The 120518-nt window shown below is 47.2% G+C and overlaps 2 protein-coding genes across 7 annotated transcripts; both read left to right on the forward strand.

Moving 5' to 3' along the window:
• Positions 1-2247: 2247 nt before the first annotated feature.
• MYT1 (myelin transcription factor 1) lies at positions 2248-72823 on the forward strand. 5 transcript variants are annotated; one of them, XM_053574880.1, is made up of 23 exons: positions 2248-2514; positions 24730-24830; positions 31873-31927; positions 32792-32822; positions 37428-37490; positions 38235-38482; positions 40733-41557; positions 44467-44601; positions 45346-45436; positions 46603-46716; positions 49603-49817; positions 51870-52075; positions 52768-53043; positions 55609-55763; positions 56773-56835; positions 56951-57019; positions 61136-61198; positions 61598-61681; positions 65778-65999; positions 67685-67776; positions 68377-68516; positions 70165-70308; positions 70675-72823. In XM_053574880.1, exons 3-23 carry the CDS (start codon positions 31873-31875, stop codon positions 70813-70815), a joined length of 3432 nt encoding a protein of 1143 aa, XP_053430855.1. In that variant the 5' UTR covers positions 2248-2514; positions 24730-24830; the 3' UTR covers positions 70816-72823. The 5 variants fall into 5 exon arrangements, with proteins under 5 accessions (XP_053430855.1, XP_053430856.1, XP_053430858.1 ...); XM_053574881.1 differs by having other exon boundaries at positions 68413-68516; XM_053574883.1 differs by having other exon boundaries at positions 38402-38482.
• A 14842-nt stretch (positions 72824-87665) lies between these two features.
• PCMTD2 (protein-L-isoaspartate (D-aspartate) O-methyltransferase domain containing 2) lies at positions 87666-120512 on the forward strand. 2 transcript variants are annotated; one of them, XM_053574948.1, is made up of 7 exons: positions 87666-87929; positions 88571-88727; positions 92329-92659; positions 102110-102212; positions 102955-103126; positions 107680-107803; positions 118386-120512. In XM_053574948.1, the coding sequence occupies exons 3-7, from the start codon at positions 92353-92355 to the stop codon at positions 118763-118765; spliced, it is 1086 nt and encodes a 361-aa protein (XP_053430923.1). In that variant the 5' UTR covers positions 87666-87929; positions 88571-88727; positions 92329-92352; the 3' UTR covers positions 118766-120512. The 2 variants fall into 2 exon arrangements, with proteins under 2 accessions (XP_053430923.1, XP_053430922.1); XM_053574947.1 differs by lacking the exon at positions 88571-88727 and having other exon boundaries at positions 87668-87929.
• Positions 120513-120518: the final 6 nt, after the last annotated feature.

Below are 120518 nucleotides of genomic sequence, written 5' to 3' on the forward strand. Positions count from 1 at the left end.
TTAAGGATTTTCGTCCTTTACTCATCAAAACTCATCTTCTGAAACTGCTCATACAACTTAAAAATCTTCCAGTGGGAGGAGCTCCCAGGGGTCTCCAGGTTCTGCCAGTGGGCACTGATTTTGAGTTTTCAAGCACATTCTGGAGGCTCCCTCCTCCAGCAGCCCCATTCCCAAAGCTACACACTTCAGAAAGCCCATGATTGTTCAGAGGCAAAATGTGAAATGCTAAGAGGCAGAAGTTTGTGCAAATATAATTTCTATTACCAAAAAAAAATCATTGTGCCTCATGAAGTCCCTTTGTTGCACATATTGATTTATCCCTGTATTCACCTCTGTCTTGTTGCTGTTTTCTTCATTTGACTATTACGTATCTGAATTAAACAGCTTTCAGGAAACATTGGGTATTGTTGGGGAATAAGGCTGATTCAGCACCGCCCTCCTTACCCTCCCTTTGATCCAATCTTCATCGTGAACAATGGCAGGCAAGACTGCCCTGAGCCTGTAGCCTGCCGATAAGAGTTTAATAGAATTTCTGAATGCTGAAGGTTTGGACGTAAAATATCCCAGCACTCACAGCATGTCCAGAGAAGATAGAAATGGCTTTTCAGAAGTGCTCTCAGCTAAATGTGTCCTTTTATGCTAATGGATATCAGTTTATGAAAGAATAAAAAACTGGTAGGCAGTCATTGTAGGAGCCTCAAACTGTTCTCATTTGGCTAATTAATATTTCATCCTCAGTTTGATCAGTGCAGGCTTGCGTTTATTTCTTTTTGCTCAATCTAAATGATTACCCTGAATGCATTTTGTGTTTTATTTGTTGAGAATAATGTGTGTGTGTATAAAATTCTAACATACTTGCTTTTGGGATGAAGCTTATCCATTTATATGTAATGTGTAGAGCATGAACTGGATGTTAAAAATAATCTATTATTTTCAAAACATGCTCCTTAGAGAAAGCTAAATGTTTTAGTTGTATCTCCTTCACACTTTTGGTAGCCTGTGTCCTTTAGTGCTAATTAAAGTGAAAATACTTTGTTCCTGCATAATTTACCAAAAAATGACATTAACAGTTGAAATCTCTGCACTGATCGTCTCAGATGTGAGTGTGACTGGTTCTCTGGCTGGCCCATAATGTAGTGTCTTTGCAGGTATCTGAAGTTCAGTTTTCATCCATGTGTTTTACAGCAGTTTCTAACATCCTTATTGTGAGAACAGACAATTAGTTGCCAGATTTGTCAGTACAAGAAGGGGATTTGGATAGCAAACAAGAACACCCTGGCTCTTGTATGGTCTCACTGAGGAAATCCCTGTATCTATCCTCGAATGTGGAAAAAAAAATCACAAACTGGCAGAAGAGAAAGCACATAGCGAGGTTGCCTGGAGTGGGCGGGCACTTCTATTGTGTGTGTTATGGGCTTTTCTCGGCTTGATTTTCATTGGATAGCTTATTTCAGGCAGTTTAAGAAAGAGTTAGGAAAAGACAGAGCAGAAGACTTGTGCAATGAAGTTCCCTTTAGTTGGGACAAACTTAGTGCTTTTAGGGAGTGTGATACCTGTGCTTCAGGATTCCTCAAGTTCTCTTTGAAAGGGTTTTATTGTTTTAAAATTAAAATAAAAAGGGAAAGTGTGACAACAGAAACATGTCTTTTCCTGATCTATTATTTGTGTGCATGACTTTATTTTTTGGTCTGTGGCCATAGGTAGGTACCTTTTATGCAATTAAAAAAATACATATCCATTTAAGTCACTTGTACTTGAATATGCAGATGAGTCAATATGTCATATTCCTGGTTCATTTGAGTAATAAATTCTGCAGCTTGTTCTTTATGATGGTAGGTCATATTCTTAACCACCAATAAATATTGTAAAGTACTTTTGCTGTAGCCATGCTAACCCAGGGCATCTGTCATTCTGGTTGCTGCTATTAGAAATTATTGGACTGAACCACTGGCAGAGAAAGCAGAGGGGGGTGAGCCTGGCAATTGTAATGCTCTCTGCTCTTTTTTGTATCTTGCATTTTAAAAAATCTCAATCATGCTGTATATCGATTATGAATCAGTGTGGCTGGCACCTTCTGTGGGCTGAGGCTCAGAGCAGGTGATGAGGCTCCTCCAGCCTGGGGTACCTCTCTCCCCTAACTCCGCAGATTCATCTTTCTGATGCTATACTGTAAATTTATTTCACCTCAGAGAGTAAACAGATATATTGGTGCCCCAAGGGTTCATGGGTAGCGTATTTACAAAGGAGCCTCCTCCGCCAACCCGTGCCACCGCTAATGAGAGCCGTCATTAAGTAAATGAGACGTCGCCTTTAGCTGGCTTAGGAGTTCGCACACTAAGGGAGAAGATATTTAATTGAAATCCGCACACAGGCTTCCCCACATGTGACCACTGCGAGGCAGGCAGCTGTCTCCCTCTCCTCCCCCAAGTCCACCCTGCACCCCCCCATGTAAATTTCATGATTGCTTTCCGTGATGTCATTTTGAAAGAGGACAGACAATAGCTGTGGGGAAAGGTAAGTCAACGCTATGCTCTTTTGCTGACAAAGGCAGATATCCAATGCTGGGCTTTTCCCCTTGGACAGACGGGGAGAGGGCATGGGGGCAGAGTTAATTTCTAAGATGAAGCCTTTCTTTACAGGAAAAGCAGATCTAGGGATGGCTTTTTAAACTGCTCTGGAGGAAGGAGGCTTTCTTCTCCTCCCTGTCTGCCTGCGCACTGTTCCCTTCCTGTTTCCCGTTGCCTGTGCTCCTCTGAGATCCAGGGGACATGTTGTGCGTCTGACAGAGGAGACATGGGCGGGGGTGGGGGGGGGTGGGGTGGGGGAGCGTGTACCGATGAGAAACTTTATGTGCATTTCTGGAAGAGAAGCAGCAGATATGTTTGTGGCTGCAGAACCCAGCGGCTCTGTGCCTGGGGACACTGCTGGCCCCTGATGCAGAAGCTGTCTCTGAAACAGGGTCTCAGAGTCCGGGTGTATCAAGTGTGACCTGCACCCAAGGTACTAAGTAGGAATGCTCATGTGAGCGTTTGTCTTTGCCTGTCATGTTTTTTTAAACTTAAGTATTGACATGTATGGTGTGTGTGTCTGGGGGACAGATGTGCAGAACTTCCCTCCTCAGCTCCTTTTCTTCTTATGTGGTTTGGGGTTGTGGAGTATGGTTGTTTATGGTGTTAGTGTAATTGGATTTGCATATTTGAAGCTAAAAATCAGGCTTGGCTAAGAAGCCAGTTTGAGCTTTGAAACACCTCAGTGCCATCACCCATAGTTGTGGAGCCGTGGACTTAGCTTCTGCCCATTGAATTCACTTTCTTCTTTATAAGCCAGGAAAATAAACAAGTGTGGCTTTTGGTGTGGTGGGTTCTTACTGCTTGCTCTTTGAGCCACCAGGAGCTTTCCTTGTCTAAGCAATACCCTTGACACCATTGGCTGCTGGAGTTGGGTGTTTAATAATCAAACATCTGGGGCGGGGGGCAGCATGTGGATTTGGTCTTGGGGTGCAGACTGCGTGATTATAAAGATAATAATTACAGTGATGATTATAATTATCCTTTTGAGAGAAGGAGGTGGGGAATTTTGCCCCAGTGGTTAAAAAAGAAAATCACAGCGCTACCTAGTGAACAAAAGGCAGAGGGGTGTTGGGACAGGCCTGGGGGCCCAGTATGGTGCTGAGGGGTACACGCTGGCTCTGTCTCCTCTCTGTCTGCCTTGACCTCACTGTGGCCTGCAGAGTGTGGGAGTGCTATGTTCTCACCAAGGACTGGCATGGGAGGCTCCCCTTGGCCCTAGGTCCCCTGCCACAAGAGCTACCCTCCCATTGGTCTTGGGCTGTGATTATCACCTCCATCTGTATGGTCCTGTTAATTAGTGGTAAACAAAAGAGTAGGAGAGCAGGGATCAGGGATTGGGGTCTTTTTTTTTTTTTTTTGAGACAGAGTCTCACTTTGTCATCCTTGGTAGAGTGCCGTGGTGTTATACCTCACAGCAACCTGTAATTCCTGGGTTCAAGTGATTATCTTGCCTCAGCCTCCTGAATAGCTGGGACTACAGGAGCCCGCCAAAACACCTGGCTATTTTTAGAGGCGGGGTCTTGCTCTGACTCAGACTGGTCTCAAACCTGTGAGCTCAGGCAAACTACCTGCCTTGGCCTCCCAAAGTGCTGGATTATAAGCATGAGCTACCGTGTCCAGGCAAGGGATTGGAGTCTTGCAGTGGCTGGCCAGACACTGCCACTGTGGAGGCAGGGCCCTGCCCTGTCCCCCTGGGCAGCAGCTTCTTGTGCAGAGGAGGCTGGGTGAGGACTCAGAGGGCAGGAGAAAGAGGCAGTTTCATGAGCCCTTCTGTTCTGTGGAGACTTAAGGCTTCTACCAGGTGCCCCCCCACTCCAGCTGCCTGGGCATGTGGGAGGTGTTGGACCTCAGGAGTGTTTTCTTTTTTTGTAGAGACAGAGTTTCACTTTATTGCCCTCGGTAGAGTGCTGTGGTGTCACATAGCTCACAGCAACCTCCAACCACTGGGCTTAGGCGATTCTCCTGCCTCAGCCTCCCGAGTAGCTGGGACTACAGGCGCCCGCCACAACACTCGGCTATTTTTTTGTTGCAGTTTGGCCGGGGCCGGGTTTGAACCCACCACCCTTGGTATATGGGGCCGGCGCCCTGCTCACTGAGCCACAGGTGCCGCCCCAGGGGTGTTTTCTGATCCAGGAGCCACTGAGAGTTGGGTATGGCCCCATGTGGGTTTGGGAACTCACCCTGCGCAGGGGGCTGCCTCTGTCTAAAATGCAACTCAGAGCCGGGCATTGTGGTGGGTGCCTGTAGTCCCAGCTACTTGGGAGGCTGAGGCAAGAGAATCGCTTAAGCCCGGGAGTTAGAGGTTGCTGTGAGCTGTGACACTATGGCACTCTACTAAGGGTGACATAGTGAGACTCTGTTTCTAAATAAATAAACAAATAAATAAATAAAAATAAAATGCAACTCAAGGGGTCTGTGACCCTCAGGTATGACCCACAGATCTGGAAGCAGCCCCAAATGCTTGGTGATGATGCTCTGCTCTCCTCTTGGAAGATTACAGAAAAAGCAGTGGTCCCCATTGCCCTGAATGCCTCTGGTGCCCAAGTAGGGCGAACCCACTCCTGGATGACCCCTACTAGCCTTTGGGGCTGTAGAGTTGCTCTGTCCTGGAGGTTAAAGCAGCTTCCACTTGAAAACCCTGGTAGTGTCCAGAGATGACAGGGAGAGGTTGGCATGGGTGTGCATTCTGAGCAGCCCCCATCTGCTGACCTACAGCAATGCCCATTTTGTAGCAACCTAGATGATGGCTGGGGCTTGACCTGTCCCTTGGCTGTGGTGGACACTCTTCCCAGTGCTGCCTGGAGCCCCTCCCCTCCTCCTCTGGCCTGGGGTTACCACATGTGCAGATGATGACTGGGTGCAGGGCACAGGAGACTCATATCACCCTGCGTCAGGGAGATGGGGATTCAGAGCCCAACTGGCCACCTTCCTGGTGCTGCCCACCTGGTGATGGTGGGACATTTTGAAATGGTGGTTTGCTCTGGGCAGAGAGCAAGATGGGGTGCCTGCAGACTGACAAGTGCCAGGGTGATACCCAGGGTTTCCAGAAGTTCCACAAGCTGCTTGAAGTGGGGGCTGAGTTCCTCCTGGACAGTCTTGGTGTAAAAAGTCTACTTTGGAAAAGAGTGAGCCTGGAATGGATGTGAGGCCAGGAGCAGCCAGAACACTTCTGTCAGCACTGGGCTTGGAGTGAACTGGAGGCAGAGCCTGGCCTAGCTGATGGACCTGAGACCTGGCTGTGAGGCTGGGGGTGGGAAGTGGGTGGGCTGCTGACAGTCACGTGATCAAGCAGGCCGGTGCTGGATGGTAGGGCACATGTGCATATCATTCAGGCACCAGAGTGAGTGCTCTGCTGACCCTGGTGCTAGGGGACTCGACCCAGAGACCCCTTTCTGTTGATTTTCTCTTGTAAAAATCTGGGCAGGGAGCCAAGTGAGTGCCAGGGTTGGGGGGGGTCCCTCCTCTCTCCCCCAAACATCCTTCCTTCCCAACCTGAGTCCTCCCCTTTTTCTACGAACTCACTGGGGAATAACTGAAGTTACTTGTTTACAAATGTAATTTTAATGGGAATTTTGTAGTATATATTTATAGGAAAATGGTCTTTGGGAATCAGTATCATTAGGCTAGTCAGATTGAAAAAAAAATGCCATGTTTCCTAGAAGGGAAGCGAGCAGCCACCTCTGTTCTTAGCAGGCTCCCTGTCCCTTGAACTCAGGGCCTTTCCCTTCTTTGGGGTACCTTCAATAGGGGCAGCTCACTGCCCACCCGGGTGTTTGCTGGGGGCTGAGGGAGGAATGTGGTTTCCTGGCCTTTCGAGGCTCTCAGCATATTTTCTGTCTTAGAAAGTTAGTCTTAAAAAAACTAAAAACAGCACTTTGGGATGCCAGGGTAGTTGGATTGCTTGAGCTCACGAGTTTGAGACCAGCCTGAACAAGAGTGAGACTCCATCTCTAAAACTAGCTGGGTGTTGTGGTGGGCGCCTGTAGTCCCAGGTACTTGGGAGGCTAAAGCAAGAGAATCACTTGAGCCCACCCTAAAACCAAGTATGAGGTTGCTGTGAACTGTGATGCCACAGCATTCTACCGAGGGCAACAAAGTAAGACTGGCTCAAAAAAAAAATAAAACCCTTGAAAACAAAAATGAGTGAGAGGCACTTTCACCTAAATTAAAATATTAAAAAAATTTTTTTTATTAAGTCATATATATAGAGATCATGAATACATTTATGCCTTTGTGGGATTCAATGTGTTGATTATTTGTACAAATCAGAGTGCTTACATCCTACTAATTAACATAGCTTTCACCTCATTTACTTAATCACAGTGTTAAGACATTTGTGTTCAGTACTTGATAGATTTGACTCATACCCTTGCAATATGCTCCATAGGAGGGATGGAAACTTTACCTCTTTTATGTTTACATGGATGGAGCTGGAAAATATTCTTTTTAGTAAAGTATCTCAGGAATGGAAAAAAAAAAATCCAGTGTACTCAGTACTACTATAAAACCAATTTATAATCACTCACACTTTCATATGAGAGATGAATCCCAACTATAGCCCAGGATGAAGGAGGGAAGGGGAGAGGGTGGTTCGAAAGAGGTAGGGTTAATGGTGGGACCACACCTAAAATATTTTTTTTTTTGTGAAGGTTTCCATGCACTCTTTTTTTCTAAAATATTTTTTGATTGTAAACTTCCATTGAATCTGCATCAGAGAAAATAGATTAATAAATACTTGGAAATGGAAAGCACAATGTGGAGATGTCTTCCTTTTTATCCTTTATGTACTGAGCAACCCAGCAGAGTCTGGAGCCCTTCCTCCCCTCAGCTAATGCCATTAGGAGCACAGATGCTTTTCTGAGGGTGAGAAGATGAATTTTGCCCATTGCTTCATCCCCTTTTCATTTTCAAATTTTCACTTAAAAATGCAATGTTGGTTGGGCACAGTGGCTCATGCCTATAGTCCCAGCACTCTGGGAGGCCAAAACAGGAGGATCGCTTGAGGCCAGGAGTTCAAGACCAGCCTGGAGAAAATAGTGAGACCCCTTCACTACAAAAAGTGAAGAAAAAAAGAAGTAGGTAGGTGTGGTGGTGCGAGCTTGTAGTCCCAGCTGCTTGTGAGGCTGAGGCAAGAGGATGGCTTGAGTCTGGGAGTGTGAGGTTGTAGCGAGCTGTGGTCATATCACTGTACTCCAGCCTGGGTGACAGAGCGAGACCCTGTCTATAAAAATAATAAAATAAATTAAAATAAAATGTTAAGTAGAAGAATGAAAGTAACTCAGAGGATTTTTTAAAAATTTCAGGTTAATGTGAGGGTACAACTGATTAGGGTTATAATGTTTGCATTTGTTAGGTAGCGTCTCTGTTGTAGTTGTGTCCCTCACCCAGGAGGAGTGCCATATACCCTTACATTGTGCCCATTAAGTGGGAGCACACCAATCCCCCTCCCCCCAACTGGAATCGAATTGAGTTTTTCTCTTATGTGGGTATATATTAGATCGTCTACTGGATTCCTATTAGTATTGAGTACATTGGATACTTGCTTTTCCGTTCTTGTGATACTTAACTAAGAAGAATGTCTGTCTTTTTTTTTTTTTTTTGGGACAGAGTCTCACTCTGGGTACAGTTCCGTGGCATCATAGCTCACAGCAACCTCAGACTCTTGTGCTCAAGTGATTCTCTTGCTTCAGGCTCCCAAGCAGCTAGGACTACAAGAGCCTGCCATAATGCCCAGCTATTTTTTGGGATTGGGAGGGTCTTGCTCTAGCCCAGTCTGGTCTTGAATTTATGAACTCAGGTGATCTGCCTGCCTCGGCCTCCTAGAGTGCTGGGATTAGAAGAATGTGTTTTGATCCCATTAAGGTTTAATACAAAAGATCAGAGGATGTTTTAATTTGCTCCAGCCAAGTACATCTGTATCAGCTAGGATCTGTCAAGCCCTTGGAGAGGGGAGAGGTTGTCAGCAGTTGTAGGTATCTGCAAATTCTTGCTCGGGCAGCTGGAGGGTGTAAGGTTTGCCCAGGGGCTGCTTTGAGTTGCTTGGACAAGTCCAGAAGTGCGCAAGGTTGAGAAGTGGCTGCAGTGCCCTTTACCGGCCAGGGTGTCTTGGCAAGTAGGAATGGGGAGTTGGATCTGGACTTGGGGAGGAAGAGTGGAGGTGCCATATGGCTGGAGCTGCTGACAGATCAGAGTGCTGGGCCCCATCTTACTCTCACACCTGGCTTCACACCTCTGCTGTGTTCAACTCTGGTCTGAGGGCTCAGGCACAAGGCATCTGGGTCTGCTCGGTCTTTCCCCATTTCACTGTTGATGATCCATGCATCAGAGGGCAGATGTGAGAAAAGGGGTCCTGGTGGGTCAGGGCAGGTGGAGCTTGTACCTCTCACCCTGGCCCAGGCCCTCCAGTCCTCTTGGCTCAGAGACCCCCAACAGCTGCTGGAGGCCAACCTGCCCCTGCCTGGGAGGGAGGAGTACGGGGACCCACCCCTGATTTCTAGGTGCATCTTGCTGAGTTGATTTGTCAAAGCAGTTGGGTCTGTATACATTCAGAGTTTGTTGGATTCTGAAAATAAAACTTTTTTTTTTTTTTTTTTTTGTAGAGACAGTCTCACTTTATCGCCCTCGGTAGAGTGCCATGGCATCACACAGCTCACAGCAACCTCCAACTCCTGGGCTGAAGCGATTCTCTTGCCTCAGCCTCCCGGGTAGCTGGGACTACAGGCGCCCGCCACAATGTCCAGCTATTTTTTGGTTTGCAGCTCAGCCGGGGCCGGGTTTGAACCCGCCACCCTCGGTATATGGGGCCGGCGCCTTACCGACTGAGCCACAGGCGCCCCCCTGAAAATAAAACTTTTTGAACAACCATTCTCTGTGGGCAGCCCAAGTGTCTTCTAACCGAAAGTGCTGCCTGTTCTTTGCTGGACTCAGAGCTCAGACATGGCCCTCTAGGCTCTGGTTTTCCCAGGGCATCCTCTTACCTAAGGACTCCAGACTTCGGTGGTTCAAAATGATCTGCTGAGTTACCAAGCTGCTAACTTAACAATTGTTTTTTTAATTATCAGTTAGCATGTGAAATTGTGTCATTTCTCATACTTTCCACCTTATCGAAGTTTTGTTCAAGGAAACAGAGACTTAAAATTGAGAAGGCTTGGGCAGCGCCTGTGGCTCAGTGAGTAGGGTGCTGGGCCCCATATACTGACGGTGGTAGGTTTGAACCCGGCCCTGGCCAAACTGCAACAGAAAAGTAGCCAGGCATTGTGGTTGTTGCCTGTAGTCCTAGCTACTCGGGAGGCTGAGGCAAGAGAATTGCCTAAGCCCAGGAGTTGGAGGTTGCTGTGAGCTGTGACGCCGTGGCACTCTACCGAGGGTGATAAAGTGAGACTCCGTCCAAAAAAAAAAAAAAAATTGAGAAGGCTTAGTATATTTAACATTATTTTTACTGGGATTGGGCCATTATCTATAAAATGAGACCAAAAATATTACTTAGGTTATGAGGGACAAATAAACACATTTGACATTGCTATTTTAATCATTGTACCTAGTGTTTAATTTTCGTTAAGGTGTTCTAGACTAGAAATAAAGGCTGGGAGGCCAGCTCACCATCTAGTGTGTAGCTGGGATTCCAGATACTTCTGGAAGAGCTCCCTCACACGGCCCCACTGGGCCTTGCCCAACCTTCTTGTCCAGTGCCCCAGACAGCCATGCAGCTTGTCCTCAGATCCATAGCCCTTGCTGCCCTGGTCTCCTCATGGCCTGGGTCATCCAGGGTCTGCCCCTGCCTTCTGGCCTCACTCTACTTTCCAAAATGGGTTATCCCCAAGACCTCAACATGCCTCCATCTCCCCTTACCTCTTACAGTTCGGTTTTGCTTCTCTTTCAAGGTCTAGCACAGATATCCTTCTACACCCTTCCTCTGCTTACCTTTACTGGCATGTGTCACACCTCTCCTGCCAGCTCTGCCAAGACAGTGCACCAGACAGTGGACCTACAGTGCCCCTGTTTGCCCTCCGGGGGAGCCTACTGACAGCCAGCTCTGGGCCTGCCTTACGCCGGGAGAAGGGCCTGAGTCTAGCTCAGCCCTGGTGTGTGCTGGCCTGGAGGTTTCCCTTGCCACCCCAGCACAGGGGTTAGGCTGAGCAGAGCCAGGAAGGAAACATGAGGTGAGAAGAAAAACAAAAACTACTTCCATGGCCAGTGGAGGAGTTTTCAGTTCTGAATTTTCCCTCTACCATCTGCTCCTTATCAGGCTTGAGCCCTGCCTTCTGGTGATTTGAGACCATGTCTACCCAGATAAAAAGCTGGACTACAAATCAGCACTAAAGAAGTACCTCTTATTGGCTTTTTTTTTTTTTTTGAGGCAGAGTCTCACTCTGGGTAGAGTGCTGTTGGGTCATAGCTCACAGCAACCTGATTCCTGGGCTCAAGTGATCCTCCTGCCTCAGACTCCCGAGTTGCTGAGACTACAGGCACCCACCACCACACCCAGCTAGTTTTTCTATTTTTGGTAGAGAAAGGGTCTTACTCTTGCTCAGGCTGGTCTAGAACTCCTGAGCTCAAGTGATCCACCTGCCTCAGCTTCCAGAGTGTTGGGATTACAGTGACGTGAGCCACTGTGCTCTGCCTTTTTGTCTTTTTTTTTTGAGACAGAGTCTCAAGCTGTCGCCCTGGGTAGAGTGCTATGTCATCACAGCTCACAGCAACCTCAAACTCTTGGGCTTAAGTGATTCTCTTGCCTCAGCCACCCAAGTAGCTGGTACTATGGGTGTCCACCACAACGCCCAGCTATTTTTTGGTTGTAGTTGTCATTGTTGTTTGGCAGGCTTGGGCTGGATTCGAATCCACCAGCTCCTATGTATGTGGCTGGCGCCCTAGCTGCTGAGCTACATGTGCTGAGCCCTTTTTGTCATTTTTTAATGGTCTGATTTTGCTTTGGCTAGATTATTTAGAGTTTTGTGTTACCTCATTGTATTTCTGTGGAGGCCACACCCAACCTGAGCCTTGGTGAAACTCTCCACGGGTCACTTTTCAAGATGTTACTGATGCATCGGAGTGGTCATTGTGTGCCCCACCTCACAATGCACATGGACATGCAATCTCCCTAGTTTGCAGGAGTTGTGAGGAGCTATGAGCAGGCAGCCTTCTCTCATCCATGGTGCCTCCTATAAGGTCAGGTGCCTCCTAATTGCCAGGTGCATAATTTGGAGGAGAAAAGAAAAGTGATTTGTTGTGTGAGCTCTGTCACCTGGACCTTGTCAGGAGGAATCCCACCAGGCCTCTTGTTCCTGTGCCTCTTTCCTGTGGGGCTGTCCACGCAGAGGCTGATGCCTGCCTGGCTGCAGTCATGTGGGTAGCTCTCAAGTGAGAGCTTACTGCCTGGCAAGGAGGGGCTGAGCCTTGTGCTCACTCACAGCCTGCCCCTCTGGTGCTCAGGAAGCCACATCAGCTGTGGTGCCTGGAGAGGTGGGAGATCAAGTGTGGTGGGCTGCAGGTTTGGCCTCAGGTCTGGTGGGTTTTCCGGGTGTTGGCCCTTCTGCTGAGGGGCTGTGTTCTGCCCAGGGTCACTGGGCTAGATCACTCTGGCATGTGTGGAATGTTTGTGTTTTCATCAAACTCTGTTCATGTTAGCTTTCTGTGTCCTGAGCGCTTCCATCCAGGCTGGGAAGTTAGCACATGTACCCCCATTTGTCCAACCTGGAAAGCAGAAGAGGGAGCCCCTTTGGGCCCTAGAGCGCACTCTTCTCTACCTAAAGGGGAATTTGGGTAGGTCCGACAGTCAGGGAGACTGGGGGTGAGAGGAGGAATCCATTGCTGTGGTGATGCTGAAACTCTTCCTGCCCATAGGCCCTGGGCCCTCAGAGCTGCTTTCTGAACTGGAGAAGAGCCAGGCTGTAGGCAGAACTGATGGGAATGTTGAGGTGTTTCTTTCTGGTTGGGTTATCTGCGAGGCCTCAATAAAGTATGGATGTTTTTTGTTTGTTTTTTTTAGACAGAGTCTCACTTTGTCATCCTCAGTAGAGTGCTGTAGCATCATAGCTCACAGCAACCTCAGACTCTTGGGCTCAAGTGATCCTCTTGCCTCAGACTGCCAAGTAGCCTGAGACTGCAGGCGCCCGCCACAATGCTTTCTAGTTTTAGAGACGAGGTCTTGCTTTTGCTCAGGCTGGTCCCAAACTCCTGAACTCAGGTGGGCCACCTGCCTCAGTCTCTCAGAGTGCTAGGATTACAGGTGTGGGCCACTGTGCCTGGTTTGGTTTTTTGTTCTTTAAAAACTTTTTTTATAGACAGGGTCTACCTCTGTCACCCAGCCTGGGGTACAGTGGCACAGTCACAGCTCCCTGAAGCCTGGAACTCCTGGGCCCCACGATCCTCCTGCCACAGCCTCCTGAATAGTTGGGATGACTGATATGAGTCTGGGTAAGGGGTGTGGGAGGGAGCCTCCCTTACCCATGTGTACACTGTGGCATGTCCATTTCCCTCCCTCAGCTTCTCCTCCTGGGGTATCTTTTGTGTTGCCCTGGGTAGGCTCTTGGAAACTGCCTTTTTCCAGAGTCATCCCCTCTAGGCTCCTTGTCCTGGGGGTGGGGCAGGAGTGTGCACCAACTTCTGAGCTCCCAGAGCACCCTGTGGACTTGCTAGCTGTATGGAGGGCAGGATCAGGGTGGCAGTGCTGAACTCCACTAGGGGCTGCAGATGCTGACATCTCATGGGGGAAATCCTGTCTGTGTCTGTGTGGGGCAGGGAGAGCCAGGAGGTGTGCTGCGTGCCGCCTGGTCTTTGACGCTTGACCTGGGCATGAAGCCTGGTCACACAGTTGGGCTGCTCTGGGTGACCCTGGGATAGAGTCAGTGTGACATTATCTGTGTCCCTCCTGGGACACTCTGCCTGTGGGGCTGGGCACCCGTTGCCACCCCCTGCCCCCCCGCAGCCTTGGATGACAGGCTGGCTGGTGGAAAGTCATTATTACTGGGAGCAGTTTAGCTGTTGTTTTTACAGCGTTGGTAAGGTTAAAAGAAATAATGATAATAATATAAAAAAGCCTCAGCCACAGTAACTGCCTGCAACATGCTATTTGCATTTTTAAGGAAACACTTCTTTGAGGCAGCCTGGGTGAAAGGTCACTATTTGCATATAAATGGAAAAGAAAGTGTATGATGCTGGAAGTTACATCTGTATTATTTTCTCAGCAGTGAGCTGCTGTTGGAGAGATTAAGGGACATGGCTTGCATTTGGCTTTTATTGAATAGAGAAAGTACCAGCGAGGCTGATTTAGAAGCAAAATAATGAGAGAAATGTGCAAGGCTATAGAATTGCCAACTCCCCTGCCCCCGCCTCTCCCTTCTCTCATTTTCACCTAAACTCAGCAAAAGCTGGTCTGTCTTTGCGCCACTCAGCAAGTCTTCATTTTACTTCTCTCTGGATTCTAGCTTAAAAAAAAAAGAAAAAGGAAAGAAAAAAGAGCAAAACTTGCCCTCATTTTCCCCTCAGCCCTATTTGTGTTTCTTGCCAAAAGCTGTTCCAATGGGGAGGACGTCAGAGCTACCTCTAGATGCCCCCACATTCAGAAATGGAATGCCTCCTGCAACTGTGCCCTTCCAGGATGTGGGATGGAGAAAGAGATCAGGCCAGTGAAGGCAGCCACCTCCCAGAGATCTTGTGGCAGGGCAAGGCTGGGGGCAGAGGTCAAATAAGGGTCCTGTGTGGCCTGAGGTAGTCCCCCCTTGTCCCTGACACAGCCCTCATACACAGCTGCCCCTTTCATGCAGCCCTGGCCCCCCCATTTGATGCAGCCTTGCTGGTCCAGGGTAAGCATAGCTTCTAGGGTACATGCACTGCTTTCCTCATGGAGATGTTCAAAGTTGTGCTCTCAGGCACCTGGGCCCTTAGCTTTCTGGGAGGCCTGGGGCAGAGCCAGTCATCCCAGGGAGAAGCCCTGGGCAGAGCTAGGAACTGCTGGAGGTGGAGTGTCCTGCCTGGGGACCCCCTTGGTCCTAGATTCAATCTCCTCTTCATAGAGGCCTCCATTGACATCTGGTTGCTTGCATCCTGACCCCATTCTTATTATAGGAGGGCCTCTTTAAGTGACCATCCTAGGGACTATAACAAACTGGTTCATACACGGAGGTGGTCAACATAGGAATGAAGCCTGCTGTGCTGATATGCACAAGTGGTCTATGGGAATTAGGGTAACTTAAGGAGGTGGTCAGTGTAGGGAGGTGATCAGCTATGGAGGTTCTACTGCATTGTAAAGATTTTTTTTTTTTTTGAGACATAGTCTCAAGCTGTAGCCCTGGGTGGAGTGCCACGGCGTCACAGCTCACAGTAACCTTCAGCTCTTGGGCTTAGGCGATTCTCTTGCCTCAGCCTCCTGAGTAGCTGGAACTACAGGCACCTGCCACAATGTCCGGCTTTATTTTGTTACAGTTTGGCCGGGGCCGGGTTTGAACCCGTCACCCTTGGTATAGGGGGCCCATGCCCTACTCACTGAGCCATAGGCGCTGACCTGCATTGTAAAGATTTTTAAAAAACAATCTCAAACCTTGCAGCTCAATTTACAATCGCCAAAATGTGGAAACAGCCTAAATGCCCACCAACCCAGGAATGGATTAACAAGCTGTGGTATATGTATACCATGGAATACTATTCAGCCATTAAAAAAAATGGAGACTTTACATCCTTCGTATTAACCTGGATGGAAGTGGAAGACATTATTCTTAGTAAAGCATCACAAGAATGGAGAAGCATGAATCCTATGTACTCAATCTTGATATGAGGACAATTAATGACAATTAAGGTTATGGGGGGGTGCAGAAAGAGGGATGGAGGGAGGGGGGTGGGGCCTTAGTGTGTGTCACACTTTATGGGGGCAAGACATGATTGCAAGAGGGACTTTACCTAACAATTGCAATCAGTGTAACTGGCTTATTGTACCCTCAATGAATCCCCAACAATAAAAAAAAAAAAAAACAAAAAAAACAATCTCAAACCTAAGGAACATTTCAAGTACAGGACAAAGCAATTTTCCCTGAACCATCTGAAAGTATGTTGCCAATGTGATGCTGTTGCCCAGAATGCTTGGGTAGGTGTCTCCAGCAGAGAAAACCCTCTGCCACTGACTGCTCCTCACCTTCACAGCCATGGGCCTCCTGACTCCATTCAAAGGATGGGCTTGGAACCATGTTTATTACTGCTTATTAGTCTTTGTGTCTCTGTGGTCTTTGTCAGCCTAGAATAGTCTTCAGCATTCCTCGTCTTTCATGACCTTGAACCTTCAGAAGAGCAATGGTTATTTATTTTGTAGAATGTCCCTAAGTTTGGGTTTGTCTGATGTTGCTTACAATTGGACTTGGTCACTGGGGAATACTCATGTGTGAACGTCTTCTTCTTGCACCCAACACAGATCTGCCCCTTAGCCAATGCTGTCGACTTGGTCCCTGGACAAGGCAGGGCACCCGGTGTCTCTGAGCCCCTCATTTCCTTTGCATTTGATAAGTGTTTTGAAGGGAGGTACTTTGAAACCATGAAAATATCTCCTTCCTCATCAAACTATCAATTTGTATGTTTTTATGGATATCTCTGTATCCTTGTGCTTCTTATTTTATGCAGTGTATCATGAACTTTATACTGATGCTCAAATTGTCACTGATTGGCCAGAGGAAGCCCAGTCCAGCTGCTTTTGTGTCCTCGCCAGCTTCACTGTTTTCCTTGTTCTTTCTTGGCCTCCCAGTGGACAGGGCTGGGGAGACACACTTGTGTGTATGCACACATGTGCAGGCACTATGCGCACACCTGTCCAGGTCTGTAGTCATTTATCTATCTTTTTTTTTTTTTTTGAGACAGAGCCTTAACCTATTGCCCTGGATAGAGTGCTGTGGCATCACAGCTCACAGCAACCTCGAAATCCTGGGCTCAAGCGATTCTCTTGCCTCTGCCTCCCAAGTAGCTGGGACTATGGGCACCTGCCACAATGCCCATCTATGTTTTTGGTTGTAGTTGTCATTATTGTTTGACGGGCCGGGGCTGGATTCGAACCCGCCAGCTCTGGTATATGTGGCTGGTGCCTTAGTCGCTTGAGCTACAGGTGCCGAGCCTTCTCTATCTATTGATATGCAATAGAACCTCTGTAAGTTGACCACCAAGGGACTTTAATAACCTAGTCAGCACACAGAGGTAGTCAAAGTAAGGAGTGAAGCCTACAGTATTTGATATGTGTGTATGGTGCATGTCCGATCTGTGAACATTAGGTCCACCTAAGGAGTTGGTCAGCAATGGAGTTTCCACTGTATACTGAAAGTCACAAGTTCATACTGATACTCTGAGTCTAATCTTCCACATCTTGTAGAGTGCTCCCTTTTCATGTGCATATCTACTTCCAACAGTGAGAAATCCACTATCCACTACACCTAACACGTTAATGTCTTTCATCCCCCTTCCCTGTACCAATATGCTCCTCACTCCATATAAAAGCTCTTCCCTTTGCTGGGCCCAGGACCTATTTTCCTCCAGGCTAGACCTTGGAGGGTGGGGCACCTGCCCTGCTTGGGCTCTGGCGTTAGGGAGCCTCACTAGCCAGTGTGTCCAGGACCATGGGTTCCTGGAATATGAGACAGGACAGTTCTGAGTGTGATGGGCTGGTCACCTCCCTCTGGCCTCCCTGTAATGTCAGAACTGGACCCTTCTGCTATTTGTCTGCTTCCTTTGTAGCATTGAATATTATCTCTATTTATTTATTTTCAATCTTTCACTGCTAGACCAAGCAGTATGTATCAGTGTTATTTTATTATAGATAACACTCCCCCCCAACCTCAGCCCCTTCGCTTGGTGTCTAGTGGGCTGTTTTGGAAACATTCATATCTGGAGGTACTCTTATTCTAACTACTTCCTTTGATTAATATTTTTTCTGGGCATAAAGGGTATGCCCTGAAGTTGAAAATTAATTCCCTTACAAGGGAACATTTTTTATTTTCTAAACAGTAAAGGTCCCCACACTGTCCCACTTGTATTCTTGGCTCTCTCTTTCTGGAACTTCCTTATTAGATGGGAGGGCTCACACAACTTTTCTTCCTTATCTCCCATCTCTTTGTCTTCTTGTTCAGTTTTGTAGTATATTTCTTGGACTCCTCTCTCAACTCTTCTACCAAATTTTTCATTTTTGTTTCATAATTTATTTACAAGTTGGAGAAGTCAGACTTAAGGTATTAGACCTTCCCAAACAGCTCCCTGTCACTGCCTGGGCCAGGCCACACCTGCTGCACCCAGTGTTCACGGGACAGTCTGTGTCCTGCCCTCCTTGCAGCCCCCTCACCCAGTCTGTCCTTATTCTTGCTCTAGCCTTGTTCACACTGTGGATGGAAGGAGCCCCTTAATACGTTCGCTCTGTTGTCCATTGAGGGTTCTCTCACAGTTGGGAAAGGTCCCAGCAGGAGCAGCTGTCCTGAAGCTTGTTGGTGGTCTTCAGAGTGGGGATCTTGCTTTGAAGGTTGAGAGAGGGTGCACCTAGCTCTCCTGTTGCTTCCTCTGGGAGCCTTGGGCATGGGTATGAGTCTGTGTGCTCCAAGGGCCTTGTCTTTCCATGTCTGGGGCATGGTCTGTACCTTGGGACCTTGGGTGTCAGAGGTTCTCTAGTTCCACAGAATAGAATTCTGGGTTGTGGTCCCCCCCAAAGTCTACTTTGACTTGTGTTTAGTTTTGTGAGGGCCTTAAATTGTTTCTACATTTTTATTCTAGCTCTGTTCTCCTGCCTTGCTAGACTTTGCTTTAAACTTGAGTAGCAGCAAGGAGGGGATAAATGAAGGATTGAGATGGAAAGTAAGAAAACATTTTCATTTCAAACAGCAAGATGTAAGTTTAAACTCAATTCCAGGGCCCAGATTTTCAATTTCATTCTGAATAAGGTACAATGAAAGCTAAGGAGGCCTGGGTTCTCCAGGGCAGTGGGACCCCATGGCAGGTGTGGCTGGAGCAGCCACAGTGTCCTGGGACATTGCAGACTGAGCAGGGCACAGGCAGAGCAGGTGTAGGGCTGAGGGCTAGCTGTCTGGCAGGATCACCTGCACACCTTAGCTCAGCTGTGCAATTAGCTGCTGACATACCCTGACATAGCCCCAGCAGATGTGGGAGGTGAGTTTGTGCTGTTCTGGGTCATGATGCCTCCTGGCTGCACAGAAGCAGCCCGTGTTGATCGTGTATAGCTGTTACTACCCCAGCGGAGTGAGGATGGGATATGGGTCTGGAGACCTCACCCTCCCCTTCATGTCCTGGCCCACATCACTGCCACCACCTATATCCTGGACCTGGCTGTCCCTGGCCTCCAGGAGTAAGGTGTGATGGGGAGTCCAGGGTGGTCCAGTGGTCATGATTGGCAAAGTTGGACCAGGGCATGGGCTCATAGGACCTAGGCTGGAGAGCCCAAAGTGACCTGCCCCATACCAGAGTTCCCAGAAATGACTAACTGACCACTTGTATGCCACTTTTGAAAAAGTTTTATTTGAGTATAATTTACTCATCATATAATTCACCAATCTGAAGTATACAATTCAATGGTTTTGGCATATTTATAGACTTGTTCATTTATCACCACAATTTAATTTTAGAACATTTCATCACCCCAAAAAGAAACCTCAGGGCTATTAACAGCCACTCTCCCTTGCACCCCCTCTTCCAGTCCTAGGCAGCCGTTAACCTACTTTCTGCCTGGATTTGCCTATTCTGGACATTTCATAAATGTGAAATTGTAAGTGTGTTATCTTTTACATCTTATCACGGACCATAAAGTTTTTGAGGTTCACCTACTTTGTAGCATGTTTGAGCACTTTATTCCTTTTTATTGCCAAATATTATGTAATTGTATTTTGCATCATCTATTCAGCAGTTAATGGACATTTGGGTTTTTCTACTTTTTGGTTCTGTGTAAAGCTGCTATGAATAGTTGTGTACGAGGATTTTTTTTTTTTTTTTTGAGACAGAATTTCACTTTGTTGCCCTTGGTAGAGTGCTGTGGCATCATAGCTCACAACAACCTTAAACTCTTGGGCTCAAACAATTCTCTTGCCTCAGCCTCTGAAGTAGCTTGGACTACAGGCGCCCACCACAATACCCAGCTAAGTGTATGAGGATTTATGAAAACGTATTTTTACTTTTCTTTAGTAGATACCTAGGAGTAGAATTTTGGAGTAATATGACAATTCTATATTAATAATTTAGGTATCTGCCAGACTATTTTCCAAAGCAATTGTGCCATTTTACATTCCCGTCAGCAGTATATGAGGATTCCAGTTTCTCTGTACTCTTGTCAACACTTGTTATTGTCTATTTTTTTCTTAAAGTGAATGTGCAGTGATACTTGATCATGGGATTAATTACCAGGTGCTGAGCATCTTGTCATGTGTTTATTGGCCATTTATTCGATGTCTTTGGAGATATGTCTACTCAAATCTTTGTCCATTTCTAAATTGGGTTATTTGTCTTCTTATGGAATTGTAAGAGTTCTTCATCAGATATATGATTTGCAAGTATTTTCTCCCAGTCTATGGGTTATCTTCTTGCCTTATTGGTGGTGTTCTTTTAAATGCAGAATTTTTAAACTCTGATTAAGTTCAATGTATCAATTTATTCTTTTATGGCTTGTGCTTTTGATATCATATCTAAGAAATCATCGCTTAACACAAAGTTAGGAAGATTTTCTCCTGTGTTTCTAAGAATTTTACTTGTTACATTTAGATTTGTGATCTACTGTGATGTAATTTTTGTGGGAGAGAGGTCCATCTTCATTTTTTTTGAATATCCACTTATCCCTGAGCATTCGTTGAAAGATTATTATTATTATTAATTAATTAATTAATTTTTTTGAGACAGAGTCTCAAGCTGTTGCCCTGGGTAGAGTGCCGTGGAGTCACAGCTCACAGCAACCTCAAGCTCTTGGGTTTAAGTGATTCTCTTGCCTCAGCCTCCCAAGTAGCTGGGAGTACAGGTGCCTGCCACAATGCCCGGCTATATTTTGGTTGTAGTTGTCATTGTTGTTTGGCAGGCCTGGGCTGGATTCAAATCCACCAGCTCTGGTATATGTGGCTGATGCCCTAGCTCCTGAGCTACATGTGCTGAGCCCTTTCTGTCATTTTTTAATGGTCTGATTTTGCTTTGGCTAGATTACTTAGAGTTTTGTGTTACCTCATTTTATTTCTGTGGAGGCTAAGTGTGTATTGGGTGTGGGTGTGTGGGAGAGCTGAGGTGTAAGCTCTCCCGCTGCCAGCCTTTCCCCTCTTCACATGCTGGGGGCAGAAGAGAGCAGCCTCTGGGCCAGAGGCCTCAGTGGTCACCAGAGCCACAATACCTGTGGAGACACTGGGCTGATGCTCCACACTTACCACTGGGCTCTCACTCAACCTTCCTAGCATTTGTTCTTCTTTTAGGTTTAGGGAGGTTTTCACAGTAGAAGCCAGAACTGACTGCCACAGGGATGCCCTATTGGAGCGGGATCATGCCATCAGGGCAGGTTGCCTCAGGCCTATTTGAGCAATCCAGGAAGCATCATGGCAGATGTAGCCTCAGTGGGGTCCTCTGTGGGGCTATGCATGGGGAGCAGTCCTGGTGCCAGTGTGAGGAGGAAGTGGGTGGTGTCGTGGGCCAGACGGAGTGAGAACAGAGGGCAGCCTGGAGGGCCTGGCCTGGGATCTGGTTCTAGGCCTCTGTGCTATGCTCCCTGCAGAGTTAATGTGCAGGGCCTGGCTCAGATTGTCTTGGGTTTATAGCACTGCTGCCTTTATTAGGAAGGGACAGGCCAGGCTGCATTTGGCTGTGAGCATTTCCTGGGCCTCTGCTGGCATCTGGCCCAGAGAAGGGCGAGTCCCTTTCCAATGGACCCATGAACAGCCTTCCCAGCTGAGCAGACTCTGTTCTGTTGAGTTTTTCTGCCTGCCATAGTCCTGTGACCATGAGTCTGGGGCCACTGTGGGGCAACACAGCCTGTAGGACTCAGGGTGGAGATGCCAGTTCTCTAAAGGGGGGTTACAGCCAGTATCACCCCCTGATCCTAAGTGGCCTATTACCTGAGAGACTGCTCAGGGTGTAGTGGCGTCTGGCGCTTGGTCTTCAGTCTGCATTATGGACCAGGGATTCAGATTAACTCAGAGACTTAGGCATCCTAAAGGAAGGGACTGCCTTGGTGAAAGCCTCCTCTGCACTTTAGATTCTTGTTAAGAAAGACAGTGATGGCCACAAGGCAGTGATTCCCCCAGGCATTCACTGAAGGCTCTTTCCATCCAGGCCTCTTAGCTTCCACATAGTTCTTTCCCTTCTATCTTGCATGGCACAGGGCAATGTCCATAGAGCAGCCCTGTTTGTGGAAGGGGCTCCTGTGTGGAGCCCTACACTTCTGTGCAGTTTTACTTTGGTCTTTGACCTTGCACATCTTTGGTGCACAGGGGCTTGATGTGCTGCCAGGGGAGTGGTGTATGCCATGTCCAGACAGGAGGGTCTTGTCTGGGGTGGAGCATGGTAAGTCCACATGGCAGGTCCCAGTGGGAGACCAGGAGGGCCAAAGGAGAAGATGTGGCACACCTCACTGGGCTTCTGCTAGTAACTGTTGTTTGCTGGCAAGATAGTTCCTGGAAAAAGGAGGCAGAATCATATTGTGGTTGAGCTGGGTCCATGTGAATGTGGTTCTGAGCAATAGTATGTGCTTTGACCAATGTACGCCACATGTTGCGGGAGTGTGGTGCAGAGGTCCTCACCAGCACACAGGAGCCAGTCTGCTCCCCTGCCCAGACACTTAGTGGCTTTGTTGCTTGGGAGGGTGGGGTGGAAGTGGCTCTTTGGATAGGCACATGATCCTAATACTTTGCCTGAGCGAATGTGGGACATCAGGGCTGCTGAGCCCTAAGTTGCGAGTGATGTGAGTGATGGAGAATTCCATGGGGCTTCATTTCCACACTCTCTGCAGTGGGTGGGGGGCAAAGTTCCAGCAGTTCTCTTATCAGACAGAAAACTGGAGGTCCCTTTGTGGGGATACTTTTGTAGCTATAAGCAGAACTCAGCAGACTCGGAGTTGTGCTCAGGAAGCTTCTCTGGAGTATCTCGCCACAGGGCAAGACCTGTATCCTTCCCTCGAGCTGTCATGGATGTGCTCCAGGTGCCCTGCACAGGAAGTTCTGCTAGAGTCTTGCAAATCACCCAGTGTATAGGTTTCTGTCTGCTGTCCTGGGTGGATACTCAGAAATCGAGTCCTGTGCACTTGGGGGCCTGTCTCTCAGCTTCCACTGTCACCATAGAGGAGACACGTGGAGCCCCCATCTTCTGTCACCAGGTAGGAAGCTCCATGACCAGCCCTTCCCAGCCTTCCACCGTGCTTATCCTCCTTGTCCTCCCAACCCCTTCTCCCATGCTGGGTCCTCCTCTTAAACCCCTCAAGCTATTGGCTACATCTGCCTGGCGAGATCAGTGCCCTGTGGGTCACTAAATGCTGCCCTTCATCCCTCCCATAGGGTTAAGGACCTGGGTACCTGGTGGGCAGAGTTGTCCTGTGTAGAGGCACCTCACTCAGGCTCAGTGCTGACGACCAGTGACAGATGGGACCCAGGGGGCCCAAAGGTCTTGGGTTGTGGGGAAAAACCCACAGTCAACTTCTCACTAGTCAGGGCCTTGGAGCATGGGGTTAAAGCCCTGTTATCACAGCAGTCACCTGGTGGTTGGTGACTCTCAGCACATAGTAGGTGCCAAGGTCTAGTGGCCACCCTTTCCTTTGACATCTTGCATTATGCTGTCTTGAATTTTCTGTTTGTGCTTATACTCTGGAAGGTAATCCAGGCCCTTTAATGGCCTGGAGTCATTTCCAGATAACTAGAGTGTGCTGTGGCCAGAGTTACAGGCCTGCCCAGAGCCAGGAGTGGTAGAATTCTTGAGAAAAATAGCATTTGGGGAAGTATATCAAAAATGAGGAAAATGAGGGATATACCAGTGTGCTTTACCTGGTTTCAGCTGAATCCAAACTCACTTCCAAGGAGAAACTGAAAGCAGAGTGCAGAAATATTCATTTCCTGTTTTTATTGTTGGTTATTTAATGACCTTCCTTTGAAATGCCGCTGCAGTTGTAGAAGGCAGGTTGCCATGGAAACAGAGTGACAGCAGGGAATAGGTACACAATGCATTTCTTTGTCATGTCCAGCTGATGCATTCAGCCTCTGCTTAGATGTGTGAATCTATGTAAGGAATTAAATATTAACTGGAGGCATCACCTGAGAGAGGCAGCGACACTGGCGAGAAGAGATACTGAAAAGGAGGGCAAAGGACATTGGTGGAGCCCAGAGCTCCAGTGGGACACAAAACCGACTGGGTTCTTGGGAGGAGGGGCTCACTTCCTTCCATCAATGGGTTCCAGAGAAGTTGTGCAAAGCAATTCCTTCCTTCCTTCCTTCTTTCCTTCCATCCTTCCTTCCTTCTTTCCCACCCTCCCTCCCTCCCTTCCTCCTTCTCTCTTTCTTTCTGCAAATGGATCTGTGCTGTGCATTCTTTTGTGGTCAGTGAAGGGTCTGGTTGTAATGTAAATCATTAGTCAGCTCATTTTCAAAGTTGGAATTTGAATGCCAAGTTTTCTCAAGGTGGAGGTGGGGCTCACCTGACTGCGTCCCTGGCACCGTGGAAGGAATAGCCCTGTCGTGGGGACCAGCCTCCCTCGAGGCACAAGATAGTACCAGCCCCGTGGTGGGGAAGAGAACAGGTGCTGGAGAAGCCCAAGTCAGAAAAGTGTTTTCTCTTGTCCATTTTTCTTGTTGCTCCATAAAGGACAGGCTGTATAAATGCCTTGTGAAAATGGCCCCAGTGCCTAATTTCTCCCCTGAGCCAGCATGTCTGGCTGTCATCAGCTTCCCCTTTTCTTTTTTTTTGAGACAGAGTCTCACTATGTCACCCTTGGTAGAGTGCTGTGGTGTCACAGCTCACAGCAACCTCAAACTCTTGGGCTTAAGCGATTCTCTTGCCTCAGCCTCCCAAGTAGATGGGACTACAGGCACCCGCCACAAGACGGGCTATTTTTTTGTTTAAGTTGTCATTGTTGTTTAGCAGGCCTGGGGCCAGGCTTGAACCCACCAGCCACGGTGTATGTGGCTGGCACTCTACCCACTGAGCTACGGGAGCTTCCCCTTTTTGACCCTATATCTTTTTAAATTCTCAGAAAATGAGTTCCGGGGTGAGCTGCTAAACCAGAGGTGGACACACGGAAGCAAGGCCAGCAGCTGCAGGATCTCAAGACACCTCCTGGGCAGACACAGCAAGGTGAGGCACTTGGAGGTGGCCTGTACTGAGCACCCATAGGCTGCCTGTGCAAAGCTTCTTCTTGGTTCCCAGGAATGAAGCACAAAGTGAGGAGGTGACTTTTGGTCTAATCATTGTCAAAGCCCAGACTAGGTGAAGGATAAATGGAGATTAGACCATCAATGATCTAGTCACTTTAAAATTAAAGGAAGAGGCTGGACACATTGGCTCACATCTGTAATTACAGTGTTTGGGAGGCTGAGGTGGGGGACTGCTTGAGGCCAGGAGTTGAAGACCAGCCTGAGCAACGTAGTGAGACCCAGTCTCTACAAAAAATAGAAAAATTAATTGGGTGTCATGACACACCTGTAGTCCCAACTACTTGGGACTCTGAGGCAGAAGGATCTCTTGAGCCCAGGAGCTGGAGGCTGCTATACCCCAGTCCAGGCTACAGAGCAAGACCCTGTCTAAAAAGAAATAAAGGCAATAAAGAAGAAAAATGATTCTGAGTACATTCAAACTAAGACTGCGGAATCTCACCTTCCAGCCAGTTCCCTGCTTTTGAATCACACCTTTGCTCCTGAATGTGCCTCAACAACCTGTTCTTTGTTCACCCTATTTTACTGGGCAGGCTGAGTCCCTTTGGGCCTCAAAGCAGGCTTTGCTGCAGGAACATATCATGAGGTCTGTTGGCTTATTTCTTTTTTGTGTGTGTGTGTTTTTTTTTTTGGCCGGGGCTGGGTTTGAACCCGCCACCTCTGGCATATGGGACCGGCGCCCTACTCACTGAGCCACAGGCGCCGCCCGGCCTTATTTCTTTTCTTTCTTTTTTTTGAGACAGAGCCTCAAGCTGTTGCCTTGAGTAGAGTGCAATGGTATCACAGCACACAGCAACCTCCAACTCCTGGGCTTAAGCGATTCGCTTGCCTCAGCCTCTCAAGTAGCCAGGGACTACAGGCGCCTGCCACAACACCCAGCTATTTTTTGGTTGTAGTTGTTACTGTTGTTTGGCAGGCCTGGGCTGGATTTGAACCCTCCAGCTTTGGTGTATGTGGCTGATGCCTTAGCCGGTTGAACTACAAATGCTGAGCCTGTTGGCCTTGTTTCTCGGTGATCTTCCTGAGTGGAGGCAGATGGTGCCTGCCTTCTCTACCTGCCCAGAGCCCAGGATGGAGGAGATCAGCTCCCTGCCTCCCCAGGGACACTCCCTCACCGGGGCATCACACATGCTTACAACCTGTTCCCCCCCACCCCTGCTGGAACTCCCTGCAACAAGCTGTGGGCCAGGCTCGTCAGGGGTAGAAGTGGAGGCTGACAACAGGCTTGGGGGCAGCCCTCTCTCAGATAGGGCTCTGACTCTCATCTTCTTGGCATAAAAGTGGTTTCCAGCAAGGATCCAGCTGAGACCCAGGGCATGGCCACCAAGATAGTGGCGGCCCAGGGTGGAGGCAGGGAGAGCTACCCAGTTGAGGAGAGAACTTGCATTTTACTTCCCAAACCTAACACTTTTCTTTTGAATCTGGAGTTAAGAATATACATGTGGTGGTTTTTGGCTCATGAAAGGTCATCAGAGCTCTGCTGAACTGAGGTGGAGCCTGAGAAGGCCCAAAGAAAAGCCAGTAATGACACTGTCTTTACTTAAAGTTTTGGTAGTTTATCATGGACTTTTTGCATTAGTCTTGATATTTTAAAAATACTGAATTAAAATGTCATTTATCTTGATCATTGGGTTTTTGGCCTCACCCTATCTCACGCCTGAAGACTCATGCAGAGCTACCTGGCATGAAACCACATGACCAGGGGTTCTGAGTGAAGTGGTGCCTGCCCTTATCCAGTGCAAGTATGTCTCCCTATGGTCAAGGTGTGACAAGTTCAGAGGGTTCAGAAGCTGCCATGGACAAGGTATGATTGTCCAAAAAGCACTGGCTATGAGCAGCCCGTGGTACCTGCTTGGGTTCTTCTGGCACCACCAGCTGTTCGTTGCTGCTCTGTTTGAGAATCATTTTCCTCTATTTTGGGCACAGAGGGCTTGAGTCACTGCTCTGAGCAGAGAAGCTAAGAGGAAGAGTGGGGCAGAGAAGGGGAGGATGTGAAAGGGTCAATTTCCCAGAGGGCTCTGGGGCTGGTGCAGGTAATTTCTGAGGAGGTGGCAGCACAGAGCTAAGCAGCGGCCAAGTGCATCCCACAGGCACAGTAGCATCAGAATCAACCTTTTGGGGGCTGACCAAAGACAGGAGGTGGGTGAAGCAAAGAGCCAGCACAGAAGGGCAACTGTCATGTGCCTGAGTTCAGCACTAGGCATGTGGACAGCTCAGAACTGAAAGGGTGGCCAGATAAAAGGTAGGTGGTAGTATGTTAGAATAAGTGCAGGCTTTCCTGGCACAAAAAAGCACCATTATGGGCTCCAAATTGCATAAATCCAGTGGATGACTGTAGAATTACGAAGTCAAGGAGAAGGGTGATTGCATGGGCATTTAGCCAGTACTTTTTTCTGCCACCTGGGAGGAGCCTCTGGCAAGCATGACTCTGGCAAGCAAGACTGGGTGTGGCCCTTCTGGCCTGCCTCACTTAATGTTGCTGGATGTTACCTTGGGTGGGTAGAAATTCTATTAATGCTGAGTTTTTTAACAGGTGGGTGCATATATGCCTGCTTCATCAAGGTGTCCATTACGTAGCTATAATTTTTAGTTTGGGTGTTGGAGTAAGCCAGAATCCCATGATTAGAGTGGTCAGGAGAATCTCTCCTAAGACATGTTAAGTAATTCCCTATGGGAATGTCCTTTCTGTACCCCAAGGAGGAGGCAGGTCTATACAGCTGCAAGCAGGCTAAATAGTGGATTCTCAGGAGAATTTCAGGAATGTATCAGACATACTCCAAAGGGGAGGACAGAGCTGTCACTGCATAGAACCAGGGAGTGCTGCAATGCTGTTTTGGGGTGGGCAGGGTGAGGACTCAGAGATCCAGAGAATGGAAAACAGGATGCTAGCTGGGTCTTTTGAGGTAGCAGGCTTTCCACATCTGCTCTGTGGGCTGCACTGGGATGCAGGAGCATGTTTGAGAGAAAGGGAAGGGGGCCGGGTGCCATGGCTCATGCCTGCAATCCCAGAACTCTGGGAGGCTGAAGCAGGAGGATCACCTGAGCTCAGGAGTTCGAGACCAGGCTGAGCAAAGTAAGACCCCATCTCTACTAAAAATAGAAAAATTAGCTAGGCGTTGTTGCAGTGCCTGTAGTCCCAGCAACTCGGGAGGCTGAGGCAAGAGGATCCTTTAGTCCAGCAGTTTGAAGGCACTCTACCCGTGGTGACAGAGTGAAAATCTCTCTCTCTCTTAAAAAAAAAAAAGAAAGAAAGAAAGAAGAAGAGGAGGAGGAAATAGAAGAAAGTGAAGGGGGAGGCCATGTAGGAGGCTGCAAATGTTGCCATTGGAATGCCTGGGAAGAGGGCAAGGCAGCACTTGAAGGCTGCTTTTCAGTTGCTGAGTGGAGCCTCTCTCCACTCCCACCATCCACTGTGCTGCTCCCTTCCACACAAGTGAGAGGAGAAAACAGGCTACACCATGGCTCTCTTCCTTCTGGGCAGGGGCTGCCTATGGTTCCCTAGGGGTCAGTGGATGCTCCCATCCCTCTCTAGGTCTCTGAGAGAAAAGCTTTAGGAAGAGGGTCCACCCTTTCACAGGAATGCTGACTGGTATAATCTGCTTTGCTCCCAGTTAACACACGTTAAATAAAGTAAGACACTGATGTGCCTCCCCTCCTAGCCCAGGGCTGAGGCAAGTGGCCCCGCAGTGTCAGGAGCCTGACACCTTAACTCGAAGCTCCCAAATGCTGTCCCTGTGCCACCCCTCTGGCTGCTCCTCTACACCCACCTGGTTCCAGAGATGTTGCAAACCACCCCGCCGTTCGTTCATTCATTCATTCATTCTTTCTTTCTTTCTTTCACCTGTCCATCTACCTATTGGTCTTGCAACCATGAATAATTGAACTCATTTCAGATTGATGTGAGGACCCTGAGGGAGAAGAGGTAGAGAGCAGATAAGTGAGTGGGAAAGAGATGGTGCTGCCACCCAGGGATGCTCCCAGCCTATCTGAGTTCCTCCTGCACATCCTCCCTACCTCCACTTGGCCCTCAAGCCTCAGCAGCTCCCTCACCCTAAGCACTCCTTACCTCCCTGGAGTGATGCATAAACCTTGGAGTGATGCATAAACCTGGGGGATGCATAAACCTTGGGGATGCCGAGGCTGGTGCCTCCAGGGCAAGAACACCTAATGGGGCTTCCCTCTGGATTCTGTCCTTGGGGTTGCCCTTGGCCATCAGTGCAGAAGTGAAGTGGTGTGTTGTGAGTTGGGGGGGAGCTCTTCAGCCCTGAAGGCCCTGGAGAAAGCATGAAAAAAGAGTGAAAGAGGGAGAGAGACAGAGAGACAGAGACAGAAAGAGAGATGGAGAGAGACAGAGACAGAGAGACAGAGATAAACAGAGACAGAGAGAGACAGAGATAAACAGAGACAGAGAGGGACAGAGACAGACAGAGATGAAAAGAGAGGGTGAGTGAGCAAGGAAGAAGAGGGGCACCCACTATGGATATCCCTGAGCTTGGGTTGGGGGATTGAAATATTAATTAGAGCTGTAAGACATGCTCTCAGTGGCAAAATGAAGTTGGCATCACAGAAACAGAGCAGACTTGGCTCTTGAGGTTCCTGGCCTGGTGATGAGAGTGGGGTGAGGTTGGCCTGTTTCAACAAAAGAGCCTTTTCACCCTCAAGGGGAGGGGACTTTGAATTATTTGTGGGATGTACAAAAACAGGGACTTGGTTGGTTTGTGCTTGGAACAAGTAAATGGTTTTTTAAAAAATGAACAAGAAATCAAGAAGTGTCTCATTGTCTTTGTACCATTGAGCTGTCCTTTTAGGTATACCTGCCATGGGGGTGCAGGCAGCAGGCCTGGGGCTGCAGCCCAGTGATCAGCTAGGGTGAGCCTGGAGGGTGCTGGGCACCTGCCACATAGGGATACTGATGCTGAGGCAGGAGGACAGAAGAGAACCCACCTCTGTAGTGCTTTTAGCTCTTCTGAAAAGGAGATGATGTTAATCACATGGTGCTGGTTTTATCAGTTTTGCCTAGGTGCTCTCATGTCAGCCTGCACTGCTCATCCCAAACAGCTCAGAAATCAGTTTCCCTCCTCCATTGTTAATGTCCCAAGTCATCCAGCTCTTACAAACTCATTCTTATATTAAAGAGCTTGGTTTTCCTCCTTTAGTTCAATTTCCCCCCCTTTTAAAATCAAAGTTACATGCACCAAAGAAGACTTCTTGCTCATTGACCATCTGATGCAGATCAATTGAGAATGGAAAGGTGCTCAGCAAAGTGGATGCCGCAGCTGTGGGCTTCATCAATGGGCACTCACAGTTTGCAAGCAGAGCCCATTATATATCCCTGCAACCCTCTCTATTCTCTGCTCTTTGAATAATTTATCTGCAGGAAATCCAAATTGCCAAGGCACGCTTTAACCTAGCAGAAGGCTTGCCAATTTCCTTGGGAAAACTGACACACATAAAAAAGCTGTAGATTGCATTTCAGCTGAATGTAGGCACCCAGCAATCAGACACATCAGCCCCATTGTGTGGCCTGCATCGGAAGGCATTGCACATGGGCTCAGAGCAGGCAACATCTGAAGGCTAAAAATGTAATGAAGTCTCCGTGACACCTGCTCCTCTCTTCACTTTAAATGTGAGCCATTGGTCCATGGGGAACCTCTGCTTTAAAATAGAACTCGTAGCCATTGTCTTCTACTCTATTGGGTGGCGGTGACAAACACCGGCTCACAGCACTGTGTTCCATAGGCTGGACCCAGTAGGTTGCATAAATTACTCAGGTTTTGATATTTCTTCCTTAACAAATCACATAAATCATTGTGTGTTAGTGCTGCCACAAGGGGGAGGTTCACTTTGCAAGTCTCAGCTTTCTAATTTGGGTGGTATTGTAGACATTTGTCTCTTGCTGGCTGTTAGAGATTAAAGCCCCATTTAAGATAGGAGCTTCTGAGCCTCCTCCCACAACCTCTCCTCCTTTCTTCTGCTACTTTTTTCCTGCTGTCTGTTTGACAGTCTCACACATGGAGCCTGGGCTGCCCTGGTGCCTGTGGCCTGGGACAGGTGTGGGTTTGCTGCCTCCCCTTCCTGACCATGTTGACAGGTGGTGAAGGGGGCTGCTCCCCTCCTGGCTCCCTAGGGGATAGAGACCTCACCCAAGCCTCACTCCCTGGGAGAAGATTGTTTTGCATAACACGGAGTACAGAGTGTATAGGATTTGTCATGGGTGACACAGGATAAGAATTCTATGTGATGACCTATAGCCCCTGAGGGCCTGTTTGTGACCCTTGTCCCTAAGCATGTCCTTTCTGTGACTGTCACCCTCCTGAGGAATTTCCTTTGACTCCCTGTAGGACAGTGCGGTGGGCAGTGTCCCTATGGATGCTGGTCAGATTTGGGGAATGTAGGTGTGTGAGGACCGGATAGGCTTAGGCAAGGTGGCCAGATCCTTGGTTGGAGGACATGTGGGCTGCCTGTTCCTAACAAGATGACCCTAGCGTCTTGGGGGCATTAACACTTTCTGCCGAGTGGGAACATGCTCTGGTGTGGTGACTGTGTCTGTGGCAGGTGACTACCGTGGTGCCTTAGCATTTGCCAGACTAGGGAAGTAGTGGGTGTCACTCCTTGCCTGGACAGGGGCTCCTGATGCTACAAAACACCAACATCTGTGAGGATTCAGTAGGGGAACCCTGTGCTCCAGCCTTGCTGCAGTGTTGGTATGTGCACTATAGCCCTTTGCTGAGGGCCAGTGCTATGCTGGGATACTCTGAGCTCAGCAGCACCTCCTTATGCCCACCTAGCTGTTGCTCTTGGCCCTAGGCCTCTCCTGTGAGCCCATCCTTGTTATTCTGAGGCATAAAAGTACCTTTGCTGTCAAAGCTTGGGCCAGAAAATGGCCAGAAATCTCTGATGGTTCTGCTTTTGGAAGGCACTGGCTGAGTTTTCTTATTAATATTGTGCTTGTTTTTTGTTTGCAGATGAGCTTAGAAAATGATGATAAGCGAGGTCGTACCCGATCCAAGGCTCTCCGAGGTGAGTAATGCAGCCCCCTGCCAAGTTTGGCCATGAGTCCTAGGCCCTCAGCTGCTGCCTTCTCTGACACTGTAAGTGCCACTCTCTTCACTTGTTCTCCCCATGCAGGGACACTGTCCTTTGTGTTGGCGCTTGGGGGTCCAGGCCTCTTCAGCTTCTTCTATCCTTGGGGGGATGGGCTTTGAAACTAGTGTCTAAGAGGGTTGCTGGGGCAGAGATGTGGGGACAGACTCAGTTCCACACAGCTCAGTTATAGGACTCTTCTGTTTGGAAAGGGGAGGCCACCTTCCTTGTGTCCCCAGCCTCTCCCTTCCTAGGAAGCCAATCTTGGTGCTGACAGGGATCAGGAGGCTGTGGACTGAGTTGCTGTGGAGTGGGGAGCAGAGGGGCTGAGGTGTTGCTCCCTCCAGCAGGACTGGAGCCCCTCTTGTCCAGTCTTGCTTGGCACCTGGTGGCTTCCTGCTGTGCCCCTGGAGGCATCTGTGCATGTTTGCAGGCAGTGCCCCATCCCTGGGTGGTCATTTGACTGTCTGTCCTCTTCTCTGCTCAGCTTGATCTGTTTCCTGGCAAAAGCTGACTTCTGTTACAGGCAGAGACAGAAACCATCCCTGCCCAGAGGGCCCAGGGACACTGTTATAGGCGGAGCAATTGTTTCACTCTGCAAAACTTCCAGGCCCCACAACCGGGGTCATTGACATTCCAAGAGGTCAGGGAAGGGTGGGGGCCCTGGAAAAGCAGTTTGGTTTCCCCTAGGATTGCTTCCATTTGTCCTTGGCACACCTCTCAGGTATTTGTCTTAGTTTGTGCTGTTAGGGCAACACGCCTTCTAAGTCTAAACTTTTCCCCTATTTCTCTCTTGCCCAGGACCTCCTGAGAGCACAGCTGCAGAGCTCAGGTAAGGAAGCCGTCCTGTTAGCACCAAGCACTACCCATGTGCCTATAACCCTGTACAAGTCCTAAATTTTCGAAATGAGGTCTTCTTGGATTGATTAAATACCCTCTGCAAGCCCCTATTCTCCCTAATAAGGCTGCCTTCCTCCTGTGCTATCTTGGCTCTGTCTCTGTAGTTTTTTACTTTCTTGGCCTCATCAGGAGATGTCTTAGCCTCAGAGCAAGGACACAAGTCTTCTCACACCTGCTCACCACCTGGACTGTCACAACAGTCCCTGATACCAGGAGCAAAGTGCTTTCTTGGTGGAATCTCCTAAAGATCCTTTGTCAGATGGTTGCAGGTCCAGTGTGGCCAGAGGTGAGAGAGCAGGGTCTTTTCCATCCCAAGTCTTCATGACACCAGATGCAGACTCTGGCTGTATATACAGATGGTCTAGCTGACTGGGCTCTGTGACTGTTTCCTTCTCACTTCTTAGGGGCAGTGATTCTCATTAAACTGGAACAAATCCTGGGTAGGGATTGTCTTATTCTTCACTGCACAGTTTTGGAATGAATGGCTTCTGCCTATCAGGGAAATAAGAAGACCACAAAGTTTGCCTTGTAAACCTGGCACAGAGGGGAAACACTGGGGGGGAGAGGGGGGGAGGGAGGCATGTCTTCCCAGCCCTGGAGGCCAAAACTTGGAGATGCAGGGCAGGGGGTGTGGGAGTGGACACAGCCCTGAGCCCCACACTCTGCAATGTCCCCTCGTGTCATCGTGTCAGTCTTGGTCTCTGGGAATTTCATGGAAACACTGCCTAACAGTGTTATCATCCCGTTTTTGAAATGGGATTAAAGTTTATCCAACTGAAAGAGCTGACTCACATGCTTTACTCCTGGAAGCCCAGCCCTGGGTCACAGGTGTGGGTGGGGTGAGCTGCAGCCACATACTAGCATTCTGGTCCTCAGGTTTGAAGGACACACAGGGGTCCAGCTCCCTGCAGGGGAGACACTGCCTGATGGCCTAAAGTGCTGAAGAAACAGAGACTATGATGCCACCTGACACTTGGAGAGCCCAGGGAAAAGGGAGGAGGTGCCCCATGTCATTTGCCTGGGGACCTTTCAGGGGCAGGGAAAGCAGCCCTAGGCCCTCGGCTTAGGACTTGATCCTGGGATCAAGGAGGCTCTGGGTTTTGGTAGCTGCCTAAGTTCTGGTAGAGTTGGAAAGGCAAATCCAAATGGCTGGGTGTTCTTTTATAATTTTGAAGCAGCGGAAAGAAAAGTGACATATTTGTTTTGAAACATTCTGAGAGAAGACCTGGCCAGCCTAAGTCAGGGGTTGTGTGGGATCTGGACTCTGCTACCTTCATTAATCTTGCAGTCTCGGTCTAACTACTTGGTGGTTCTGAGACCCTCAAATTTTTTAATGGAGAAGTAGGGCCAAGGGCATGCTGTCCTGTGTTCTGACAACAATTTCTTCAGCAATTCTTTGTTTTTGAAAAGTGCTACTTGGAGAAAGATGGGACAAATACCATGCCAAGGACTTATGCCTGGCAGGTGCCATTCATTCCTGTGTTCACACAGTTAGTTGGTTGTGAGCTGTGTGTGGGAATGCCATCTGTGGCTCGGCACAGCAGGGAGCATGGCCCACAGAGAAACCCCATTGCTCTGGTCTGGAGGGGAGCATCTGTGTGCAAATTGTGACGCCAGGTGAACTCACACACAAAATCTCTTGTGATGAGGCCCTGTGCGCTGGACTTTCTCTGTGGACAAGGCCCTTGGGCCCTATTGACTCAGAATCTTACAGCCCATGGTGTCCCCCACCTCAGCTCATCGTCCCTTCACCAGCTCAGGTGGAGCTCCCAGGATGACACTTGTGTTCCAGGCAGCTGCAGCCTGGTTGCTTACCACTGAGTGCTCAAGTGAAGAAAGGGGTTCAGTGGTTTTTGTCTTTATACCAGCCTAAGAGCTGATGCTTCAACATGTATTCTGGTCAGGGTCCACTCTGCTGGAGGGGAAGGCTGGGGAGGGTTAGGGTTTGGGCTGGCATCTTCAAGGCAGTGTGACACTGCTGTTCAGGGCCATCTCCAAGTTCAGAGTAAGACCACACCTGTGTCCTGACTCCTTGTAGCTCACTATTCCTTTTCTGGGGGCCTGGCTTCTTTCACCAATGGCCAGCTCCCATCCAGAAAACAGAAGAGAGTAGAGGTCTTCCATCTGCCCCAGGGGCGGGAGGGAAACAAGTCCCTTAGAGGCTGGTAACTGAAGCACCAGCTCTAGGCTGGGCCACTTGGTGCCTATTGTTCCCGCTTGGGTCCCTCCAAGCTGTCACAGGGTCGCTTGGAGGTATGGGTGTGAACCATGCCTTCTGGCAAGCCTCACCACTTCATTTCCTAGCATCTGTGGTGCCAGCCCTAGTCATACACTGGGAGCCCAGGCAGGGGAGTTCAGGCTTAGCTGTTGAGGAGCAGGGTGAGGGGTAGACTCGGATCTGTCCCTTCTCTCAGAGAGGGAGATGCTCTCTGGTCTGGGAGCCCTCACCAGCTTTCTACCTAAATCAACAGACACTGTAGCCAGTGTGCTCACAGGCCCAAGGCCTCTGTCTGTCTGCATGATAGTCTCTGGAGACCCTGGCCTGGCTTCCCGTCCACTCCACCTGATGCCCTTGGCTGCTATGTGGGGAGTAGGCATCCCAGGGCTTCCCAGCTTCCTGTCCCAGAGTGGCCTTGTCAGCTCCACACACTTGAGCTCACAGCCCTGTCTCACACTCTCTGAAGCTGGGGTGGGAAGGTGCCAGCCCACTTGGCAGGGGACCAGGAGTCTTCGGAACTGGGGGTGGAGGAGTGGCTTGGAGCAGGTGACATGTTTGGGGGCAGTGCCAGTCCCCACAGGCCTCCATGGCAGCTGTCACCTAATTGCCTGATTAACTCAGTGATTAATCAACTAATTGGGACCTCAGCTTCAAATCCTCAATAACAACGAGCTTTTTGTGAAAAGTCTCAAAGCTAGTTCTTGAGAGAGTGAAAGCAAGTGTGGGCCTGGAATTTAGAAGAGACTAGCTGGGGGGGGCAGTGGCCACTGCCCTCCATTTGGAAGGAAATCTCAGTAAAATGTGGAAGGCCCTCCCTATATTCCTTCTCCCCTCCTTTTCTTTCTCCTTTTGAAGAAAGGATATATCTTTGCACATTGAAGATAAGCTCTAAGATCAGCCACAGTGGCCTCACCGTGGATGGCTGAGGGGTTGTCCTCATCAGAGCCCCTGCCCTCCATGGCAGGCGTTGAGCTTGGAGTTGGAGTGGGGGATAGGCCATCAGTGAGTGTGGGCTGCATGGCCAGCTGGGTCCCACAGCTGTCTTCAGTAAGGCCTGTAAGAAACCACTGGAGGGGCCTGGACAGAGGCTGGAGATGGTGCCCATGTCCCTGGGTGCCTGGTGTCAGTGGGCCAGCTCATACTTTCCCCCCTTCCCAGGCTCTGGAAGATGTGCCTGTGTTTTAGGACAGCCTGATCCCAGGCAAGAGCTCACACCCACGTCAGTCCTGCTAAAACCCAGGTCTTTTCATCTCAGCCATGGATGCCTCTGTCCTCTATGAGGAGCACAAACTCTGCCCCCAGAGGTTGCCCTAGGTGACCTCAAATGGTGTCTCCACTTCACTGCTCTGTAGTTAATGTTGGTTGATAATAGCTCCTCTCAGAACTTGACCTGAGTCTGCAGCCTGCAGGAGCCTGAGTGGTGGTGACCTGTGACCTCACACCCCATACAGGATCCTCTGTAGCCATTTTTTCCTGGTCTTCTCTGGGAATTGTGGTTTTGCTGCTCAGCACCCATGATCAGAAGTTTCCAGAGCTTCCTACTGCTTTGACTATGTTGGGAGACAGATGATGGCTGAAGACCAGGAGCCCCTAGGGGCCTTGCATTGTGCTTACCAGCTCTGGGGTGGGAGCTGTTAGGGAAGCATCTCCAACTGCCCGTCTGAGCACAGCCTGAGAATCCACCAAGGCTTGGTGTCCAGCTCCTGGCTCTCGGGCCTCCAGGATTCACTTTCCTCCATGGACACAGCAGGCACTGGGCTGGAGTCTCCTTTGCCCCTTTGTGCCTGTCTCAGCTCCGGCCAGTGGCTTGGGCCACAGGCGCTTCCTGTCTGGCAGCCCTGGGTTAGTTTGCTGGGGTGAAGGGCACACCTGGCAGGGAGTGCAGAGACTGTTGCTCTCAATGGCCATAGGCCTTACAGCATCAGTGACAGCTATGGGCAATTCCAACTTTTGTACTTTTGACTTGGGCCAGACTCAAGCACTGAGTCCCCTGTCGAGATGAGGGCTTTGTTCAGGACACTTTAGAGGGTCTTGTTGCTAAGCCCCTAGAAACTGGGCAGCAGTCAGTACAACGCCTGCAATGGGAGCACCTGGGGGACTCCAGTACATGTGGATGTTAATTAAACACACTTGTAAGGACATAAGGAGCCATTCATCTATTTAAATAGGGTAAGTTATTTCATTAACTTTTAGCTAACCATAAGCAGCTATTCTGAGATGAAATATGTGGGGACAGTCCACTGGTCCCAGGGTGAGGATCTGGGGTGGGCCCAAAATCCAACCCTGCTACCCAGATGACCTCTCCTTCTTGTCCCCCAGCTGCCCCACCCCAGGATGCACAGGCTCAGGACACGTCCGGGGAAAGTATTCCAGGCATCGGAGGTAAGAGGCCCTTAGCTTTTCAGAGGTTCCCTGGAGGGAGGTTTGTAGCCCCCTCTGCGCTGAACCCTTTCATAGATTAAAAACCTTTCATCTCTGTCCTAAGCTCTAAGGCCAGCATGGCTGTGAGCCTGCCATGTGGGGACTGCTAGACTGCCTGTCCCCAGCTCTGTGGTTTCCTGTCAGGGGCTGCTGCCAGGGCTAGCTGCGTCTGCTGACGGCAGCTCAGAGCAGGTGTGGTGCATGCCGGTGTGACTGCATGAGCTGCTGCTGGCATTATCAGTATGGTGGTCCTGGGAAGTTAGCTGGACCTGAGGTGCCTCCCACAGCAGCACCAGTTTCAGAGGGTGGGTGTGGGCAGTGGGGGCTTCTTGAGGTGGAGGAAGAAGGACTTCAGGGGAAGGAATGGCCCCAGATTAGACCAGGCTGTGTGTGGGATGCTGGGTCTGAAGGATGACTTGGCAGGGACGGCCTGGGCCAGTGGGCCCTGGAGGGGCAGGGAGACCTTGTTCTGCTGCAGTTGGATCTTCCTGTTGCTCAGGAGAAGCAGGACATGCAATTTAAAACACAATCAGGAACTGTTAAATGTATATAATTAAATGTAAAACTTTAAGCACATCAGAGTCTGGGGCTTCCAGCTAAAAGTGGCTGTGGAGGAAGCCGGAGAGGGACCTTAGGGAGGTGCTTGGGGCATCTGAGGCCAGCAGGCCCTGCCTGGCTCCTCCACCACCCACACCTCCCTCCCAGTTTGCAGAGCTGCCCTCTGGCCAAGAAGAGGAAGCTGGAGGGTGCTGAGGCTGAGCACCTGGTGTCCAAGAGGAAGTCACACCCCCTGAAGCTGGCTCTGGACGAGGGCTATGGTGTGGACAGCGACGGCAGTGAGGACACTGAGGTGAAGGACGCCTCTGTTTCAGATGAATCGGAAGGAACTCTGGAGGGGGCTGAGGCTGAGATGCCTGGACAGGAGGAGATTCATCATCCTGAGCCAGCTGAAGGTGCTTTGTTGCTCTTTCTCCCCCGAATAAAGGGTGCTTAGTGTGGTCCTAGAGAATCATAGCCTGTGAGCAGGGAGGGGCTCACCCAAGAGAGAGAAAGCCCTTCCTGAGAACAAGGCACGTCTGTGCCAACATGTGCTGGGCTTCCTGGGAGAGAGGCCTGTCTACCGTGCTTGTGGGGTCTATGGTTGTTTGTGTGCAGACACTGGTGGATAGGGGAGAGGCAGGACAGACATACAGACGCAGGGCTGGTCTGTGGGCAGTTGTGTGTCCCAGCAGGTGTGTCTGTGACTGTGAGAGAGACAGATAGGGCTGTGTCTCTGCGTGTCCATAGTGGGGGAGGTGCTTCTTAGGCAGACTCTGTCTTGTCTGGCTCTCTGTGATAGCTTTCTGGGGAAGAGTGGGGGTCTGCTCGGCCCTGAGGCACTACAGGCAGAAACATCTCAGGCTGAACATCAAGCAACCGAGGACCACATGGGGCTTCTGAAGGTGGGGCCTCTGGGGAAGCCTGGAGGAGGACAGACCCCCGTTCCTTGTGGGATCCACCAGAACTGGCAGAGTTGGGAACCTAGCCCTTGGCAAGAGCAGGTGCAGGTACCCCTGAATCCTGGAAGGAGGGATCTGTATCCCCTGAGAGCCCTGTAGATTGCCAAGTTCTGGGGTTCAGACTGAGGCCTATGGTCCGATGCCCTACCAACAACCTCCGCAGTTTCTGCTGTCAACTGACATTGAAGGGGTGAATTTGTATTTTATTTTTGAAGCTAATCAAAGCAGGCTCTTTAGACTTCCCTCCCTCCAGGGGCTCTGGAGTGTGGATCAAGGCCATCCTGGATTCCAGGTAGAAAAGACACTAAATTGCTTGCTTTCTTACAAAGAAAGTTGTCTGGAGTTTGGCCATCAGTCCTGCAATTAGCCTCTTCTCTATGCAGTGGGCAAATGGTGGGGCCTGTTTCTTTCATTGCTAGGGATGCTAGCCCGAGAGTCCTTGTAGATGATCCCGAGGGCCTGCATCTAGTGAATAATACACTAAATCTTAGTTATTGTGCTTAAAGTAATGACATTTGGGTCCTTTAAAAATAAAACTGTATTTACTGCTTTTCTTTTTTTTAATTTTAATTTTTTATTATTTTTAGAGATAGGGTCTTTCTCTATCACCCAGCCTGGAGGGCAGTGGGTGACCATAGCTCACTCCAGCCTCGATCCTGAGCTGAAGTGATTTACCCACCTTTGCCTCTCTCGTAGCTGGGATTACAGGTGTGAGCCACCATATACAGCTAATTTTTAAGTTTTTGTAGAGATGGGATCTCACTATTTTGTCCAGGCTGGTCTTAAACTCCTGGCCTCAAATATTCCTCTTGTCTCAGCCTCCCAAAGTTCGAGCCACCTAGTGACTTACTGCATTTCCATTATGAAGCAATTTATTTATTTATTTGTAGAGACAGAGTCTCACTTTATCACCCTCAGTAGAGTGCCGTGGCATCAAACAGCTCATAGCAACCTCCAACTCCTGGGCTTAGGTGAGTCTCTTGCCTCAGCCTCCCGAGTAGTTGGGGCTACAGGTGCCTGCCATAATGCCTGGCTATTTTTTTGTTGCAGTTTGGCCAGGGTGGGGTTTGAACCCACTACCCTCAGTGTATGGGTCCGGTGCCCTACCCATTGAGCCACAGGTGCCGCCCTATGAAGCAATTTTTTTTTTTTTTTTTTTTTTGTAGAGACAGAGTCTCACTTTATGGCCCTCGGTAGAGTGCCGTGGCATCACACAGCTCACAGCAACCTCCAACTCCTGGGCTTAAGCGATTCTCTTGCCTCAACCTCCTGAGTAGCTGGGACTACAGGTGCCCGCCACAACGTCCAGCTATTTTTTGATTGCAGTTCAGCTGGGGCCGGGTTTGAACCCGACACCCTCTGTATTTGGGGCCGGCGCCTTACTGACTGAGCCATAGGCGCCGCCCCCTGAAGCAATTTTTAAAAACCTGAATTGCTCCATTTTATAAATGCAGGTTTACCTTATTTGAGAGCACATAATGGGGGTAGAACGTTAAGAAAAATGTCAAAGTAATTCTCATCTTTAGACATACATCAACAGCTCATGACTACCTCCTAAAATAAGTGAGACCTTCTTGTCTCCCCTGCGCTGTGGTCAAGAGTAGGAGGTAAGACTGGAGTGCTGGACTTTGTGTTGGGTGCCAGAGACCTGGAGGCTCCCATGTGCTCTCCTCTGGCCCCCATGGTGTTTCTGATTTTGTGCAGGAAGGAGCCCCATCAAGTCCCATTTTGGATCCAACCTTATCAGCAGCCCCACTGCCTCTTCCAAGGGCAGCTATAGCAGCTATAAAGGAATCATTGCAACTTCTCTCCTAAACTTGGGCCGAATTGCTGAAGAGACCCTGGTGGGGGAGGACTTTGGCCAAGTGGCCAAGCCAGGCCCCAGCATTGTGCACCTGCTTCAGGAGGAGGCTGTGGAGGGAGCCACCAGTGATGAGGGTGAAAGGGACCTCTTCATCCAGCCAGAGGATGCAGAAGAGGTTGTTGAAGTCACCAGTGAGCATTCCCAGGAGCTGTGTCCCCAGTCCCTGGAGGATATGGCTAGTGAGGAGTCCAGCAAGCAAAAAGGTCTCCTGGGTCATGAGGAGGAGGAGGAAGAAGAAGAGGAGGAGGAAGAAGAGGAGGAGGAGGAAGGAGAAGACGAGGAGGAAGAGGGAGAAGCTCCTAATGTGATCTTCAAGGAGGATGCCTCCCATCCATCTGCCCAGAAGGGCCCTGAGCTAAGGTGCCCGGAGCCTCTCAGTCCCAAGCCTGAGTACTCTGTCATTGTGGAGGTCCGCTCTGATGATGACAAGGATGAGGATGCACACTCCCAGAAGTCAGAGGTCACAGATGAGCTGGAGATACATGATATGATGACGCGGGGGAACCTGGGCCTCCTGGAGCAGGCCATTGCCCTGAAGGCCGAGCAGGTGCGCGCCGTCTGTGAGCCTGGCTGCTTATCTACTGAGCAGGGCCAACTGGGCGTGGGTGAGCCAGGGAAGGCCACGAAGCCCCTGGACACAATGAGGAAGAGCTACTACAGCAAAGGTAGGGGCTGGGGTGGCCTGGCCCTGCACGCCTACCCTTCATCCCTTCTTTAGGGGCATGGCACCCTACCCTAGGGGTGCAGATGCTTATAGGTTGGGGGACAGGGGAAGGCAGAATAGTCGAAGAGGGGATAAACGCTCATGACCCTGCCTGTGGTCAGATGCTGAGGAAATGGGTGCACTGCTTTACATAGGGTGACTGCTGGTGATCTGGGAGAGGTGTGGAGCTGAGATTTATGCAAAGGAACCAGGTGGCAGAGAGGAGGGAGGGAGGGACATTGTGACCAGCCACAGTGGCTGGTCACAGCAGCATCTGCCCCCTGGAGAGACTGAGGCCTGTCTTGTTCCTACCACCTGCCTCATACCTGTGGCAGAACTCACACTCAACTGCCTTCAGCCCTGGAGAGCTGTTTTCTATAGCCACACCGGGTCATCTTGACCCTCTTTTGAGGTTGAGACCAGCAGGCAGATTATCAGCATGTCTGTCCCTTGCTTGTCTGGAGGGTGCAGTCTCCTGCTGGCTCTGCCTCTGGATTTGGTCCTAAATTAAGGAAGGCCAGTATACCCTGGCCTGGCTGACATCTTGGTGAGGATAGTCAGCAGTCAGTCAGGACCTCTGGAAGGGTCTTGGGCTGGGTTGATGTGGTTGGAGAGGGGCTGGAAGACCGGAGGGCCAGGTCTGAGGACAGATTCCGAGCGAGCAGTTTTAGCCACCATTGTTACCTGGAGTGTCAGGGTCTTAACAATGGGCTAGCTCTGCCCTGCTGACTGCCTATCTCAAGGACAGGGGATGGGGAGCAGCATCCAGGGTTGGCCTGGGGCTGCTCCTGTGCCAGGGAGGCCAGATCTGGGGCAGGTTGGCTCAGACACTGTGTGTACCGCCGTACCTGGATACTCTCCTAAGGTCATGCAGCTGCTCTGACTTCGGTTTCTTCTTTCCCTTCCCCTAGTCCGGCCTCTGTTCTCTAGGTGGGCAGTGGAGTCCCTGGTGCTTTCCAATGACTCTGCCAGGAAAGGTTAGCTGAGACCAGAGAGGGAGCAGATAAACAAGGAAGACTGGCATTAGGGGTGACTCAGATGCTAGAGCCAGAAAACATAGGAGACACCAATTTGGGGTAGACCCTGGGAGGATGCACCTAGGGTATGGGAGAGATAGACTTGAGTGACATATAGCTCAGGGAGCCTAATAGTAGGAGGGTCAGTAGAGACACAGGACACATTTTTTAGGAACGCTATGCATATGAGACAAGCCTATGGGACAGATACTGAGGGGACAAAGGTAGGGGGACATGATTTCAGATTGAGGTGGACCTGGAGAGTGGTTCGGGGGACACCTTTTAGGGTGACATAGATTGGGGGAGAGATACTGAGGGGACACAGCCAGAGATATTATTCAGAGCAAGGTGGACCTGAAAGACAGTTTAGGTGATACCCTTTAGGGTGACAGAGTGGGTGACAGTTGTTCAGGGGCTCAGATTTAGGCCAACACTGCCAGGCTCAGGCCCTGAGGGTCTATAGGCACAAGAAGACACAGGTTGAGGGTGAGAAAGACTTAGGGACAGGCTTCTGATCTTGCTGCCACTGCCCCCCTCCTCTGTACAGAATTCTCATTGCATCTGTACCCTAGTGCCAGTCCCTTGAAGCAGGCCTCTGCAATCCCTGTTGACATGCACATGTCTCCCCAGCCTAAGTTAGCACTGCCTAGGTTGAGGGTGAGAAAGACTCAGGGACAGGCTCCTGATCTTGCTGGCCCTGGCATGGTTGGGCCCCACAAACCAGAGCTGACTTTCATGAGACACATACAAGGAACATAGTCACCAGGTGACAGCCTGGGCCCAGGTATATAAAGGACTGTGGGACAGGCATAGGTTATCCAGACACGAGGTGTCCTGCCTTCAGGAATAGATTTTGAGGGCACAGGCCCAGGGAGCCAGAGCCTCAGGGTGGCACAGGTGGCTGGGCTGGGAATGCTAGGCAGTGCTAACTTAGGCTATGGAGACATGTGCATGTCAACAGGGAGTGCAGAGGGCTGGTTTCAAGGGACTGGCACTGGGGTACAGAAGCAATAAGAATTCTGTACAGAGGTGGGGGGCAGTGGCAGCAAGATTAGGAGGCAGATGTTGGGCACAAACTTGGGATCTCCTCAGAATGGCCCTGCCTGTTCGGATGGGTTGAGGTTTGAGCTCAGAGTGGCAGAGCTGAGGCTCTTCCCTGTGGAGACCCTGCTGGGACACTGCCCTCTCTGAGGTGGGGGCTTTAGTTTAGCTCTGTGACTTCTGCAACCCTCCCAAAGGGTTCGGCTCATCCAGAAAAGGTTTTTCTGGGCTATCAGCTATGCTCTAAGATTCCTTCTATGTCCCTTCTGGTCCCCATGCTTGATTCTGACCTACCTGGGCCTGTAGAGGCTAGATGAGGTCAGCAGCAGAGATTTGGTCTTAAATTGCTGCCTGGGCATTTATTAGTCATGCAGCCTTGGGTAAGGCACTTAACCTCTCTGCCCTTCTTGTTTTGTCAAATCCCAAGGATGTCTCCTGGCAGGGACATTGCCAGATGCCTTCACCTCTCTGCACAGAAGGCCTGCAAGGCTACCACCTTGTCAGCAGGAGGGAGGAAAGAAGGCTCCAGCTGCCATTGGGACTGCTCTTTTAAAATGCTACACATCTTACTGTTCAGTGTAGTTGGGGTGTTCTCTGGACTTTTCCATGCAAATAGCTGGTGTAGGCCAGTTTCTCCAGGGTCATCTCTCTGTCCAGTTCCTGATCACTTTTTGAGCTTCTGGACAATCTCACATCCCTTCTCTCTGGACAGCCAGAGTGAGGGGGTCATGAGCTTTTTCTGCCCCCTTCTCTGCTCACTGCTCATCACCTACCACCCAGCTGCCCAGCTCTGACTGAGTCTTATGTGTTTTAGATCCTTCAAGAGCTGAGAAGCGTGAGATCAAGTGTCCAACACCAGGCTGTGATGGCACTGGCCATGTTACTGGGCTGTACCCTCACCACCGCAGCCTGTCTGGCTGTCCCCACAAGGATAGGATCCCTCCGGAGAGTGAGTAGCTCCCTGCAGGGTCATCCCAAGCCCCATGCTTGGGTCCTTTGTGGTGTTGGGTGGTGTCTGTGGGAAAGAGCAGCCCGCCCAGGGCCTTGTCCCTTTGGTTGGTCTAGACCAGTGGTTCTCAACCTGGGGGTCACAAACCCTTTTTAATAATGAAAATACATTGAGGAATTAGGAAAGTTGAGAACCACTGGTCTAGATGCTCATCTTCAGACTCCCCGCCCCCAAACTGCCTATGCCTGGTGAGGCTGGGGCAACCTGGAGACGGCCAGTGTGGGGTAGAGCCCCTGGAAGACTGCTGTAGACAATTCGAGGAGAGGGGACAGGCTAGTGTCAGCTAAGCTGGAAAGGTGCTCTGAAAGCTCAGAAAGCAAATGCTTGTTCTTATTTCTAGGCTAGAAGCAGTAATTCAGAAAGTTAAGTTTTCTTACAGAAGTAGTAATTCTGAAAGTTAAGTTTCAAGGAGTAAGACAGAGTGACAAGAGGTTTTAAAGCTGAGTTTAGTTTCTGCCATAGCAGGGAGGGACCATGGTGGGAGGGGTGTGCTCTGACCAGGCTGAGGGTGGGGTGGGCATCTGCCCTGGGTCTCTGCTCAAAGTTGCCATGTCTCTCAGTTCCCTACAAAGCAGCCCCTTGGACAGGGCTCCTTTTGTCTCTGTGGGCTGCCCTCTCCATGGAGACACACCTACGCTCTCCAGGTTCTCCAGCCTCGGCTCCCCCTCCCTGGTTCTCTTACAGTCTTGGCCATGCATGAGAATGTGCTGAAGTGCCCTACTCCTGGCTGCACGGGCCAGGGTCACGTGAACAGCAACCGCAACACACACAGAAGGTACTAGGGCTGAGCTGAGCCACGGGCGGGCAGAGTATATAGTGAGGAATCTCGGCTGGGCCTATAGTGTGTGTCCTGCCCAGGCCTTGGGCCCTCACCTGGGCCAGGGCTCTGGCCTGCCAGGTGGCCCTCTGAGGGCCACCCCTTCCCCATCTGCTCCCCCAAGCGGTGGGTGTAAGGTCAGGGCAGACCTCGGATGTGAGGGGCCTGTGCATGGGCACAGTAGCACCCAGAGGGACAGTTATCCTGTGGTGCTGCTGCCTGCACTCCTGTGTGCTGGGGGTCCCCAGAGACCAGAAGGCAGCTTACAGAGGAGTAAATGTGCATGGTTCAGAGGTGTCTAATGCCTGTGAAGAAAGCCAGGTGGAGACTTTGTGTCCTGCCAATGTTCATAGAACCTCCGCTTAATAGCAGACACAAACAGGAAGCTCAGCAGGCCAGGAATTGTGCTGCTCCATGGAAGTGAGGCTCATCTGTGATGAGAGGGCACCTCACCTGGAATATTGTGGGTGGTCTAGCCTCTGTGGGATGTGCCTTTGCCCCATGCCTTTGCCCCAGGGGTACACGCTTGGCTGAAAGGACTTCCAGAGCTTTTGAGGCCACTTCATTTGAAGAGGCCAAATTCCCTATTATGTGACCTCTCCAGGATGGCTGAGGGGGCTAACCCTAGAGCTCAGGTTGACTCAATTCTGACTGATGAATCTGCTGCGCCTCCTGTCTTACACTGAACACTTTCCTAGAAAGGGCCTGAGTCCTTCAGGGTCTGTGCTCAGGTCTGGGCTATCAGAGATAGTTCCAGAATCTGGCCCTGGGAGCTGGGAAGAAGAGAGGAGAGAGGTGAGGAGCAAGCCAGTCACCTAGACCCAGGCAGAGGGGTGCTTTGTCCAGAGCTTTGTAGGCCTTTAGGATGTATTTCACGTGTCATTGCCTTAGAATTTTCCTAAACAGAAACCAAACAGTTTGTACTTTGAGTACTTGAGGGAGCTGGAGGAAAAATCCCTGTCCTGCAAAAATAACGGGCTCATTCCTGGCTCTGGGCCTCTTGGAGACCTAGATCTCTCATGTCTGAACTCTGAATTTTATTCTGAGACCCACACACTCAGACACTCAGGATGGATCAGCCCTGGAGGAGAAGCTGAGATATAACCCCCTTTTCTTTCCTCTAGTTTATCTGGCTGTCCCATTGCTGCTGCTGAAAAATTAGCCAAATCTCATGAGAAGCAGCAGCCACAGACGGGAGACCCTTCCAAGAATAGCTCCAACTCAGATCGGATCCTCAGGTGAGTGAGGGGAGCCACAGAACTGAAGAGGTTACCTCCCAGACCTGGCAGGAGATATCCTGGTCTCTCCCCGGTTGTGCTGATGTGTGTGAGTGTACATGCCTGTGAGTGTACACATGCCCCAGGATCCCTTCCCAGAGTCAGCGCTGAGTGGCACTTTGGGGGCGCATCAGTCTCATGTGTGCACATTGCCAGAGCCTCCACTGTGGCTCACGCTCCTGCATGACTGCTCTGTCTTAGCCACAGTCTTCTCCCCTCCCCAGGGATCCTTTTGTAGATCCACAAGAGAGAGCAGACTGCACCAGCCAAGGGCTGTAACTGTCCAGGAAGCACTATGAGCCACTGACCCCTGGTTGTCTTGACTTCCTCACCCCAGGGATAGCCCCTAAGCCAAGGGACAGGGGTCGTGTGGGCCCTGCTTCCAGAATTCACCTCCCCTGTGGCCTCTGAGGGTCTAAGACAGCAGTAGACATGTATGCACATATGTGTGTGGCATGGGTGTGGTGATGTGTGTTGCATGCCTGCTTGTTTGTGTACACACATACTAGCACCTCATGTGTTCAGTGTGTGTATAAGTGTGGGTATGTGCCTGTGCGTGTGTAGGCATGGCTCTCATCGAGAAGGGATTTCTAAGAACTATTCAGCATGCATCCAATCAGTGTTCCCTCCACCCTGGGAAGTGCATGTTACAGACAAGGTCCCCTGCCCAGCCTGCCTGGCTGCAGAGTCCCCACTCAATGGGGCTGAGTCCCTGGACCATGAGGCTCCCACTACTCAGAGGACCTGCCACCTGCTCCTTACTTCTCTGAGGAAGCAGAACTCACATGCATCTTCCCCTCCCCGGTGCCCAGACCCCTGCTCCATTTCTCTCTCACCAGACAAGAGTGTGGGAGACCTTGGCAGGCTGAGTGCGAATGACAGTTTAGTCTTTCCCATATCCTTTCAGGGCCCACCTGGCCCCTGGCACATGCCTGGCAAAGCCCAGCCAGATGATCTTAGCCACTCACCTTCACTGCACCGGGGTCTGGCCATTTCCTGGCCTGCTCTGGAGGGTCCCTCAGAAGGTCCCATGCTTGCCTGTGGTACACTCACCATCCTTTGCGTGGGGTCTTCAGCCTTGCAAGCCCCCACCAGCTCTCACAGCAGTTTGAAGCTGCGTTCCCTCCCATCTTATTGGCCACTCCTTCCAGCTTCCTGTCAGGTGCTAATTCGGTCCTTTCCCTGCCTTGATCTAAATCATTAGTAAAATTTCAAACAACCAGTTTTGCTTGGGTGTGAGGGGTCAAACAGGTCCCAACCGTGGAGGCTGCACTGCCTAGGATTGTGACCTCAGTTTGTTTACCTATAAAAGAAGGACAACAAACTATAAGATTGCTCATGGGGTTTATGTGACACTTTGTACCCCAGTCTACCTGAAGTTAATAGCGATGCCCAGGGTGGAGGAGCCTCCCATCTTCCCATTAGGCTCCACGGGCTTATCTGGCCTGCGTTCCTGCATTGGCCCTGGGAGTTTTAGTTTAGTTTTACCATTGTTGGTGCCCACTGGCCTCACTCCTGCAACTTTTCCAGATGCTACTGGTCCAGAGTCCAGCCCAGGCTTCCCACCTTCCTTGGGGGAGGGGGCATATGCCCCTCTCAGTTTCCTGAGACCCTTCAGGGCAAGGGCTCTGCTATGGTGACAGGGCTCTGTGCTCCAGGCCTCTGTTCTTAGTCCGTTTAAGTCTAACAGGACCTAGTTTCTGCTGGCTCCCTCTTAATCTCATCCAATTGCACCCTTTCCAGACTGAAGCCACTGCTTGGTCCAGACAGCACCTTCTTCTCTCTGAGCTGACTAGATAGGATTCACATCCTCTGAACCCTGTATGGTCACCAGCCTCTCCCACCAGTCTTTCTTCCCTGCCTCTGCCCCTTCCCCTGTGTTTAAAACCCGAAGTCTTCCAGGAGCTCCAGAAACAGTGAACTGAATGTTTGCTGTGGCCTTTTCATGCCTATTGTCACAACCATCTCAGCCTGACTTTAAGAAGACAACAGCTGGTTCGGCACCCATAGCACAGTGGTTATGGAGCCAGCCACATGCACTGAGGCTTGTGGGTTGGAACCCAGCCTGGGCTAGCTAAACAACAGTGACAACTGCAACAATAACAAAAATAGCCAGGCATTGTGGCAGTGCCTGTAGTCCCAACTACTTGGGAGGCTGAGGCAAGAGAATCGCTTAAGCCCAAGAGTTTGAGGTTGCTGTGAGCTGTGATGCCACCGCACTCTACTGAGGGTGAGATAGTGAGACTATGTCTCAAGAGAAAAAAAAAAGAAAAAAAGAGGACAACAGCTGAGGGCTACATCCCTGGCTGAGTGAATAGTTCATCAGAACCTGCCCTGGGACTGCTCCTCAGAAATGCACCTGCCTCAACCAGTGTCCCCTGTAGATTCCCCAACTCCCTTTTTGCTGTGGTGTTCTAGGATATTCTGCTGCTGGAATTCTGCCTTAGAGTGGCTTGCCATCACCCTAGGCTGAGTTGCTGTTTGGTTCCCTGTGGAGAGCATATAGAGATTGTAACTGACTTGTTTGAACCCTTCTTTCTTAAGTTCTGGGGGAATCTCAGGTCCTCCCGCTTCTGGGTAGTGCTGTCAGCATGAGGCAGGCCACAGTTTCTTTGAGGCTCCTATTACTTCCTCCTGCAGGTCACATGCCTGCCCCGGGAGCTCTTCACCCTGGAAGGTGAAATTTTGGTGAGGCTCTAGTGGTGGGCTATGTGTGGACAGAGTATCCCTTTGTCTCTCAGTGTTCTGTGGGGTCCCTGTCTGGGCCATGACATGGGGTCAGGGGTGGTTGCTCTGGGTCCATGGATCCCTTCCTCACTGGCTCTGCATCCCTGTCCTGCACCCCAGGCCTATGTGCTTCGTGAAGCAGCTTGAAGTCCCTCCATATGGGAGCTACCGGCCCAGTGTGGCTCCTACCACGCCCAGGGCCAACTTGGCCAAGGAGTTGGAGAAGTTCTCCAAGGTCACCTTTGACTACGCAAGTTTCGATGCTCAGGTTTTTGGCAAACGCATGCTTGCCCCAAAGATTCAGACCAGCGAAACCTCACCTAAAGCCTTTCAGTGTAAGTTCATGAGAATTTGCTCTTTTTTCTTTTCCTGTATTGCTCCTGGGAACAGTGGAACTCAAGAGACTGTGGAGAAGGGGCCTCTCTGAGAACAATGTAACCTAAAAATTGTACCCTCATATTAATTTGAAAAAAGAAAAAAAATACTCAAAAAAATAAAAATAAAAAAGGGGCCTCTCATGGGGCTGGTGGTGAGGGAATCTCTGCCCTTGAGTCCAGATGCAGCCTGAGGCCTTAGCTGTCCTAGTGGTGGGCACTATCATAGCTTTCACTGGGGCCACATCATACCCATGTTGCTGCCACCATGTTCACAATCAACCTTTATGTGTCTCCTAATTATTTATGAAGCAAAACCTGGATCTATGTGTTTCCAGAGACTTCAGAATAACCTCACTGATGTGGCTCCCCCCGAGAGAACCCCTCTCTTGACCATTCCGTGCAACCTGTTTAATTCCAACACAGTGGGGTGTCCACTTCCCAGCACTGCCTCTGAGAGGGTTTGGGGTGTGGGATTGGGTGGGGCTGGACAACTACTGACCTGGGCCCCAGGACCCCAATGGGAAGCCGTTATTTCCCTGCATGGAGCCCACTGGATACAGCATATTTGTGACATTAGTAACAGATTTTCAAAGTAATTGTACTGACAAAAATAATTTCTACAAATTTTCTACAAATCTTGTCTTTTCTTGACACTTGTGACATTAATTTGTGCAATAAGCCTGTTAGCCCTGGAGAGGCATGTGAGGTGGAAAAGCACCCAAGTGAACACATGGTATTGGCATCTCTGGGTATGTGTTGTCAGCCTGCTATGACAGGGATGAGTTTCCCACATGTTAATAATGAAAGTACTGATTGGCTGGTGCAGTGGCTCATGTCTGTAATCCTAGTACTCTGGAAGGCTGAGGCAGGTGAATTGCCTGAGCTCAGGAGTTTGAGACCAGCCTGAGGAAAAGCGAGACCCTGTCTCTACTAAAAATAGAAAAACTAGCCAGGCGTTGTGGTGGGTGCCTGTAGTCCCAGGTACTTGGGACTGAGGCAAGAGAATCACTTGAACCCAAGAGTTTGAGGTTGCTGTGAGGTATGATACCACGGCACTCTAACCAGGGTGTTGCTGGCTGGGTGTGAGCCTCTGGTCTAACGTTGGCAAAACCTGCTCAGCAGGATGGAGGCCTTCATGAGGGTGCCAGTGGAGAGGGGAACTCAAATTTCTGTATAATATGACCTTTCAGGAATATACTCAGGAGGCCTGGGTGCTGTGACTCACACCTGTAATCCTAGCACTCTGGGAGGCCAAGGTGGGTGGATTGCCTGAGCTCACCAGCCTGAGTAAGAGTGAGACCCCATCTCTAAAAAGAGCAGTGCATTATGGTGGGCGCCTGCAGTCCCAGCTACTCAGGAAGCTGAGGCAAGAGAATCACTTGAGCCCAAGAGTTTCAGGTTGCTCTGAGCTATGATGCCACAACATTCTACCCAGGGTGACAGAGTGAGAGTCTGTCTAAAAAAAAAGAATATACTCATGATATTGTGGTTACTCAGAATATGGTGCATAAGAATGATTTTATGAGTATGGTTACAGTACAATTACTGGAAAGAATAACATTTTATGTTTTCATTCATCATGTTTATTTGGACAATAGTGTTACACCATTAAGGCAGTGACTATTACTGGAGACATCAAAGTCAGCCTAAATATGTTCACACCCTTTATAGATGATGTGACAAAATTTTCATGCTTGAGTGATATTCCAAATACTCATCCTATTTACAGAATTATTCAGTTTCTCAACAAGCATTTGCCAATAGACAAGTTATTTTTGTTTGAAATATCAGGGCTATTGGAATTTTAGATAGTCTTGCTATTTATACCCAAATTTTGGTCAGGCTAGAAGTGATATTGCCTCCTCAGTGCCCTGAAGGGGGACAGGTGGGAGTGGGGTGGGTGGCCAAGCCCCTTGTGCACTTCGGGCCCTCCCAATGTCCCTATGATGTGTCTGCAGTGTCACTTCTGTTCAAGCTATGTGTCAGCCTGGTGTTGTTCCCTTTTTGCAGCCAAACCTTTCCCAAAGGCCTCTCCCCCCAGGCACAGCCCCTCCAGTAGCCATGTAAGGAGCGCTTTGTCCTCCTCCGCGGGCTTTGACTACTCACAGGATGCCGAGGCTGCACACATGGCTGCCACTGCCATCCTGAACCTCTCCACACGCTGCTGGGAGATGCCTGAGAACCTCAGCACAAAGCCACAGGACCCTCCTGGCAAGGTTGGTGCGTCCGCACAGAGCCTGTCTTAAGAGAGATTGAGTTGATAAAATTTGCAGTCAGGCCTGTCTGCTCCCTGCACAAAATGTCCCCAGAACAGCTGATGTCTAGTGAGAAATTCTCACTCTTACTTTTTATCCCTCCTTGCCTTGGCCCTAATGACTACAGAGGCCAATGGGTCCTCCCAAGAGAGCTCCATGTGCTCCGTGCTGGGCAAAGGTGGACTAAGGTCTGTGTGCGGCCACATCCCCACACATCTCCCTCTGACTCTGAGGGTGGTGTACATGATGTGTTCCCATATGTCTCCTGCTGGGTCTGGTGGTTGCACATGTGTTTTCATGTGTTTCCCATAGAATGTGAAGGTGGTATACACACCCTGTTCACACGTGTTTCTTAACAGTCTTGTGGTTGCTGACATCTTCTGGCTTAGAAGACCAGGTCTTACCCTTGCTGATAAGATACCTCAGGGGTCTAGTTTCATGCTGTTTGGGAGCAAGAGGAATTGTAGGGCCTCTTTCATGGGAAATCAGGATGTGACAGTTGGGTTTCTTTCCTCCCAATGTTTGCCTATGCTGGTTACTCTTCCTTCCATAGGAATTGGAGTTATGGACTCTGTAAATTTGTTAAAATGCACAAGAAGACATACATGGGAAGGGGCTAGAATCCCTGACAGATTTTGTCTTTGCAATTACAGTGCGTGGACATTGAAGTGGATGAGAATGGAACCCTGGACCTGAGCATGCACAAGCACCGCAGGCGGGAGGGCGCTGGCTCTGGCCCTGGCAGTGGGAGTGGCAGTGGCAGCCCTGGAGTGAAGTCTCCTGATGCTTCCCAGCGCCAGAGCAGCACCAGCGCCCCTAGCAGCTCCATGACTTCACCCCAGTCCTGCCAGGCCTCCCGGCAGGATGAGTGGGACCGACCCCTGGATTACACCAAGCCCAGCCGCCTGCGAGAGGAGGAACTGGAGGAGGTGGGTGCCTGGGGGCTGTCACATGGATGCAGCCTCTGAGGGCCCCACTCCTTTCCACACAACTCCCAGGTAGCTGGGACTTGGAGTCCTGCTCTCCGGGAGGGTTCCTACTGCAGGGCCATGCTGTAGCCTTGTTCCTTGGTCTTCTCACTTTTGTGTAACACAATGGCCAGCACCAGTGTAGGCACTCTGGAGGCACAGACCTGTTTTAGATCCCAGGAGACAGCTGGGAACAAGCTCAAGGCTCCTGGGTTTTGAGCCTCCTACATGCCTGCCATTCGGGCAGACAGGGGCTTGGCTGCTGGCTCCTTGGGCTAAGGCAGTGAGAAAACTCCTGGCCTAGGGGTCTTGGGCTTTGGATACCCTGTGGTGGGAAGTGGCCTGAGTCCTTGAGACCAGGACCAACCTGGCAATGGTGTTAGAGCTGTCGTCTGGTGAGCAGTGGAGCATTCATTTTCCAATTATTCATTAAATCTTATAAAAGAAGAGTCTTAAGATTTGGACTGATTCTGGGCTTTTCCCCAAGGAGGTGTGCATCCTGAGGAGCAAAGTCTAGCTCTGAGGGCAGCCTACGGTCCAGTTGGCATTTATAGCATTTGTGAGGGCTACAGATCCCTCTCCCACTCCGCCCCTCAAGAAGGGAAGGGTTCCTGTGTGGGATGGGGGCCAGGCCAGGCCACCTCCATAGTTCCTCCCTCCTGTGAATATCATGCCATCTTCAGTTGGAGTATGTGGTCACCCCATTTTACGAATGAGCAGACCAGGCCCCCAGGTTCGGTCAAGAGGCCCAGCCACTGGCTCTCCTCAGGTGTCAGGGCCCAGGAGGGGTCTAGACAAAGCCCTGAACAGAGGAGGTTGCACCTGGAGCCATGTCTGCCTGAGACTGTGGAGGCTGGTTTCTCCCAGGCTGGCTCAAGTCCTGCTTGAGGTGGGGGTGCTCTCCTACACAGGGCTTCCTGAGCTGTGCCTCTATTGTCTTTGGACAAGAGGCTTTTGATGTTCACGTCCAACTGCCAGGACTGAGCTGCCCACCCTGCCTCATGCACCCTGCCACACCCTCCTGGTCTGCTGGCTGCACCTCCTCAGCCAACGATTTTCTAGGCTCTGGTGGGTAGGTGGTGCATGCTCTGTGAACCCTCAGCTCAGTGTTGTTTTCCCCAGGGTGCTTTACCCCTTTCTCTGCTTCCTTTTCACATCCTGCCCAGGAATACAGCCACCATCCATAGGGTGAATCAGGCCTCAGACTCCTGAGGTCCTGGCCCTCAGATACCTACCCCCATTCCCCACGTAGCAGCTATGGTCAATGGTCCACTCTGCAGCCAGAAGCCTGGGCTAACTCCTGAACCCTGCCCAGAAGCGCCTCCTGAATCTGGCCCTTCACCATCCTCTTACCCCTGCCCTGGACTCCTTCCCACTGTGCCTGAGGCTCCTGCTTTGACCTCCAGCCTTACCCACAATGCCCCTGTCCCTGGCAGCAGCCCCCACTCACCATCCTGGATACCCCAGACCCTGCGTGTCCCTGGGCCTCTGAGATATTCTCCATACACTGGAACATGCTGTTCTCTCTGCTTCTGGGAAGCCCCATTTATCCTGAGGACCCAGCTTAATGTATCCTCTGAAGGCTTCCTCCAACTTGCTTGGGTGAATCAGCCACTCTCCCCAAGGCTGTGCCCAGATACAGTGCCAGCAGTGAGAACAGCAGTGCCCACAGCAGTGGCAGGTCTATTGTGGTTGTCTGGGGCTCTTTACGCTGACCATGCATCCCGTGGGCTTTGCCTTGCTTGCTTGCCCCAAAGCCTGTGAGGGCTGCTATTATCATGAGTTTGGGAGTGTGGTGCCTAGGCCCCACAAGGCTGAACCACTTGCCTGGGACACACAGTAAGTACTGCCAGGATTGGAATTTCGACTTCTATGACAGCCGTCCCACAGAGCATCAGCCTTTCTGACCCTTCCTGGACCTCTGTCCCCTTGCAGGAGGCCCTGTGCTCACTCGCCCTGCTTCCATTGCGCTGTGCCTATGTGTAGTGAATGGATGCCCTCCAGACCCAGCATTCAGTTTGAAGCATTTATTAGGTGCCTGCTGTGGTCAGGGCATCACATTGTGGGGGTGTCAGGCTAGGTGACCTCAAGGTCACTGTGATGTCCGTGCTATGTGTTATCGCTGTGGCTGTGCATCTCACCTTCCCCCTAGCAGCACTTACTTAGTGCCTGTGGTCTGTTGAGCACTGTCCCTGGCTGTGAAAGGAGCTGGGTCCTTGTGTTTACTTGGTGAGGTGGTCCAAGCTCTAAGGTCATGAATCCTGTCTTGCTGAGCACAGCCAGGCCTCCCTGTTTCTGGGGTAGCTCAGGGGGTCTGGCTGAAGTGTGGAGGAGCTCAGTCCTTGGGTGCTGCCCCTGTGTCCTGTTGTGCCAAGTTAAGTCTTCCTTCTTTGCCCAGAAGACAGGAGACTCCAGGAAATGACTCTGTGCCACTGTCCTAAAGGGTCCCTCTGCCTTGCCCACCGGGTTGGGAGCCCGGGCCTCCCTGCCAGCTGGTTAAAACATCTCCCTGCTGGTTTTTTGCAGTCAGAGCCAGCAGCCCATTCTTTTGCTTCTTCTGAAGCAGATGACCAGGAGGTGTCGGAAGAGAATTTTGAGGAGCGGAAGTACCCGGGGGAAGTCACCCTGTCCAACTTTAAGTTGAAGTTTCTCTCCAAGGACATAAAGAAAGAGCTGCTCACGTAAGTCCCTGTCTGTGCTGGCATGGTTCCTAGGAGACCCTCTGTTGTCTGGGAAGGGACAAGCCCTCGGCCAACTCATGATGACCAGGTCAGCTCAGTCCAGGTCTTTCCCTGCTTTGTCCTGACCTCCTGGAGCCAGGCAACTCACCACAGGTAACTGAGGTTTCCTGTCATTTCTGTGCTACACTGGACTTTAACATGATTCTCTAAAAGTGACTGAGAGAAGGAAGAGCCCCTTAGCTCAGCTCACACACCAGGACAGAGCAGTATAGGTGAGAGCTGAGGAGAAATGAGCAGAGAGCTCTGCAATATGCCTCAGGGCAGCCAGAGGCCAGGCCCTTTCCCTGAGGCCCTTTCTGCCCTGGCTCAGTGCCTGAAGGCCTGACCTGTCTGGACATTATCTTCAGCTCTGGTAGCCTGCTGGGCCCAATGCTGTCCTCTGAGCTCATCCTCTGGGGGAAACAGAGAGAGCTGCTGCCAGGCACCTGATCATACCCCATGCCAACCACCTGTCCTAGACCAAGAAGCTACACAGGCACCTGCACCACAGGGGACCCAGCTGCACATGTGTTCATTCCTGGGGTACCTCCTCTCCCTGCTTGGAGCCCCACATTTCCTCATGTCTTGGCCCTCACCCTCCAGGATGGCTGAGTCCTGGCTCTGAGGCAGAATGTCTTCTTCAGGGAAGGCTTGGATGCTCCCAGGCCTGGAGAAGGGAAGGAGCTCACCATCTGTACTTCCATAGGTTTATGTGTGCACACATGTGAGGACATATGCTTCAGAGCCATTCCAACTTTATCCTCTACTTTAGTTTGGCTGCTTTTTCCTTCTTGAGTTAAATTATGTGGGAGAAACTTCCAGTCCGTGCTTCAAGGACTAAGGGTGGAGGAGCTGTTGCTTAGCCCTGGGTGGGCCAGGAATGGGTACCAGCCACCCCCCAGCAGACTCAGTCCGGGCAGGCCTGCAGGTATGTGTTGTTCTGTTCTGATGCTCTGTTTCCTTTGTCCAGCTGTCCCACCCCAGGCTGTGACGGTAGTGGCCACATCACCGGGAACTATGCCTCCCACCGCAGGTTTGTCCCCTGCTTGAGTCTGGCCTGGCCTGGGTGCTCCGTGGTGGGTCTTCCTCCTCTCTGCTTCTGCTCCCCCTCTTTGGCTTACCCTGATGTCCCATCTCTTCTCTTTCAGCCTCTCTGGTTGCCCTCTTGCTGACAAGAGCCTCAGAAACCTCATGGCTGCTCACTCTGCTGACCTCAAGTATGTTTGCGCTCCCGGCCTCCTGTCTCTGGGGCAGCACTCTAGCTTTGCGCTCTCTTTCCTTGTGGCTCCTGCCAAAATCGGCCTCTCCCAGGCACCAATCCCAGGCTGGCCCCACTCTCCTGGGATGGGATGGAGTGGCAGGGCTAGAGGGGCCGATCTTGCTTGGCTGGGGCTGCTGGGCCCCTGTTCTGGGCACTGTTGCCTGCCCCTCCCTGGGACCTTGCTCTGGGCACTGCTGTTTGCCCCTCCCTGGGTCCCTGCTCTGAGCACTGCTATCTGCCCCTCCCTGGGGCCAGGGCTATTGCAGGGCTGTTGCTACTCTCACCCCAACCCTCACCCCCCAGCCTCTCCTGAAAACCCCCTGCTTTCCTCCTTGCCCTGGAAATTCTGGAAAAGCCCATTCTTGACTGTGGCTCGTAAGTCTTGCCATGGCTCAGAGAGTTGTAGGTGATATGGCTGCTGCAGAATGATCTAGATGTGCTGGTGGTGGAGAGGAAGCTCTTCCTCTCTTTCCTCCTGTGATCTCCAGCTGCTGCTGCCTTGGCCCTGGTGGCCTCCCGGACATGTTCTGCTCCATGGCCCTTGTGCCTTCTCTTTGCTAGGCTTAACCCTTCACTTCAGCACCTCCCTGCCCCTAAGGCATGGCAGGGCAGGCCTGTGGGCCCCAGCTAGCTTGCTTAACTGTCCTGCACAGTGAGGCAGAAGCACCCAGAGGGTTTCAGGCATCAGTGCCCTCTGGGGCTGGAGTCAGGGACTGCTGCTGCTTTTGGCTTTCATGCCCTCCATTGGGCTGTCACCTCACATCATAGCCCGTGTGACCCTAAGCTGAATTCTGGAGTTATGCTGAGGTCCCACTCTTGTCTCCTCAGTTCACCCTCTCCAGGGCTGTCCCCCCCACCTGTGGCTTATGTGTTGGGGGTCCCTGAATCCAGGCCAGAGCTCCCTGGCACATTCTGTTTGGGGCCTGACAGAAGCCAGGCACTGGTGCCTCTAAGATGAAGAAAATTGCCAAGTGCGGTGGCTCAGCCTGTGACCCCAGCCCTCTGGGAGGCTGAGGCGGGTGATTGATTGTGCTGAGGAGTTAGAGACCAGCCTGAGCAAGAGCAAGAACCTGTTGCTACTAAAAACTAGCTGGATGAGATGGCAGGCACCTGTAGCCCCAGCTACTCAGGAGGTTGAGGCAGGAGGATCGCTTGAGCTCAGGATTTTGAGGTTGCTGTGAGTTATGATGCAACGGCACTCCACCCAGGGTGACAGAGTGAGACTCTGTATCAAAAAAAAAAAAAAAAAAAAAAAAGAAGAAGAAGAAGAAAACTGAGCTGCCCTGGAGAAGGACAGAAAGGTTTAGGTCTCCCAGAGGCCCTGTGGCAGCCTTGACTCAGTCTCCTTGTGGAGACTGCTGTGGCCCTTCTGTTCCCACAGACAAGGATGGGGCAGGGCTCACATCTCATTTTTCTTTCTGGAAGCTGGCAACTTCCCCACAAACATTTTCTGAGGCTCAGGTCACCTCTGCAGATTCAAATGTTTGCTTATTGTTTATTCTGCCTCACACGTCTGGCCTCAGAAACCCAGAGTTGAAATGGTCCCGCAGCTTCAAAGACGCCTATTTCCCTCTTTCCTTCTGCCCTTTTCTTGTGTTCCTTTTCCTATTTTCTTTTCCAGTTCTGCTTTCTTTTCTATGATCAGTTTCCATGGTTTCCAATTTGAGGACCTAAGTAGCTTGAGAGCGTGAGATGTGGCTGCATGCGTAGTGGTATCCTTTAGTTGTGCGCAGCAGAGGCTCAGGGCTGAGAGAAATGGATTTGGCGTGCTAAGGGCCTGGAGACAGTTGTCTGGGAGGGTAGTGCATTTTTTTTTTCTTTTTGACACTTCTGTTTTTTAATCTGGGTGCTAATTACATTAGAAGGTTCAAAATTCATAAAGTTGTACAGTCATAATCTGTATGGGTAGTGCATTTTTGAGACCAAGAGTCTGTGAAGAACTTCAACAACTCAAAATCCTTCAGAAATAGCAACAAAAGTCTTCCTTGTGTGAAAGCCAACACCTCATCAGTCTCAGCAAGGTCTGGGCACAGCAGAGGCATCCTGACTCCCTCTAAAGCTCTCAAGGAGGCCACCACCCTTCCTCCCTCAGAGCAGGAGTGGGCTTAGGAAGACAGGAGGCCACTCCCATCATGTGCTGTGTGTGCAAAAGTGCCCTGCTCTCCCTCCTTTCTATCTGTACCAGGATGCAGTGATAGTCTTGGATAATGTGTTTTCTGTGTTTTAAGGGAATCCCAAGGGTATTTGCTCTTACATTCCATATGCTTGGTGTGGTCAGGGGCTGGAGACATAGGGCTGAGAGGACATAGCTGATTCAGGCCACTTGCTCTCCACGTGTAGGAAGTTGGGGTATGATGGCTCATCTGCCAGGGTGTGGTAGGCTCTGCACAGGGTGACGGTTGCCCACAGGGACGGAGCTTGGTGATCAGACACTGGCGGTTCCTTCTGCCAGACCAGGTGCTTAGAACAGGTGTGGGGAGGTGGCCCAGAGTTCCTGGATCTGACCCTGTGGGTCCACAGGGCCATGGAGCACCTAGGAGGACCCTTGCTCCTCTGAGCACATGACCACTGTCCTTTCTTGGATGTGACTCTGGAGAAAAGACATTGACCTGAGTCTTAGTGAAGAGTCCTAGGTGGCCCCACTTAGGTACCTGGTACCTTCTTCTGTCCTTTAAGCAAGTTGTCTACTCCCAAAGGCCAGATACCACATGTATTGGTGGGAGACTCTGACAAGTGTAGGTCATGGTCATAACACAGAAAATGAGGGGTCTTCACTGGGGCCTAAGAGCCACGGGTAAGGGCTCTGTAGTAGGCTGTCTAGACATAAGCACCAAATCCTTGTCTGTAGCCTCCTCAGTGCAAGGCACAGAGCAGCTGGCTAGACAGGCTGAGTCCACCTGCAGGATCAGGTCACCTCCTCTCCAATACTGTTCTGCAGGTATATCCAAAGTCTGGGGAAGCTGACAGGTCAGAGAAAGAGGCTGACATACTCAGTTTCTCAGAAAGAAACTTTCAGGCAATGTGGGAGAGATGAGTTGGTAGATCCCAGCACCATTACCCCCAGACCCAGGGCTTCTTGACCACAGGGAAGGCGTGGGCAGGACAAGGCAACTTGCTTCATGACTCTGCCTAAGGGTAGAATTTATGGTCATGGTTGACCTGATTTAAGGCAATATCAGGTAAAATATAAATTTGAGGCTTCCCTAGAACTGGGGTTCACTTGGAGTCAACATGGCAGATTAGCTTCCAGGATGGGGCTGCTCTTGCATCCACAGACACCAGGAGGACCTCATCTGCTGTTCTTCAGGGCACATTCAGGAGAAATAATTTCAGAAGTCCACACTTGTAATATTAAAGTGGAGTTTTTAAAAACTGCATTATGTGGTATATTCATCAAACATTTTAGGGTGTATAAAGTTGGGCTTTTCATGTTTTGTGTTTACTCTCCTCATCTTCTGCTGGCATGTGCCACTATGCAAAAGCCACTGGCTGTGTGAATTCTGCACTCGTGCTACACAAGCACCAGGCCTGGAGTGGCCAGCACCGTCTGCCATGTAGCAGGTGCTCAGTGAGCGCTGCTGTGTGCTCAGCTGTGGTGGCTGCTCTCTCAGCCCATCCAGGAACTGGTCTGAGGTGTTACATTTGCCTTTCTGAGCGTTCATGGCTCGGATGGGTTCTGGATGCTTCTAGTCCAGCCTAGCCCTATAGAAGACTGAGCTGGGAGCTCATCATTCTCTCTGGATGCAGTGGACCCAGCAGGTGTGGTATCTGGGTGCCCAACAGGCGTTGAGGAGCAGTCAGCCGCTCTCCTCTCAACCTCTCTGATTCTCTCTGGGAACTGAGGGCAAAGCACTGCAGCCCCGTGACCACCCTATTAGACACCTGCCAGTGGCAAGAGAGGCCAGCTTTGGTGTGCTCCTCTGTGGAGGAGTGCTAAAGACCCCAGTCTGGGCACAGTGGGGTGGGTACACTCGAGGACATGCCCAGGGGTCATCTTCTGGGGGTCTCAGTTCTCTGGACCGTGTCCAGTCCTCTTCACGGGCTCTGGTCTCACCTCTACTTTCCTTCACAGGTGCCCCACACCTGGCTGTGACGGCTCTGGCCACATAACAGGGAACTATGCTTCTCATCGGAGGTGAGCCTGGGCCCTTCAGGTGGGAGGGAGCTCTTCCTTAGACAAAGTTATAGGGTTAGGGCTAGTGTTATTTCGGAGTAAGACATCTATGTTGCTGGCAACTAGAGCCCATTTCTGTCTCTTTAGTTTAAATTGTTGCTGCCCTCAGAACCTCTGTAGTGAGATAAAAACAAGGCTTGGAGTCGGCAGTCATGGGCTCTTCTCCTTCCTATTCCACTGCCCTGTCCAACCCTTGGTGTCTGGAGACTGCTCCTTAGAATTGATGGATCAGTTGATCTGCCTTCACTCTCTCCCCCCTGCCCTGGGGTCACAGAACTGGAGAGGAGTCCATGAGATGGGTGGGTGTGAGGAGCTGCCATTCTGGGACTAAGGTGACCTGTTTTCCTTTTTCGAAACCAGCTTGTCAGGCTGCCCTCGTGCCAAGAAAAGTGGAGTAAAGGTGGCCCCCACCAAGGATGACAAGGAGGACCCTGAGCTGATGAAGTATGTCAGGTCATGCTGGCTCCTATATTGCTTTGCAGAATTGGGATTTTCCTGTGTTTTATAATTAAAAAAAAATCCTTTATAGATTCTCTTTTCACTAATGCAACTGGTTAACAAACTGATCGATGCCAACATTCCCTTTTATGGAAGTTCTCATACCCTGCACATTGACACCTATGGCAGTTTGAGTCCTGGGTGTTCTGTCCAGGGCATGCTTGCTGGCCCATCTGGGCCTCTTAGGGCTGGAGTGTTTGACAGGGCTTGGAGAGGCAGAGCACCCTGATGCCTGTGATGGGGGCCAGCTGGGCATGGGCCTCAGGGCTACATGGTGGCCCCAGGGCCTCTGCAGGACCTTCATCTGTCAGGAAAGGTCAGGCATAGAAGTCCAGGATAGTTAGAGAGGATAGTTAGAAAGATTATGGATCTTTGAATCCTGCATATCCACCCATCACACACCTCTGCAGAGAGCAGGTAGAATGAGAGAGCCCAGGATGGTCAGAACTTGGAACCAGACACTACTGGAAGAGAGAGGACATCGTCAGACTTAGATGACTCAAGTTTCTGAAGCAAAAAGACTCTATTGCCCTTCTTTCTGTGGCGAGGGTGGTAGCTTGTGTGTGGCCCTCTCACACGAAGTGGGGCTTGCACTGCTGTAAGCTTGTTCTCCCAGCAGGAAACTCAGCCCCTGCACAGCCCACTTGTAGGTGGAGGCAATGCTATGCTGCTGCTCATACAAAGGGACTCACTGGCCAATTTGCTCAGAACCAAGGGGTTTTCAGAGCTTACACCAGCAAAACAGGCAGTGGGTCTTCTGGCAGGTGAGCATGGAAGAGACGGCGCTGGCTCTGGCTGCCTTGATGCTCAGAGCCTTGGGGCTGGCTTGCTTGGGGCAGGGACTAGTAGGTCTACTTGAAATAGGTTTGCCCTGACTGTGTTATCTGCTGGGCTAAAAGCAGTCAAGCTCACCCCTGCAGAAAAGCAGCTTTGCCCCAGATTTGGTCCCTCAGGTGTGCCCAAATACCTGCTTGGCCACAGGGGAGTGGTCTGATGACAAGCATCACATCCTTCAGAAGGGGACAGCCTCACCAGCTTTTAGGTGTAATAAAGTTGTAGCTTGTTTATTTATTTAATTTTTACAATAAAACTGTAATGAACGCTAAATTAACAATGCAAAATAGGGATTTGTTAATATTATGAATGCTGCATACTAAATGCTAGGGTGCATAGGAAGTGTTTTTCCCCTGAAAAAACCAGGAATTCGCCTGTGATCACGTAAGTGCGATGCTGGCAGGGGTATTATAAGTGAATTGTACTGCATTTGCAAATGATTAAAATCAAGATCAGCATTTTTCAAATTAATTGAGAAAAACGTTTTTCCTCTTTCTCATGTTTCCTCAACTTTGCTTTTAAAAAACAAGAGTTCTGGCTCGGCACTCATAGCTCAGTGGTTAGGGTGCCGGCCACATGCACTGGGGCTGGTGGGTTCAAAACCCCCGGCCAGGGCTTGCTAAACAACAATGACAACAACAACAAAAAAATAGCTGGGCATTGTGGCGGGTGCCTGTAGTCTCAGCTACTTGGTAGGCTGAGGCAAGAGAATTGCTTAAGTCCAAGAGTTTGAGGTTGCTGTGAGCTGTGACACCATGGCACACTACCGAGGGCAAGATAGTGAGACTCTGTCTCAAAAAAAAAACAAAAAAAAAGAGTTCTGCAGCCAAGTGGAGATTGTGACTTTCAGAACCAGTTCAGCATTTGCAGGATAGATGAAGTTCCTAATTGCTCCATGGCATGGTGGGGACGGAGGGCACCCACTTGGTGCCTCCATGTTATAGGGCCTCCCCGCTGCCATAAGTTTAGCTGTATTTATAATGGCATGGTTAAACAAGTGCATACTGAAGCAAAGACTTTACACCAGGTCCTGCTGAGGATGGGATATCATCAACATGCATGAACCATGTTTTGGAGACTGACATCTCCATTTAAGGTTAAGTCATGTTGGCACTTTGTGGTAAATCTTTTTTTGCCACAGCTTTATAATTGGCCATAACAGGCTGGTGGGCCGGGCACCGTGGCTCATGGCTGTCACCCCAGCACTCTGGGAGGCCAAGGGAGGAGGATCCCTTGAGATCAGGAGTTTGAGACCAGCTTGAGCAACAGCAAGACCCCATCTCTACTAAAAATAGAAAAACTAGCTGGGCATGATGGTGGCACGTGCCTGTAGTTGAGAGGCGGAGTCAGCGGGATCACTTGAGCCCTGGAGTTTGAGGCTGCTGTAAGCTGTTATGATGCCAGGGCACTGTGGCCAGAGTGAGGCTCTATGAGAGAGAGAGAGAGAGAGAGAGAAAGAAAAAGTTTGTAGAAGTTTCAACAGGGGGGTCAGGAGCTGAGTGCTTCCTCTGCCTTACCCATTGCCCCTGGAGGGGGCCCACCCTGCTCCTGGCCACACTGACACCTGAAATGAAAGGCACATTTGGTCCCTGGTCCTGGCCACATTTCTCACATGTCCCCCTCAAATGTGAGGAAACACCAGCTTGCTCATGGAACTTGGGAACCATATCAACTTGGTGCCCATTCGTATCTCAACATGATGTCCCCTGACAGCTCTGAAAGTCCAACATCGGCTGTTGAGAGAAAGAAACCATATCTGAAATAGTCTCTAAGTATACAATTCCAGCAATTAGCTATACTTCCTCCTGATGAAGAATCTTAGGGTTTTGTGAGAAAGTGAGTAAAAAATTCTGTTCAGATTCCACAGTGTAGAGTGATGAAAGAGTTGTCTCTCGTTTGGTCACTTGATCCCAGGATGTCACACTTCAGCAGGTGCCTGGCCCATGCCCTCACCTCAAGCTTGTCTGTGCCTAGCCCAGCTTTGAGGCTTCTAAGTTGGGCGGGGGGTGGGGGGCGGCAAGATACTGAATAGGAACCTCTGAAAGCCTCCAAGAGAGCCCCTGGCAGTGCTGTGGCCTCTGCTCTGGACTGCTAGCTGAGATGACTTTGGACTGGCCCAGTGGACTTCCTGTGAGTGTCTGAAGGCTGGGTGGGTAGGATGAGTAAGAAAGGACCGAAGAGGAGAGAAGAGGAAGCACAGCCCTGGACAAGGTGGCTGAGAAGACATCTGCAATGGCTGCCTCTGAGAAGAGTGTGTGTGGGGGGGAGTTAGCCTCTGTTACAGCCCTGCTACAGCAGGAGCCTCTGCTGACAGCCCTCTGTCCTCCTGAAGGCTTCCTGCCCCGACTTTGCTGTATCCCCCAGGACCTCTGTAAATGGAGCAATGGCGTCCCCTCTTGGAATCCTGTGCAACAAGGAATTAAGGACACAGTGAATATGTGACAGGTGGTAGTTTGGATGAGTTTCATTTGTTGGAGAAAAGACTGGAAGTTGTAGCCTGAAGATCTTGTCCCAGGACAGGTGTTGTTTTGTGGGTGATCTGATCCCCTAGATCTCTGAATCATGGTCCAGAGTCCTCCCCAAGGCAGCAGAATAGACACCCAGTGAGGGTATGGCCCTTGGCCCTCTGCTTTATCCTGTTTGTCTCTGACCTACTCTGTGCCTGGAGCCTTTATCATTCCATATTTGTGTTACTTCTGTAAGGGCCTCTCTCCCTTTCCCTGAATACCCAGAACAAAGGAAAGGAAAATACCATCCCAGGCTGGCCTTCGGCAGGAGTGATAATGGGGTATCCAAGTGGCATAGGGGACTCTTGTCATCCTCCTGGGATCCACATGCCCCCAGGCCTCCCGAGGCCTATGCTTGGTGTGAGGTCCCAAGGAGTAGCCTCTGGGTGGTTTTGGCTGGCAACGTAATTCCAAATTGCTGAAGTGGCACAGAAGTGACCCCAGAAGCAAGGCCTTGGTATGGACATAAGAGCCAGCTTCTAGGCCCAGGTGCATGGCCCCTGCCATGGTCACATCTAGCCTGGAAGGCCCAGATTCTTTCTGGAGGCTCCAGAACTCTGGCTCTCCTCCCTGCCTCACTCAGGAGCCCCCCTTGGTGTGTAAGGTTAGGTTCTCTGTGTGTGTGTGTCTTGGGAGGATCTCTGGGTTTCTCCTTCCAACCCTGGTGCCTCTGTCCTCACCTCTGGATTTTCTGTGCCCAGGTGCCCAGTTCCAGGCTGTGTGGGGCTTGGTCACATCAGCGGCAAATATGCCTCTCACAGAAGTGCATCGGGCTGCCCACTGGCTGCCCGGAGGCAGAAAGAAGGTTCCCTCAATGGCTCGTCATTCTCTTGGAAGTCACTAAAGAACGAGGGTCCAACCTGCCCCACCCCAGGCTGTGATGGCTCTGGCCATGCTAATGGGAGCTTCCTTACCCACAGAAGGTAACTATACCCCCTCATCCTGCCCTCTCTGTGCAGTAAGCAGGGACCCTGATTTGGTGCTGAGGGAAGACTTTCTGAGGGAAGCCCAGACAAGGGCTCTGTGTGAGCAGAAATTCTCAAGGGAAAGGCCAGGGCTGGGCATAATGGTTCTTATTTGTAATCTCAGTCCTATGGGAGGCTGAGGCAAGAGAATCACTTAAGGCCAGTAGTTTGAGGCTGCAGTGAGCTGTGATCACCCTGCTGCCCTCTAGTTGGGGTGACAGAGCAAAACCTTGTCTTACATAAGGAAAGAAAAGAAAGAAAAGGAAGGAAGGAAAAGAAAGAAAGGAAAGAGCAAGGCCAGGCCAAATGGGTAGCTGATGGAGAGAAGCCAAAGAATCTCTGTTGGTGCTGGAAGATGGTGTTGGCTGCATTTGTACCATGTATCTGCTCTCATACCCTCCCTCCCACATCCTCAGGAGGTCTCTGGGCTGGGTGCTCTGCCGGACATGGAGGCCACACATGAGCAGGGCTGTGTGTCTGACACTCACATTCTCTTAATGAGCTGCCAACTTCTCTGGACAGGTTTTTCCCTCCACCCTAACCCTAATCCTCCAGGATTAATTAACTCATTCGGTTAACAAAGCATTTACACCACTGTGTACCAAGCCCTGGAAAGAGAGCAGAGAACAGAAGGATACCCATCCCTGGTCCATGTGGTGTGCAATTTTGGGTAGGTGGGGAAGACAGCCTGTAAATAGGTAAATAGATAAAATGCCTGGTAAGGTGAGTGGTGGAGAGTGCTCTGGGGAAGAGGCAGTGGGGAGGGGGCAAGGAGGCCTCTCTGAGGAGGAGGCAGGAACTTGTCTGAGCTATCTGGGGACAAACTCTCAGTGGAGTGACTGGACCTGGGAAAGGCTGGACCTTGGAGGAACTGGATCTGCAGGGGTGCTGGAGCCAGGAGAAGAGGGCGAAAGGAGATGAGGCAGAAAGTTTGGAGTCTGGATCTTATCAGGATGCCAGCGGGCAAGGACTTGGCTTGCCCTGTGAGTAAAGGGCCCTGGGATGGTGCAAGAGAGAGGCCAGGTATGACTTGGGTGGCTGGCACAGCCCTAGGCTGCTGAGGAGAGGCCATTGAGGAGGCTGCTGGGCCTGGGCCAGGTGGGCACATCCCAGGCTTCCTACGGACATTGCACCTGGCCTCAGTCTACCTTTATTTATAATGTGAGTAAAATTGTGCCTGAGAATCCACACATTATTATGCATATTTCTGTTTTAATGTCTATATCCAAGGAGCCATCTGTGAGCATCATTATAACCACACCCTGAAAGGTCTTCCAGGGACAGGGTCCACTGTGAGGGCCTTCTAGTTGAAGGGGCGGTTAGGGCTACAAAGTGCCACAAGTGAGCCAGGGGCACCTCAGATCACAGAGGGAACAGCATTCAGGGTAGCAGGGGTGTCACCTTCCCAGCCCCTGCCCTTACCAGATGAAGCTTCTTTTACCCCAGGAAGTGCAGAGAGGTGATGGGGTTAATTTGGCCATAGGAAGGCTCTCAGGGTCATCTGGTGAGATGCAACTGGCCCATAAAGCATGACATTGGACTGATCATGGTGTATGACCTTGGGCTAGCCATACTGTGTGACCCTGCCCTGGTCACAGTGTGGGACCCTGCCCTGGTCAATGATGTGGGACCTCTCCTTACAGTTTGTCCGGCTGTCCTAGAGCAACATTTGCTGGAAAGAAGGGAAAACTCTCAGGGGAAGAGGTTCTCAGCTCAAAGTTCAAGACCAGTGACGGTAAGAATGTCCTCTTGGGTTTCCTTGCGTGGGACTGGGGACCCAGGTGCATGAGAGCCTGGCTCCTCTTTGTACTGGTAGGAAGGGGTAGGGAGATGAAGCCCCTCTTGGAATGAGTCTTGGTGGAAGAAGATCCCTTACCCTGAGTTGATAGCTCTGCTGACCTTGGCTCTGAAGCTCTTGATGCCCTGTCTTGGACTCCTGGGCCTTGGGTGGTCATGCCTGCTCTCTGGGAATTCGGTGACCACTGGGATTAATTCCACCAGAAACTATCTTCAATTAGTCTGTGGACAGTGTGACTCGCTTCCATTTAGGTGAGGAAATTTATCATGATCTGGAGAAACTTCCATTTTTGTCTTAGCAATTAATACCTCCCAAGGAAACTTAAAACCTTTCCCACCTGCAACCTAGCTGAGGAAGCAAACACCAAATACTCAAGTCTCAGTTTTCAAGAAAGATTTTCCCAGTGTGGAATGTGAGGTATTAAACCCCAGAAAGAAATGAGTTCTGAAAATCAGGCACAGGTCCTCTATTACACTGAGAATTTCTAGTTCTACTTAGAAAGCAGGCCTCCCCATATGACACGGGCCTGGGCCTGAGGCCCAGAGCCACCACTGGGGTTTCTCTCCGGGACAGTGCTGGAGAATGACGAGGAGATTAAGCAGCTGAACCAGGAGATCCGAGACCTGAATGAATCCAACTCAGAAATGGAGGCTGCCATGGTGCAGCTGCAGTCCCAGGTGGGTAGCACTGTCCCCCACCTCTGGGCTCTTTGCCCTCCCAACCCAAATGTCTGTCCTGGGGACAGTGCAGCATCTATCAGCACCTATCAAGGTTGCTGTCAGGGCTGAGCTGGTGGACACTGTGATCAGTCCACCAGGAACACTCAGGACATGCTGGCCACCCATGTGTGCTGGTTGTAAAGTCACTGTGAGCCCTGGCAGCCTGCTAGTGCTGGTGCATTCCAGGGCTGGTGGCCAGCTTGGTGTCAGTAACACTATCAGTTTTGCCAGTCTCATTAAGATTAGTAGGACTACTGGTATTAGTTTCATCAGTATGTATAAGTAGTCGTATCAGAGTCAGTGGTCCTGTTAGGGCTCCTAGTCTTGATGGTATTGGTAGTTCTGTTACTGTGGTGCCTGGAGCTGGGCTCTGCCCGCAGCACAGCCACATACCAGCCGAGTGACTTGGCAAATCTTTGAGCCTGCCCTCTGCCCCAGGCTACAGCAGACACAAGACACGTTCCCACCCTACACGTTTTGCTGCTCTGCTCTTTTCATAGCTGGGAACCAGGTTAATGCTGGCCACTTGTCACTTGACCGCCTGCATAAAAACAGCACCCCATAGACCCTAGGAAGGTGTCCACTCTGTCATGCACATGTGGTACAGCATCCCCAGGTTCAGAGAACTGTGTACGTCTCCTAGTGATGTCTCTTGGGTGTAGAGATGTAGCACTGTGGGGGTTGCACCTGTGTTCCCTATTCCTTCCCTTCTCAACGTCCACAGAGGCCTTATCAGTGTCAGTGTCCTTAGGGCAACACCTCTGTTTTTTCATTATTTTTCAAAACCAATCTTTTAAAAGACAGATCACTACCTTTCACTGGAATCCCTTTGTAAGGACTCAGAGGCCCTGTCCTTTTGACAGAGTTTGGCGAGGGCTGCCCTCTCTGGAAAGATAAAGGTGAACAGAAAGCAGGTCCTTCTCTGCCACTACTCCTTTTTAAAGTGCCCTGCTTGCTATTCACTGACCGAAGAGGGCTTGACCTGTCCACAGTCCCCCAGGAGGGTGCTTGGCCCTGCACTTGTATGCCATACAGATGGTCTTCTTGGGCTCTTAGCCTCTGCTCCTGAGGCTCCTTAAAGGTGGACAGTCAGGCTGGGGCAGGGCCAGCATGACCTTGGGCAGGTTCATGACCAGGGTGGGAAAGTGAGAAGACTTGCCTGTGCTTGGCCTGAGAAGACTGCTTGTGAGGCCTTGGAGAGGCTGTTTGTCAGCTTTTTTAGTGAGGGGAAAACACAGGGGCAGTCCAACACCCCACAAGGTGGGTGTGTTATTCCTACCTTACAGGTAAGAACAGGAAGCATAGAGAAGTGAAGAACACAGCTGGCGGGATCTGAGCTCAAGACTGGGGTGCTGTGGGGTTTGTGCTCTTGCCTCACCCTGCAGGATGGACAGGGCCAGAGAGCTATGCCACTACAGTCCCCTGCTCAGTCACCACACCCCTCCCTGGCTTCCCTCTGGGTCAGGCTGTCTCCAGAAAGCCCTTGCCTTTCCCTTCTGCATCTAGGACGCTGGCGCCGCCAGCTCCTCACCTGCAGGCAGGATCCCCACAGGAAGGCAGTGTCCCTGCCTCTCCTCCAGACACCTCGAGTCTCTCTCTGGCACAGATCTCCTCCATGGAGAAGAACCTGAGGAGCATCGAAGAGGAGAACAAGCTCATTGAGGAGCAGAATGAAGCCCTTTTTCTGGAGCTGTCCGGCCTAAGCCAGGCCCTCATCCAAAGTCTCGCCAATATCCGCCTTCCGCACATGGTAGGAAGCGCATGGCTCTGCAGGTGCCACAGCTGAGCTGGGGGAGGGTTAGGGTATCTCTCACCTGACCACCTCTGGGCTCTGTGGGGAGCGTCCTCACCATTTGTGGAGATTCTCTGTACTCTGAATGGTACAGACCAGTGTTTAGCCATGGTTGCTCTAGCCTTCCCGAACCAGTTACGAATCCCAAACAAAACAGTGGTTCCAACAACAGAGAGCCTATTGCTAGAATTGCTGCAGAGAGAAACGCCCACTGTTTCTGCACGAGGGTGGTGGAGACAGCACTGTCCTGGCTGGCATGAGCTCTTCTCGGGTCATGTGGGGACACAGAAGGACAGGGCTTGCTAACCTGGTTCTGTTTTCTAGGAGCCAATATGTGAACAGAATTTTGATGCCTACGTGAGCACCCTCACTGACATGTACTCCAACCAGGAGTGCTACCAGAACCCTGAGAACAAGGCCCTCCTGGAGAGCATCAAGCAGGCTGTGAGGGGCATCCAGGTCTAGGCCATGCCTCCTTGAGGAGCACCCCCGCCAACTTGTCACCACCTCCTACGCCCTGCCCGTGTGGTGGGGATCCCCAATTCACAGTGACTTATCATTTGCAGCACAGCGCAACCTAGGGTGGTTCACCCAAAAGGGTGCCTGGAAATCAGTGTCTCCCACGAAGCCCCCACCAGGCTTGGAGCCATGACCTCCTCCACAAAAGGGTATGGGGTCACTGAAGTATTACAAAGTGATTTATTTTTGTTTTCTGGAAGAAATCTGAAGAGCAGCTCAAAGTCTCCAGTGGAAGCTCATGGACAAGGTTCTCAGGGAAGTTTTGGAGTTTGCAACCACAGTATTCCTTTGTCTGTCAAGGCTGGAAGGGCAGCTGTAGCCTAGGGCGGGTGTGGCGTAGGGCGGCTGGTGTGAGTGTGGAGTCTCAGCCTGGAGAATGCGCCTGGGGCAGTGTATCAGTGCTTAGTGAGGAGGTCTGTGGCATGTGTGTTTTCTGTTTTTGTTCAATTTAGTTTTGTGTTAGGGGTGGAACAAGGGTCTGTTCCAGAGGGAAAGTGATGCGTAGGCCTTCCAGATGACCACTCCAGATACTCACAAGCATTGTAGCCCACAGTTAGTTCAAGAAATTTAAACTTGGAGCCTGAGCCAGAGCAAGACCTTGTCTCTAAAAATAGCTGTGGTGGGCGCCTGTAGTCCCAGCTACTTGGGAAGCTGAGACAAGAGAATCACTTGAGCCCAAGTGTTTGAAGTTGCTGTGAGCTGTGACGCTACAGCACTCTACCAAGGGCAAAAAATGAGACTCTGTCTCAAAAAAAAAAGAAAAAAGAAATTTAAACTTGGGATGCACCTGAAGATCAGCCTCATGTCTGGGGCCACTGGTACCCTAAGCCTGTGCAGACACGTGTGGCCTTGGGTCACAGCCCCCTCTAGGGGCTGCAACCTTTTAGACCCAGGGTCTAGGCTCCAAGCCCAGGGACCAGCAGGCTGGGCCTCTGGCTTCTGTGTGTTCACCCAGGCCCCTGGCCTGTCAACTGCCACATATCCTGGGTCGTGGCTGGCTTAATCTTTGTGTCTGGTGTGATGAAGGCAGGGATGACATCATTGAGGTCAGGGGTAAAGTCTTAACTGGAGGATACCAAGGTTTCACTTCTTTTTAGATTCATACAAGATGTGAAAAAAGGTGAATTTTAATTTAATGTGTTAAAAACACAATGTTCTACTGTGTAAATAGAGTCCAAGTCAATTGTGACTGCAATTCAAAGTTAGTATTTAAAAGTAGAGAAATTGCACTTCCTGGAAAACTTAAAGAGTAGTTAGTTTATTCTGTAAATTATTTAATTTTGTCAAATGTAAGTATTTATATTCACAACCTCTTATGTTAACATTTGCTATTTATTTAACATTTTTATTTATTAATTTTATACTATTTTAAATGGATCCCACACCAGGGCACAATAAGAGGGAAAAAAGTGAAATCAAAGTAAAATAACTATTTGATTATAATATAGACCACAAAAATATTGTTATAGCTTCTAGTTATAATTTTGATGCAAGTTATTTTTTATATATTTTGTTATTTATTCTTTTAATAGTGAAATTTTTAAAAAAGTATTTTGTAACTGAAGAATTTTGATAATTTGGGATTTTTCTGTTTAGTCTGATGGAGAGAAAGACATTTTGTTTTTCTTTTTCCCTTTTGGGTTCTTTTGTTTCAAGCCCAGGTAAAAGCAAATGGAATTCTGTATTTATTATTATTTAAGCGTAGCGCAGATGTGTGTGCTCTGGCGTGTTTCTCGTGTCCGTTTGTGTGTTGTCTCTTATGGCTGAGTCCTGTTGCTGTGAGGGGTTCTGGCCGCAGTTGGCCTCAGGCACTGCCCGGACTCCAGGCTGCACTGCCCATCCCTCTGACAGCTTTGATACTGTGACCCTCCTTCCTCAGGAAACATGTTGAACCCCAGCACTTCAAGGTGTGTCTGCAGGGTGATTTCCTAATAAAAGTCCACTCTGATGGTGACTCAGTGCTGTGGTCTCTGTTCCTGACCAGCTTGCTCAATCACCCTCCTGGGGTGTTTGGTGGGCAGATCAGAGTGGGCCTCTTACAATTCTGGCCTTGCTCTGATACCACATATGGACCCACCCTGTGCAGGCCTGGCCAATGTCTTCTTTCAAAACCGCCTCTCAAATGTAGTTCCAGGAGGTCTAAGCCACCACACCTGGCTCCTTCCCATAGGACCAGGCCATTTTCCCCATGGTTTTCTCTTAGAAAAAGTCTTCTTGTGTGGTTGTTATACTATGGGGATGGAGTGAGGGCTGCCCTAGGCCATCTCTCCCGGCCACAAGGAGGAAGCCATTTGCAGCAGGAGAGAGTTCAGACATCTGGAGACAGGTGGAAGGTGGAGGTAGAGTGAGCTGTCTGCTGACATTTTCAGAGCCAGGCTGAGGGCACTCTGCCCCTGAATTTCCTAGTTACATGAGGCAATGGATCCTTTCTTTCTTTTTTTTTTTTTGCAGTTTTTGGCCAGGGCCGGGTTTGAACCTACCACCTCCAGTATTTGAGCGACAGGCACGACTCCAGGATCCTTTCTTTTCTTTTCTTTTTTTTTTTTTTTAGCTCCTATGCTGGCTTTCTGGCCTTGCAGTGGCTCCTTTTCCATTCTCACACTCTCGTGCCAGGTGGAACTCTAGCCCTCTCAGGGTGAGGCTTGGAGTTGGGGCTTCCTATTGCTTTCAAGCTTAACTGTCAATATACTTTTGACTTCCCTGGGAATCTGGCCCTAGATGCAGATCTGGAGTTCTCACCTGACATGCAAACAGAGAATTCATATTCATAGACAAAGTCTTGGACATTCTGGGGTTAGCTTCCAGAGTCTGTTCTGGTCAGACAGGGTCCATGACACCCAGTGGGGACATCTGGACCATCTGCAGAATACCAACACATACTAGCAGATTAGGCAGAGCCTGTGCAGCTGTGAGGAAGGGCTATTGGGGTTCTCCTTTGCTAAAGCCTCACTGGTAACAGGGAGACCAGTGACCTGGTGTTATCCCCCTTCACGGCAGATGCTGGGGTGTGGACTTTGTGTGAGCAGGATTGATTCTGAGGTAAAGTTATTCTATGGACATAAGAGTTAGATGGAAAGAGCTTTTGCTAAACTAATCTGGCTGCTAAAAAGAAAAAAAAAAAAAAGTTAGCTGGAGATGGGGAGCTGTGCTAGGGGCACAGGCCATCACCACAGTCCCCACAGCCTGACAATGGCATGAGCTTGTCCCCTTGAGAAGATGCTGGGTCGCCAGCTGGGTGTGGAGGAGACACGACAGGCACTCTTACAGTGCTGACTTAGGGTATGGGGCTGCCCCAGAGCCCACCCCCCGCTCCACTGCAGCTAAGACTTCTCTGCCGGCCTACAAACTCTCTCTCTCTGTTACTCTCTCCAGAGAATAAAGCTCAAGAATTATTCAGAGAGGGGGATGTTTTCCTGGTTCTCAGAGGCAGGGCAGGGTTCTGGGGGCTCTATCGGCTCCTGAAATGCTTTCTACCAATTGTCTTTGTTTCAGCCCTTCTCCCATCTCCAGCAGAGCCTGGTGTTGCTAGTTCTTGAGGGTTCTGGGATGTGGGCTGTGTTGGTTCTGAGGTTTCTACCCTTTGGCTAGAATTCAGTGTTTTGGATCTCCTTGGCCATTTATTTCATGACTATGAGTTTTCTGGCTTCTCAATTGCATTATTGCCTTCCTTCCATCTCTTTGCTCCTGCCAATTCATACCATAAAAGCTGTCATTTTAGCTGGGTTTAAGAGAGAGGCAAGATATAGGTATGTACCCACTCTCCTTATTTGGCTGTGTATGCTCCAAGTTGATAAGCACATGGTGGTCTCCCTGTGCAGATGGGAAGCCAGCTCAGTGCTGAATCAACATTGCCCCATGAGTAAGTGGAGCCTCAGTTTCAGGTGATACTTTGTCCCCTTAATCACTCTGTCTTCGTGAAGTTGGTGGCTGATACAGATATGGGTGTGAAGGGTTTCCTGTCATCGAATTGTGACCCTTGAAGCAAGGCCTTTAATGCTCCCCAAGGGTTACAGTTTCTGCACCATTCCTTTTGTCATCCTTAAAACAGGAGGTAGAAGGGAGGAGGTAGAAGGTGGGCTTCTCTAGTGGAGCCTCAGTCCTTGCTTCAATGAAGTGTTAATCACGTTGAAACAGTAGAACACACCAGGGCACCCTTAGCCATTATTGTGGGTGCCCTGGGCCAACACCAGGCAGCTGACCATTGGCAGAGCTGAGCTCTCAGGCTGCTGGGTGCATGCCCAGGGGCTGAGACAGTCTGAAACCCTCACTTCATCCCAACCTCACCTCCCACCTTGGATGCTGTCTTGATTCTGCCTTTCCGTAGGCCTCAGTGTGTGCTGACTTCTCTGAAGCCTGGCCTCTTCCCTTCTAACTCCTTCTATGGCTCCTTCCTCCTTTCCCTCCACTGTACCTTCTTGTCACATGCCTGTCCCCTCCTGGCCTTTCTTCCTGATTTCCACCTACCCCACAGCTGCCCCTGCTTGCTCCTTGGGGGCTGCACCAGCCTAGAACCCGGGCCCTTTCTCCTCATTCCCAAGGTTGGTGGCTGCTGTTTACAGAGAACTTCCACACTGCCCCCAAAGCCTGCATTCCTCTAGAACAGAGGTCCTCAAACTGCGGCCCGCGGGCCACATGAGGCTGTGTGATTGTATTTGTTCCCATTTTGTTTTTTTTACTTCAAAATAAGATATGCGCAGTGTGCATAGTAATTTGTTCATAGTTTTTTTTTTTTTTAAACTATAGTCCGGCCCTCCAACTGTCTGAGGGATAGTGAACGGGCCCCCTGTTTAAAAAGTTTGAGGACGCCTGCTCTGGAACCTTCTGTATTTCCACTTGGATGTCCCACAGGCATCAGGACACATGCCCAGTTGACCACAACAGCCTGACTACTGCTTCCAGCCTTGCCCTCCCTGGGCTTAGCAAGGCACTAGACCCTGGTCTTCATTCATGCAGTGGCAGGTCTCATGGCTGCGAAGAGGGGCCGTAACTGCCTGACATGCACATGGATGTTGATGCTCCATGGCGTGCCAGCCTGGTGCTATGTGCCACATGTATGGGGCCAGCTGTGGAGTGGCCCTGACAGAAGCTGGTGTGTGAGGTGGAGGAAGAATAGTGAGTTACTTGGGACCCCGTGTGAAGTACAGGGCAGTGCAGGCTGGGCCCCTCCCACTAGGTGCTACAGTGACATTCCTGAGCTTCAAGGGAAACCCTCCCAGTAACTGATGTGATGGTTTGGCTGAGGTGTCTACTCTGGCTGGCTCTAGCGCCTGGGGGCTGGTCACTCCCCTGGCAGCTTTGTGGGCCAGGGCAGGGATTGAGATCCCCCCCCAGAGTCCCCTTAGTTGGAAGGAGGTGGGACAATCCCAGCCCTGTGGAGCCATCCCTGAGCACCCACCTCTCCAGGGTGAGAGACTTTGCAGGAGGGCAAGGGGAGTCTGTGCAGCCTTGCTCCCCATGTGCCCAGGAGCAGAGGTGGAGAGCAAAGTGCAGCTGCCTTCCCAGCACTGCTGAGCACCCTCACAGGCCACTCCTGTCCTCTGCTAAAATAGACACCTTTTCACCTATTTCTTTCACGTATTGTCAAAAGTGTTTTTCTTGTCTTTAATGCTGTCACAGCTCTCTCTGTAAGTTGTCAAAATAGCAAAAGACAAACTTGGTTATGTTTATGACTAAAGATGGTGGAGGCTCTCTGAGACCCACCTTGCTGCCTATAACGACCAAGCAGAAGTGCTTGCAAGTTTCACCGCATCCCCTGGGTCACTGCTTTGAACCCTCAACCACAGGTTGGTAATCGGAGATCCTTTCAGGCACCAAACTCAGAAGGTTTGATTACCACCGGCTACTTCACACAGAGTCCTACCTGGCTCAGCTCTGAGCAGGCATAGGAGAATCTCACGCTGACAGTTACTGAGCCTAATCCCGAGCCCTTTTAATATTTACAGGTGCTTTCTGCCTCTTTGCCACCTGTACCATCATATAGATGATGAAACCAAGGCCCAAGGAGGTCTAGAAGGCTGCTCAGTGCCGGACAGGGGCTGGCTGTGCAGCTAGACATGCCTGAAGGCTCCTGACCCCAGGGTTGGTGCCTTAGGTGCCATCATGCTGCCTGCAGTGGCCCTCGGGGGTCTCTCACCCCAGGAGGAGAAGTAGGTGTCAGCCCAGCTGGATCCTCACAAAGCAGCCATATGCAGGGGCATCTGCAGATGGGAGGGGAAGGGGCTGTCATGGTCTCTCATCCAGTGGGAGTGACTGAAGGCACCAGGAAGGCACTGCCTGGGCAGGGAAAGGAGAGTCATGGCACACAGCTATGTTGGCCCAACCTCCAGATAGCTGGGAGCCACAGGGTCACCAGGCAGGGTGCCTGGAGAGGAGGCCAGGGAGGCCAAGTGGACACCATTGCCTCCTAAGACACTAACTATTCCCCAGGACAGGTGGGACTGGCTGGAGGCCCTGAAGACCTCTCGAAATGGAGGCAGTTGCTTTAGCCATTTCTGGAGAATTTAGATATTTGGTGAAAAGAGCAACAGAGAAATCTGGAAGGGAACGGGGGCATGAGGGTGTTCAGGGATACTCCTCAGAAGGGAGTTTGCACTCAACCTGAGGGAGGAGAGGGCCACCTCCATGGGTGTCTGACACAGGAGCAGGGATCCTGGTATGAGGGGAAAGGATACAAGGCAGTGGGCAGAGATGAGAAATGAGGGCAATGGGGTTCAGTCATGGCCAGACTCTGACTCTGAGTGAGATGAAAAATGCTGGGGGATTTTGAGCAGTGGAGGGAGCTTGCTGATTTGTTTTCTGCTGCCCAAGATCCCTGAGACAAGGATCTCATCACACTGGCCCTAAATGCTCAGGGTGCAGAGAGGGTTGTGTTGCTGCAGGGAAATAGCACATGCTCTTGAGTAAATGGAGGGGCAGTCCAGGGCTGACCTTGAGTTGCTAGGGACATCTGGATGGGCCCTGGGACAGGGCAATGAGCCTCCACATAGCATTTCCTCACCCAGATCTCAGTGCTGGGCTGCCCAGGAGGAGCTGATTTGGAGCTGGTCTCTCCAGAGACCTGGCAACTAGGTGCCTCTCCCTGTGCCTGGCAGCCATGCCTGCCACCTAAAGCTAGTCTGTAGGGGCTCACCGAAGCCCCAGATCACCCACCACCTCAGAAACTTCAGGGGGTCCACCGCATCTTCTATGCCAGCACCACTCTTGGCTCTGAGGTCTGCTGCTGGTGGATTGTCAGCTGCCTGATGTCTGACAACTGCCAGCAGGCCTAGAGGCATCACCTGAGACTCCTGTCTGCACCCACAGGTCTGTTCAGAAATTTCTGGTCCAGCCTCTCCTTCTCTAAGGCTTCTACCCACATGTACTTTCCTTTTGAGTCTTCCCTTCCACAAATCACAAGAGAGCAGTGGGGAGCTGCAGAGGGGCTGGTGCGGGGGAGGAGGACACTGAGTTCCTCCTGATGGCAGCAATATGTTTGAGAACCACGGGTTCCACATCGAGAAGTGTATATGGCAGAAATTGCAGAGACTCTGGGGCACTTTCTTCTCAGGTGTCCCATGGACAAACCTCTGGGCTCTGGTCTGACATCACTTCTTTGTAAGGACCTTGTATTAACCAGGATCTCCAGAGAAACAGAACACACACACACATGAACTTCCATAAGTTGCCCACCCAAGGGACTATAACAAACTGGTCAACATACAGAGGTGGTAAACATAAGGCACCAGGCCTACCGTACTGATACAAACACATACTTTACTTTTTTATTGAGCTTTTATTAGAGAATATCATACGAAACCATACATAATCAAAACACAGTAAAAGCATTCATGCAGTATCATACAAAATCAATACAGTTACTGTATTCTCATGGTTTAATCATTATTTCTGAGAAAAAAGTCAATCTTGGTCTCTTGGTCTCTTACTGTTATTACAAATGTAGTGGGGAAAGCATGCTCAATGCTGGCTACACCACTCAGCACACCTGGACACTTTTTCACAGCAAATGACTTCAACTGCATTACAGATGCCTGAAACCCTCTTCTTGTGGAGTCTCTGCAATTTCTGTGTCATCCTCACTTGCTGCTTCCACTTCATCAGCTGTTTCATATACTTTTTTTTTTTTTTTTACAGTTTTTGGTTGGGGCTGAGTTTGAACCCGCCACCTCTGGCATATGGGGCTGGCGCCCTACTCCTTAGCAACAGGTGCCGCCCCTGTTTCATGTACTTTTTATGCTGGTCTGTACCTTGGTCAATATCACTTGGAAAATTGCTTCTGGGTCAGGTTCATTACAGTTTGTCACCTCGTCCTTCATTGCAGCAAAACCTTCAAGATCTTCTTCAGATATATGAATGGGAGATGGGCTGTCTGATGGGGCCAAAACATCATGCTCTTGGGTTGTGACAAATACAACTTTCTTGCAACACTTCTGTATCATTTCTGGCTGAACTTCATTCCAAGTAGAACTGACTCAGAAGACACCACCTAGAGTGTTAACTGATGCAGCAGATGAAGGTGCTTCCACAGGTAGGCCACAGGTATGTGCTTTGGTGATGATACACTGCAGAAGCTGGACTTGGTAGGACATTTTAAATGTTTTGATGATGGCTTGGTCAAGAGGTTGGATATTTGAGGTCGTGTTTGGAGGCAGAAATTTCAGTGTCATATTTGTGAGATGATGCACTTGTGGGTGGCCAGGACAGTTGTCTACTGTTAGTAGAACAGACCATTTCTTTTTTTTCATTTCTGGGTCCATATCCCTTACTCATTCCTCAAATAGGGCACCAGTCATCCATGTGCATTTGTTTGAACTCCAAGTGACAGGGAGGTCTTTTGGCTTCAGATTCTTGAACGTGTGTGGCTTTGCTGATTCACCAATCACTAAGTGCTTTATTTTCCCTCAGGTTGAACTAGAGCAGAGCAGAACTGTGAAACATTCTTCAAAAAGTTTTCCAGTCTTACATTTGTCACCCTTCATGAGGAGGTTCCTGTTAGGTGTTGCCTTGAAAGAGTCTGCACTTGTTAGTGATAAAGATGTCATCTTTGAAGCCTTTGGAGGAGTCTGGGAACTTTTTGATGAACTCTTTACAATTTCTACTGGAACTTTGTTGGATTTACCACATAAGACTTTTTGGAAGGTCTCATGTCACAGTTTAAATTTTTCGAGTCAACTCCTTGATCTTTGGAAATCTGCCACCCGGAATTCCTGTGCCATTTTTTTTTTTTTTTGTAGAGACAGAGTCTCACTGTACCGCCCTGGGGTAGAGTGCCGTGGCGTCACACAGCTCACAGCAACCTCTAACTCTTGGGCTTCCGCGATTCTCTTGCCTCAGCCTCCCGAGCAGCTGGGACTACAGGCGCCCGCCAGAACGCCCGGCTATTTTTTTTGTTGCAGTTTGGCCGGGGCTGGGTTTGAACCCGCCACCCTCGGCATATGGGGCCGGTGCCCTACTCACTGAGCCACAGGCGCCGCCCTCCTGTGCCATTTTTAAAGTAACTTCTTGGATCATCAGCTTGGAGATTTGGGCATTCACTGCCCTAATTTGTTTGAACCACCTTAATGTGGTTTCATTGACTTAACCAAGGGAAGTTTTCTCCTTTTCCCTGCAGGTCTCCACTGTCTTCTCTCCAAGTACTCATTTTTACATTTTTGGATGTTGCTGATTATGATCTTGCTAACACCAAAATGTTCTGCTCTCTCTCTCTGCTGCTTTCTAGAGAAAGTAGATCAATGCTTTCCTTCAATGTCAGTTCTTTGAATTCTTTCTATTGGTCCATCGTGTCTTGAGTAACTGTAATTTTTTTTAGTAATTGCAGGATGTACCTACAATTCAGGACAGTCCTTCACTATTGAAAAAAAATCTTCCGCAACACGTGATAAACTATAGGATGTTAGGGCTAATCCAACATGTGGTGATAATAAAACGTGAAAAAAGACTTTATACTAAAGAAAAAAATAAGGCTTCTAAGGAGAAAAGCCCATACCTTCTATCCCTTGGTGCAGAGTGGACTTAACTGATCAAGGTATGAAGGGCAAATAAATATTGTGCCACAATCCAAGTGGTTAAGGTACAACTTACAGAGGTGGTCAATATACAGAGGTCAGTCTTCCATTGAGTGTATGTGGTGCATGTCTGTTCTATGAAAATTAGGTCAACTTAAGGAGGTGGTCAATGTAGGGAGGTCGTCAACTATCTAGGTTCTACTGAATGTATATATACATATGTATATTCACACAAATACATACATATATATCTCCTATATACATTTACCTAGCCAAGCTGACCTGAAATTGACCATCACAGACCCCTTCCCTATGTACACTTAAACCAGAGTGGTTTGTTTCAGATGAGAAATTATTTTTTAGAATCCTTCCGAACCATTTCATGAACGCTAATAGATTTGAATTGATCAGTATTTTCAGATCAACATCAAACTGCTGTCACCTGTGTGGTGTGAATAGCAGCATTCTTGGTATGCCCTCTGAAAACTGAGTGGTTAATTTCATTCTCTGGCTACCGGTTTAAAAGGAGGAAGAACTGCTTTCTCTCCTTTCAACCACATGGTTTGTCCCCCACCCCCCACCCTCCCCCCCCCCAGCCCCCACTCCAGCAGCCTTGCAGTGGCGACATCTTGTGGTGATATCTTGTCATTGGCCGTGTCCCCAGCTACACAGCCCTGAGCCTCATTGGCTCATTGCACAAAATGGCCAGAGGCGGTGAGACATCACCCAGGTGTAACCTATTCCTTAAGAATGCTTCCCCCAACCCCCAACGGCTCTGACAAAGCTGACCAGTGTCCATGCATCTGTGGGTAAGTATCTGTGAGGTCAAGTACACAGAGAGAGCATGAGGTCTTCCCTTTCCACTGGACTGCAAAGATCACCCAGAGGACAGGGTGGTAGATCAGCAGGGAAGGGGGCTGAGGACAAGGAGTGGACAATATTAATTTGGGCTTAGGTGGGGGAGAGCTCCTGGTACATTATCCTTCAGAGCTTCCTGTTCTCACTCGGCACCCTCTAGCCAGCCCTGACTTGGCCCTGACCACCACCAAGTCTCCAGAAGGCCAATCAGACAGCTGCTGTCTGTTGTTAAGAAATGGAGATTGTGGGGGCGGCACCTGTGGCTCAGTCAGTAGGGCACCGGCCCCATATACCGAGGGTAGCGGGTTCAAGCCCTGCCCTGGCCAACTGCAACAACAACAACAACAACAACAAAATAGCCAGGTGTTGTGGTGGGCACCTGTGGTCCCAGCGACTCGGGAGGCTGAGGCAGGAGAATTGCTTAAGCCCAGGAGTTGGAGGTTGCTGTGAGCTGTGTGATGCCATGGCACTCTACCGAGGGCCATAAAGTGAAACTCTGTCTCTACAAAAAAAAAAAAAAAAAAAAAAAAGAAATGGAGATTGTGGCCGGGTGAGGTGGGTCACACCTGTAATCCCAGCACTCTGGAGTCCAAGGCGGTGGATTGCCTGTGCTCAAGAGTTTGAGACAAGCCTAAGCAAAGTGACACCCTGTCTCTACTAAAAACAGAAAAAAACCTAGCATGGTGGCGGGTGCTGGAGTCTCAGCTATTCAGGAGGCTTGAGGAAGGATGATCACCTGAACCTAGGAATCTGAGGTTGCTGTGAGTTATGATGCCACAGCACTCTACCCAGAGCAACAGAGTGAGAATCGGTCTCAAAAAAAAAAAGAAACAGCTCAACTGGGCTTGGAGGCTCACACCTGTAGATATGGCCAGCTTTGGGAGACTAAGGCAGGTGGATTTCTTGTCGCCCAGCCTGGGCAACACAGCGAGAACAGGTTTCTAAAGTAAAAAAAAAAAAAAAAAAAAGAAAAAAAAATGGAGCCATTCTTTAAGAGCAGGGTGCTGTTGATGAAACTCTTAGAAGATAAATAAAAATATTTAAAAATTATTGTAATTGCAAAAGAAACTCTTGCCCACTGTGAAAACAATGAGACAACACAGATTTAACTATAGTAAGAAGTGGCATCCTTAGTCGGAGCTGAGAAGTGCTAAGAAAAGAATCATACACATTTACCCACGCAGTTCTCATTTTCAACACCCTCCATATTTTTTTGTAGATGTATATGTCCATCTGTTTCATTTGGCTTCTGCCTAGAAAATTCCCTTTAAAATTTATTTCACATTGTTCTGCTGTTGAATTCTTGTAGCTTTTGTATGTCTGGAAAAAAATTGCACTTTAAAAAAGTTAGTAAACTTAATTTTTGAGAGCGGTTTTGTGTTTACAGAAAATTTAAGCAGATAGTACAGAAAGTTCACATAGATCTGCTCTCTGCCCTGTGACCAATTTAACCTGTTAGTAACATCTTGCATCATTATGGTACATTATAAAAACCGATGTACCGATATTGATGGATTACCCATTAATTAAAGGCTGTAGTTTACACTGGGGCTCACCGTTTGTGTTGCATAGTTGTGTGGATTTGATAAAAGCCTAATGTCATGTGTGTACCACAACAATGTCACGCAGACCAGTTTCACTGCCCTGAAATCCTCTGTGCTCTGTCTGTGCATGTCTCCCTCTCTCCACTGCCGCCATCTCCAATTCCTGGCAACCTCTAGTCCTTCCACTGTTTCTATAGTTTGCTTTTCCAGAATGTTCTATTGTTGGAATCATACAGACTTTTCATTTAAGTTTCCTCCATGTCATAGCTATTTCCCTTTATCATGGACTCAGACTCCATTGTATAGATTATCAGTTTGTTTAAGCTTCCAATTTGGGGCAATTGTAAATAAAGCTTCTATAAATATTTATGTGCAGGCTTTAGTGTGTAAAATTGCTCATATGTGTAAATACCTGGAGCACAAATGCTGGATCATAAGGTCACATCATGTTTAACTTAGTAAGAAACTACTGACTGTCCCCCAGACTGGCCATATCACTTTGCATTCTCATGGACAATGAATGTGAGTTCCTGCTGCTCCACATAGTTGCCAGCACTTGGTGTCGTCAGCATTTTGGATTTTGGCCATTCTAATAGGTATGTAGTGTATCACATTGCTTTTTTAAAATTTGCAATTCCCTAATGATACCTGATGTCGAGTATTTTTTACATGCTTATTTGCCATCTGTATATCTTTGCTGAGGTATGTGTTCAAATCTTTTGCCCATTTAAAAGTTGTACTGTTCTCTTATTCTTAAGTTTCAAGAGTTCTTTGTATATTTTGGGTACCAGTCTTTTATCAGATAGATGTTTTGTGAATATGTTCTTTCAGACTGTAGCTTAACTCTCATTCTCTTAACAGTTTCTTTCACAAAACAGAAGTTTTTAATTTTAAAGAAATCATGGATTGTGTGTTAGATTTGTCTAAAAAGTCATCACTAAACCCAACATCACCTAGATTTTCTCCAGTTATCTTCTAAAACTTTTATGTGAAAATTATGAGATCTGCGTCTAGATTCAACCCACATTTTCTAACATGTGGATGTCCCATAGTCTCAGCATCATTTGTTGAAAAGACTATGCTTTCTCTATTTAATTGCTTTTATTCCTTTGAAAAAGAACAGCTGACCATATTTGTGTGGCTCTATTTCGTGGTTTCTATTCTGTTTCATTGGTCTATTTGTCTATTATTTTGGCAATACCATGCTGCCTTGACTACTGCAATTTTATAATAAACCTTGAAGACGGTGCCAGTCCTCCAACTTTGTTTTTCTTCAATATTTTGTTGGCCATTCAAGGTATTTTGCCTTCTCATATAAATTTTATTTTATTATTATTATTTTTGAGCCAGAGTCTCACTATATCACCCTCAGTAGAGTGCTGTGCTGTCACAGCTCACAGCAACCTCAAACTCTTGGGCTTAAGCAATTCTCTTTCCTCAGCCTCCCAAGTAGCAGGATGTGTGGCATCCACCACGATGCCTGGCTATTTTTTATTGTAGTTGATTAGCTGGCCTGGGCTGAGTTCGAACCTGTCGCCCTTGGTGTATGTGGCTAGTGCTGTAACCACTGTGCTATGGGCTCCAAGCCATAAAAAGAGTAAGTTTGTTCATATCTTATCAAAATAACTTGCTGCGATTTTGATTAGAATTGCACTGTCCATTTACTTAGATCTCCTTTGATTTCTTTCATCAGAGTTTTGTAATCCTCCTCATACAGCTCTTGTACTTGTTTTGTTAGATTTACCTAAGTATCTAATATACCTAAGCATTTCATTTTCTGGTGCTACTGTACATAGCATTGTGTTTTTAAATTCAAATTCCAATTATTCATTGCTGGTATATAGAAAAGCAAGTGACTTTTATATATTAGTCCCCCCCCCAATCCATGGCTTCACTTTCCATGGTTTCAATTACCTGCAGTCAACCATGATCTAAAAATATTTAATGGAAAATCCCAGAAATAAACAATTCATAAGTTTTAAATTGTGTGCTATTCTGAGTAGTGTGATAAAATCTCATGCCATGCTGCTCTATACCACCCAGGACATGAATCATCCCTTTGTCTAGTGTATACGCACTGTATACTCTACCTGCCTGCTAGTCACTTAGTAGCTCAAAAAGGGACCACATTCACATAACTTTATTACAGTGCATTGTTATAACTGTTCTATTTTATTATTGTTGTTGGTAATATCTTACCATGCCTAATTTGTAAATTAAACTTCATCATAAAATAGGGAAAAATAGTGTATGTAGGGTTTGGTAATATCCATAGTTTTAGACTTCCTTATATATACCATAGGAGTCTATACATATTCCCCCAAATAAAGGGTACCTACTGTATCCCACAACCTTGTAATCACTTATTGATCCTAGGAGTTTTTTTGTAGAGTTTTTTGGATAGTATACATATTCACCCTTGTCATTTGTAAACAAGGATAGTTTTATTTCTTCCTTCCAAATCTGTATACCTTATTTTGCCTTCTCTAGTCTTATTGTATGAGCTAGGACTTATAGTATAATGATGAGCAGTTGTAGTGAGAGGGGTATTTCTTGCCTTATTCCTGATCTTAAGGATAAAGTACCTAGTTTCTCCTCATTAAGTATATTATCTGTGTAGATTTTATTTATTAAGTTGAGGAAGTTCCCCTCTATTTCTACTTTGCTAAGAATTTTTTAGCATAAATGGATCCAGAGTTTCATTAAGGGATGATGAAAAAAATTCTGGAGATGATGATGGTTATGGTTGCACAACAACATGAATGTACTTAATGCTGTGGAACTGCATGCTTAAAAATGGTTGATGTTACGTACATTTTCCCAACATTAAAGAACAGAACCTTTAGAAAAGGGCTACCTCAACCAAAAGAAGTCTTAGCACCTAACCTCCCTCCTGGTGCCCTAGTGTGCCCCTAGCTTAGGTATTTGCATGATCATTCCTCAGTCTGGAGAGTCCTCTTCCAGATATGCCAACCATGAGTAGACAGATGCCAGGGGATCGATATCTGTGCAGGGGACACTAAAGATATATCCAGAAAACTCTCTGTGGCTGGGCTGGGGAGGAGGCTGGAAGAAGATTAGGAGCAGTGGTTGGATTCTAGCCTATCTTCCTGTACTTACTACAAACTATGCAGCTTTGGTTGGAGCCAGCTAATCTTTCAGAGCCTCAGTTTCCTCATCTGTAAAATGAAGGTGTCAATGTCCTCCAGCCAAAGGCCACCAGGAACACACCTGCAGTTGAATAAGTTGGTATTATTGTTCATTGCAGTGAGGGTGAATGGGGAACCATAGGGCAATTCAGTAAGAGGTGTTGAAACTTTCTTGGGTTGGGTGATTTTTTTTTTCACAAATTGGATGTCATCAGGAATTGGAGGGTAGTTCTCTGGGCATCTCAGTAAATGCTATAGGTGAGGAGGCCAGTGCAGAGGAGGGCTCAGCTGTGGCTGATGGCAGAGCAGAGGTCTTTGCTACTAGTCAAGAAAGGGCATGACTGGGACATCGTGGAAGGCACAGTGATCTGTTTTTTTGTCTTGGCTTACACAAAATTATGACATAGCCATGTTTTGTGTCCTTGCATCATGATAGTGCTCTTCTCTACAAGATTGTTTATGACCAACAGGAGAACCACATAGCCTCACTGTGAGCACCACACTGGCTTCTGCTGTCAGGGTCTGCTTTTCTCCTTGGAGGTATTAACATATAGGCCGCGTAGGCTCTTAGCATAGTACCCTATGAACAGGAATGCTCAGGGTGGTGGGAGCTGATGTGCAGGGAGCAAGGGATGTGATCAGAACGATCAATTGCGTTTAGGTGGACCAGAGGCCTAGTCCAGGCAGTGGGAGGGGGGCTAGTGAGAGAGGAGGGGAGCTGAGGCAGGACGGGATGGATGTAGGAGGGGTGTCCCCTGACTTGGACAGCTGGAGGGGTTCAAGGGCGGCTCCAGGGCCTCTGTCGTTGGAAACGGTTATCAGGCAACAAAAGGCTCTCAGGTAGGAAGGGTGCTGAGAGCCCATGTGAAGGTCATGAGGTTGGTGGGAGACTACAGGGTCGTGGACTCAGGGCTGTGTATAGAGCAGAGAAGCGAGCTCCGCCGCGGGCCACAGATGGAGCGAAGGCGCCGCCTTCGGGAGCTCTAGGGTCCAGGTAGGAGCGCGGGAGCAAGAGGGACGCGGAGGAGACCATGGCACCTGCCTCAGCGCACCAGACGTGCCCCAACCCGTGAGCGCAGAAAGGGCACTGCGGCCAAAGCCCACTTGGAAACCCCGCGCGAGGTGCGGCACGGTGAGTTTCTGGTGGAGCAGAGACATCGGGCGGCATCCTGGGCGTCACTTCCGAGAGGCAGCGCGGCTGCTCCGCCCTCCAGCGGTGCTCTGAGCCTACCGCGTGCACGCGAGGGCTGGGACCCCGACGCGGGGGCAGCTATCACAGTACAGGAGGGCTGCCAGGCGGAGTCGGGCTCACTCCGAGCTGCCGTTGCCCCTTTAAGCGCCCGACCTGGGGCGCACGCGCAGTCGGGCCGTTGCGCACGCAGGCGCAAACACGGCGGCGGATGTTTACAGCAGCTGAGGTCGGAGCGGCGCACCCCGCTGCGGACGAGCTAGGGACGCCCTCGAGGAGCTGCAAGCGGCACGAGCTCGCGGGCTGGCCGAGCCTGGAGGTAGAGACACCGTCGCCCCTCGGCCCTGCCTGCGGCGGGTGGGTGGTGTCGCCACTTGGTCCCATCCCTCTCGGTCTCCTGTCCGAGCCCTATACTCTCCCCAGCCCCCGGGGTCCCCGCCCCCGGGTCCCTGGCGCCCCGCCCCCGAGGCCCCGCGTCTGGCCCCCAAGCGCTGCGCTTTCCGGGCGGCGTCTACCGGCGCCGGTTGCTCACACTCCTGGGTTTTCTTAGCGCAGACCTGCGGCTCGTCCTTGACTAAGTGGGAAGCGTTTGCAGTTAGTTCTAAGGCGAGTCAAGAGTTAAGGTTTAGAGCGAATTCTCCTTTGGCCTTTTCAGGAGATGACAGTCTGTTAGAAAGTTACCACATCCCCTAATCTCCCTCCTCCCCTCCGCCGCCGCGCGCCTTTGAGATGCTAGGAATTGGTGAGAGCTCTGGTACTTAAATTAAGGCGCTTGAAAAAGGCTTTTAGTGGTTGGACGAAGGAGACCTGAATGGGATTGAGCCTGTGTTCTTGTGAGAGGGATGTGCCTCCCGCACGGATGTCTGCCGCAGCGTTGCACCTGAAACGAATCCGTTAGATGCCTGCCCTTGTTCTCCTTAGTCGTGTGCCTGGGATGGTTTTCTTTTTTCTTTTCACGAGGGAATGACTAAACAACTCCATTCTGGGCCTGTGCTAGAATGTCCTGCACGAATTAGTGAAGTTGAGGTGCCTTGAAACAAATCAAATTGTGATGGCCGTGCTTGGGGGATGTGGAGCCGTGGGGGCACTTCAGAGTTAATGGAATTCGGTTTCTGAGGTCAGTGCCTTCACCTCCTGGGCTCACCCTTGCTCATCACTCCCCTGGGACATGGCTAGGTTGTTCTGAAAAAGGGCTCATTTTATTGTCTGCAATTCTGGTTGTTAAAAAGCTTTTCTGTGTATTTAGCAGGCATCGTCTCCACCCACCACGTACTACTGTTCTGGCTTTTGTCAGGCCTATGAATAGTGTAGATGTACTTCCAGGTGCTCCTCGACTTATGATGGGGTTCCATCCGCATAAACATATCCTGAAAAAGAGTTGTAAGTTGAACCATCTTAAGTTTAGGATTGATTGTGTTTGGGAAAGTCCTTTTGGTTTCCTTGTAAGAGTTTTTTTTTTTTTTTTTTTTGTAGAGACAGAGTCTCACTCTACCGCCCTCGGGTAGAGTGCTGTGGCGTTACACGGCTCACAGCAACCTCTAACTCTTGGGCTTACGCGATTCTCTTGCCTCAGCCTCCCAAGCAGCTGGGACTACAGGCGCCCGCCACAACGCCCGGCTGTTTTTTTGTTGCAGTTTGGCCGGGGCTGGGTTTGAACCTACCACCCTCGGCATACGGGGCCGGCGCCCTACTCACTGAGCCACAGGCACCGGCCTCCTTGTAAGAGTTTTGGTTTTCAAAATGAGAAGTCTCAGTTTTTATCGTCTATTTTTTTTTTTGTTTGTTTGTTTGTTTTTGGCCGGGGCTGGGTTTGAACCCGCCACCTCCAGCATATGGGACTGGCGCCCTACTCCTTGAGCCACAGGTGCCACCCGAGAAGTCTCAGTTTTTTCCATCATTCTGCTTGAAGGAGGTGTGGTTTTGGGTCTTTTTCACCAGCTCATTTTCCACGTGAATTATTTTGTCCATATTCCCCTTAAGAAGTGACATCCAGTTTGGAACGTGTGACAAAGCCATAATCACAGCTGCCTCAGTTGCCAATTCTGGGACCTTCATATGCCTGCTGCTGTTCCCTGAGTCTCGTGTGCCCTGCGGTTAGTATTGGAAGGAGCAGTAAGGCTGTTTAGTTGGACTGTGGACAGTTAGTACAGAGTAGTGAATTTTACATCAGAGATTACAGCACAAAATAAAGAGCAAAGTGTACTCAAGTGTAGCATCCTAAAAATGATTCTCCACCACTTTGAAAAATTGGATTTGACTGGATTGTATAATAGATTCTAGGTGAAAGTGGTATTATGTGGTTTGGCAAAGGTTATCTGTTTGTGTTGGTATTTTTGGTGACATCATAAATGATCATATCCATGGTTGGCAGTAAGCAGTGATGGTTTCTGGTGTGAAGGAGTGTTACATTACCAGGAAAGCTAATAATAATCATTAGATTCTGTAGATGTTCTCATGCATCCTACCAATGGCAGTAGATAGGCTTACTCCATAGTCAAAAGATGAGCTTGTGTGGTAAAAACATGTTGCTTTTTGAAAATTTTTAAAAGCTATATCTAAATCCAGCCCCCTTCTCATCAACTGGCTGTGTAGTCATGAGCGAATTAATTGCCCACCTTGGTTTGCCTCATAATATTGTAAAGTTTAAATGAGATTGTGGGTGATAAGTGGTACCTGTAAAAAGGTGGCAGCTATCTTTACTAAAAAGCTTTCTTTTGATATGATATAAACTTTCAGATTGAGGAGATGTTTAAAATAAGTGGTAGGTACTTAGTAGAAAATGGAACGTACCCAATATGTAGTTTGAGGTCATCTTCTGAAAATAAAATGATAGTACCGAGATAGAACAATAGAGCTTTATATATAGGCTTCTGGGTGAACAGGTAGCTTTCCTCACCCAGTACTGAGTAGGAGTCAAGATTTCTAAGTCTTCTCAGTAGACCCTTGCGCTTGCAAACATATGACTCCTCTTTTAACCAGTGACCCAAATTTTAAGGGGACTGAACTAGGCTATGGTTGTAGCTTCAAAAGTAAGTAGTTAATATCTAAGATTAAACTTGACCTCATTAGGACTTAACTCCATCCATCTGTGTTAACTGGCCCATGGACCATACTCTAACATGGGCTGTGAAACAACTTTAAAAGGCTGTGAAAATTTAATAATTGGACCACTTTAATGATTTGAAAAACTTAATATTCACCTCTAAAATCTTGACTGTGAATATTGACTATAAAGTGGAAGAGAATTTGGGTTAAGCCATATCCTTCACATGTCCACCTGTTAAAAGAAACTGATGATTCGAGCGGTGCCTGTGGCTCAAAGGAGTAGGGCACCAGCCCCATATGCCAGAGGTGGCAGGTTCAAACCCAGTCCTGGCCAAAACCACACACACACACAAAAAAAAAAAAAAAAAAAAAAAAAAAAGAAAGAAACTGATGATTCATCCATGTGATTGTTCAATTTTCATTCCTGGGAAAGCCTCTCCCATTACTATTGCCAGTAGTGTGCATGGATGTGTGTGCGTGTCTAATCTTTTCCCTCATTATTTCCTTGTGATTTTGCTGTTAGAAATCTGTGGAGAATTGTGGAGGAGGAAAAAAAGTATAACCTTTATTTATTTATTGAGACAGAGTCTCACTATGTTGCCCTTGGTAGAGTGCCGTGGCATCACAGCTCACAGCAACCTCAAACTCTTGGCTTAAGTGATTCTCTTGCCTCAGCCTCCCAAGTAGTTGGGCTACAGGCACTTGCCTTAACACCTGGCTATTTTTTTGTTGCAGTTCTAATTGTTTAGCTGGCCTGGGCTAAGTTCGAACCGGCCAGACTTGGTGTATGTGGCTGGCACCGTAACCACTGTGCTATAGGTGGTGAACCAGTATAATCTTTTTTAGTAATAATGTTATAGTGGGTTGTTTGGAAGGTTGTCCTGGTCGTCTTTTTTCCCCTAACAATTTATATCAGGTGTTTTGTAAAGCATTACCATCTTAGGTGAAGTGAAGCCATTATTTTGAAAAAATTACATGGGGTAAGTATAAAATCCGAAAGGATATTTTTATAGTTTTAGGGAAAGTAGGACTTCTCCAGATGAAAGAGCATTTTCCTATGAATTAGAGGAAGGTAATTGTTAATAGTTGGGTTCAGAGGGCACATGCTGTCCATTTTCTTCCTGCAGGCAGTGTGGGAGAAAGTAAGAAAAGTACTTATTTTTAAAGAGCCAGGAAGGCTATGTAGCATACATTTCATAAGGGGCCGAGGAAGGTCTGGTAGCAGCCCCTCCTACTCCGAAGCATGAAACAGATTTTGTTTTGTCACAATATGTTCTATTTGGGGAGAGATTTTTAGTGATTTTTTTTTGCCTAAAATTTAACTGTCAAGTGTATCCAAATCAACATAGTGAATGGATTGCTTGACTTGGGCAGATATGTATGTATATGTTAAGGGTGTTGAGTTCCAGATAAAATATAGGACGCCACTTAAATTTGAAGTTCATAGACCGAATTTTTTAGTATTGTTGAATACTAAATATACTGAATTTCTAATAGAACTGGGATTTTTTTTCCTTCTTCTAAATCTGGTATCTCTGGGGCTGAGGTAGATGTTGACAAAAGATATTCCATCTGTATTATTTTCCGAATTCAGAATTTGGTACGTTTAAAATTGTTACTGTTCTGCTCATACCTTTAATGTAAATGGCTCTTTTTAAAATGTTTAATTGTAGTATTAACTGAGTGCAGTCTTGAACATGGGTGGTGCTGTGAGTGCTGGTGAAGACAACGATGAGCTGATTGACAATTTGAAAGAAGCACAGTATATCCGCACTGAGCTGGTGGAGCAGGCTTTCCGAGCAATTGATCGTGCAGATTATTATCTTGAAGAATTTAAAGAAAATGCTTATAAAGATTTGGCATGGAAGCATGGAAACATTCATCTTTCGGCCCCGTGCATCTACTCAGAGGTGATGGAAGCCCTGGACCTGCAGCCTGGACTCTCGTTTCTGAACCTGGGCAGTGGCACTGGCTATCTCAGCTCTATGGTGGGCCTCATTCTAGGTAGGTCTGGGAAGAGAGTATGAAAGCTTGTCTGTCCCAGGGCAGGAGGCAATTCCTCCACAGAAAGTACAGCCGTGGGTGGCTAGCCCTGGTGGACACTTCCTAGCAGTTACTGGTGTTGACACTGGGTGCCCCTGGGTGCTGGGCATAAGGCATGATGGAGGAAGCTTGTGTGCCCCTCATGGGTCCTGAGCTCAGTCGAGGTACCTCTCCTGTTCTCTATCTCTTCCCACTTGCACTGCCACAGTCTGTTCTTTGTGCCACTAGCTCTGGACAGTGGAGGACCATGCGAGTTGTGTAAATCTTAACCTCACTGTGGTTTCTTGATTTAGCTGAATCAGTCTTCATTGTTATTTCCTCTCTCAACTTCACAGTCCTACAGGAGTTAAAGTTCTTCCAAAACAGTTTTTGTTTGTTCTTCTGTTTTAATACTAAAAGAGTAGTACCTATAAATTGTTTATTTTTTTTTTGCAGTTTTTGGCTGGGGCCAGGTTTGAACCTACCACCTCCAGTATATGGGGCCAGCGGCCTACTCCTTTGAGCTACCGCCCTATAAATTGTTTATTTTTAAATAAATGTCATGGGTTGAAAGGATTTCCCAAGGTCTTGCTCTGTTGTCCAGGCTAGCTTGCAGCAACCTCATCCTGGGCTGAAGCGATCTCTTGCCTCAGCCTCCTGAGTAGCTGGGACTGTAGGTACCACCATCCCATGCAGTTAAATTTCCTATTTTTTGTAAAGAGGAGGCTTTGCTCTTGCTCAGGCTGTTCTCAAACTTGCTGTTCCCTCGGCTGATCTTCCCACCTCAGGCTCCCAGAGGACAAGGGTTGCAGGTGTGAGACACCATGCATGGCCATCACAGTTTATCTTATTTGAAGGCATTTAGCTCACTTCTTTAGAGACGTAAGTTATAAAAATATACAGGAGAGTGCAGTTATTTTTATTTTTAAGTATTTATTTATTTTGAGACAGAGTCTCACTTTGTCACCCTTGGTAGAGTCCCATGGTGTCATAGCTCATAGCAACCTCAAACTTGGGCTCAAGTGATCCTCCTGCCTCAGCCTCCTGAGTAGCTGGGACTAGAGGTGCCCACCACCATGCCTGGCTAGATTTGTTAGAGATGGGGTCTTGCTCTTGGTCAGGCTGATCTCAAACTCCTGAGCTCAAGCAGTAGCCTTAGCTACTCTGCCTTAGCCTCCCAGAGTGCTGGGATTACAGGTGTGAGCCACTGTGCCTGACCCAGTTATTTTTACTATTAGTAACAATAGTAGCAGTCCCACTTTGTGAAAATGCTACAGTGGGGGAAAGATACCTGTTTTTAGTCTGAGTGAGGTGGAAGGGTTTCACTAGAGAAGCAAGAGGAGCTGATGTATGCGGTAAAAGATTATTCTGAAGAGGAAGCAAGGCCAGACTACCATGGCAAGGTGTGTGAGAGGCACTGGATGAAGCTGGTGTGTGGGGGCTGGAGTCTGTGTTTTTTGATGTTGGACCTGACAGGATATGTTGATGGCTGGCTGTGGTTGTGAAATAAACATGAAGAATGTCTCTAGGCTGGGGTATAGTGGCGCAGGCCTATAATTCTAGTACTTTGGGATGCTGAGATGAGTGGATTGCTTGAGGGTCAGGAGTTTGAGAGAAGGCTGAGCCATACAGCAAGACCCCTGTCTCTACAAAAAAAAAAAAAAAATTAGCTGGGTGTTATGCTCTTGTGGACCTAGCTACTTGTGAAACTGAGGTAGGAAGATCGCTTGAATCAAGAGTTTGAAGTTGGAGTGAGCTGTGACAGTGCCACTACCCTCATGCCTGGGGCAAAGAAAAGAGAGAATGTTTGTCTATGCAGTTTTTGGCTTAACCATTTTGATGTTTGTTATTAAGTTAGTGTAAAATTCTGAATGTTGAGACTTCGAGTTGTAATGGCTTGTCATATAAAAATACTTTGGCAGGGTGCCTGTGGCTCAAAGGAGTAGGGCACCAGCCCCATTTGCCAGAGGTGGCAGGTTCAAACCCAGCCCCAGCCAGAAACTGCAAAAACATAAAAAAATTAAAAAATAAAAATAAAAACAAAAATGCTTTGGTATGTACATAGTAGCATTTTTCTTTTTGTAGTTGTTATGGTCACTTTAGAAAATTCTAATAGGAACAATTGATTTTGTGAATGCGGAATTAAAATTTTGGTGTCATTATAAGTTTGTACGCTTTGGAATTCGGTAAAGTTTTGAGACTGATCATTTTGCTTTAGGCTATAGATTGCTACCTTTAAATTTTTAAATACGTAGGCTTTTATTTTTAAGCTAAATACTTTTTGACCTTAATTTATCTTGGATTGAGACTGTTGCTTGTGCTTCAAAAAGAGAGCCTAGTGCCTAGATTATAATTTTTGAATTTGGGAATTGTGATTCTCTCCATTGTAGCAGAAAACTCAGAGGACCTCCAACTAAGATGGCATTTTTTTTTTTGTGGAAATAGATCATTAAACTGACTAGATTAGAAATATTATAGAAAAGAACCAAAATTCTTGGAAACAGATGACTTAAGGCAAGCCTGCAGTAGCTTGCTGTACCTGACACCCCAGTTACAAAGAAAGGGCTCACAGTTTGACACTGTAGCTTCTCCTTTCCAGGTTCCCCAGTCTACTGGGAATGTTGTTGGATGTTAGGGTAGGAGAGGTCTGAAGAGAAACAGCCTGCTTTCTGCTGTAGTCCGTGTAACATGGTGCTTTAATGTATTTGAAGGAAGTGACTTTAGGGTTTGCTCTCAGGATGCTCATCTGGCTGGTCAGTGACTCGTGTGCAGATGCTTCAGCCCATTCAGCCTTGGTGCCACTTATGTAAGTCATTCCAGAGTAAAACCTCATTGGCCTCCTGGGGCCTACAACTGTGAAGTCTGAAGTCTTTCATCTGGTGCAGAGATCCTTACTGTGACCCTTCATCTAATCTGAACAGCCTCTCGGTCAGCCATGTGATGTTTGTTCTGTTGGCTTCCCTCCTCTTTGCTCAGGGCTGTCCTTCCCTTTGTTTTTCATCTGTTAGGAGAGGGTATAGCAGGTACTTAAGAGCTGATGACTCAAAAATACGCTGCCTGAAAGTGCTGTGTAAGAGGAGCTGCTCTGCCAGGGGTCTCGTGAGTTAGCTTCAGCTTCAGCTTCATGTCATGGCACTACATCTTGAGTGTAACCTTCCTGACACCTCTGCCTGGCATATTTTTATTGAGGGGTATGTTATTACTATTTAGTGTTAAGCTTCTTAGGAATAGGAACCATGTCCCATATCTGTTATTAGAGTTAACTACATAATAAGTATCTGATGATAGTGAAGGTAAGGGGTTAATGAAAATATGATGAATAGATAAAAACAACCAGCTTTTCTTGGTCCCTGGCACAGTGCTCCCATCTGGAGTGATGGGAATTGAAACCAGGGAATTGTCAGGTGGTCTTGAAGTTTGGAATAACTTAGGATTGGATGTTGTAAATAGTGAAAATATGACTCAAGTAGGATGTCTTTTGATGAACGTTTTAGTGACAGCTTTATGTATGAAAGATGTTGGGAGAAAATAGCAGCATACAGTTTTCCAAATGGGAGCCAGGGAATCCTTGGCATGAGCTGTTTTACTAGGAAGGGACCCAGGCATACCAGGTAGTAACATGTGAAGGTGCGAGTCACACAGGAGATTGCCTCTTTACCAGTATTTCTTTCTTCCTTCCTTTTTTTTTTTTTTTTTTTGAGACAGAGTCTCAAGCCATTGCCCTGGGTAGAGTGCTGTGGTGTCATAGCTCACAGCAACCTCTAACTCTTGGGCTTAAGTGATTCTCTTGCCTCAGCCTCCCAAGTAGTTGGGACTACAGGTGTCTGCCGCAATGCCTGGCTGTTTTTTTTTTTTTTTTGTTCTTGTTGTTACAGTTATCATTGTTGTTTAGCAGGCCAGGGCTGAGTTCGAACCTGCCAGCCTTGGTGTATGTGGCCGGTGCCCTACCCACTGAGCTACAGTCGCTGCCTGCTTACCAGTATTTCTGTGGGATTGCAGGGCTGAGTGCTACCCTTAGTATTGTGTATGTTTATCTACTAAGTAGACATGCTCTGCTGATTTTCACATGCAGAGTTTTAAAGGTTGAGGGACAACATAGCTATAGTAAATGAACAAATGTGAAGTGTGAAGCTTGGTGAGTTTTCACACATGCATCGGCCTCCCTGTAATCACCACCCAGAACAGGACTGGATGGTGATTACAGGCATCAACATGCCAGAAGGCTCTGTGCCCCTTCCTCTTTCCAGAAAGGTAATTGCTGTTTTACCCTTCATTAGCACTGATGAGTTTTGGTTGGTTGATGCCTTCATGGAAGTGGATTCCTACAACATGTAGCTTCATCTTAGCCAGTGATTTTTTCAACTGGTGTGCTGGGGTACAGTGGTGTGCCATCAAAGGAAGATTTTTAAAGATCATTAATTAAATTGTTTTCAAAAATTCAAGGCACAGGAAGTATATGTATCAAAATTAAAACCTCTTTAAATTGACTATATGAGTATATCATTATTATAATAAAAATGTTTTATGTTATAATAAATAAACATTGGCTTATTTTTAAAGTAGGTGGGGTATAGCCTTGTAAAATAAGGTTTCATGGTATGTCCATAGATGGTGCGATTTGATAAAGATTTGTTGATGAACACTGATACATATTGAAATATCAGTGAAGTGAATGAAGCCTTATGACTTAGCAGTCCCTCGCTGTGCCTAAACTAGTAAGGAGGTGTAGCTCATAATGAATACTTCATATAGTGCTGTCTATATTTGAAATGGTTAAGTAATTGGACACAATTATTTTGAAAATCCGAGTTTTGAAAATTGCACGTGTGTTTAATTAATACCTGTATTTGTTTTTAAAAAAGTATGAGTTGTTTAGTTATTTTTACTTTTTTTTGTTTGTTTGTTTTTTTGAGTCAGAGCCTCAAGCTGTCACCCTGGGTAGAGTGCTGTGACATCACAGCTCACAACAACCTCCAACTCCTGGGCTCAAGCAATTCTCCTGCCTCGGCTTCCCAAGTAGGTGGGACTACAGGCGCCTGCCACAATGCCTGGCTATTTTTTGGTTGCAGCCGTCATTGTTGTTTGGCGGGCCTGGGCTGGATTTGAACCTGCCAGCTCAGGTGTATGTGGCTGGCGCCTTAGCTGCTTGAGCCACAGGCGCTGATCCTATTTTTACTATTTTTTGTCATTTTTAATTTTTATTAATAGTGTTCAATTAAAATGGACATGTTTTTAGTAAAGAAACAAAAATTAGAAGATGAAGGTAGTGTGCCAAATACTGCTTCATCCAGTACATTGGCAACTAAATTAAAAACAATTAGTCATCAGTATAATGAAGGTTATTTATCATTCAATTTCATATGTAGTTAATGGTAATCCACCACATCCCACATGTATAATTTGTGTCAAAACATTAGCAAATGCTGCTGTGGTTCCTAAACAAATTAGAGAGACATTTATGACCTATCATTTGATCCTGCCATACCATTGCTAGGTGTCTACCCAGACTAACAAAAATCATTTTACAACAAAGTAAAGTATCTTGAGAATGGAAAAAAAAGTATCCAGTGTACTCTACTATTATGAAACCAATATGTAAACACACATTCATACAAATGGTAAAACACAAAGATAGTTCAGAAAGGGGGAGGAGGTGAGTGGAGGGAGTGTATTTGGCAGAATCTCATGTATTGTACACAATGCAAAGGTACATTTCAAAACAACTAAGTATATTATAAACGTCTTACCACAAAAATAAGTGAGGTGATGTTATATTAATTTGATTTAAGCATTCTGCATTATATATCAGATCATCATGCTATACCCCATATACAGTATACGTATACTGTATACTGTATACCCCTGTATACAGTTATGATTTAAAAGTTAAGTAAAAAAAAAAGGCATTTACAATCCAGATATTCCCACTTATCTGAAAAGCTTGTGTAATATTTGAAACAACTTGGACTCAGTAATACTAAACAAGCAAAATTATGGACCAAATATGTAACAGTATCAGATAAAGCGAGTTATACAGTTGCAGAATTGTAGCTAGGAAATTGTATTGGCCTGCTGTGCAATTGTCAAAACAATATTTGGAGAAGAATATAAAAAGGAAATTTTAAACATTCTGCTTTCACATAATACAATTTTTCAGTGTGTTAATGACTTATCAGAAAATATAGAATTTAATATATTACCTCAAAAAAGTAAACATGTTTGTACTGAAGTTGGATGAATCTTCTGATTTCAGTGGTAAATGTCAACTTTTAGCATTCAGTAGATTTGTCTGTAAAGAAGAAATACAATAGTTTTTATTTTTTTGATCACTCCAAACAACAACAAATGGGCAGGATGTTTTGCATTTGATAGATAATTACTTCAAAGCTAATAACTTGTCTTTGGATTCCTGCATAAGGATTTGTATGGATGGAGCCCCATCTGTGTCTGGAGGCGTAAAAGGATTTGTTATACTTGCACAAAGAAAGAATCCAAAAATTATATTTACACACTGTTTTCTATACAGAGAAGTGCTAGCATCAAAATCATCAGTGCCTGAATTGCAAAAGGTCCTAGACAGCACCATTAAAATGATGAATTATATGAAAGCAGGCCATTGCAATCAAGATAATTTGCAGAATTATGTTCTTTAGTGGATGCTGCTCATACACAGCTCTTACTGCCTACAGAAGTCAGATGGTTACCTTGAGTAAGAGTTCTGTCCTGATTTTATTAATTTAAAGAAGTAGTATGAACCTTTTAAAAAATGCAGTATTCTGGCTTGGCGCCCGTGGCTCAAGCAGCTAAGGTGCCAGCCACATACACCTGAGCTGGCGGGTTTGAATCCATCCTGGGCCCGCCAAACAACAATGATGGCTGCAACCAAAAAATAGCCAGGCGTGTGGTGGGCACCTGTGGTCCCAGCCACTTGGGAGGTGGAGGCAGGAGAATCGCTTGAGCCCAGGAGTTGGAGGTTGCTGTGAGCTGTGATGCCACATCACTCTACCCAGGGCAACAGCTTGAGGCAATGTCTCAAAAAAAAAAAAAAGCCGTGTTCTAAATTAGGTGATTTACTTTGTGACAGGCTTGGTGTAATAAAGTTGCATTTCTTTTTTTTTTTCTTTTGTAGAGACAGAGTCTCACTTTATGGCCCTCGGTAGAGTGCCGTGGCCTCACACAGCTCACAGCAACCTCCAACTCCTGGGCTTAAGCGATTCTCTTGCCTCAGCCTCCCGAGTAGCTGGGACTACAGGCGCCCGCCACAACGCCCGGCTATTTTTTGGTTGCAGTTTGGCCAGGGCCGGGTTTGAACCCGCCACCCTCGGCATATGGGGCCGGCGCCTTACCGACTGAGCCACAGGCGCCGCCCCATAAAGTTGCATTTCTTGTAGATTTATTTTAGTGTTGAATATTCTTAAGAGTATGCAGGGAAATCACGAAAATATTCTCACATCTACAGATAAAGTTAATGATTTCAGAGAAAATTACTGCTCTGGAAGGAAAGGATTAAAAGAGAAAATGCAATAGAAATGTTTGAACTAGTGAAAAGTAAACTGGATAAAATCTTATTGAACAAATTTTACAAACTTTAGATTGATTGTACACAAATTTTGAAAAATACTTTCCTGTACCTACACTTGACATAAAATCTCTGGACTGTGGGGGAAATCCCTTTGTTTTAAGTGTGTGTATGTCAGGAAATTTAAATATTACAGAAGAGATACTTAAAAAAAAAAATATTACAGAAGAGGCTGGCACGGTGGCTCACACTTTAATCCCCGCACTCTGAGAGGCCGTGGCAGGTGGATTGCCTGAGCTCAGGAGTTCAAGACCAGCATGGGCCAGAGTGAGACCCTGTCTGTAAAAATAGCCTGATGTGGGCGGCACCTGTGGCTCAGTGGGTGGGGTGCTGGTCCCGTATACCGTTGGTGGCAGGTTCAAACGCCGCCCCGGCCAAACTGCAACAACAACAAAAATAGCCGGGTGTTGTGGTGGGCGCCTGTAGTCCTAGTTACTCAGGAGGTTGAGGCAGGAGAATTGCCTAAGCCCAAGAACTGGAGATTGCTGTGAGCTGTGACACTACAGCACTCTCCCGTGGGTGAAAAAGTGAGACTCTATCTCTAAAAATAATAGCCTGGTGTTGTGGCTATAGTCCCAGCTACTTGGGAGGCTGAGGCAAGAGATTCACTTGAGCCCAAGAATTTGAGTTTTCTGTGAGCTATGATGCTATGGCTCTACTGAAGGCGACAAAGTGAGACTCTGAATCTCTGTCTCCAAAGAAAAAAAAAAAAAAATTACAGAAGAGGAAGAGTTAAAAGAAATAAGAGATGACAGAGGATTATGATTAAAATGTTAAACAACAGATAATACAATCTTTCGGTTATCTCTCAAGAGTGAATTTCCAAATAATTACAAAAAAAGCAATAGAAATACTGTTCTCAATGTCATATTGGTGTGAAATGAGCTTTTTCTGTAATGTATAATATTAAAGTAAATAATATTAAAAGTAAAAATGGATCATGGCTCCTTGGAAGAAGATTAAAGAGTATGCCTGTCCAAAATTTGACTTTGCAAAGAAGGTATTCTAAAAAACGTTAAGCTGAGATAGGTCATTAAATGTTATATTATAATAAACAGAAAATAAATATAAATAAGGTTTTAAAGCATTTTAATTGTAACCTTTTTATTACAAGTTATATATATATATATTTGCTGTGATGTGTTTTGTGTTAATAAATCAAAAAGATATATTCTTTTTTATAATCAACATAATTCAAGTATGCCATGGAAAGGTTAACTATAGGGTTCAAGTGTGCCGTGAGGTAAAAGAGGTTGAAAAACACTATCTAAGCTTAGTGTCAGTAGTGTGTGTTCTGCTCACTCGCATTTAACCTAGAGACAGCTTTGTGTGGAGGGAGCACTTTCATGGGCTACTAACATTTCTTACAGTTTTGTTTCAAATTACTGATAAATTTCCTTTGATATAAAAAGTGTTTCATTGTGACTTAGAATGATAGTTTTATTTTAATGATGATTAAAACCCATTTTGTGAGAATTATTAAAATGCCACATCTGAGTATTTTGGGGGATGTTTCAGGGAATTCAGAACCATCTTAACTTAATGCTGCCTACCTCTGGATAAACAGGTGAGATCTGTGGTTGTTTCATTTACAAATACATGTTTCTTTCTTAATTCATTAGTATTAATAAGAACCTGAACTCTTGGTTTTTGTCTTTTCAAATGATTGTTTAAAAGTTCGAGAGCAGAGGCATCAACACTTATTGAAGATGTGGTGGCCAGAGATAGCAGGACGAGACTTCTGTAGTTATACTCGCTAAATCAGATATGTTGTGATTGATAGAATAAAAATAAATAAATTAGTAATATTTGTAGCCCAAGTTGTAAAAGTTTTCTTATTCTCAAACCAATAGGTCCTTTTGGTGTAAACCATGGGGTGGAACTTCATTCAGATGTGATAGAGTATGCAAAGCAGAAACTGGATTTTTTCATCAGAACAAGTGAAAGTTTTGACAAGTAAGATCAAATTATGTTCATTGGGTCAGAGGGTGTGAATTAATTGTAACAGACTTTTGATCAGGTAGGAAGAAATCATAGTATTAATGCTTACATGCCCTCACTTGTGATTCGACTTCAGTAGGGTGATCTTATATTTCTGTTCTAATTTTCAAAAAATATTCTGTGTTTTTAATGATTTTAGGTTTTTGTGATGATGATACTTACATAAAGGCAATTTCTCATGAACATAATAGGAGAAGAAAACAAAATGTTTTGCTGAATTTTCATACTTCCAATGTAGACAAACTTTTATTACCTGATTGTTTCTAAAATAAAGTTAATTGCATTTGTCTCTAAATAGTATATATGATGAGCTCTTGCCATTTTAAAACAAGACATTAAAATTCTTACTTTAGGGATTAAAATTTTTAGAAAAACAATGCATTTTCCTTATTTTGTTGTATAGTAGATCTCGAATAAGGTGAAAACATCAAAGACAATGATGATTGGAAGTTGTCTTACGTTTGGATCAATGTTTATGATATTCACTTCCATACTATTTTGTTTGAAATTTCTTGGGTTCTATTTATATAGTGTAATTCTTTCTGGAAGGGTGGCTTCCAGCTCCTGGCTCTGTAAATTGCATCACATTGCTATGGGATTTTACAGTTAACATGTAACCCGTGGATAGCAAAGATTTACTGTGTGTGATTGCAGGCAGTTGAGTCCTTACATTATAGAAAACATTTTTTACTTCCAGGTTTGACTTCTGTGAGCCTTCCTTTGTTACTGGCAATTGCCTGGAGATTTCTCCAGATTGTTCTCAGTATGATCGAGTGTACTGTGGGGCTGGTGTGCAGAAAGAGCATGAGGAGTACATGAAGAGTCTGCTCAAAGTGGGAGGCATCCTTGTTATGCCACTGGAAGAGAAGGTCAGATTCCCTTCATAACTGACATTTTTGTGTACTATTTACCAAGGTCTGTTTCAGGCAGTTTACACATATTGACCCTGTTAACAACTCCCTCTACTTCACAAATCAGGAAATAGGCAGGGATGGGTGAGGGAGCTTGCCAGGTCTTAGAGTTACCCTTGGTGAAGGCAGAACCTAACTCAGGTAGGCCCCTCAGAGCCTGTGCTGAAGCCTTCTGCTCCTCCCTTTCGAGCTCTCCCTTCATCTTTTTCCTCTCCTTACTCTCTTTCTCCCCTCCCCTTGCCTCTCTCCTTTCCTTCCCCTCCTCTTCCCCTTTTTTCTCCCCAGCTATTCTAATTTTGATTCTAATTGTTACTCTGTTATACTGTTCTACTATCAGAATTATTATATATAAAATAATTAGAGTAATTCTAGTCTAATTGGCACTCTAATTTCTAAATATCTTGATGGTAAGTATTGTACAGGAATCCCTGCTTAGTGGGAATCTTTTCCAAGTTTTGAAAAAGCATTTGAAAAAGTGCTCATCAGCCCTAGAGAAATGCAAATCAAAACCACCCTGAGACATCATCTAACCCCAGTGAGAATGGCCCACGTCACAAAATCTTGAAATTGCACATGCTGGCATGGATGTGAAGAGAAGGGAACACTTTTACCCTGCTGGTGGGGCTGCAAACTAATACAATCTTTTTGGAAGGAAGTATGGAGAACCCTCAAAGAACTCAAGCTAGACCTCCCATTTGATCCTGCAATCCTATTACTGGGCATCTACCCAGAAGAAAAAAAAATCCTTTTACACACTAGACTATTAATTGCTGCTCAATTTGTAATTGCCAAAATGTGGAAATAGCCTAAGTGCCCACTAACTCAGGAATGGATTAACAAGCTGTGATATATGTATACCATGGAATACCGTTCAGCCATTTAAAAAGATGGAGAGTTTACATCTTTTATATTAACCTGGATGGAAGTGGAACACATTATTCTTAGTAAAGCATCACAAGAATGGAGAAGCAAGAATCCTATGTACTCAATTCTGATATGAGGACAACTAATGACCTAATACATGGTGGGGGATGGGGAGAGCAGAGAAGAGGGAAGGAGGGAGAGGGTGAGGGGTCATGGTGCGTGGCACATCTTTTGGGGGTGGGACTTAATTATAAGAGGGTCTTTATCTAACAAATGAAGTCCAGTGTAACCTGGTTCTTTGTACCCTCAATGAATCCCCAACAATAAAAAAAATAAGAGATTGTACATTTTTCTGCACTTTTTAAATGCTAGCATTTATTTTGTTCAAACAGTAATAAATCATGGTAGAAAATCTATTAATTATGAATAAGAAACTTACAGTGCCTATCCTAATGACTGTTAGTGTGTGATTCTCATAGAACTTTTCAGTTCTATGCCTCCTTTTTCAAAAAGATTATATATACTAGTGTATAACTTCTTAGTGTTTTACTGCATCATCCTTTTGGTGCTTAGGTATAGTAGCCCATTGAATTGTTGACTAAGATTATTAATTAGCTTCTTTTATCGAGCCTTAGGCTGTGTATTGTATTTCACTATTATTGTTACATTTCAAAACTTAAGTGAATATCCCTAATTTTTATCATAAAACATGTCCATAAATATTCCCTTATATATGTGGGTTTGAAAGATGTATGAAAGATGGGTTTTTTTTGGGCAGCGCCTGTGGCTCAAGGAGTAGGGCGCCGGTCCCATATGCCGGAGGTGGCGGGTTTAAACCCAGCCCCGGCCAAAAACCACAAAAAAAAAAAAAAAAGAAAGATGGGTTTTTAAAAAACATTACGACAAAATCACTATCAACCTATATAAATTAATTTGTTACTATCTTGAAATATCTAATTCTTGTTCAAATTCTTACTGCCTCAGAAATTTCTTTATAATAGTTTGTTTGAATGAGGATCCCATTTAAGGTTCATATATTGCTTTTGGTTCATCTTTTAAGTGTTTCTTTTTCCTCAGTGTTTATCTATAGGTTCTTCTTTGTTTTCATTTTTTCCTTGTAACTTACTTGTTGAAGAAGTCACGTCATTTGTCTTACGGAGTTTCCTACAGTCTAGATTTTGCCGATTGCATACAGTATATCTGGTGATGTTTTACATTTTTTCCCTAGGGGTTTTTTGGCCTTTTTGGTCCTTGCATTTCACTGTGGATGTACAATCAAATTATGTTTTAAAGCCACTTAAAATATTATTTGCCTATAAGTTTATGTCACCAACCTGACACTCAGATCATTCGTTTACTTTTCTATAACTTTGTAGGGATTGCCATTTTATGTTTTATAGCTTTGTAAAATATTTGCAAGTTTCCAAAGTCTAAATAAAGAACCCTCAAAATTTTTTTCCATAAGTATCCCCTCAATTCTGTTCCATTCACCTTTATATAACCATTCTTGTGTTTTGTTTTTAGTTTATCTTTTTTTAAAATGTATTTTTTAGTTTATTCTGTTAAGTCACAGCATTGTTGTTTTCTTTTCTTTTCCTTTTCATTTTTTTGAGACAGAGTCTCACTTTGTTGCCCTTGGTAGAGTGCTGTGGCATCACAGCTCACAGCAATTTCCAGCTCTTGGGCTTAGACAGTTCTCTTGCCTCAGCCTCCCGAGTAGCTGGCACTACAGGCACCTGCCACAACGCCAGGCTATTTTTGTTGCAGTTTGGCCCAGGCCGGGTTCGAACCTGCCACCCTCGGTATATGGGGCAGGCGCCCTACTCACTGAGCCACAGGTGCTGCCCTAGTTTATCTTTTTGTTAAAAAAAAATTATATATATGTATATAAAACAAACGCATCCCTTCCTAACTAACCCTCCTTCCGTAAAGCCTCATACTGTTTCCACTTTGCCCATCCAGTAACATGAGATAAGGATTTGTAGCTCTAAGATACATATTTACACACACACGTATTTGTACCTCCAGGTACAGTCTCAGAGGCAAAAGTGCTTAAAGACTCTGCATTTTGGGGTGGTGCCTGTGGCTCAAAGGAGTAGGGTGCCAACCCCATATGCTGGAGGTGGTGGGTTCAAACACAGCCCCTGCCAGAAACTGCAAAAAAAAAAAAAAAAAAAAGACTGCATTTTGAAACTTGCCAGCCACCCTTTAACAGGCAGTGCTGTCAGCAGAGTGAAGGAGGAGCTGGTCTGAGCCTTTGCTGACGGCCGCCTGTGTGACTCCGGCTGTAGTTGGCTAGAGTGTTCAGCAGTGCTTACACACCCCATCTTTGCTCTTTCTTTTCAGAATACTGTTTTAAATGTCTTCTCTTATACAAATACTATTAAAAATCTTTGTTTTGATGCACAATGCATTAGACTTCTGATTGGCATTTGTGTCATAGGTAGATTAATTCGACAATTGTGGATGTCTTTACTATATTGTCAGCTTATCTAAAAATATTAAATAGGAGTTTATATTTCTTGAAGGCTTCTTATATCATTTACCTATTACATTAAATTATTTGATGGTCATTTTAAGTAGAAATTCTCCTTCAAAAATGTTTTAGAAAATGTTTTTGCTAGTATATAAGAATGTGATTAGTTTGTTGATGTTTACCTAGTACATGGCTACTTCTTTTAGTTCTAAGATTCATGACATAAATGCTTAGTTTGAAGAGGATTTACTGGCTGAGGTATTTTTAGAAATGACTAGCATATAATCATAGCATGACAGAGCTGACCCAAAATAGTACTGTGACCTGTTTAGGCCATTTGGAGACTAGCCTAGTCACACAGAACACAGGGGGCCATGTTGTCTAATTGGGAAATGTTTTGATAACCTACATTGCAGTCTGTTAGCCACCAAATTTCAGTGCATTCTTGGGGTGATGTCAGGGTGAAACTTGTTTCAGTGCTTCAGTATTTGTGTCCAAAGAATAAGGATAATCACCTGGATATTCAGGATGACAGGTTTACATCTAAGAAAGTAACAATGATACTGTTATTTGGTACTGAAAGAATAACTTTTTATGTTTACACCTCTCAGAAGAAACAAATAATAGGTTGAGTTTTGCAGCTGGTGGTTCTTTCAGTTTTGAGAATTGTTATTATAGGTTTTATTTTGTTTACTAACTTTGCGAAATATTTACAAGTTTTCAAATTCTAAATAAGGAATACTCAGAATTTTTTTTTACCTTAATTACTTTGACAGGACAGCTCTGCCCCCTGTTTTTTCTGCCTACAATGTTGACTTTATTCTTGATCTGATTGTTCCTTGTTACTTTTTCAGTAGTTGCCTATAAATGGAAGTTAAGTCTAGGGCTTGGACATATTCAGGCTAAGCATTTTTGTCAGAATACTCATAACTGAGGTGTATGTCATGGCACATCATATCAGGGACATCCTGACAGGCGCCACCCTGAAATGCAGAGTCTTTAAGCACTTTTGCCTCTGAGACTGTACCTGGAGGTACAAATACGTGTATTGTCAGATTATTTCATTTTATTATATCTATGTATTCTTAGAATATATGGGAATAATTATATTTAAATATAAGCTATCTAATAGCCAAATCTTTTGAATATTTTCATTCTGTCTTTGGGATAGTTGACTAAGATAACGCGCACAGGCCCTTCAGCTTGGGAAACCAAAAAGATTCTGGCTGTTTCTTTTGCTCCTCTGATCCAGCCCTGCCATTCAGAGTCAGGAAAATCAAGACTTGTCCAGTTACGTAAGTACATTGAACTTTATTTTATCTTTAACTGTAAATATTATTACTACTATTATTTTTTTAAGAAAGAGTCTTGCTCTCTTGCCCAGGGTAGAGTTCAATGGCATCATCATAGCTCACTGCAACCTCAAACTGGGCTCAAGCTATTCTCCTGCCTCAGCCTCCTGAGTAGCTGGGAGTATAAATGTGTGCCATGATGCCTAGCTAATTTTTTCTATTTTTAGTAGATGTGGGATCTAGTTCTCTTGCTCAGGTTCAGCTTTTATTGAACTCTTTATTTATTTATTTAGTTTTATTGTTAAATCATACCTGTGCACATTAGTGCAATCGCCTGTACCCATTCTAAGATGCACCATAGATGTGGCCCCACCCATTACCCTCCCTCCACCAAAACCTCCCCCCTCCCTTCCCCTTCCTTGGCCCTTTCCCCATAGTCTTGTTCTATAGTTGGGTTATAGTCTTCATGTGAAAGCTATAATTTAGCTTCATAGTAGGGCTGAGTACATTGGATACTTTTTCTTCCATTCCTGAGATACTTTGCTAAGAAGAATATGTTCCAGCTCCATCCATGTAAACATGAAAGAGGTAAAGTCTCCATCTTTCTTTAAGGCTGCATAGTATTCCATGGTATACATGTACCACAATTTGCTAGTCCATTCGTGGGTCGATGGGCACTTGGGCTTCTTCCATGACTTAGCAATTATGAACTGGGCTGCAATAAACATTCTGGTACAGATGTCTTTGTTATATTGTGACTTTTGGTCTTCTGGGTATAAACCTAGTAAAGGAATTATAGGATCGAATGGCAGGTCTATTTTTAGGTCTCTACGTATTCTCCAAACATCCTTCCAGAAGGAACGTATTAGTGGGCATTCCCACCAGCAGTGTAGAAGTGTGCCCTTTCCTCCACATCCACGCCAACATTTCTGGTTTTGGGATTTTGTTATGTGGGCTACTCTTACTGGGGTCAGGTGATACCTCAGAGTAGTTTTGATTTGCATTTCTCTGATGATTAAGGATGATGAGCTTTTTTTCACGTGTTTGTAGATCTTGCGTTGGTCTTCTTTAGAGAAGTTTCTCTTCAAGTCCCTTTCCCACCCTGAGATGGGGTCATGTGTTCTTTTCTTGTTAATACGTTTGAGTTCTCTGTGGATTCTGGTTATTAGACCTTTATCGGAGGTATAACCTGCAAATATATTCTCCCATTCTGAGGGCTGTCTGCTTGCTTTACTCACTATGTTCTTGGCTGTGCAGAAGCTTTTTAGTTTGATCAGGTCCCAGTAGTGTATTTTTGATACTGCTTCAATTGCCTGGGGAGTCCTCCTCATAAAATAGTCACCCAGGCCGATTCCTTCAAGCGTTTTCCCTGCACTTTCTTCAAGTATTTTTATAGTTTCATGTCTTAAGTTTAAATCTTTTATCCAGTGAGAGTCTATCTTAGTTAATGGTGAAAGGTGTGGGTCCAGTTTCAATCTTCTACAGGTTGCCAGCCAGTTCACCCAGCACCATTTGTTAAATAGGGAATCTTTTCCCCACTGGATGTTTTTAATTGGCTTGTCAAAGATCAAATAACAGTAAGTAGCTGGATCCATCTCTTGGTTCTCTATTCTGTTCCAGACATCTACTTCTCTGCTTTTGTGCCAGTACCATGCTGTTTTGATCACTATGGATTTATAGTACAGTCTCAGGTCTGGTAGTGTGATTCCTCCTGCTTTGTTTTTATTGCTCAGTAATGTTTTGGTATTCGAGGTTTTTTCTGATTCCATATAAAACGAAGTATTATTTTTTCAAGATCTTTAAAGTATGACAATGGAGCTTTAATAGGAATTGCATTAAAGTTATATATTGCTTTGGGCAGTATGGACATTTTAACAATGTTGATTCTTCCCAGCCATGAGCATGGTATGTTTTTCCATCTGTTAACATCTTCAGCTATTTCTTTTCTTAGAGTTTCATAGTTCTCTTTGTAGAGATCTTTCATGTCCTTTGTTAGGTATACTCCCAAATATTTCATCTTCTTTGGCACTACTGTGAAAGGAATAGAGTCCTTGACTGTTTGTTCAGCTTGGTTATTGTTGGTATATATAAAGGCTACAGATTTATGAGTGTTGATTTTGTAGCCTGAGACATTGCTATATTCCTTGATCACTTCTAAAAGTTTTGTAGTAGAATCCCTAGTGTTTTCCAGATATACGATCATATCATCTGCAAAGAGTGAAAGTTTGATCTCTTCTGACCCTGTGTGGATACCCTTGATTGCCTTTTCTTCCCTAATTGCAATGGCTAAAACTTCCATTACAGTGTTAAAGAGCAATGGAGACAATGGGCAACCTTGCCTGGTTCCTGATCTAAGTGGAAATGATTTCAATTTAACTCCATTCAATACGATATTGACTCTGGGTTTGCTGTAGATGGCCTCTATTAGTTTAAGAAATGTCCCTTCTATACCAATTTTCTTAAGTGCTCTGATCATGAAGGGATGCTGGATATTATCAAAAGCTTTTTCTGCATCAATTGAAAGAATCATATGGTCTTTATTTTTAAGTTTGTTTATGTGTTGAATTACATTTATAGATTTATGTATATTGAACCAGCCTTGAGACCCTGGGATAAATCCAACTTGGTCATGGTGTATAATTTTTTTGATGTGTTGTTGGATTCTGTTTGTTAGGATCTTATTGAGTATTTTAGCATCTATATTCATTAGTGATATTGGACTATAGTTTTCTTTTCTTGTTGGGTCTTTCCCTGGTTTGGGGATCAAGGTGATGTTTGCTTTGTAGAATGTGCTGGGTAATATTTCTTCTTTTTCTATATTTTGGAAGAGGTTTAGTAGTATAGGTACTAGTTCTTCTTTAAATGTTTGGTAGAATTCTGACGTAAAGCCATCTGGCCCTGGGCTTTTCTTTTTAGGGAGATTTTTGTATAATTGATGCTATTTCAGAACTTGATATAGGCCTGTTCAACATTTCCACTTCATTCTGGCTAAGTCTTGGTAGGTGGCGTGCTTCAGGTATTGGTCAATTTCTTTCAGATTTTCATATTTGTGAGAGTAGAGTTTCTTGTAGTATTCGTTAAGGATTTTTTGAATTTCTGAGGGGTCTGTTGTTATTTCATCATTACCATTTCTGATTGATGAAATTAGAGATTTTACTCTCTTTTTCCTGCTTAGGTTGGCCAAAGGTTTATCTATTTTATTGATCTTTTCAAAAAACCAGCTTTTGGATTTATTGATCTCTTGTATAATTCTTTTGCTTTCAATTTCATTTAATTCTGCTCTGATTTTGGTTATTTCTTTTCTTCTGCTGTGTTTGGGGTTGAAGTGTTCTTCTTTCTCTAGTTGCTTGAGATGTTCCATTAAGTTATTGACTTCCTCTCTTTCCATTTTCTTGAGGAAGGCTTGCAGTGCTATAAATTTCCCTCTTAGGACTGCCTTTGCAGTATCCCAGAGGTTCTGGTAATTCGTGTCTTGATTGTTGTTTTGTTCCAAAAATATGGTGATTTCCTTCTTAATCTCATCTATAACCCATGTACCCTTCAGCATAAGGTTGTTTAGCTTCCATGTTTTCGTATGGGTGTGCAGGTTCCTGTTGTTATTTAGTTCAACTTTTATTCCATGATGGTCTGAGAAGATGCAAGGAATAATTTCTATTTTTTTTAATTTGCTGAGGTTAGATTTGTGGCCTAGGATGTGGTCGATTTTGGAGTATGTTCCATGGGCTGATGAGAGGAATGTGTATTCAGTTTTTTTTGGGATGAAATGTTCTGTAGATGTCTGTTAAGTCCAGATGTTGAATCGTTGAGTTTAAATCTAAAATTTCTTTGCTTAGCTTCTTTTTGGAGGATCTATCCAGGACTGCTAAAGGGGTGTTAAAATCTCCAACTACTATGGAAGTGGAGGAAATTGAGTTGCTCATGTCTGTTAGAGTTTCTGTTATAAATTGAGGTGCATCGTGGTTGGGTGCATAAATATTAATAATTGAGATCTCATCATATTGAGTATTACCTTTAACAAATATGAAGTGTCCATCCTTATCCTTAATTATTTTGGTTGGTTTAAAGCCTATTGCGTCTGTGAACAGGATTGCAACACCTGCTTTTTTCTGCTTTCCATTTGCCTGGAATATAGATGACCATCCCTTCACCTTGAGTCTATATCTGTCTTTTAATGTAAGATGCGATTCTTGGATGCAGCAGATATCTGGCTTGAGTTTTTGTATTCAGTCCGCCAACCTATGCCTCTTTAGAGGACAATTTAAACCATTCACATTAATTGAGAGTATTGATAAGCCTTTCGAGAGACCGGTGGACATTTTTAATCCTTTTGTGACTGTGGAAGTTGGAATTTGATCAAGAATTTTTTGGGTGGGTTTACTTTTGTGGTGGATAATTACGCTGGTCTTTATGGAGGATAGGTCTAAGAATGTCCTGGAGAGCTGGTTTAGTTGTGGCAAATTTCTTCAACATGTGAATGTTGTTGAAGTATTTAATTTCTCCCTCATAAATGAAGCTCAGTTTAGCTGGGTACAGGATCCTGGGTTGAAAGTTATTTTGTTTTAGGAGATTAAAAGTCGATAACCATCCTCTTCTAGATTGAAAGGTTTCAGCAGAGAGATCTGCAGTTATTCTGATATTCTTCCCCTTGTAGGTAATGGTTTTCTTTCGTCTGGCAGCTTTCAGAATTTTCTCTTTCATATTAACTTTAGTGAAATTGATTATGATGTGTCTGGGGGATGTCTTATTTGGGTTGAGTCGTGCTAGAGTTCTGAAACTGTCTGCTATCTGAATTTCGGAATCTCTTGGCATGTCTGGAAAGTTCTCCTTCATAATCTCATGGAGAAGAGACTCTGTGCCTTGTGAAGCCACTTCGTCACTTTCGGGGATCCCTATAAGACGAATACTGGTTTTCTTCAAATTATCCGAGAGCTCTCTGAGAGAGTGGTCTGTTTTTGCTCTCCATTTCTCTTCTTCTTTGAGGGTTTGGGAGCATTCGAAAGCTGTGTCTTCAATGTCAGAAATCCTTTCTTCTGCTTGCTCCATTCTGTTACTGAGGGATTCTACTGTGTTTCTCAGATCTTTGAGGGATGCAACTTCTTGTCTCAATGTGTCGAAATCTTTGGTCCTTTGGTCTTTGAATCCGTTGAATTCTTGAGATAACTTTTGGAATTCTAATTCAATCTTATTTGCTATCCAGATCCTGAATTCAATTTCTGATAGCTCAGCTATTTGTTTGTGCATGGGGTCTTGTGCTGTTTCTGCCCCATTGATCCTTGGGTGAGTTGATCTACTCTGATTATTCATATTGCCACAGTTTTTCTGTTGATTTCGCCTCATGATTGTTTTTCACTGTTGCCTCTGGCTGTCCTCAGAGTTGGGGAGGTGTCTCTCCACGGTTAGACCCCAGCGGGTTCACTCTGTTGTTGCTGGATCTTTGTAGGGAGTGACCCTGTGTAGTTCCTCTGGGGCTGCTCTAGCTAGGGAGTTCTGGTTGTGGAAGCAGCTCCGGTTTGTGACACACCCGGATCCAGCAACAGGGCTGGGGGTGGTGCACACGGTTCTGGGAGTGCCAGGCGCCCAGTAACTTTGGCACAGAGAGCCCAAGGCTCCAGCAGACTCTGGCCAGGAGAAGAGCTCTGCACAGAGGCAGGGAGGGCTCCAAAGGGCACGCAGCTACCAGAGTCCTTGTCCAGATGAACGGGCTAGTGTGGAAGCTGGGAGGACATAGGAGGGAGGACGCAGGGTTGCGTGGCTCCTGCAGTTCCTGGTCAGGGAATGCGGAGGCCTGGTGAGTCCGGGTCACCGGTAGGGGCTCACTGCACAGCCCTTATGGAGGTCTGGGCGGAGCCAAGCCCAGGAGTTTGAGGTTGCTATGAGCTGTGACGTCACGGCACTCTACCCAGGGCAACAGCTCAAGGCTCCAGTGTGCCAGAACCATCTCACTCTGCCCCTAAGGATTAAGGCTGTAAGGCAGCTCAGTCCCCACCTTTAGGCTGCTCATTCAGTAGGTTACTTTGACCCGCCCAATCCTTGCTCTGAGACCCTGAGGGCAGAGCTTGCCCGGGCAGTTCTTTCACTATGGCTTCCTGCGCCCAGCTCAGTGGCTCAGTCTGGGGCCCCAGACAATGCCCAAAGTTCTCCACACTCCTCTCAAGCTCTCCCCAAGGCAGTTCAACTGAGTGACAAGTCCAAGAACACTGAAACAGTTCACAGGTAAGGCCTTTCCGGTTTGCAGTCTCACTGCTGCTTGTACTTACCATTGCTGGCGTGATTAGGTCGATGAAACACACGCAACCACTTGCCAGTTTTCCACTGTTTTTGTCCTCCTCTTGGGGTCCAGAAGTCCCTTGCTGGCTCCCTGTATCCTCAAAGGGATGATTATAGGCAGATCCCACTGGCCAGAGATGCCTGGAGTCTTGTCTCCCCAGACTCGCTGTTCCCAGTTGCAGGGAAGCTGTTACTCGGCCGCCATCTTTAATCTCTCCACTGTTGAACTCTTGAGTACAAGTACTCCTCCAGCCTCAGCCTCCTAGAGTGTAAGGATTGCAGGTGTGAGCCACCATGTCCAGCCTGTTGTTTAGAACCTTTTAATCTCATTAGAATTTTAAGATTAGGGTTAGGATTACGGTTAAAATTTAAAGTAAACAAAATTTACAAGGAACCTTTTGATATTAAAGGACATTTTTCCTTCCACTGAAACTTTAAGATTCTATAAGCGATTTCAAGCATTTAAAATAATTACAGTTGTGAGCCAGGTGCAGTGATTTGCATCTCTAATCCCAGCTAATTGGCCGGCTTAGGTGGGAGGATTGAGTGAGCCTAGGAGTTTGAAGCTACAGTAAGCTGTGATTATGTCACTACACTGTAGCCTCACAGAGTGAGACCCCATCTCTAAAAAAAAATTTCTTTTAAATTATAGTGTTTTTAGCCTACATTAGGTTTTTTTAGCCTTTTTTTAAATCTGCAAAGAGTTGTTGTTGGTCATGCAATTGAAAGCAGAGGACCCACATAAAAACCTCCTCTACAGAGAGAGCTGTTGAACCAAAGAGCTCCTACAGAATCGTGGAGCTGCTTCCCAGGGCACCTGGTGCCTGCTGCTGTGTGGGTAGATGGAGGCTAGAGAACACATTTCAGCTAAGCTGCTGGTGTGGCTGGGAGGCTTCCCAAGCCTCATACACCTGTGTTTCAGGGTGTTTCCTGTTTCAGGGTGCAAACTGAGCAAAGGGCTGACTCCAGGGATGTGGTGTCATCCATCCTAATGTCTATAATTTAAACGGCAATTCACACAGAAGTGAGAATGCTAATTGATTTCATTTATTTTTTATTAAATCATAACTGTACATTAATGCATTTGTGGAGTATAATATGCTGATTTTATATACAATTGGGAATGCTTATGTCAAACTGGTTAACATAGCCTTTACCTCACTTACTTGTTATGTTAAGACATTTATACTCTACTCTTAATAGATTTGACACGTACCTTTGCAATATGCACTATAGTAATTGATTTTATTTAAAATGAAACTCCTCAGCGTGCTCTCTGATCATGTATAAACTTTGGATAATGCAAAAAAGAAATATAGAGAAAAAATTATGCATAGTTCTACCACTCAAAGACAGTAAATTTTGATGAATACCTTCCAGAAAAAAAAATTTTTTTTTTGAACAGTCTTACTCTGTCACCCAGGTTAGAGTGCCTTAGTGTCAAGTCAGCCTAGCTCACAGCAACCTCAGACTCCTGGGCTCAAGTGATCCTCTTGCCTTTGCCTCCCAAGTAGCTGGGATTTCAGGAGCCACCACACTCAGCTAACTTTTTTCTATTTTCAGTAGAGATGGGATCTTGCCCTTGCTCAGACTGGTGTTGAACTCCTGAGCTCAAGGGGTCCTCCTACCTTGGCCTTCCAGAGTGCTAGGATTACAGGCGTGAGCCACTGCACCCAATGCAGAAATGTCTTTTAATTTGTGAAGAATCATTTATGGAATAGATACACTTTGTTTTCTGCTAAGTATAAGTCCTATGAATTAGACACAGTCCTTGAAATTAAATAATGAGCAGTAGGTATACAGAGCAGTTAGTGGGATTAGGAAAAGGTTGGAATGGTGTTTGTACTTGGATTTCAAAGGTGAAATGGAACTCCCTAAAGAGAGAAGAAAGGAAAAGTATCAGCAGAAACAGGGCAAAATTTAAAATGTGGTCAGCCAGGATGGTGGCCATGGAAGTGGAATCCACTGAGTATGTAACAACTCATCTGCCGTATCAACTAGCCCTGAAAATGGATGGTGCTGGAGCATCGGGCCCATACCCAGCTGTTGCTGACAGTCAAGAAAAACAGGGAAAAATAAAGAAAAAAAATGTGGTCAGAGTTGGGAAATGTGGGAGAAAAGAGGCTGGTATGCTGGTTAGAGTTGAGTTTATCACATAGGCTATGGACAGCTATCAGATTTAAATAAAGGGTGCAGCACATCTGTGTCCTAGATATAACCTTGGTGGTTGGCTGGAGGGTAAATTTGTCAAATGCACGATCCCTGAAAAATCTCAGCAAAATAAGCTCTTTAGGCAAAAGTTGCTGTTGGTTAAGGAGATGATGGGCTTCCAGAGACTTAACAGAGTTTGGGAAGGCAAGGGCACCGCTGGACTTTTATGAGACTTTTTGAGGGTCTAGTTGAAAATGAGTTTCTCCCTCATGAGTGCTTGACCAGGCCTGGGTAAGAATCATAAGAGATTACTAAAGTCATGTAAATGAAGACAGTGCAAGAGAGAACATCTGTCTGAGTGAAGATAGCTCATAGTGAGGCCATGTGAGTGTAGACCTGTGCAGTGGGGTAGATGTATTAGCTTTTCAACTGAGGGGAAATCCACTCCCTGAAGGCAAGATACAGTTAGAGAGCTGTTGGAATTTTTTAGGCAAGAGATAAAGACCAAAACTAAGAGACTAATGTCTACAGTGGAAAGGATTCAGGAACACACAAGACCTTTCTGAAGAAGGGTGGGACGTGGGTCTGTATCCCAGTCAGGACTGGATTAGATCCTTGGGGTGCTGTTAGCTGGTCTCTGTTATTTAAACCCACATACTGGATGTTAAACAAAGGATTAGCAGGCACACTGAGAGGGAATGCTGGGAATTGGAACCTTAGGAGTATCACTAGTCCAGGTGAAAGAGGAAGAGCCAGCAAGAGAGATGAGCAGGGGAAGTTGGAGGAAGAGGGAGACATATGCTTCCTCTGCCTCAAGCAGGCATCTTGGAGAGCTAGAGATGTCTAAGCTTACAAGAGTCTCATGGCCTAGGAAGGAATCATTTCAGCATTTTTGGGACAACAGCGAGATCTCAGTGGCTTGTGAAATAATTTGGAGGTAAGATGATAAGGAAGGATGATTGCTATTTGAGGACAAGAGATGCTCAGTGGAGGGGCAGGATTGAAGACGAACTGCTGAAGTCTGTCCCGGAGAAGGGAGAAGGGACCCCTTGTCTTCAGAGGCAGAAAAGCAGGTGAGAGAAAGGTTGGTGTCAATAGAGGAGGGAGAAAGTGCTTTGAGAGCCAGGGCCACAAACATAGTGGACTCCCATAGAACAACAGAGATTACCAAGATTCTGTGCAGGCTCAATTTGGGTAATTAATGTTGTTCACAGGACAGGAGCTCTTCCTGTAGTACAGACTGTTTTTCTTCGAAGCAATTGGGTAGTAGAGGGAAAAATACTGATTTTCAATTCAATGTAATTTCTTGCCCTTTGAGAAAAACTGTTATAATTGCTGTGTGTGTATTGCCTGTATTAAGTAGTCATTTTTAATTGCCAAATGTTCTTTCTCCTTGGTGTGCTTTGAGGTTTTTCTGGAAAAATGATTGGGTTTGCATTTCTCTGCTTTAATAGAAAAGGAACAAATATATTTTATTTCTAAATAACTATGAGGCTCGGCGCCCATAGCTCAGCGTTTAGGGCACCGGCCACATATACTGAGGCTGGTGGGTTTGAGCCTGGCCAGGCCTGCTGAACAATGACAACTACAACAACAACAACCAAAACAAAATAGGAGGGCATTGTGGCAGGCGCTTGTAGGCTCAGCTACTTGGGAGGCTGAGGTATGAGTACCATTTAAGCCCAAGAGTTTCAGGTTGCTGTGAGCTGTGATGCCACAGTACTCTACCAAGGGCGAACAGTGAGACTCTGTCTCACAAAAAAAAAAAAAAGAAAATATTAAAATAGGTAAAGTAATGCTGGAGACATAATCACTGTATTACTAGTGGGTGAGTATTAATACATGAATGAATATTGTGAATAATGAAACGAGGCTGTCAGAGGAACAGACTGTAACTCAGGTTTTAGATCTGCCACTGGGTTAGCCAAACAGTATTGTTTCCATTTCTTTGCAAAGTTAAGAATCAATGCATTTGAAAATATCTTTTGAAAAGCACTACATGAATGCAAATTAGAGCGCTATTTGACATTTCTTAGAACATGCTCATATTTTTGTAACTTACTTGTATATTTGCCAGTGAATTCAAATAATGTTAGGATTTTTAGGAATTGAGGCTTTGTGGTGGTGTCTCTCAGATGTGTTTGACCATCTGGTCTTTGTACTACAGCACCAGTGGCAGTTCGCAGCCTCCAGGACTTGGCTCGCATTGCCATCCGGGGCACCATTAAAAAGGTCATTCATCAGGAAACAGTGAGCAGAAACGGAAATGGACTAAAGAACACCCCCAGGTTTAAACGAAGGAGAGTTCGCCGCCGTCGAATGGAAACGATTGTTTTTTTGGACAAAGAGGTCTTTGCCAGTCGGATTTCCAACCCCTCTGATGACAATAGCTGTGAAGACCTGGAAGACGAGCGTCAGGAAGAAGAGGAGAAGACCCCGCCGGAAACAAAGCCGGATCCCCCCGTGAACTTCCTCCGCCAGAAAGTCTTGAGCCTCCCTCTTCCAGATCCCCTAAAATACTATTTGCTTTATTACAGAGAAAAATAGGTCTCCTGTTTGAGAAGGGAAAGGAGGAAGACCAGATTGCCAGGCCTGCTGTGTGTGCTGCCTGTCTGCTGTGGAGGGTCACCTGGGAGCAGGCAGCATGGGCAAGGGCACTGCTGCACTAGCCACATCATAGTCTTCTTTTTCTGGTTCTTAAATGTCCTCTACAATTTTGATTCAGTGGTGTGATTTTTTTACATAATCCTACAAGACCTACACTGCATAGAAGAATGTTTCCCCAAAGTAGAGAGAATCTTCCTAGAGAAGGGTGTTTCTTTCTCAACTCCAGTGAAACACTGAGGTGTGCGTGGTAGAGACCGATGACTCTTCATTCACAGGACGCACATTCTATGCGTTAAAAATGAAAACTGAAGGTGAAACTGACCTGTGTTACTTACAAAGTGTGAAACAAACAACAGTTTATAAATGTATAAAATCTCTTTTGGGTATGACACACCTATGCCCAAGTTTGAATTTTCTGATAATAACCTTTTAATTACTGGCGCTGAGTTTCACTGAACTTTTTAGTTTTCCAGAGGGAAAAACATTAGTGAGAAGCCTTCACTTATTTTAAGTAAATTATTTAAATCCAATTTGTTAATTGTAAATTTTAAAAGGAAAAATTGTGATGAGGGAGGAAGAATAAAAGATCATACTGCCAGATGTCTTTTTTGGAATTCTAAAAGAATTTCAAGGAGTTGTTTTTTCCCCTGGCCCTTTTTTTACCTTTAAAAGAACCATTGTCAAGTAATCCTTAAAAGAGTATCCTGAAAAATGAAACAAGTTTTCTTGTGTGTGTAAGTAATAAGCTAAATTACTTTAACCCTGACCATAGGGATGATTATTTACCCAACATTAAAGACCATACGGGTTTCTAGGTGTTGACATACTCAATCCTTAGAGCAGGTAGAAAATACTAAGATGGCAGGAAATAGATTGGGGCCTATATTATAGACAGCTTGTGTTTTTTAACTTCAGTTTGCTATTTTTCTGTGATCATATTAGAGTACTGATTCATAGATTTTATCTTTTATAATTCTGGAGAAAAAAAGATTTGTTAGTTTTGTAATTTTTCTTAAGAACAAATATAATTTAGTAGCTCTGTTACATTAGCACTGCATAACTTGCAGTGACTTGTGAAATCAGTCTTCTCCAGGACTTAGTGTGTGGAGAGCTTTCTATTTTATCAAGTTATGGGGCTAGAAGAAAAGCAGTCTTTCTTGTAGTCGGATAGCAAAATGATTTGAAGTTACATTGCTTATTCCAAACATTGATTCTTTTAAAAAGTTTTTTAAATCCAAAGACAAGAATAATATAAATTGTTAACATTAAATCTAAATTCAGAGTAAGTTTATGTAAGGTTAAGTATCCAAATGTTATTATTAACTTTAACCCTTACGGTCTTGGAAGTTGCTGTGCTTTGATGTCTCCGTGGTTTCACCAGCTTAACTGAGTTCTGATTATTTTGAATCTTTTCTACTTTATTTTAGGAACTGAATCATTTTTACCATACAATATAGTCTGCATGCATAGCTGGGAAAATGTGTATATTGCCCTAGATTGGTGAATTTAAGTTATTTTAAGGAACATTCATAGTTGTTATCTTTTAAAGCAAAGTCAAGCTTGATTCTTTCCAAGAGAAACGCACGGTTTACATTTATTTGCTAATACTTTGTAGTTTGTAGATCCTTGTTGACATTCTTATTGAATTGTAGAGACTTCTACATTATAGGGAAATTTTTGGACGTGATAATGA

The sequence above is a fragment of the Nycticebus coucang genome, chromosome 21, assembly GCF_027406575.1.
Source record: "Nycticebus coucang isolate mNycCou1 chromosome 21, mNycCou1.pri, whole genome shotgun sequence".
NCBI lineage: Eukaryota > Metazoa > Chordata > Mammalia > Primates > Lorisidae > Nycticebus > Nycticebus coucang.

Excerpts from the sequence above, each read along its gene's own strand:
- PCMTD2 (XM_053574948.1), top strand. The coding sequence starts at position 92,353 with ATGGGTGGTGCTGTGAGTGCTGGTGAAGACAACGATGAGCTGATTGAC. Across the intron at positions 102,213-102,954 it reads ACAAGTGAAAGTTTTGACAA|GTTTGACTTCTGTGAGCCTT; the intron begins GTAAGATCAAAT and ends TTTTACTTCCAG. Across the intron at positions 107,804-118,385 it reads ATCAAGACTTGTCCAGTTAC|CACCAGTGGCAGTTCGCAGC; the intron begins GTAAGTACATTG and ends TTTGTACTACAG.
- MYT1 (XM_053574880.1), top strand. The coding sequence starts at position 31,873 with ATGAGCTTAGAAAATGATGATAAGCGAGGTCGTACCCGATCCAAGGCT. Across the intron at positions 49,818-51,869 it reads CTCACCTAAAGCCTTTCAGT|CCAAACCTTTCCCAAAGGCC; the intron begins GTAAGTTCATGA and ends CCCTTTTTGCAG. Across the intron at positions 52,076-52,767 it reads CACAGGACCCTCCTGGCAAG|TGCGTGGACATTGAAGTGGA; the intron begins GTTGGTGCGTCC and ends TTGCAATTACAG.